Source organism: Rhinoderma darwinii, chromosome 7 (genome assembly GCF_050947455.1).
Source record: "Rhinoderma darwinii isolate aRhiDar2 chromosome 7, aRhiDar2.hap1, whole genome shotgun sequence".
Taxonomy (NCBI): Eukaryota; Metazoa; Chordata; class Amphibia; order Anura; family Rhinodermatidae; genus Rhinoderma; species Rhinoderma darwinii.
The window spans coordinates 123348263-123492441 of record NC_134693.1 but is presented as its reverse complement, the minus strand read 5'-3'; the positions used below and the strand labels follow the sequence as shown (position 1 = coordinate 123492441).

General features: G+C 43.3%; 2 protein-coding genes across 2 annotated transcripts in view; both read left to right on the top strand.

Moving 5' to 3' along the window:
- The window catches only part of CFAP20DC (CFAP20 domain containing), a 320373-nt gene extending 287529 nt beyond the window's left edge, over positions 1-32844 (top strand). Inside the window, exons 18-20 of the transcript XR_012850041.1 lie at positions 27728-27828; positions 29154-29244; positions 31383-32844. The gene's annotated coding sequence lies outside the window, so the exon portion shown is untranslated. The remainder of the gene's footprint in view (positions 1-27727; positions 27829-29153; positions 29245-31382) is intronic.
- Positions 32845-55649: 22805 nt separating this feature from the next.
- FAM3D (FAM3 metabolism regulating signaling molecule D) lies at positions 55650-107589 on the top strand. Its single transcript, XM_075832391.1, has 10 exons — positions 55650-55749; positions 74861-74926; positions 77531-77638; positions 78166-78189; positions 79141-79264; positions 101835-101893; positions 103874-103924; positions 104890-104974; positions 106027-106153; positions 106715-107589. The coding sequence occupies exons 2-10, from the start codon at positions 74914-74916 to the stop codon at positions 106802-106804; spliced, it is 681 nt and encodes a 226-aa protein (XP_075688506.1). The 5' UTR covers positions 55650-55749; positions 74861-74913; the 3' UTR covers positions 106805-107589.
- Positions 107590-144179: the final 36590 nt, after the last annotated feature.

Genomic DNA, 144179 nt, shown 5'->3' with positions numbered 1-144179 from the left:
ATTCTCTTGCCGCACTTATCATTAGTCTGGCAGGATGGAAAATGCAGTGACCTAACTCCCTAGTTTTCCAGCAAATAAAGATTTTTATTTCATCTCAACTTTATTTTAAGGTGGAACTGACAATTTCAGAATATGTTTTTCAAAAGTCATGTTTATGTCGCTACAAAAATTCATCCTTTGAAGTAATTTTTTTTTTTAAACAAAGGCACATCAGTAATAAGCCAATTTATTTTATAAAATGTTGTTATCGTCTTCACAAAAATATGTTTAAAGGAGTTGTCTCGCCATCCCGATGATCAGCTGATGGCCGTGTTTACAATTTCAGAAATCCCCAGTGATCATATGTTATCACTGGGGAAAGCTCTGGCCAAACACATATTTATCCTGCAGCGGCCACTGCAGGGGAAACATGATATTGCATGTCAACAATTTAAATAAATGGCTGTCCATGTTATACATGGATGGACTGAGTACTTTTTGATAGCAGCTCTCCACTCGGGCTCATGAAGGCGGGTCCCAAATGATGGACTACCCTCTATTATATCCAAATGCCCCTAAGACTTTCACATCAAACAGGTAATGATTTGTTGCTTTTTGTAGCTAGGACAGCAGGCCCCTTGAAATTAGGTCTAATGGCTGCTATTGTACTTACTAAACAGATTTTTGAGTTGTCATTCCTTTTAATGACCATATTCAAGGGCCTTCCTCACTTTATTGAGTCCACGTGACACGCTGCCAGGCTCGCCAAAAACGTCCTGTTTCCGGCTGAGAGCTCTCGCTACAAATAGACAGATGCTATATATGCTCCTTAGGTTACACGCAGTGGTCGCTTCTTTAGATTCGCACAGTTTTCTAGTACTGGTGTCTTGCTGACATGATAGCACCCTGTATTTGCTGCAAATCTCCTAATCCATCACATTTCAAAGGTGATCTACTAGATTGAGATCTGGTGACTGCTTAAGATTAGAAACAATACACCGCTACAGTAGGCTGTGGCATTTACAGGGTTATTCCTCTCTTATTAAGCGATGGAATATCGCTAGGATATAATATCACTTTATGATCGGTGGGGGTCTGTACCCCACCGATCCTGAGAATGAAGGGGCCGCATCGCTGATTTAGTGCTGCATCCCCTTCTTTTTTTCCTGCACAGCGGCGCAACTGGCCACCCGGTTGTGCAGGGAATTGCAGCCGCCTCCATTCACTACAATGGGGCTGTGCTGCAGTTCCCTGCACAATGGGTGGCCGTGCAACCCCTTTATTCTCAGGATTGGGGGGGGGGATTCCAGAGGTCGACCCCCACGATCATAAATTGATGACATAGCCTAGCAACATGCCATTACTTTATAAGATGGGAGTCCAAATGGTATAAAGGGGTCTGATGACCCCATTACCTACATCATTGCACTCCCGATACTATCCAGACCTGTTACACGAGAAAGAGTTGATTCATTGAGGATGCACGGTGGATATCTAAAGCACGCGCATTCACTGGAACATCCGCTCAATGACTTTCCCAACGGGATTATGTCCATCCTGCCTGGAGAGCAGAGGTGACATATCTTAGGCTACAAGCACACATTGTGGAATTTGGTGCTGAAAATCTACAGGTAATTCTACAGGTAAAATCTGCAACTAATAGGCTGAGTTCACACAGGGCGGATACGCTGTGGTGAAGTTTTTCAAAGCGGCACATGGGATGAAGCGTCCCCCCAGGAGGGCGGCCCTCTGACTTCATCCAGGCCGGCCCCTTTGGGATGACATTTTTTCCCATGTGATGCCCTACAGTCTGTGATTGGCTGCAGCGGTCACATGGGATGAATCGTCATCCCAGGAGGCCCCCTAGAGGAAGAAACACAGACTCCTGGTAAGTATAAGATTTAAATTTTTTTCTGAGTTGCATTTTTTGTAAAGGAATCGCTGCGGACCCGCCGCAAAAAACGCAACAACTGCTATTTAAATTAAATTAAATTCAGTGGGGGGTAAAACCCGCAACAAATAGCAGTTGTTGCGTTTTTTGCCGTAAAACCCGAAACAAATAATCAGTGTTTACACAAATGCAATTGAAAGGCTGCGGAGTAAAATTCTGCACCGCAGGTCAATTTCTGAGCGTTTTTCCGCGTGGATGAGGTTTTTATCCATCCACTTTGCTGCTACTGTATTTGCTGCGGATTTTCCGGAATGAAATCCGTTGCAGAAAATCTGCAGTATTTACGTAACGTGTGAACTGACTCATAGAGTGTTTTTTTATGCATTTTTATGTGCGGTTTAACATTTTGATACGGAAATTGGTGCATTTTTATGGTGAAGATTTTCGCAAGAGGAAACGCCAGATAAATGGACATGCTGCGGATTTTAAAATACGCACCGCGGGTCAATTTACGTGCAGAAAAAAATCTGTAACGTGTAGATGAGATTTCTTGTGATCTGATTGACTTTGCTGGTACTGTATTATGCTGCAGATTTGGCGCACGAAAATACACATCGTCTGCATTTGGCCTAAGCCCTCATGGACACGGCAGATCCTGTACACAGTGTCCGTACGCGAGCCGATGTATGATACCTCTGTACACCATAACACTGGAGTAATGGAGCATGGCACAATTTTCGTCTCGTGGATTCCGGGCACAATATTACAATTCGTATTGAGCTGTAATACGGGCGTGGGCATGACGCTTAAACCGGTGTGCACATTTCCATACTCCTGGTTCTTATACAGCCCCCCCAAAAGCTATTCATATGTGAAAGAATTAAATACATAGCATATCCCGAAGTCTACATTTACAGCGTTAAAAAACCCAGCAGAGATTTGAATATTATCCAAAGGTATTTGACCCCCAGTATATAAAGAATGGCGCCGCTGCTTGTTTAATGAGTCTGAAAACTCCCAACAAACACACAAACTGCGTACTGCAAACATGCCCTTAAAATACTGCATATTTATTAGACCAGCTGCTACGGCAGCATTAAAGACAGAATTTTAACGGCAGGCAATTTCTTTGTCGCTATAGTTTTACCACCTCTCGTGCCTACGATTGCTGCGTTGGCATTTATTCTTATGCTGCATATCTCTAAGCTCAATTCTTGCCCATTAAAAGGTTTTTCTATTTTTTTTTTTTTATAATATTCTTTTGTTTTTATTTATTTTATTTATTTTTATTACCGGGACCGAAAGCAAAAAAATCAAACCCAGTATCGGTAATGTGTGACGGCAGAGATGGCATCGCTTGTTTCGTTCTTTTTGCCCCCTTCTAATTAACCCCATCCACAAACGGCCCATAGGCGAATCACCACAGACACGTTTTTCCTGGGTGAAAGGATCAGCCCAGTTTTTCTATCTAAAGTCTTAAACGGGTGGTCGCAACTTACACAATCCACAGGATATGCCACAAATGTGTGATAGGTGTGAGTCTCGCCTCTTGACCCGCACCTATGTGGAGAACGCAACCTCTTCTCTATTTGTTTTCCGGCCAGTTGCCGTCTCACCAGATGGGACTCATGTTCTCCACATAGGTGCGGGTCCTGTGAATATGGCATAAATGTGTGAGCTAGGGTGTAACTACAGGGTGCTGGAACCCATGCCACACTTTTGAATGCCCCCCCCCCCAAAAAAAAAAGCATGGTCCCCCTAGATCAGACCCTCAATCAGACTCCACATAACACATAAAAATAAAAAATAAACGCCACTCCTCCTCACTTCTTTTGTCTTCAGGACCCGACACACAAAGCCCCCTGACACATCAGGCCCGGCACACAAAGCCCCCTGACACATCAGGCCCGGCACACAAAGCCCCCCGACACATCAGGGCCTGGCACACAAAGCCCCCTGACACATCAGGGCCCGGCACATAAAGCCCCCTGACACATCAGGGCCCGGCACATAGAGATCTGTGCCGCGGCGCATACAAGGACCTAACGCCTATATATATATATATATATATATATATATATATATACACACACACACACATACATACATACATATATATATATACTCACAAACACACACACACACACACATATATATACACACACACACACACACACACACATATATATATATACACACACACACACACACACACACATATACGTATATTATATATATAAAAAGTGTGTGTGTGTGTATATATAATATATGTATATGTGTGTGTGTGTATATATATATAAAAAGTGTGTGTGTATATATATATAATATATGTATATGTGTGTGTGTGTGTGTGTGTGTGTGTATATATAAAAAGTGTGTGTATATGTGTGTGTGTGTATATATATAAAAAGTGTGTGTGTGTGTGTGTGTGTGTGTGTGTGTGTGTGTGTGTGTGTGTGTGTGTGTGTGTGTGTGTGTGTGTGTGTGTGTGTCCAAAAGTGTATTCCCATAAAGTCCAGTTATTCTCTGATGTAATTACACCGGAAAAGCGCAATTTAGTCATAAAACGCCATATCTTTATTTTACAATAGTGGAGGACAGACAGGTCTGTGCTATGAGACGTGCGATATTACTAATGTGCTCCAGTGTGAACAGCGCTGTGTACATATACCGCTGTTCTGCACGCTGCTCAGTGACAGTGACTCACCAGCTGGCTGTCACCTGCGTCAGGTAAGTCAAGCAAACGTCCGCTGTCCTCCTAATCAGCCAATCACCGCTTTTGTTTGACGCGTCGCAGCCAATCAGGAGATTCCCTGGAAGTGTTGACAATATGTGTCAGGCGTGACAAGATGGCGCCGCGGGAGCTGTGGCGGGCCGGGCTTGGATATGAAGGCTTGGCCGGTGGACTGGCTGCTACACTGGGCTACGATACGGCGACTGTAGGACAGTATGCTGGGAACCTTCTCCTCCACGGTTCAAGAATCGCCAGGAAACAGCCGGGTGGGGACGGCGCCGTGGAACAGGTGTGTGTGGGTTTTTTTTTAAATTAACCCTTCCTGCTCCTGCATTATACTCTGCTTGTTCCTGGTCACTATTATGTGGTGGTTTTTTTGTTTTTTGTTTTTTAATTTGTTCTTAGTAACTGGCTCCTAAAGTATATGGTAACTTGTCAACATGCAGTGCCAGATGCGCCTTTAGCTGCTTATCTTCAAGCAAAAGGCCTAGTTCACATGGAGCATTTTGCAGGCAGAAAAAATAAAATAAAAATCTGCCTCAAAATTCGCAGACTTTGACCTGCTTGCACTTCTTTGTGCTTTTCGCCTGCGGCCATTGAGCACTGCGGGCAAAGAATGCAGGGAAAAGCGTTTTTTCTGCCTATTGACATCTAATAAAATGTAAATAGGTCAGAGGCGGAACTGCGGAAAGAGAGGATGTGCCGCTTTTTTTCCTGCGATTGGCTGGGGAAAAAATGCCTCCCAATGAAATCAATGGCAGGCGGTTTCGGCTGTTTTTTGGTGCTGATTCTCGTGGTTTCTGGGACAAAATCAGTGCCAAAAACTCTGAACTATTGGAGAAATTGTAATCCAACATGATTGATCCCCGTCTCCCAGACTGTAGACGTAGCCGGACAGTTGGGATGTCGCCGTAGACCTGAAATTGTTGGTGAATCCCATTGAACTTGGTGAAATCCACAATGATCAGTTTAAAGAGGTAATCACGAAGAATGCCAATCACTTTACATATGCCCTATTGGGGTATATGGTGGTCGTAGGGGGATCCCCTGCCCGAGAACCCCCTCCATGAGCTGAAGAGCGGCTCCCGCTCAGGAGGACCTGGCCATCTATTACTTTGTGGACCGATCATCTGATGACTGGGACGTAATATAACATTTTCCCCTGCAATGTCCGCTGTAAAATCATGGGGTAAGGCCGGATTCACACGAGCGTGTGCGTTTTGCGTGCGCAAAAGGTACTTAACAGCTCCGTGTGTCATCACCATATGATGCGTGGCTGCGTGATTTTCGAGCAGCCGCCATCATTATGACACTCCGTTTGGATGTTTCTAAACAGAAAAGCACGTGGTGCTTTTCTGTTTTCATTCATACTTTTCACTGCTCTTGCGCGAATCACGCGCGGCACCCGGAAGTGCTTCCGTGTGCCGCGCGTGATTTTCACGCACCCATTGACTTCAATGAGTGCGTGATGCGCGAGAAACACACAAATATCGGACATGTCGTGAGTTTTATGCAGTGGACACCCGCTGCATGAAACTCACGGACTGTCTGCACGGCCCCATAGACTAACATAGGTCCGTGCGAGGAGCGTGAAAATCACGCACGTTACACGGACGTATATCACGTTCGTCTAAATAAGCCCTAACAGTGACCTCAATGTTTACCCGCCCAACCGTCCTGTATCCTGCTGGACTGCCCTGTGAAACGGACCTGAAAAGGGGAGGTGTTTATGTAAATGAGACCAAAAGTGTGGTTTTTTTTTGGGCGTTCCTGGATGGGTTTTGTGTACATATCACCGCCAATAGGGTACTTCAACTTTTGTAAAAAAAAAATAACCCATTATTAAAAAAAACGCAATAATTTTTATATATATATATATATATATATTTTATTTTGTACATATATCATTAGAATTTTTTTTTTTTTTGTTTCATTACGCAAATAACACGACTCTTGCAGTGAGTTGGGTTTGAACTTCCAGGCTCCGTGCGTCCCCTGCGTCCTCTTACGGGCTCAGATCGCTGTTCTGAGTTTGTCGCTCAACAGATCTCTCGTTCTGTCTAAAATAGCACTAACAACTGTATTAATACAGAAGTTCGCACTCTTTTAGGCCCTTATTTACACGAGCGTATTTTAAAATCACGCGCGTCGCACGGACCTATGTTAGTCAATGGGGCCGTTCAGACATTCCGTGTTTTTCACGCAGCGTATGTCCGCTGCGTAAAACTTACAGCATGTCCTATACTTGAGCTTTTTTCACGCATCACGCACCCATTGAAGTCAATGGGTGCATGAAAATCGCACACGGCACACGGACGCACTTCCATGTGCCGTTCGTGATTCGCGCTACAGTTGTTGACGAAATGAAGGGAATAATAAAACTACCTTCTTCATTTATGTTTCTAAACATTAAAACCGCGTGTCATAACGAGGCCATACGCACAAAAAACACGCCGCCACGCACCAAACACTGATGCCACAGGGAACTGCAATGCACTCAAAACGCACACGTTCGTGTGAATTTCGCCTTAGACAGACTTTGAGATCTAGTGTTCTGAGCCTGGAGGACGCAGGGGATGCTGGGGATCGCCAAACCCTGAAGTTCGTACCCGACACTCACAGAGACGTGTATTTAGTAAAATGTAAATTTTATTAAAGGGCTAATGTTTTTTAAAAAATTTGACGTATCCTATTAGTGATGATCGGTACATTAAGCTGTTCTGGCGCACGGATGGCCAGAGGTGCGCCTAATTTATCAATCGGGTACGTTTTACTCAGCTTTCTTTATGTTAAGATTGGCCTATGAAACGCCAGTCTTAATAAATTCCCTTTAACTTCTCTCAATGGTGAGATGTTGCAGGCGGCAAGTCAATGGTGTCCATCAGGCGCCGGTGGTATTCATCGTACCAGGAATCTGGCGCTGCATCGCGGTTTCCGTTATAAACCCAAACCATGGTGTAGGTGTGAACAGCGCCTTACTGTTTATTAGACTCAAATCATTACTGAATATTTACAGAATAATTATTTTATTATAGATCTTGATCTTGGTGGGTACAAGAAATACGATGGAGACTGAATGTTTAATTTGCAGAGTAAATTTTTATTTTTGTTTTCCTTTTACAATGAATCCGTTATTATGTTTGCAGTTTACATAACACGGTTTTACCAGCATGGACTAGACAAATTGAATTTTGTGAATTAATTAGAAGCAATTTGCATAATTCGCTTGTTGAGTACCTAAAGTCGTGATCCTCTGTTGAGCACCTTCTCGTTTTATAAAGGACATTCAATTAATTGTACGTGGCTGTAAGAAATCCTGCGCCTGTCTAAGAGGGACTTCACAAGCGAACGAAACGAATGTGTAAAAACTTTCTACACTTCACAAACTTTTCTAATTACTCGTTGCTTGCAAAAAGTTTGTAAACTCGACCAGCGATGGTGTCCTAATAGTCTCCACACTTCATTGTATTAGGCCTGTTTACAGTAATGTACTATGTGGATTGGTAATGGGGCTGGGCAATTAATCGAAATTCAGCGCAACTAATAGACGTAGTCTTGCAAATTTCGGGTTTATCAATTATTTTTTCCTCAGTTTAAACTGTATCTGCATCTTCAGGACGCAGATACAGTTGAATTAAGTGGTAGAGCAGGAGACCATAAGGGCCCTGCTCTACCATTCACTATGTAACGCTGACGTGAGGCAGTGACATCATCGCGCCTGTCTGCGCTGAGCCGCACAGAACGGAGGAGCAGAGGGATCTCCTCCACTCGCCGTTGGAACGGGGTTAGGTATATGTTTATTATTTTTATCAGGCACTATGGGGGCGTTATACAGTAATGGGGGACTTTATACTGTGTAGGGTGCAGCTATGGGGGCATTTATACTGTGTGGAGGTCCGTTACGGGGGCATTATACTGTGTAGAGGCAGCTATGGGGGGCAGGACACTGTGTGGATGACAGTTGGGGCATTATAGGGTGTGAAGGACAGTTATGGGCGCATTATACTCCGGGGGCAGCTATGGAGGCATTATACTGTATGGGAGTGGCTTTGGAGGGGCAATATACTGTGTGGGGGGCAACTATAGGGGCACTATACTGTGTGAAGGCAGTTATTGGGACATTATAAAGTGTGGGGGCAGCTATGGGGGGCATAATACTGTGGGGAGCACTATGGGGCAATATACTGTGTGGGGCAGTGTCAGGAGATATATTATATACAGCAGGCTCAGGGGTTAAATATTCAATGGCGTAGCAGGCAAATAGGGGCGTGACATGCAAAAAGGGGTGGGGCCTAAATAGTTCATTAATCGAGTTTACACGTTCAATTAATCGTGATTTGGGTCATAATCGCCCAGCCCTAATAGGTAATAAGTTGTTAGGGTGGGACAACCCCTTTAAATGGTGCCTGTGGTTTCCTTCGTTGCTGATTGTCCGGGTAGGACCGTGCTGCTGGACTATGTGTGAGGCTTAGTTTACATCTGTGTCAGGGTTCCCTGTCATGGGTTCTGTCAGACCTTTCCATCAGGGGAACCCATGAGCGGAAACCATAGCTTTCCGTTTGCATTACCATTGATTTCAATGGTAATTCTTCTGTTGCTAATGGTTTCTGTTTTGTCTCCATTCCGTAAGGTTTCCCTTTTTTTGGGCAAAAGCAATAGCGTAGTCGACTCAATTCAATGGTAAAGCAAACGGAAAGCTACGGTTTCAGTTTGATTTCCATTCAAGGTCCCGATGGAACCCGACAAAGATGTGAACGAAGCCTTAGGGTATGTTCAAACGAAAAACGGCTGCAAAACTATTTTCAGACGTTTTTTTATGCGTTTATTTGGAGTCAGTTTTCTAGGGAGACAATGAAAAACAGCTCAAGAAGTGACATGCACTTTTTATGGGGCGTTTTTTTTACGCGCTGTTTTTACAAATGACCCCCTAAAAGAAACTCCCCGCGGGAACGAAACTCCATTTTTTCTCTTGAAATCAATGGGCAGATGGTTGGAAGCGTTTAGCCCCCATATTTTCACCCGTTTTTCAGGGCGTTTATGGCCCGAAAAACTGCTGAAAATAAGCCTTGTGAACACACCCTGTGAGGGTGGTTGGTTGCAAAATTGTCTTGATGAAGAATTTTGATAAGCAGATATTATTACACCGGGTGTTAACACACAACTTTTCCATCGTGATGGTTTATGTATAGCTGAAACATTTACTCCATATGAACCACCCCCTCCCATCCACCCATCTGAAAATAAATCCTAGGTTGTAAAATGAAAAGGAATACATGTTTACCTTTCTCCATGTATTAGAAGTCAACAGAGGTAATTCCAACATCCCTGTATTAGTTGTGAAACATCGGCCCTTTGGAGATTGGAAAATTGGTAGCGCCAATGCCCGTATATGCAGAGTACAAATCCTCTGTTCCCACACACTGTACATACATAATCTCTGCAGCCTATTGCCACCAGTAAGAGACTGATTGTATACAGGTCAGCCCCCTAGTGGTCATAGCCAGCAGTAGTATGTGTGTGAGTTGTTCGGTCATAGGAGCGATGCTCTGTACTAAAGTGAGGAGATGTATTTGGTGCTGGATAAAAGTAAATGACTACGGAAAATTACATTCGAAAAATTAATGTTACAATCTAATTGGCTGCTACGGGAAAATTCTCCACTGTTCCGATAGTATAAAAACTATTCCGAACAACTGGCATCTGTTGTACCAGGAGATCTGATGTGACTACTTGGGAGAAAAGGGGGAGGGTTCTGCTGTCTACTGGGAGAGAAGAGGGGGAAGGGTTCTTCTGTGTCTACTGGGAGAGGGGTTCTGCTGTGTCTACTAGGAAGAAGAGCGGAGGGTTTTGCTGTCTACTGGGGAGAAGAGGGGGAGGGTTCTGCTGTGACTACAGGGGAAAAAAGGGGAATACTGGGTAAGTGCAACTCTGCTGTGACTTCTCTAGAAACTTGGACCCTATTCGTCTGAGAAGGGCAGAGTGGGGGGGGGACACAGTATTTATTAGCAGAGGGGGACTTCTGTAACTACAAAGGGGAGCTCTAGTCTGACTACTGGGTAGCATAACCTCACGTGATGTATTTAAGGCTAGTCTTGTTGATGTTCATTTGCTGGATGCTACTAAGCAGGAAATATGGAGGAAGGACTGTCTTGAGAGACGGTCTCTGTAGTTGGATGATGCAGCTTCCTTCCATAATGAGAATTGTAAGTGCATTAATCGTCTTATACTTGAACGGAAAATTTAGATGTATTTTGTGTATTCAATTTCTTAAAATTGGTGTTTTTGTTCGAATGCATAATCTTCATGGCATAGGACCAGCTTCTGAAATTTGCCACCCCTGATGCCGGTATTAGGCCGGATTCACATGCGCGTGTTCGGTCCGTGATATACGGTCTGTTTGTCGGCCGCTTTTCCCGGACTGAACACAATGCAGGGAGCCGGGCTCCTAGCATCAGTTATCTATGCCGCTAAGTGTCTCTGCCTCTCCTAGGAACTACTGTCCCGTACTGAAAACACGATTACAGGACGGGACTGGTTTCCCGCAGCGAGGCAGGGACTCCTAGCGTAATAGGTATCTGTGATGCTAGGAGCCCGGCTCCCTGTAGTGTGTTCTGTCCGGGAAATACGGCCGACATACGGACCTTATATTACGGACCAAACACACCAGTGTGGGAGGCCTTAGGGTATGTTCACATGCTTAACAAAATACGGAGCTGTTTTCAAGGGAAAACCGCTCCTGATTTTCAGTAGTTTTTTTAATCACACTAGCCTTTTTGCTGCGTTTTTTGGAGCTGTTTTTTCTATTGAGTCAATGAAAAATGTCTCCAAAAACTACTCAAGAAGTGACATGCACTTCTTTTTATGGGTCGTCTTTTTACGCGCCGTTATTTGAAAATGAGACATAAAATAACGCCCCTTCGGAACAGAACGCCGTATTTCCCATTGAAATCAACGGGCAGATGTATGTAGGCGTTCTGCTTCCAATTTCAGACGTTTTTTGGGATGTTTACGACCCGAAAAACGGCTGAAAATAGCCCATGGGAACATACCTTTTGTACAGAGGATGTGAATGATTTCATCATAATACAAATGAAGCAGAGTTAAGTCTTTTCACCTTTAACTTTCATGCATGTGTTTTGCAAAATTGCTAAATGATATAGCAATTTAGAACAATTTCCTTCCACTTTTCTCTGCGACAAGGTCACATCTCAGATGGGAACAATATCTCATTCGTAGAATATCGAGGCAGATATATTTTCTAGGTTGCGGTTCTGCATTTTCAATGAGATATATGTGTGTGTGTGTGTGTGTGTGTGTGTGTGTATGTATATGTGTGTATATATATATATATATATATATATATATATATATACTTTACAGATGAGTTCTTCCACAGATTAGACAGCTCTGGCTAAACTTCGGTGCTGAATGAATTCAAGCAATTAAATATTAAATCTACTGTTCAAAATTGGATATTTGTCAACACTTTATCTGAAATGTTCTTACTTTTTTTCTGTTCAATGACTGATGAATCATTTATTCAATATGGACATGATACCTCCTGTACTTGCACGTTTAGATGACCAAAACACGAGTCACTGAGCCAGGAATACTTGGATGTATAGTGTAAATCCGCACAACCAAGTGACATTCTGAGAAACTTAAAGGAACATTCCAGGCAAAACCTACTGTTCTACCTAGTGAAGGGTCTGAGTGGGCGGTGCCTGACAAGGATTCTCTTTGGTGTTCTTTGAATCTCTGTATCATGCACTGCCCCCTCAGGCCTTATGCTGCGTTATGCCTAGTGCATTTGCTTTTTGCCTGGAGTTTTTGGTGTAGTTTTGATTACTGGCTTTGCAACAAACTGCATGAAAACTGATACTCAAAATGCTTGTGATTCCATCATTAAAGGACTACTCCATGTTTTGTGAAGTTGTTGTCCTATGGACAGTTTATTCCAGCATAAAGTCCTGTTGAGTTCTCTACATACATACATACATACATACATACATACATACATACATACATACATACATACATACATACATACATGCAATGCAGCCCATTTTATCTATAGATAATTGATGGTCTATTCTCAAGGAGTGTCTCTTACTTTGGAGGACCTGGCACATCTTCTACGGTAGGGATACAACTTTAGTTGTGCAACACCAGTTGCAGGTAAGGCCACTTGGATTGGAACTGTAATGCTCCGTTTCCCCTGTGGTGGCACTGTAGGGGAATTGAACACCTGCTATTTGGTCTCCCCACAAAGTATAGCTTGATTGGTGGATGTCCCAGCAACTATGATCACCCGATCATTAGGGAGGACCCTTCCAACAAAGATTATTTTAGTGGACAACCTCTTCAGTCAATTATCGTATGAGGAAACCTACAGCACATATGCCACATATGACTCTCTATATGTAAGGTGCGCTGTAAGGTTTCTTTTGTTCTTATGACAGATGCCACACACAAATGGTATAAGTATTTATTTCTATCTTGAGTCTACCCCTGAGGGACTGAAAAATCTCTCCGAACTGAAATATCAATTAGAAGAAAACCCGTTGCATGACAGGTATAAGGTTTAGGGAATAGAAAATACGCAGATTTCCATAAGCTACGTACGCCCAGTGCGTCCTTATGCATCATATCAATTTACATAAACGTAACTTTCTGAATATTAAGCAAATCCCTCGTCGTCCAAACAGCATTTTCTAACCGCTCTGCAAAAAATTGATATGATTGCCTATGTACGCCGCTGGAAATGATTGAGCATACTTATCTCACGTCAAGCCTTGAGGGCTACGTTCTAAGAATAATGGACAATCCGAGATATTACCTAGTGATATATACAGCAAAGTTAATTATGCGCTTCTAGAATCCCCCAGTGGCATCGGAAGTGATTTCATGTCAATAAAGGAGGAACGGAAGAAAACCAAACTCTGTCTACACGAGAACCTGTGATGGTCAGGCCTTCCATTAATCACGCAGAACAGAATGTTTCCGAGGCCGGGGGGGGGGGGCCGTGCCCAGTCCATTTGACTATCAATAGTTTTAATTTCCGTGTTACATTTTGTGGCCATTGTATTGCTGGGCTGGAGGGGGACAGACTGCTGGTGTCTGGTCTCCATTGTCTACCAAGATTGATAGAACGTACGCTAGAAACAAGCCAGATTACTTTTTGTCTGTATTACCAAAAACCTTTCTCGACTGTGATGAACTGCTATTTGAACTGATAGATGTGAATTGCTGCTCGTTCCAAATACATAGGAAATGAGTCTAGAGCGAGAGAAAATGGAACATGAAATGTATTAGAGAAGCGAGAGAGAGCTACTTCTACCTCCATTCCTGGCAAGAGATGGAGAAATTGTACAAAATTGTGAGTGGGTAGTCCTATTTATGCTGAACAAAGGGATTTAAATGCATAGGAAATATTCAAATCAAAGACAGGCCTGGCACTAGTTTAGCAATAATCTTTGTTACGTTTATTTCTTGTCGTATTGTGCAAAGTGCTGGCAGAGGATTAACCCTGTATTACGCAGATGTTGGCATGTGTGGGTTTTTTTTATTTTTTTTTAGTTTGAAATATTATATAAATTTGTGTATATATATATATATATATATATATATTTCACAAAAATATTGTGACACCTAAAGGAGCTTTTATGACCTCACATTTTAATCTCCAAGAATCAATAGGTGGTCTTCTTCTTCTTCTTTTTTTTTTTTTTTTTTTTTTAACCACGAGTGGCTATTGCGCCACGGGAAAAAAACCAAAACTCCTCCACACCCCCACCCCCATAGAAATAAATGGGAGGGGGTTTTCAGATGTTTTTGCTGCTGATTAAAACGCAGTTTCCACATCAGAATTAGCGTAAAAAAAACCTCTGTCTGAACTGGGCCTAATGTTGCACCATGGAATGATCAAAGTTTTTGGAAATTTCTTTATGACCAAACCCTGATCTATACTTCTCCATAACTTTGACATTGGCAGTCCCAAAATATCTGCTATAGGGGATCCACTTAAAAAAAACGCTAGGGCTACATCCATACGTTTCAGAATTCGAGGAATAAGCACAGATAAACGCCGGTAATTCTGCATGTTAAATCCGCAATTAATAATGCGTCTTTTGATGCTTTTTATTGTGCATTTTTACATTTGGATGCAGGTTTTTATGATGTGGATTTTGATGCGGTGTTTTTGTGTTTTTTTTTTTATTTTTTATTTTTTTTTATTTGGGGTAGGGGGTTAACCCAGCAACAAGCTCCTATCAATAGTAAATACCGAGATAGAGAGTAGCACATTTCTAGTAGCACTATAAGATTTTCTCAATTCTGGTTATAGGGGAAGAGCGATGGAGAAATGTAGACCTTTCTTCACTTCCCCATCTTGATAAGGCTTCGTTCACATCTGACTCTGGACTCCGTTCATGGTTCCGTCTGAGCTTTCTGTCAGGGGAAATACAAGTAGAATTGAATTAGCGGCTGCATATTACAAGGGGACAGGACGGTGTGAGTTCAAAGCAAAAGCCATTGAGCGTATAGGGAATGCAAAGTGGTAGTGAAAATATCATTAGTAACATGGAATATAGATGTAGCAATCTTTATCTTGACTCTTTCAATGCATTAAATACAATGGCAAGGAACTTTGACTTAACTTTTTTTTTCAATAGCTTAAATAAGAAATTATCACGCTGCAGCAAGTTTTTAGTCAAGATAAGGAATGAACATCTGTAGTGGGATAGTCAGATTTATCAATACATTTTGGCTTTATGCACATGACCGGGTGTCAAATCGGCCGTGAAAAATGGCAGTTTTTCACAGCCGACTTGCACTCGTGGGGACCTGTTTTCACAGACCCCTCATAGACTTGAGTCTATTGAGGTATCCGGAAAAACAGGCAAATAGGACATGTCCTGTACATTGTTATATATTTTTTTTTACTTGTGAATAGCCCCATAGACTTGCATTGATTTTAATGCAGCAGTGTGACGGTCATTAAAAAAACGGCTGGCGGTCGTCTGAATAGCGCCTAACACTATCAAGTTCTAGCGCTATGTACGGTTGTCCGTAACTTGTGTGATCTCTAGTAGGAAAGGTTGAATAAGAGACCTCCGTACATTTAGTTCAACCTATTTTCCTGCAATGATGTTCCAGAAGGTAAAAAAACAAACCGACACGAAGCTGGAGGCAATTTTCCTCATTTTAGGGAAAAAATTTGACTCCAAATATGTCCCTGGATCATTCACCCATCTTCAGTAATCTAGTAACCATAGCTTGAAATATTATTAGGTTAAGGCCACATGCAGCGGCACTGACCCGGCCAACAACAGCGCCAGCACCTTGTTCAGGGCGACTGTTAAGTAGCCTGTTATTGGCCGTGCGTTGTTGTGGGTAAAACAGCCCTTTACCTACAAAATCGTGCAGCCATAACGGGTGAATTAATTAATGGCCACACGATTTTGCATGTAAAGGGACATTTTACCCGCAACAACGCGTGGCCATTAACGGGCTACTTGAGAGCCGTGCCGAACGTGGTGCTGGCATGGTTGTTTGCCACATCTGCGACTTTTTTACACTGAAACACACATCTTAAATGTAGTAATGAACACCGTAGTAGAAAAAGGTGAGCGCCAGGTTTAATGTGCTCCAATTCACACCGATACATTTTGGACATTAGGCTTATGACTGTATTATGGCTGCAAGACCAGGACCACCCCTTCCTATTCAAGTGAGCCGAACTGAATAAAGCCCTGATTTTTGGCCTGGTTGGGAGAAAGTTTGTCTACTCTTGTCTTGCCACCACCAATCATCGTTGCAATGTTAAGTTTTAAAACCTTGATAGTCTAAAATGACAATGTTACTGAGCGACCTCTTAAGACAAATGGGGAACCTTCTTTTTTTTTTTCCTCTGCCAAGGGCCATTTGGATATATATAACGTTATTTGCAGGCCATACAAAATTATCAACTTAAAAATTTGCCTGCTATATTTGGTCAAACATTTAATTAACTCACCCCTAATGTGATGGCTGGAACTGCTTCTCTTTGGGTAGGCGTGTGATGTTAGCCGGTATTGACGATGTTTCTTCTGAAAGGGGTTTTCCCATCAGGGACATTTGACATATCCACAGGATATGTCATAAATGTCCAATAGTTGCAAGTCCCACCTCTGGGACCCGCACCTATCTCTAGAACGGTGCCCACTAAACCCCCTTCTCCCTCTCTGAGATCACGCTGATTTCCAACCATGAAGAAGAAAACAGCGTAGCTCGCTGTTTCTGTAACTACTATTCAGTTCTATAGGACTTACGGAAACAGCATAACTCAGCAAGCTACGCTGTTTTCTTCTATGTGGTGGTAAATCACAAGCTTCCGTCACAACACAGAGGAAGAACGGGGTTTAGGGGGCCACATCTATCTGGGACCCGCATCTATCTAACATTTGACATCCTGTGGATATATCATAAATGCCCTTGATGGGGAAAAAAAAAAACAACCTTTAAGTCACCTGACCTCACTTCGGGTGGATGGAGCCAAGGAGGGAATGACGGTGGCAGCTGCGGTCAGAGTAATGTCAGGGCGTGCTGTGACGGGAGTGGACCAGTCCAGTCACCTGACCTCACGGCACTGACGTGAGGCCAGGTGACTGGACTGTGTAGGCCCGGGAGTGGACCAGTCCGGTCACCTAACCTCACGTCAGGTGACCGGACTGGTCCACTCTTGGGCCGACACGCACCGATCTCACTCAGACCGCCGCTGCCATACTTTGCTCCATCCGCCCTTCTCCTGCTCCTTCATGTGAGTGAGTAGGGTGGACAGAGCCAAGTAGCAAATGATGCGGCGGTCAGAGTGAGGTCGAGCCGGACCAAATGATCTCACGGGCGTTCTACAGCCTTCTGGCCCGGACGTTCCCCGCCCCTGCCTTAAGCCCACACTTGTCTCTCGAACCTAAATACAGATTTTCCGCTGGAGCCTTTCACACAACCGTCTGTGGTGTCTTGTCTCTGTACTCAACATTTATCATGTGCAAAAAAATATTTTTTTGTGAATCCAGCAGATCGTTATTTGTAGCCCGGAGGAAACTAGTTCATGTTTCCTGTAATGTAAAGACAGAAACGTCTCTTTTGTCTTGCAGAACTGGAAATTCTAAATTGAATTTATTATTCTGAAAGTGGAAATGGTTGTGATCTATGATCATATGATTTATCTAGACAACCTTGAGGATGGGAAAGATGTAGCTCTTCAGAGTTCAAGAACACTAATAACATACCGTATATAATTATATAGCCAAGTTCAATAGGCAATACGCACGGGCCAATATGGTTGTTATATATTTATAGAGAACATATATATTTGTCAGGGATCATCTGTAGCCTCTGCATTAAGATGAAATTCATGAGATGGAGGAGGGGATCACTTCTCGAAAGACACATTTTTCTATTCCGCCTGCACTTCATAAGACTTTTATAACCTATGACGTGCTAAATATGTACGTATTTTATATAATACACTTTATATTTTGCATTTATGATTTTATGATAATCTAGGGGAACTTGCTCACCGCTGCGATAAATGGGCTTTTAAAGAGTTTTTCCCACGTATATGCTTGATCTATAAACCCACAGGCTTAAGAGGATCTGTCACCAGATTTTGCAACCCCTATCTGCTATTGCAGCAGATCGGCGCTGCAATGTAGATTACAGTAACGGTTTTATTTTTAAAAAACGAGCATTTTTGGCCAAGTTATGACTATTTTTGTATTTATGCAAATGAGGCGTGCAAAAGTCCAAGTGGGCGTGTATTATGTGCGTAGATCGGGGCGTTTTTACTAGCTGGGCATTCTGACGAGAAGCATCATCCACTTCTCTACACAACGCCCAGCTTCTGGCAGTGCAGACACAGCGTGTTCTCGAGAGAGATCACGCTGTGATGTCACTTACTTCCTGCCCCAGGTCCTGCATCGTGTCAGACGAGCGAGGACACATCGGCACCAGAGGCTACAGTTGATTTTGCAGCAGCATCGGCGTTTGCAGGTAAGTCGATGTAGCTACTTACCTGCAAACACTGATGCTGCTGCAGAATCAACTGTAGCCTCTGGTGCCGATGTGGCCGACACGATGCAGGACCTGGGGCAGGAAGTGAGTGACGTCACAGCGTGATCTCTCGAGAACACGCTGTGTCTGCACTGTCAGAAGCTGGGCGTTCTGAAGAGAAGTGGATGATACTTCTCGTCAGAACGCCCAGCTAGTAAAAGTAGTAAAAACGCCCCGATGTACGCACATAATACACGCCCACTTGGACTTTTACTTTAAACACGCCCACTTGGACTTTTACTTTAAACACGCCCACTTGGACTTTTGCAAGCATCATTTGCATAAATACAAAACTGGTCATAACTTGGCCAAAAATGCTCGTTTTTTTAAAAATAAAAACGTTACTGTAATCTACATTGCAGCGCCTATCTGCTGCAATAGCAGATAGGGGTTGCAAAATCTGGTGACAGAGCCTGTTTAAAATTCAACACATCAGATAGTTGCTACATACATATGCCCTTATTACATGTCTCCTAACTCAAATTCAGCAATCCCCCCCCCCCCATCCCATAAAAAGGAAAACTACATGGTTGTGGCAACATTAGGCCGGGTTCCCACAGGACGCTGCGTAAAAGTCACGCAGCGTGCGTGACCTGGAAAGAAAGCCGTTTATTCTTACCCCCCTCCCTCTTCTGACGTCTGCTCCGGCCTCCGTGGATAACGTTGGTGGCCATGTAACGTTGGTGCCTGTGATTGTCTGCAGCGGTCACATGGGATGCAACGTAATCCCAGAAGGCCGGACTGCAGGAAGGAGGGCATCTGGGTAAGTACGATATATTTTTTTTATTTTTTTTCTTAGTTGCGATTTTTGCATTGTAATCGCTCCACATATTCCGCAAAAGTCGCAACACATGGCTTTCTGTTGCGGGTTTTGCATGGAAAATCAACAAAAAAGGCAGCATAAATTGACATGCTTCAGAATCTTGCGCACAGAATTCTGTTGCATTTACGCTACATGGGAACCCGGCCTTAGAGATTTTCTAAACGGGCACGGCTTATCCTCAGTATAAATATAATGCACGGCAGGCTCGTTCATGTCTTGTGTTTCCAATTTGCGCTATTTTTGATTTTGGCAGCGTTCATGTTGCCATCTCAAACCGGGTTCAGGAAAAAAGAAAAACTGTGCTGGAATCCGGGTCTATTCACGTCAGTCTCTATTCACGTCAGTCAACCAGTTCAACTTCTCTGACCTAGAGAGCCCCCCAGGACATTATGTCCGTCCCTTTTTAAACTGTGCGGACAGACCAGAATAAGAAAATATAATAATATTAAGTATTTCTTTGATGCTGGGTTCTTCCATTCACATATAAAGAGAATTACACATCACCTCTTCGGTCTAACAACCACGTCTACAGTTTAGTAGCGAAAAGACATCCACTATCCCAGTGCCCTGGGTTTGGCTTAAACGGAACCTGTCACCAGCATTTTATCAAGACAGCAATACCTTGTGAAAGTGGGTGAAAAATCATTGTTAGCTAACCTATAAATGTGTTCAAAGTTGGCTCGGTACCTTTAGTATTCCGGTTTTCAGTGGTCCCGCGACTTATGCAAATTAGCACAAAAGAGTCAAACGTCATTCGAAAAGAGTCAGATTTTCATTCCTCCGGCGTTTCAGAGTTGACTCCGCCTCCTTGTTTTTGATTGACAGCTTCTCTCACTCCACTACACATGAATTCCCGCGCTGATGCAGTATAACATACGACGACGATGACAAAAGGGGATGTGTACCCGCGCGGCGCATGAGCAGTTAAATATTTCAGTATGAATGAAGCAAGGAAGGGTGGTGAGGCACGCATGCGCGATATTTGAAACGAGATTTTGGCATTTAGGGCTGCTCAGGCGGCGTATGTGGGCGGAGTTAAGATCCTGCGTCACAAAGTTAAAATTAATTACCATAAAATGCGGTAAAAGTTTAATTGACAATATTTCGGGCAAGAGGAGGACGTGAGGAGAGAAAAACACATAAATGAACTATGGACAGCTGCGGCCACTAAGGGGTCAGGACGTTTTATAAGGTAAGATGGTGATGACAGGATCCCTTTAAAGGGAACCTGTCACCAGCATTTTAGCTATAAAGCCAGCAATACCTGGTGAAAGTGGGTGAAAAATCATTGTCATCTAAGCTATAAATATGTTCTAAGTAAGCTCTGTAGCTTTAATATTCCGTTTTTCAGTGTTCCCACGCCGTATGCAAATGAGCAGAAAAGAGTCAAATCTTCATCTGAAAAGAGTCCGATTTAGCCAGTCAGGGCCGGACAGGTGGCGGTTGGCGGGGTTAAGAAGCTGAGTCCCAGAGGGAAAACGAATTACCATAAAAGGCGGGAAGAGTTTAAACGACTACATTTACTGACAGAGGAGGACTTCAGGAAAGAAGAGAACAGGCACGAACTCTGGACAGCTGCGGCCATTGAGGGGTCAGGCGAGTTTGACAGGTAAGATGTTGATGACCGGATCCCTTTAAGTGCCGTTTTTTTCTCCATTTATATCTAAAGCTAAATTCTGATTTTTTTTTTTATTTACTGTTAATAGAGCAGTGCATTGTAGGGAGCTTGGATAGCTGCTAGAGTTGTCAGGTCACATGTCTGACTACAGAGTGGGGTTAAATGTCGGTCTGTTTCCAATAGTAACCAGCAGGATTTTAAAGCCGCAATGTGATTTGCATGTAGAGAGCCCAAAAAATATAGATTTAGGCAACGGCTACACGGCGACTTTCACCACAACACAGATCGCTTCCATTTCCTTGAAATGTTCTGTTTAACCTCTGATAAACTGATTTTATGAAATGTTTGTTATAGGAATGAACAGTGGGGACCCACTCCCTGTCATGTAACATTTTTCTCTAGCCTTTACCACGTTGATGTATATTCTCTAAACTCATTCTGTTCAAAGAAATCCCGGAGAATTGAATTTCACCAGGGACCGTCGCTCCTTACATTTTTTTTGCTGACTGACCTCCACAAAGCCTTTCTTTATGCTGCACGTGTAAAGATCCTTTCCCCCTCGAAAACCACTTTCCTCTTCAATGAAAAGTTGCCCGCTGGTTATGCAAGTTTAATTGTGCGTAGTACAGGTGAAGAAGAAAAGAAGCCATTCAGTCCTGTATATTGGTAAAAGTAAAGAAAATCCCATATACACGTTCCAAAACCCTAAACTTATATACAAAAGATGTCTGTTCCCTTTGTCCGGTATTATTGCAGATGACACAGTTACTGATCTTCTAATCAATGGGAATTTATACGATTCCTTGTTCAGATGTTGAATTTGTTTCATGAACTTATCTTTATGGCTTCTGTGTCCTGTAGATCACACCTGAACAAACGTGCTCTTATTATGTTGGTAGAGTCGTGTGCTCGTGCCGCTTCATTGTTCAATGGTACGGAACAAAAACACGTTTTATGTTCTTTTTTAGGAAATCCTTTTTTTTTTGTTTGCCATTTTCCATCCAATGTTCATAAATTTTAGACCCACAAAACCATTGCCACACAATTTCTGTAATCCAGCATTAACGGGAACTGATCTGTACCCGGTCATCTAATATTCTGATTTGTTGGACAGACCTACAAAATCATCGTAGATATTATACCTATAATGGTAGAGACGTTTTAGGGCTTGTCCACACTTAGCAGAATTGCTGAGTATTTTGCATTCGGAATTGCGGATGGAAAATACACAGCAGAATACGGTAGCAGCAAAGTGGGTGAGATTTAACAAGTCTCACCAACACGCCGCGTAAAACTTCCAACCAGAAATTCCCCTGCAGACTGCAGCATGTCAATTCCTGCTGCGGATGGACCGAATTGCTGCTTTTTTTTAGAGGAGATGTCACCATCTCCCAGCATTGCGAAAAATGCAGCAAAATACGCGCCATTTTCTGCAGTAAAAACCGGAGGAAATGGTGCATATTTGTTCTGCAGCGGAAATCCTGCTAGTTTCAACAGAATTGCTGCACAAATTTTCTGCAGCAATTCAGTTACATGTGGACAAGCCCTTAGGAAGGCAGCCCAGATTAAAATGCTAACCTAAAAGATGCTACTAAGGCTGGGTTCACACGACCTATTTTCAGGCGTAAACGAGGCGTATTATGCCTCGATTTATGCCTGAAAATACGGCTCCAATACGTCGGCAAACATCTGCCCATTCATTTGAATGGGTTTGCCGACGTACTGTGCCGACGACCTGTACTTTACCCGTCGTCGTTTGACAGCTGTCAAACGACGACGCGTAAAATGACTGCCTCGTCAAAGTAGTGCAGGACACTTATATACATTATATGCAGGACACTTCTTTGGACGTTTTTGGAGCCGTTTTCTCATAGACTCCAATGAAAACAGCTCCAAAAACGGACGTAGAAAAACTGCTCAAAAAATGTCTGAAAATCAGGGGCTGTTTTCCCTTGAAAACAGCTCTGTATTTTCAGACATAATTGCAGTTATCGTGTGCACATACCCTTACTGTTTTAGTTTCTTAGGTCCTTTTTATACTTCGCCTGCAGTGTACATTTATCGTATATGGCGGGAAAGCTCCAAGGATATATGTTAAACATATCCATAGGCCCCAATGATGGCCAAAAGTGTATCCTTCTGTCCCCCTGCTGCATGACGCTGGTATACCCCCATTTTTATTTTATTTTTTTCCTGCTCTATAGAATGGCGTAGTAGACTACGCTATTCGATAAAGAGGCATTGAGTTTACCGCACCTGAGGACTGTATCTGAGGACGCAGATACAATTGAATATGGTCGTTTCTGGGACAGTAATTTGCCGGGACTGTCTCTGTAAATTTGGGACTGTTGGCAACTATGTGAATGACGTGACGGTCTGAGGGAGGTCAGTGCCGGCCTGGGAGTGGACCAGTCCAGTTACCTGACCTCACATCACTGACGTGAGGTCAGGTGACTGGACTGGTTCACTCCTGGCACCGACCTCACTCAGACTGTCATTCACTTGGCTCCGTCCGCCCTCCTCCTGCTCCTAAAGGCATACTTGCTTGCACTGCACATGTACATTTTGGCGCATGCGCAGTGTCATGTTTTGGGGGATGGAGGATAAATCCTGGTCTGTGGGAATACCTCTCAACTTTCAACAATCGTAAAGAGGGACAACTCATGCGGCGCAACAAGCGTGCCCTGAATTTTTTTTTTATTAGTTAACCACGCCTTTAACCCAGTCTTATCCCTGTCCATACACACCCAGTTCCCATTGTGCCCTCCTTTGGGTAACAAACTGTAATATTGCTGATTTGTACCCCACACACTCTATTACTGTGTGACATTCAAACAGCACACTATTAGTGTCCCCACAAAGTATAATGCCCCCCTTAGTACCTTCCAACACCGTATCATTCCCCATAGTGCCTCCTGAAAATAACATTAAATACTCCCCCTCGCTAGCCCCATTCCCACGACAAATGGAGGAGATCCCTCTTCAGGTCCTTTCCGGTCTGTGCTAGGTGAATGGTGGAGCAGGGAACTCACGGCACACTGCTCCACCATTATGTTTAACTGTTACAGCTGATACAGTTGAAGCTGGGACATGCTGGAGGCCTCCTGTGATAGCAAGACATTATCTGGAATTCAGGACTGTACCGCTGGATCTGCGACTTTTGGAAGCATGTCTGTGGGTTCTCGCTCTACATTGATAGTCTGTGTGTGATTCAACTTCCCTTGCACTTTCCTCCCTATCTACACCCTGATCTGCCTTGTACAGCCTCCTCCCTCTCCCTGCCTTTATCTCCTGGACTATGTTCACATCTGTGTTGGAAGCAGTACGCAGCATATTTGTAAATGGTTGGACACCATAACGGAACTGATTAAAGTCAATGGGTTCCGTCCGGCACTGTTGGTGTCACAGATCCAACACTTGCATTATTTTCGCTCTGTTTCTATGATGCAACAGATACTGAAATAACGATGAAGATGTGAACATATCCCAACACTGAGATCACGAACTGGGAGAGCAGATGACGTCAGCCCCCAACAGGAGCAGCGTGCTGTCGAATTTATGTCAGAATGAGCAGTAAACCAAGTATGTGAAGGAATTACAGACTCTACAGCAGCAGAATGGCAGACATTTTTGAATATACACTAATTAGAAAACTGCTACATTTTTCATTTAGGAAGCGAGTTGGCATTAAATGTTTTAAAAAAAAAAATTAAATCAGTGCAAAGGCGTCCATAGCCTTTAACATATGGTGGTGCCTATTGTATATTTACCCTTTAAACGTTGCTTTGAACACTAAAGATAAGGACTATAACATTTTCTAATACGCCACAGTACAACGTGTGTGTGTGTGTGTGTGTGTGTGTGTGTGTGTGTGTGTGTGTGTGTGTGTGTGTGTGTGTGTGTGTGTGTGTGTGTGTATATGTGTATATGTGTATATATATATATATATATATATATATATATATATATATAATGTCTTACATGGTCTCTTGGATTTTTTTTTATAAGCAACTCGAGTATCTGTGTGTTTATGAAGTGGAACAATTCCTATACTTGGGTATGAAAACCCGCTGTAACCTGCCAGCATTAATGATGTACTGAGCTAAGACGCACGCCACAGCACCACCGCTCAGATCTGGCAGGGAGAATATTAATACGGAGCACACCTTGGAACATTTGGTAATTAATTTTCGCTAAGATGGTTTTAATTCAGCTGGAGGAAGCAAGTCTGCTGTGAAATGTGATCCTAATTTGCATGTGCGGCTTCCACTGCGCGAGACGTCTGTAGGGCCGACATGGAGGGAAGGTTGTTTATTATGTGAGTGCACAAATGCTTTTGTGGGTAGTACCGTGCTCGGCGGCCATATGGCACAGTAGCTATTGCTAAGGATATTAAGTCTGAGAATGAAAAACACTTCACATGTTTAAACTGCAAATGTAGGAAACCTTATTATTTCTGCCATGAAATATCGGCGTGGAACAAATGACCAGTGATGGCAAGATTTTGTATGCGTAAACTATAGTAAGGCTCTGTTCATATTAGTGTTGTGGCTTCCGTTTTATAATTGAGCCGTGACCACTAAGCCAGATCCGTTTTCAAATAAATACTGACAAATCTTGGTGGACCCCGTTGACTTCTAATGGGTTTTGGAGGGGTACTGATATTTTTTACAGTTAGAATAGCACTGAAGACTACTTTCTGAGATGGGAACACCCCTTTAAAGCAACCCTCTGGAACAACATTTTAAATATGATGTAATATTAGCTGGTGCCCTAAAGTTGTGCCCACTGCTGTGGTTCTGCCGTTTTTAGCGTTCCCCTCCATGCTGTCCCAAAACCGCCACAGTGCTTCTTAGACTGATTCTCAGACACTCCCACTTTTGTCGGATTGGCCAAATATTAGTTCAGTCCAATCCGTGAACAGCGGGAGTGTCTTAGCATTGTGGCCATTTTGAGACCACACAGAAGGGACCCTAAAACAGCGGCAAAGGGGAGGGGGGGGCAACTGGAGGTTAATATTAATCCATATACCCCATCACATTCCAAATTTTGTCTTGAGACTGGAGCGTTGCTTTAAGGATCAAAAATACTATAAATACCTGGATAAATTGGTAGCGGCACCGTCCTCTATGGTTAGGCAGTGGAAGCATAACCGCTAATATGCAATCTGCTCTCATTTTTGACCCAGCTTAAGTCTATCCTATTTATTTTATTGCTATTTTGTTATGTACAGATTACAAATGTATTTCTTTAAAGCTGAACTCCACTCGAAAACCTACAAATTCATGTGAGCCTCCGCTCGAGAGCCAGTCTGGTGTGACTGTCCTTTGAGATGTGATGGTAAGAATGACTGGCTATATTGAGGTCTGACATTAATAGTGGCGTTTAATGCGATCTTGTAAGGGTATGTTCACACCGCAGCGTCCATTACGGCTGAAATTATGGAGCTGTTTTCAGGAGAAAACAGCTCCTGAATTTCAGCCGTAATGGCATGTGCAGGCGTTTTTCGCTGCGTCCACTACGGGCGTAATTGGTGCTGTTTTTCTATGGAGTCAATGGAAAACTGCTCCAATTACGTCCCAAAAGTGACAGGCACTTCTTTGACGTGGGAGTCTTTTTTACGTAAAAAAATATGACCGTCGGCACAGAACATCGCAAGACCCATTCAAATCAATGGGCAGATGTTTGCCGGCGCTTTGGAGCCATATTTTCAGACGTAATTCGAGATTAAAACGCCCGAATTACATCCGTAAATAGGGTGTGTGAACCCAGCCTAACGGGGACTGTAGTCGCAGTGACTTTCAGACTACTGCTTCCCTCCAGTGACCATACGGGGAATGTAGTGGTCTCTGACTCCTGTAATTAGACGTCGGCACAGTCTCGCTAAGCAGGTCCACACTTCTAGTGACATTACTCACTAGTGTCTGCCCTCTCTCTTCGAAGGACCAGAAAAGGAGCTACGGGGAAAGCTAGGTGAGATTTTTTTTTGTGTGTTTTAACCTACACTATGTGGGGGGGGGGGGTACAAAGTGACTATCCAGTCACGGGGTGTACAGTTGCGTTAAAGGCTAGGTACACCTTTTTTTTATTTTTATTTTATTTTTGTAATAAAAATGTGTCCGTGTTACCTTTTTAATATGCAGCTGCTTTGTATGCTGTATACAGAGCAGCTGTATCTAGCACTGAGCCCAGAATCGTTCAGCAGGTCCTGTGTTTCCTGTTATCGATCAAATCTAAGTTATGAACTTGGCTATGATCGATAACAGGTGGATCCTGCATGTCAAATGCAGGACCCACTGTCGCTGAACCCGCCAGTCCTGTTGACCTGCCGGATTCGGGTCTCCGCACACGATACAGCTGCTCTGTATACAGGATGCAAAGCAGCTGTATCTTAAAAAGTAAAAAATGTTCACACTGATACACATTTTTATTTTAAAAAAATATATAGAAATGTCAAAAGTGTACATAGCCTTTAACCCAATATCTCTTCCCCCACCCCATGTATTACCTCACTAAGGTTCAGGAAAGTTTTGAGTAGTCTTGTTTCACTTCATCACATTGTTTGACTGATGTGACTTGTCATTGCAGGTCAGAGTTCATCCTGGAGTCATCGCTGCTGTCGTTGTGGTTGCCTTGCTGGCATTATTGGCAGCCGTTTTCATCATTAAAAAATACTGCTTTACTGAAAGGTGAGAAGATCTTGTCTTTCAAGAAGTATCACGTTCTGTGGAAAATGGACACTTTAAGGCTTGTCCACATGTAACGGAAATGCTGCGTATTTTCTGTCCGGAATTGTGGATGGAAAATATGCAGCAGAATACAGTAGCAGCAAAGTGGGTGAGATTTAACAAATCATCCACACGCTGCGTAAAACTTCCGACCAGACATTGACCTGCGGTGCGTATTTTTCGGACCGCAGCATGTCAATTCCTGCTGTGGAAAGTGGACTGAATTGCTGTGTTTTTTAGAGGAGATGTCGCCATCTCCCAACATGGAGAACAACGCAGCAAATTCCGCCTTGTTTTCTGCGGTAAAAAATGCAGGAAATGGTACGGGATGTCTGTTCGTTTTAACGGAAATGCTGCAGAAGTTTTCTGCAGTAATTCCGTTATGTGTGGACAAGCCCTTATACTCCATGAGATCCCATGTCGGCTGGTACGCTGAGCTTCTCATTGTATTTACTATTATGGCTGCAATGGGGAAAACCACAAGTTATCAATTATGCAATTTTTAGACACCGTAACCGGAATTGCATAATTAAATACATGAAAATCACAATTAAAATTAATATGTTAATTCTTTGTTTGTAATAATAATAAATAAAAAACCCGGCATGTCCTTGGTATGTGGTCTTGCTAGAATTTTCCTAAATCTTCAAAATATCACGTGTAAACTTGCCCTTTTTTTTTTTTATTATGTCCCTCACATATCCATATTCTGTGATCCACCAGGATGTAGCTCACAGGTTCTGGGCCATCATTCCTGGTTCTTCAGGACCATGCACTTCTGTCCCAATAAGGCCTTATTCACACGAACATGTCCGTTTTGCGCCCGCAAAACTTCAGTGTGACATCTGTATATGGTGCGTGGCTGCGTAATTTTTGCGCAGCCGGCATCATTATGACACTCTGTTTTCATTCATTATTTTTACTACTGTTGCGCGAATCACGCGCGGCACCCGGAGGTGCTTCCATGCGCGATTTGCACGCACCCATTGACTTCAATGGGTGCGTGCTGCGCGAAACACGGGCAAGTATAGGACATGTCATGAGTTTTACGCAACGCACAAACGCTGCATGAAATTCAGTGACAGTCTGAACGGCCCCATTCACTTACGTAGGTCCGTGCGACGCGCGTGAAAATCATGCGCGTAGTACGGACGTATAACACGTTCGTGTGAATAAGGCCTAAGTATTACAAATCAGCTGTGATATCGGTATTATTTCCTGGTGACTCATTCGCACGGAGCTGCATGTTGTAGAGACAATCTGGATAATTCGTTCTTATTTTTCAGCAATATTACATACAGATACTCCACTCTCAGAAGTCGCCATGAAGAATTATACAACAGCACCACCAACAGGCTGCAAGAGGACTCAGACGAGGTAACGTGAATGCTGTAACACAATCAATCTTCACATTGTAGTATACAGTACAGAGCGGGTGGCTTCATAATAGATACAAATATGAATCTGTGTGCCAGCCAGAAATATATACAGACTTCAGGACATTTAAAGCAGTTCATCACATATTCTTAATCCATGGGCAGGTATGGCCGGATCCACACTGCAGTGTACGAGCCGTGATATACAGACCGTATGTCTACATATTTCTCGGACCGACCACAGTTCAGGGAGCCGGGCTCCTAGTATTATAGTTATCCATGATGCCAGGAGTCCCTGCCTCCTAGTGGGAATACTGTCCCGTACTGAAAACATGATCACAGTATGGGACAGTATTCCCGCAGGAAGGCAGGAACTCCTGGCATCACAGATAACTATAATACTAGGAGCCCGGCTCCCTGAACTGTGGTCGGTCCAGGAAATACAGCTGACGTGGTCCGTATATTACGGACCGAAGACGGCCGTGTGAATCAGGCCTCTGCAAGCAAAAAGAGTGAATGGCCCACAGATATGTTCTCACGTAATGTAACGTAAGCGTAGAAATTTTATTTATATTGTTGAGAGCCCTTTTAAAGTTAAATTGCATGGGTATGATTAACAGAAAAGAAGGAAAAAAAAAATAGGAACTCCCTAAAACAGCAAATTTACGCACACCCCTCCCGCTAAGATTTTCTCTGAGATTCCCCGCAGACATGCACATGGGCGACTGGGTTTCACTCACTTCTACTCCCCTCTGCGACCAGGTTCCAAGACACATTCGGAAACCTAGGACCGCACTTCATAAGAGGACTATGTTTTGCGGGATCATTTGAAATATTCTACAACTTGGGCATTATATATATATATATATATGTCCATAGACTGTCTGTTGGACATGATCCGGATTTAAAATGGAATGTTTCCATTCATCAACCGCAAACGGAGATCTCAAATAGTGGCCAATTAAAGCGGTTGTCTGAGACTTTAAAGGGGAAGTACATTTTTAAAAAACTTCATGTGTCCTAGTGGCACGTCAGAAGTTTTAATCGGTGGGGCACTGAGACCACCAACGATCGCTAAAACATAGCGGCAGAAGTCCTCGGGTGACCTGCTTGGTTTATGATCCGCCATTCTCGGAATAGCGCTCACCCGAGCACTTCTGCTGCTATGTTTTAGCAATCGGTTGTGGTCTCAGTGCTCGGACCCCCACCGATCAAAACTTCTGACGTGTCACTGTGACATGTCAAGTTTTTTTTTTTTGTTTTTTTTTATAGTTTAGTTACCCTTTTTTAAGAAATATAATGGGCTGCTTCATATATTATAAAATATAAGAAGAAACAATACTCCCCTTTTTAAATCCCCTGTCTCTTCAGCTCTGGTGGTGCCTGCCGGTCTTTGTTTACCTGTCCTGCAGCGATGACGTGCCGTACATCCACATGATCGCTGCGGAGCGGTGACATACTATACATGCTAGCGACTGGGTGCAGTGGTCATGTCTATGTATGACACCTCATCACTTCAGGAAAATATACAAAGGCTGTTGGGGACCACCGGAGCGTCGGCACTGGATCAGCAGGGGATTTTACACAAGCATTGCTGCTTCTCTTATTTTATAACCTATCCGGCAGCTCCTTTCCTTTCTTAAAGAGTTTTATCCATAATCCTTATTTATCACCCATCTCTCAGGAACGGCAACGTAACCCCGTTAAAGTGATCAGTGGGGGTCCCAGTAGTCGGTCCCCCACGATCAGGTATTTATCACCTGTCATGTGGATAGGTGATAAATATTGATTATGGGAAAACCACTTTAGAGTTTCGGACCACCCCTTTTATGCATAAACGTATATTGGAAAATTGAATAGCTTTTCATTCTACAAAGGATAACCTTTATTTGCTGAATTTGTTACACCCCCTTTTTTTAAAATTTGCATGTGAGCCAGTAAAGGGCCATACAAAACTATCCTCACCCATACAAGATTGTAATAGATAGGGGGCGCTATACAGACTCTGTACATTGTCACAAGCCATACAGGGAATAACATGTACTGTATTGCTTCTGTGGTCCTTGTTTAAATGACGCTGTTATGTAATAGAGCATGTCCATGTTAAACTTACATGACCACCTTTTTTTTTTCTTCCAGGATCTGCTGGACTAGCGGACATTTGTGTAAATACTGGAACTCGGCAATGTTCACTTTATTGTGCACTGGCCTAGCTGACTTTTCTACGTTTCCTGGATATTTCTATTTTCTTGGATGTGACTTTATATGCACTGAATAACATAGGATAGACCGTGAGATGCACTTATATTCTACATTATCAGTATTAAACTCTTTACAACCATAGAAGCCATTTTTAGGGACTCCGTGCAGTATACAGACGGGTACATCTCTCCGTGCCCTCTGCTGGTATTTGTAATGTCAGTGTTTATCTACCTCATCGATATAGAAACCTATGAGAACCCGAAACCCCATCATCAGTGCAGGGCGGCAGAATCGTGCTGGTTTGTGTATTAAAAAGCTGCATCCCACCGTGATCGCTGCTACTGGAGCGCCGATTTTTAACTGTAAGAGCCCTTTAAGGAAATATAGGCCTTCTCACTGGGATTAAGGAAGTTCTTCAGTATTGTGCCTTCTCTGTGTGCCTAAAGTAAGCCTGATTCTAGAGATTTCCCAGCTGTATGTAAATAAAATTTGTGTAATAAAAAAAAAAAGTTTAGAAACTTTCTCATGCAGATGTAGCAATCTTTAACTGGACTGTTATCTCATTAGACTGTGGCAAGAAGCTTTAAAGGGGTTTTCCAGTCCTAAAAAATTGATGGCCCATCCTCAGGATGGGCCATCAATATCTCATTGGTCGGGTCTGACTCCCGACACAGCTGCCGATCAGCTGTTATGAAGGGGCTGCAGCACTCGTACTCCTTTCCCGTCCTTACCGGCTTGTACTGTGTATCGCCGACGCACTTTCACAGTATTGCAGCCACCTCTTATTCAAGTGAGTGGGAGGAGGCTGTAATACTGTGAACCGCTGCTACAAAAGTGTCGGCGATTCACACTATGAACATATAAGGAATGAAGGGGAAGCATCGCTCGTACGAGCGTTGCCGCCCCTTAAAAACTGCTGATCCGCGGGGCTGTCCCCTACTGATAAGATATCTTAGGACTGTAAAACCCCTTTAATTTTTTTCAATGGCTTTCGTTGTGATATTACACTGCAGCAAGTTATTGGAGTCAAGTTAAACTTTGCTACATACTTTTGTTTCAAATTGTCATCATTTTAAAGATCTCTGCTTGCTTTCAGTAAATAGGAATGTTTTTGTGTTTTTTTTAAATTTAAGGTCAGGGCCTGAAAACCTGTCTTCATCATGTTTATGGCCTAATGCACGCAAGACGGAAATGTTCTGAAAATTTCGCAATGTTTACGCAACATAAATTGACATGCTGTAGATTGAGAATCCGCACCGCAGGTCATTTACCGCACTTGTTTTCTGCTGGATTATTATTTATTTTTTTCCACCCAAAAAGAATATTGATGCACTTAATGAGCTACGAACGTCATTAAAGGCCTTACTCCACAGCGATAATGCGCATGTGTGATAAAGAACATCATTGCCGTTATTCTTGCCCTATTAGAGGTGGGTGAAATCGCATGTGTGAGGCAAAGGCCTAAAGCTTTGGTCACATGTGGTGGGTTGGTCACAATTAAAAAAAAAGAGTGCCTCATAAAAAATACGAAGCACGCTGAGATTCTGGGGAGAGAAAAAGCCACAGGTAAAAATGCATTGTCAATAGGAAATAATGATTTCCTATTCACTTCGTTAACACCTGGTTCTCTTGCAATGGCCTGCGCAATTCCCCTGGATGAACTCGAGTGTCAAGTACAGATTTTGAAAATGGTGAGGAATTGAAAAGTACAGTATATTAGAAAGTCAGATAACTCTTCACCTTACATAAGCTGTATTTTACAAGAAATTCAAAATTCCTTTTAAATGGTCGGCACCAACCCCCCCCCCCCCCCCTTTATGACCCAGAGCAGAGTGTCTCTAACAAACAGGGGACCCAGCCGCTAAAGGGGAAATGGGAAAAATCTGCAGTTTCCTTGGATATCACAACTTGCACTATTATAAGTTTGGGATCAAATGGTGCAGAAATGCAATTTATATTGGAAGATCTTCATGTGTCATAAAGAAGCACTCCTCCCCTAGTTTCAGAATTATACGTCTTTGTATTTTTGCTGTATTTTGGATTAAGAAGGAAAATGTGTAGTTAAACCAGTAAAAAAAAAAAAAAGTCCTACTAACTTTTAACATTAAGTCCATGCATTGCAGCACCGATTGCTACTGGTCCTGCAATATGGACAGTGTTAGAGTCCACCCAGTCTCCTTGAATAAAATGATAGAACTACAGTGAAGACTGACACTTCAACAACCAAAAGGGGGTTGTAACTCTACAAAACAATTCAAGATTTACCAATACGGCATTCAGGGCCTGTAAAGAGACAGGCACTGTAAGGCTGGGTTCCCACGAGGTCTGATACGCTGCATAAAATCTGTGCAGCGGATCCGATCTGGAACCCGCAGCACCTACCGTTCGTAAATCCGGTTTTCCAGACGAGATTTCCACTGCACAAAGCAGTGCTGGAAAAAAATAAATTCATACTTACCCCCTCCCTCTTCTCTGCGCGTAGTACGGCCTCCTAAGATGACATTGCAGGCCATGTGACGCTGCAGCCTGTGATTGGCTGCAGCGGTCACATGGGTTGCAACATCCTCCCAAGAGGCCGGACGGCACGAAAGGAAAGCATTCTGCGTACGTTTTTTTTGTGTGGCGGAATTGCTGCGATTCTGGTGCAACACCTGACTTTCTTTTGCGGGCTTTTCATCCCCATAAAATTAAATGAGGAAAACCCGCAACAGAAAATAAACAAGCGCAGCATAAATTCACATACTATGGATTTAAATTCCGCACCGCAGGTCAATTTATTAGTTTTCGCTGGGGTTTTTTTCTGCAGCATGGAGTATGAGATTTTCTAAATCTCATCCGCTTCTACTGTAAATGCCGCAGAATTTCGCACAGAATTCTTTAGCTGAAATTCCGCAGCTTTTATGCTACGTGGCAACCCGACCGACGAGTGAGACGGTATGGAAATCACTATTGAGTCCTAATATAAACTTGTGTTGCAAAGTCTGAGCTGCAATTCATCAGATCGCCTGTGACTACTAAAGGCAGTACTGAGCTTTCCCCATGGTCTCGTAAGATGATGGCCATTTGCTTTAGGCCAGTTTCAGACAAGTGTAATAAGGGCCTCTCTTCTTTTTTTTTTTTTTGTGCCAATAATATGGCTGCAAATCCTGGCCCAACCACGAGTCTAATGACCCGAGCTTAGATTGCTGTTCGTTCAGGTCATTAGACTCCTGGTTGTCAAGCTGGAATTTATGGGCATAATTCTTGCACCCAAAAATTTGCCCGTGTTCCGCTTGTCTGAAACTGGTCTTTTGCACATATTAAGAACGAGAAAATTATAAAAAAATATATATATATTCCTGCTGCTTTCTTGTGTATTACAATGTTGCAGAGGGTCCTCGGGATTATAAATGCTTGTGAGCTTGAGTTTGGCCAGCGCCTCTCATGTTTGACACCAGCGCCACACTTTCCAGTTGAAGGATCTAGAAGAAATAGTTTTCTCTTTGTTCTGTTCTGGAAAAACGCCATATGACAAATAAGCAGGTCACACAATTCTACACGTGGCACAGACATAAAGCAAACGCATAAATCCACGCATCACTGCTCTTTAATGTGGAAATGCCTGCCGTCTGATTCCAGAGCTGTTTAGGGGAAGGCTGTGTTCACACAGGACGGTTTTCGTTCAGTTTTATTATGCTTATTTGATAGGCCAAAATCAAGATTGGATCCAAAAAGTATTCTTGGTTTCTATTATTAGATTGCTTCTGCAAATAAATGGAGCAACACCAAAATTATTAGTGAAATGCTAGTTAGAGTATATTCACACGGTGCAGTCAAATTGCAGTAGACGGCCTTGTTCACACAGTGCAGACTTGCTGCAGAATATATATGCATATATATATATATTTTTTTAAGCCAAAAGCAGAATGGGATCCTGGAGAAGAGACACTTTAAGGCCTTACTTTATATATTTATTTTGTTTAGGTTCCGTTCCTGGTTTTAACTTAAAAAATACATTCAAAATCTGCAGCAAATCTGCACTGTTGTGAACAAGACCTATTGCCTCAGCTACAGCAAAATGGCATGGTTTCTCTGCGATTTCACAGCATATAATAACTTTTGTCAAAACGGTCTTCCCAGCTGCGCCTCACTAACAATGGGGGGGGGGATCCTCACCAGTGAGTTAGGCCTCATGCACATGGCCGTACCCGTGTGCACGGCCCGTGATTGTGGGCAAGGATGGCCATGGGCTGTCACCCGCATTCACGGGCTGTGCTCCCATTATAAAGTATAGGAGCACGGTCTGCAAAATCAAAAAAATAGGACATGTCCTATTTTTCTTTACGGGTTATTTTTACGGCCAAGACACTTACCCATAAATATACGGGAAGGTGTCCGTGGGCCATAGAAATGAATGGATCAGTATTTTGCGGATCAAAGTTATGGTCGTGTGCATGGGGCCTGAGAAACACTGCCTTAAAGGCACACTCCATCAAAACGGTTATGCCTCGTTCTGGACCTGATGGCTCGGTGTATGACACAGGGATTCCTTCTTTTGTGGTTTTTATGAATTCCTGCGTTGGGCCATTTTGACAGAAAGAGGGTGCTCCCTTGGTCACTCCATCGCCCCTCACTACCACGACTTCATTGCGGGGTGCCAATGGATTGTCATTGCAGCTGAGGCCCTAATGAAGGCCCCCAGGTCTCCCATCTTTGTACAACTATTGGGTGTCCGCATTATGCAAAAGTATTGCAATGTATTATATAAGTGGTCAAGTCCCCAAGAAGAGCTAAAATAAACATTAAAATAAAATACAAACTAAGCCATTTTTTCCCAATTAAAATTCTTTTTTTATGAAAAAAAAATACACTTTTTTATTATGTTATTGGTATTAATGTGTCCATAACAATCCAAACTATAAAATGATGGTGTTAATTAACTGCATATTGTAGCTTGTGTAAAAAAAAAAAAAGCAGGATTGCTGGTTTTTGGCTTTTTTATTTTATCCCGCCTCCCAAAAAAGAAATAAAGACCAATGAAAAAGTCATCACAGGATGGTACAAATGAAAACCAACGATCTCACAAAAAACAAGCCCTCAGACAGCTCCATCAATCGAAAATAAAAAAATAATCTGACCATGTTGGGTTTTTTTTTAAAGTATTTCTACTTTGCAAAAGTACTAAAACTTTACAAAAACAGATATAGATTTAGTATGGTTATTGCAATAAATACATTTAACATGTCATTTATACCGTACATTGACCAGCGTAGAAACACAAAAATGCCGTAACTTCTGTCTTGTTTTTTTCCACACCGTCCCCACAAAAAATTTATAAAAGTTATTTTTTTTTTTTTTTAAAGCATTGTATTTATTCCCTAATGGTGCTATTAAAAAAAAAAAAAAAATACGACTTAGGCCCCATGCCCACTTCCGGTTTTTCCTGCAGGATGCTAGCCGGTTTTTTGACGGTCCCGTCAAAAGTAGAACATGTCCTACTTTGGTTCGAGATTCCGTGACGGTGGGGCCCATACAAGTCAATGGGTCCATCAAAAAAAACCTGGAGGCACACGGAAGGCATCCGTGTGCTGTCCGTGTGTGACGGAGCCATTGCCTAGCAACGGCTGGGCAGGCAGAAGTACAGAAGAGATATTGCACTGCACTAATCAGCAGCCCCTTTATCAGTGCTGGATAGAGAGAAGAGCATCTGCAGCGATAGAAATAGCAGTTCATACGTACCCCGGCCGTTGTCTTGGTGATGCGTCCCTCTTCCGACCTCCCTGGATGACGCGGCAGTCCATATGACCGCTGCAGCCTGTGATTGGCTGCAGCGCACACATGGGATGAAATGTCATCCCAGGTGACCAGACTGGAGGAAGTAGCAGGGAGTTCTGGGTAAGTATGAACTTTTTTTTTTGAGTAGGATTTTTTGTAGGAAACTTTGGAACTCTATATTGTGAGCGCCGCGCATGGTACTCACTGTTCAGCAGTAGTCACTGTCCAGGGTGCTGAAAGAGTTGTCTATCCAGCACTTAACTCTTTCAGCACCCTGGACAGTGACTACCGCTGGACAGTGATTACCATTTGCGGCGCTCGGAAACACGTAAGTGTACACAGGGGAACCACACTGATCCAATCACGGACACACGGATACGTGAAAACGGTGATGGAAGTGTGCGTGAGGCCTTATCCTGAAACCCTCATCCAGCTACGAAGACTGAAAGATTAAAGTTACGGCTCTTGCAAGGCAAGGCTGGAAAGACAAGAAAAGTTGCTGCGTCCTGAAGGGGTTAAGCTCCTCTCTATAAGTGGCAAGCACCTGCATATAAATAATATAAGATATTCTTTATCTTCTGGAACTATTTGACAAAGCTTCTTAAGACATAACCATCCTTGAGCGACATGCACATATAACTAGTAGTTGTATATTTTGGTATTCTGTATGTATGACCTATTTCTCTTACATTTTGAGGCATTTTTTATATTTCCGTACCCCAGCTGAGGAATTGTCTCCTATAAAAGACTGGTTGTCTTTTTTTTATTTTTTCTTTGCTCCTATGAACCTCACAGATCATTGACCCCACCCCCACCTTCAACCACCATCTTTACTGCGGCTACAGGGTGTGTATTGGTGATGGTCTTGTTAGAAGAAGCAAATACATTATATTTCTATACTTTGCAACTTTAATTTTCATTAACAGAAGCCGAAAACATTTTCGAGATGTAAATCAGGTTTGTGAAAGTTGAGATTAGCGGTATGTTAACAAATCTCTGGCATTTGAGTTGGGGCTAGCGCCTGACTTGTCGAGATGAGGCCATGCTTCATTTACTGCTTCAGACTCTTGGAGGGTCGGCGAGCTATCACAAAGCAATGCCGGTCCGTGTATCTGCCTCTTGATGTGAGTGTTTGCTCCGTGTTTCAGTGCTTTGCATCGGCAAACAAAGCTGCGCAAATTATAATAATCCACATATCTGGCAATATATTTTATCCACTGTCTATGGATTGTGGAAATGTCTTGAATCTTTTGTCAAGCACTTTTTCCATTAGTTAATGAGTAATCCATGTGCTTATCTTCATGTTTTACTTTAACTGCTCATTTGCTGTATGGAATAAAATTAATTTATATTATAGACCCTTTGTTTTATTTGTCCATATGAATATTTATAAAGCTTTAATGTACTGCATCTTAAAGTGACCCTCCGGTCCCGAGACAACATTTTAAATATGGTGGCGTATATGGAGTAATATTACCTGGTGCCCTCCAGTTGCGCCCCTCTGCCGTGGATCTGCAGTTTTCGGGTCTCCTCCGTGCTGTCCCAAAATGGCTGCAGTGCTTCTTAGACTAAGAGTCTGAGACACTCCCACTGTTCTCGGATTGGCCAGAGCTGCTCACGTGAGAAGTTCTGTCCAATCCATGAACAGAGGGAGGGTCAGACTCAGTCTGAGAGGCGTTGTGGCCATTTTCAGACTACATGGAGGGTACCCTAAATGGGGGAACCAAGGTAGAGGGGCAAAACTGGAGGGCACCAGGTAATATTACTCCATGTACCCCATCACATTTATAATTTTGTCCTGAGACCAGAGGGTTGCTTTAAGGGGAATAGAGGAGCAGACTGCATATGGTTTATACATTGAACTCCATAATAAAACTGTATGCAATAAGCTCCCCCTAGACGCAGCTGCAGACTGGGACCCTCACCCTTTTCTTTCTTCTCTAGGCTGGTTTCTGTATTTGGTTAATTATTCTCCAGTAAGGTGCATATAATCCTGAATTTGATGTCTTGCACGGTTTATCATGGTTGGCCATTCACCCAAGACCAGCAGTCCTCAACAGGTTGTCCGAATCTAGACCGGGGGCGCCAGCTATCCGGACTCTGCAGGCCTGCAGCAGTCATAAATGCTTGGAGGTGGGCAGTGTCTCCTGCAAAGCATCTATGACGGCAGGAATTATCGCCATGGCATGGCACACCAGGTCCTGCTGCTGGCCATGGTCAGGACGTTGTGTGTGGTTGCACATGGAAGAAAACGTGTGTGTGTGTGTGTGTTTCAAACAGTCCAATTACAGTTTTGTGAGGCAATTTTGAATGAAGGAACACAAGGAGACGGCATTATTAGAAAAATAACTTGGTCCAGTGAAGCCAACTTCAAACTTTCAGGTGCTGTTTATAGGCACCAATGTGCTTATTTACTCTACAGAAAAGCCCCTTGCAACAATTGAGGAACAGTTGAATCTCCCTGGGGTTACAGTTTGGGCGACCCTTTCGTATAAAGGGGTAATTGGACCTCTCTTCTACAATACAACGGTTACCTCAGACCTGTACCTTAACACGCTCCAAGAAAATGTATTACCACAATTGTAGATGGAGCCTGAAAATGAAGACTTCTATTTTCGGCAAGATGGAGGCTCCTCACTGTGATTTAGCGGTGCGTAATTTTCTTGACGGAAAATTACCCAATAGGAGACGAGGCCACCACGATCACCAGACTTTACCCCGATGAACTTTTTCTTTTGGGGAGTTATCAAAGATGAGGTATATTCAAGAAAACCAGGCACGGGTGATAACATGATTCAGTTCATAAAATAAGCATGCCAAAAAATTAATAGCAATAAAGAATTTTGTGCCAAAGTGAGTGTAAAAACTAGATTACAGCAATGTGTAAATAGTGAGGGCCGCCAAGTCTGGCATATAAAAGATTGTACTTAATTGTTGTTTTATTCTATAAAATAATATTTAACCATTTCCGGACCACCCATAGACTATAAACGTCCGGGCGGTCCGCAATTAACTTTGCAGGGCCGTTTCAGAACGTTCTGCAGAGTTAGCAGGTTTGCTGCTCCCTGTCGGCCTTTAGCTCTGTGATACAGCTGTCTCATAGAACTTTAACCAGAGACCACTCAGCGTGGTCTCTGGTCATGTGATCGTTGTGACAGCTTACGCACCGACTGTGAGGAGCTCTGTGATACAGCTGTCTAGAGGCCGCTGTATCACGGTGCTTTCACATGGAGACCACTCAGTGTGGTCTCCGGTCATGTGATTGCTGTGACAGCGTGTCACAGCAATCACATTGCTCCTCCCAGCAGCGCTTGTGCGCCGACGGTAAGGCGCTCAGCTATATGAACGCTGTGACAGCTTGTCACGGCGATCACATGCGTGCCGACGGTAAGGAGCTCCATGATACAGCGGTCTAGACCGCTGTATCACCGAGCTTCGGTGTGGTCTCTGGCCAGGTGATTGCTGTGACAGCCTCTCACTGCGATCCGAAGTTGAATCTTCTCCCTCTCTGGCAGAGTACCAGAGAGGGAGAAGAGTAATGTAATGTAAAAAAAAAACGCAGTACTTTTTTATTTTTTTTGTCTTCAATCCAATTTTTCTCTATAAATAAACTTGTCTATCTGCTGCATGGCGACTTTGGCCACGCACGACACAAGTCGACCAGCCAAAGATCTCTATGTCCCATAGCCTACATTGCATGTAATAAAGGTCAATGTGGTTGTGTTGCAGTTACTTGCAGGTCGCAACGTGACCACATTGACTTTCATTACTTGCGGTGTAGGCTATGGGACATAGCGATCTTTGGTCGGACAATCTGCACACAGAGTATTTTGCAGGCAGAAAAAAATCTGCCTCAAAATTCATGAAGGAATTTTGAGGCAGATTTTGACCTGCCTGCACTTTTTTGCCGTGTTTTTCGCCTGAGGCCACTGAGGAACGCGGGCGTAAAACGCTTTTTCTGCCTCCCAGACGCCCGGGAAAAAACAACAATTTCAGCTGTATATTGGCGCTGATTCCGACGCGGTTTCCAGGTCAAATTCGGCACCAAAAAACTCTGTGTGAATTGGGCCTTAGGCCTAATTCACACGAGCGCTGCGCAACTTGGACGTGAAAAAAAGTGTTTTTTACGGCCTAGGTGCATCCGTGCTCAGTGCTGCGGGACGCGATGTCACGCATCCCCCATAGTTGAGAGTCTATGTAGGGATGCGTGATGTGTGAAAAGAACAGACATGTCCTATTTTTCCACGGACCCTTCACACGGCCCCTGTTTCGACGGCAGTCCCACGGACATTTAACACGCTCGTGTGAATTAGGCCTTAAGGTGACGTTGGATGTGGCGGATTCACTGCAAATTTTACTTGCGGATTTGCGCAGGCAAAGTCTGCAGCGGATTACAGTACAAGGCAAGTAGATGAGATTTTACAAAACTCATCTGCATGCTGCAGACATTTTACACAGCAGATTTTCAAATCTTTGATCTGTCGTTAAAAAAATAGCTTGGGGTCTGCTTTCCATAAAATAATCATTTTTGGGTGTCAAAGGGGTTTTCCAGTCCACAAAAATTGATAGCCTATCCTCAGGATAAGGCCCTATTCACATGACAGGGTTTCCCAGCCGTGTGATGGCCGTTCAAAACATGTTCGTCACACGGCCAGAGTAGGAACAATAGGCCCCAAATGGGGCTATTCACACGACCGATTTTTTGATGGCCCGGAAAACCACGGCTTAAAAAAACGGTACAAAACCTATTTTCAGCCGTTCTCCCCACCCCAAAAGAAGTCTATGGGGTCGGGTAATATACGGCCATCATTTGAATGAGTTCCGAGTGACGGCCGTGTCTTCCGTCGCTTGCTCTCTCTTCTTACAGTGCGAAGTGCATATGAGGAGAAGGAGGGTATTTTGTTGCTCCCTGTAGGAGCGGAATCCCCAATCCCCGGCCATAGCTTCGGCAACACTGTGGCAGTGGATTGGGGATTCCGCTCCAGGAGAAGTCCCTGCCTTCACTGTCCATTTATGGACACAGTGACATCATGGACTTCTGAAGCGGAATCCTCACCGCTGTGGCCGGGGATTCCGATACAGGATAAGTCCCTCACGTCACTGTCCATATATGGACAGTGAAGTGAGGGACTTCTGGAGCCATCCCCTACTGGAAGGTAGTGGGGGGGTGCCATCTATAGGGGGTGACTATGTACAAGGGGGCAGTGTGGCATTGCTTACAGGGGGGCAGTGTGGCATTGCTTACAGGGGGGCCGTGTGGCACTACCTACAGGGGGGCCGTGTGGCACTACCTACAGGGGAGCCGTATGGCACTACCTACAGGGGGGCTGTGTGGCACTACCTACAGGGGAGCTGTGTGGCACTACCTACAAGGGGGGCTGTGTGGCACTACCTACAGCGGGGCTGTGGCAGTATCTACAGAGGGCAGTGTGTGGCAAAAAATGTACAAATGAAATTCATCCGATTTTTTAAAACGGACAGGCAAAAAAACTGATGCAAAACGGGTCAAAATCGGCCGTTGAAAAGGGAAACATGGCCCGGAACGGATGCAAAATGGCCGTTTTTTTGGCCGACACTCGGACCCTGTCGTGGGAATAGAGCCTTAGCCATCAATATCTTATTTGTGGTGGCCCGTCTCTACGCAGCCCCGCCGATCAGCTGTTTTGAAGGGGCCGCGATTCTCGTACCATTGTCGCTTCCGCTTCATTTCCTTTACTGCTCACACTGTGAATCGCGAACACACTTGTAGCGGCGGTCCACAGTATTACAGTATACACTTGAATGGGAGAAGGCTGTAATATTTTGAATCGCCGCTACAAGTGTATCTGCGATTCACAGTGGGAGCAGTAAAGGAAATTAAGTGGAAGCAGCGCTCGTATAAGCACTGTGGCCCCTTCAAAACAGCCGATCGACGGGGGTGCCGGGTGTCGGTCCCTGACCGATCAGATATTGATGGCCTATCCTGAGGATAGGCCATCAGTTATTGTGGACTGGAAATACCACATCTGTAATGGTCGTATGGTGTCAGCGAACCAGCTTTGGAAATTTTTTCTCTAATAGCTTATTTCCACGAGCGCTGCGAATCTTGGACCTGTAAAACTGCCGTTTTTCACGTCCGAGGTGTATCCATGCTCAGCGCTGCGGGTCACAATGTCACGCATCCCCCATAATTGAGAGTCTATGGAGGGATGCGTGATGCGCGAAAAGAATGGACATGTCCTATTTTCGCACGGAGCCTTCACGCGGTCTGTTGAAACAACGGCTGTGTGAACGGCCACATTGAATCACATAGGTCCGTGGGATGGCCGCTGTTTCAACGGCCGTCCCACGGACATCTAACACGCTCGTGTAAATAAGCCCTAAAAGCCAGTTTGCGCACCATTCTTTGTAAGCGGCACCTTGTGCCCAGCGTGTAAGAAATGCACACATATTTGGTATCATTGAAGTCGGTAAAAGTTGCCAAATATGTATTCAGGGGTGTGTACCCAGTTGCATGCACCAGATGTAAAAGAAATCACACATTCACATTTTTTTCAACTTTATTTTCAATTTTTTTTGCTGCATGTGGATGAGATAATAAAAATGCTGCTACTGTAATAAGCTGCTGATTTTCCATCCAGGTGTGAATGTAGCCTTAGGCCGGGTTCCCACGTAGCGTAAACGCTGCGGAATTTCCGCAACGGAATTCTGTGCGGAAATTCTGCAGCATTTACAGTAGCAGCAAAGTGGATGAAATTTAGAAAATCTCATGCGCACGCTGTGGAAACAACACATCGTAAACGTTAATAAATTGACCTGCGGTGCTGAATTTGCATCTTCAGCGTGTCAATTTATGCTGCATTTTTGTTGAATTCAATGGGGATGCAAACCCCGCATCAGAAGGACAAGTGTTGCGACTTTTGCGGTGGAATCTGGATTCCGCCACAAAAATTGCAACTCAGGAAAAAAAATCATACTTACCCAGAACTCTCTCCTTGCTGCAGGCCGTCCTCCTGGGTTGACGTTTCATCCCGTGTGACCGCTGCAGCCGATCACAGGCTGCAGCATCACATGGCCTGTAACGTCATCTTAGGAGGCCGGACTACGCACAGAAGAGAGGAGGGGCTAAGTATGGACATTTTTTGTTTTTTTTCCAGCGCAGCTTTCCGCAGCAGAAATTCCGTCTGAAAATCCGCACCACAACGTGGTGCGATTTTTAAATGGAAAATGCTGCGGGTTCCAGGTTGGATATGCTGCCGTTTTTACGCAGAATATCCGACCCGTGGGAACCCGACGCTAACACACGCTACCCACACATGTAGCAGATTTGTTACAAATTTTTCTGCACAAAATCCACAGTGAATCCACAGAAAAATCCATACGTAACATGGATTTACTGTGCATTTCAACCCCTTCAACATTGAAAAGGGTGAAATCTGTTGTAAACAGCCATAGCTGAATGAGCATGCTGTAGATTTTGAAATCCGCAGCATGCGCTGATTTTCCAGCCAAAAAGGTTTTGCAGCATGTGGATGAGATTTGTTCAAATCTCATCCACATGGCTTGTATTGTTATCCGCTGCAGATTTTCCGCCCGGAAAATGCACAGCTTTTCCATCCCATCTGGACCCAGCAGTCTTAGGCTGGATTCACACGAGCACATTACGTCCGTAATGGACGGAACGTATTTCGGCCGCTCCTAGCATCATAGTTATGTACGACGCTAGGAGTCCCTGCCTCGCTGCGGGACAACTGTCCCGTACTGTAATCATGTTTTCAGTACAGGACAGTAGTTCCATGGAGAGGCAGGGACTCCTAGCGTCGTACATAACTATGATGCTAGGAGCCCGGCTCCCTGCAGTGTGTTCGGTCCGGGACTTGCGGCCGAAATACCTTCCGTCCATTACGGACGTAATGTGCTCGTGTGAATCCAGCCTAACAGTCTCCCCCTAAGGCCTCATTCACACATTGCGGGTTTGGTCAATATTTTGCATTTGCTGCATTTGGAGAGCCGACTTCAGCTGAAGGATGGAACGGAAATGTTGCAAATTTTGCATGCGGAAAACGCGTAGCGGATTTAAACAAATCTTATCCACGTGCTGCTGAAAATTTTCCGGATGGAAATAAGAGCATGTTGCAGATTTTCAAATCCACAGCATACTCATTCTGTTCTGGATGTTCACTGCAGATTTCGCCCTTTTCAACGTAGAAGGGGTAAAAGCCGCAGCAAAATTTTGCTGCACATAATGTGCAACATTTTTTCCACCCCGTGTGGAACTAGCTTTAGTCCGGGTTTTCCGGTCGCATGAAAACCGCACCATTCACAGCGATTTCAGCAAAACGGCGTAGTTTTGCAGCAATTTGCGGGAAAAAAAACACTTTTTGATGGCGATGTGTGAGCTCAGTATAAATGTGCTGGATTTATCACTAAATTAGAGAGCACAGTTTTTTAATTTTCCTAACTATGTATTTGAGAGTTTTTATATTTTGTTCTTCTATTACTTCATTAGGTCCTCTTAAGATCTTTACGGATGGAGGAAAGGAATGCAACAAAATCACTAAAATCCAACAGAGACATCATCATCAAACCAGCTGATAAAGGAGGCGCTGTAGTGATTCTGAATACATCCGATTATATCCAGGAGGCACATAGACAACTCTCAGACAGAAAATACTACACCCTGCTTAATGAAGACCCCACCAAACAATACACAGTAGAACTTGTCCGTATCATCAATAATTTCAACGCTGTATCAAACAGTTTAATGGACCTTATACCGGACAATCCCAGAATGGGAACATTCTACATGTTACCTAAAATACATAAAGAAGGCAATCCAGGGAGACCAATCATTTCAGGTGTTGGGACTTTAACTGAGAATATTTCTGGCTGGGTGGAAAATCTTCTAAAGCCCTTGGTGAGGTGCACACCCAGTTATGTCCAGGACACCACAGATGTCCTCTGCAAACTCTCAGCTCTAGGTCCACTACCAGAGGGAACAATATTGGCAACTATGGATGTGGAATCTTTATATTCTAACATCCCCCATGAGGATGGCATAGCCGCATGCCAACACTTTCTTCAAAAGAACAATCTAGCGACAGAGCCAGCCCTACAACTCATCAGGTTCGTACTCCATCACAATTATTTTTTATTTGACAAAGACATATATCTGCAATGTATGGGAAGCGCTATGGGTAGCAAAATGTCACCACAATATGCTAACCTGTTCATGGCCAAACTAGAGGAAGAGTTTTTATCAACCTGCGCAACTAAACCTCTAGCATATTTCCGGTACATTGATGACCTGCTGATAATCTGGACAGGCTCTGAACATGAACTGCTTTCTTTCCATAAAAACTTCAACAAGTTCCATCCTACCATCAAACTCACTCTCAACTACTCTACATCTCAAATACATTTTCTGGACATGACCATATACATGAGAGACAATACCATACAAACAACAATCTACCATAAACCTACAGGCCGTCCAGCATATCTGAGATGGAACAGCTTCCATCCGAGACACATAAAGAAATCCATCATCTACAGCCAGGCTCTGCGATACATACGGATCTGTTCAGACTGTGAAGACACAAAACAACACCTGCTATCACTGAGGAATACATTCTTACAACAGGGATACCATCCAAGGATTATAGATGATCAGATCTACAGAGCAACAAGAATTCCAAGGAGCAATCTTCTGGAGTACAAAAAGAAGGAAGACAACAGCAGGGTTCCCCTAGTGGTCATATACAACCCCCAAATGAACATCTTGAGGAAAATTGCTGCTGATCTCCAACCTATATTTAACAAAGACAATAAACTGAAGGAAATATTCCCAGATTTACCACTCCTTGCCTACAAACAGCCACCAAACCTAAGGAATCTCCTGGTCAGAAGTGCCCTCTCACCACCAACAGAGACTGGCACTTTTCCTTGCAACAGTAGAAAATGCAAGACCTGTACCAACATCTGGTCATCAAACACCATCCAGATACCAAACACGCAGCAGGACTATAAAATCACTGGCACGTTCTCCTGTACATCCTCCAATGTAGTGTACATGATCCTGTGTACAAGGTGCATCAATAAAGGAATCTACATTGGAGAAACAATACAAAAACTACAAACCAGGATGAATCTTCACAGACATACAATAAAACAGGAGGTGGATACACCCGTGGGAAAACACTTCTCTGGACCAGATCACAGTTTGGCAGATTTAAAGGTACTCATTCTGAAGGGTCATTTTAAAAACAACAGAGAAAGAAAAATTTGGGAATTCAAGATGATGATAAAATTCCAGTCATTGACACAAGGCCTCAATCTAACACCAGGATTTATGAGCCACTACATGGACACACGTCACGTCCCCCATCAGACTGACTCCAGATGCCTTAACTCCTAAGTCATCACCCCTATAACCTCAGTTTTATTGCCCCGGCTTATCTTAATGATGTATCACCTCATGTACTAATTGTCTTTGTGTAACATCTAAATGTTGTGCTTTTTTCTAAGTCATTCATTTGTAAACTGCCTGAAGAAGGGGCCTCTGTGCTCTGAAAGCTTGCATATAGAACTTTTATGGTTAGCCAATAAAGGTATCATACCTATTATACTTTTGTCTTTTTTGACACAAAAGTATTTAACATTTCAAAAATAGAAGTAGTAATACTTTTTTTTTTTTAATCAATTAAAATACAAAGTGAATGAACAGAAGAGAAATCTAAGTCAAATAAATATTTGGTGTGACCACCCTTTGCCTTCCAAACAGAATTAATTCACTTGCACACAGTTTTTGACTGAACTCCGATTGGAGGTTGTTCCAAACATCTTGGAGAACTAACCAGAGATCTTCTGTTTCTTCATGTAATCCCAGACAGTCTCAATGATGTTGAGATCATTGGGGGCCATATCATCACTTCCAGGGCCCCTTGTTCTATACGCTGAAGATAGTTCTCAATTACATTGGCTGTATGTTTGGGCTCATTGTTCTGCTGCAGGATTTGGAGCCAATCAGACGCCTCCATGATGTTATTGCATGATGGATAAGTATCTGCCTGTATTTTTCATCATTGAGGACACCTTTTGAAATCGTTTTTGTTTTTTAAAAATGTCTATCAGTGTGATTGGTGCAACTTTCAAATTACTTTTCATTAAAAAATATTTATACTTTTTGAGATTCAGCTGCTTTGTATACTGCATAAAAAGCAGCTGTATCTATTGCTGAAATGTATATCTGTCAGGTCCGCGGGACTGATGGGTTCAGTGTCAGCGGGTCCTGCATATCTCTGACACGCAGTATCGAGCTGCTATAGATCACATCTAAGTTCATAACTTAGATATGATCTATTACAGGTGGATCCTGTGTGTCAGAGACACGCAGGACCCGCTTTCACTGAACCCGTCAGTCCCACGGACCTGATAGATTCAGGTCTTAGCGCACGTTACAGCTGCTCTGTATGCAGTATACAAAGCAGCTGTATCTCAAAAAGTAAAAATAATTTTTTAGAAAAGTATTTTGAAAGTTGTACCAATCACACGGATAGCGGTTTGTTTTGGGTTTTTTAATAAGAATGTCTATTCCAAAGGTGTAAATAGATTTTAATCCTGACCAAATCCACAACCCCATTTCTGAAATGCAGGCCCAAACTTGCAAGGAACCTCCACCATGCTTCACTGTTACCGGCAGACACTCATTATTGTACCGCTCTCCAGCCCTTCGGCGAGCAAACTGCCTGTTTTTACAGCCAAATTATTTCAAATTTTGACTCATCAGTTCAGAGCACCTGCTGCCATTTTTCTGCACCCCAGTTCCTATGTTTTCGTGCATAGTTGAGTCGCTTGGTCTTGTTTCCATGTTAAAGGTATGGCTTTTTGGCCGCAATTCTGTCATGAAGACCACTTCTGGCCAGACTTCTAAGTAGATGAGTGTACCTGGGTCTCTGCTAGTTCTGAGCTTATGGTACTGCTGTACATCTTCTGATTTCGAAGAAAAGTAAGCATGATGCGTCTATGATCTGCTACTCTAAGTTTCCTTGGCCGACCACTGCGTCTACGGTCCTCAACGTTGCCCGTTTCTTTGAGCTTCTTCAAAAGAGCTTGAACAGCACATCTTGAAACCACAGTCTCCTTTGAAATTTTTGCCTTGAAGAGACTTTGCTGATGCAGTATAACTACCTTGTGTCTTGTTGCTGTGCTCAGTCTTGCCATGGTGGACCTGTGACATGAAACTGTCTCCCACAACCTCACTTTTGTAGCAGAGTTTGGCTGTTCCTCATCCAGTTTTAAGCCTCCTACACAGCTGTTTCTGTTATAGTTAATGATTGTGATTCAACCTACATATGAAAATGATGATCATTATCGCCTGTTTGGTATAATTAGATAATCATACACCTGACTATAATCCTACAAAATCCATAACATTGTGCAAGTGTACCTAGAAGCATTGATGCTGTTTTGAAGGCAAAGGGTGGTCACGCCAAATATTATTTTTTCCCTGAGGAAGCTGCTTTGCAAAGCAGTGATACGCGTTGGGTAGTTCTCTTACTACAGCACTTCTGGGTTATGCATACCTAACATTTTGGTGTGCTCTAACTTTTTCATCTACTCTGTTTTCTGTTTAATTTTCTGGTGCCTGCTTGCAACTTATTCTTCAGCCTCATTCTTTGTGTAGCTACAATTCTTGGCATGCTGAGCACTGGATAGTCCCAGGTTTCTGGTTCTTTTGATTATTATATGTTGTAGAGTAGAGGCTGTATATTTACCCAGTATTATTCTTCTATTGGAAAATCATTGTCCTATTGTGACAAGAATAGTGATTGTAGTTTTGCTCTGTTTATCTACACATGGGTTTTTGTTCATACATGTTTTTATTTGTGTGTTATCGTTTGGATCAATAAAAGTTTTTCATTTTTCATAATACTTGTATTGGGTGTGCGCTATTTTGATCGCGCTTTCTTTTCTTGTTATTTTACACCAAATATTGATTTGATTTAGATTTCTCTTCTGCTCATTCACTTTGCATTTTGTTAAGCATTCTTACTTAGCATTTTCCCTACGATTGCCTAAAACTTGTGCACAGTACTGCGTGTTTTGCTACAGTATGTTCTTATATATCTCACCGGTTTTGTACATGCTGGTGCCTTTTAGAAATGTGTAAGGCTGGGTTCACACGACCTATTTTCAGACGTAAACGAGGCGTATTATGCCTCGTTTTACGTCTGAAAATAAGGCTACAATACGTCGGCAAACATCTGCCCATTTATTTGAATGGGTTTGCCGACGTACTGTGCAGACGACCTGTAATTTACGCGTCGTCGTTTGACAGCTGTCAAACGATGACGCGTAAAAATACAGCCTCGTCAAAAGAAGTGCAGGACACTTCTTTCAGACGTAATTTGAGCCGTACTTCATTGAACTCAATGAAGAGCAGCTCAAAATTTACGGCTGTCAGAGAAGCCTCGCAAAACGCGAGGAGGAGCATTTACGTCTGAAACGAGGCAGCTGTTTTCTCCTGAAAACAGTCTGTCGTTTCAGACGTAAAAGCCTCTCATCATGTGCACATACCCTAAGGCTGGGTTCACACGAGCACATTAACGTTCATAATGGACGGAACGTATTTCGGCCGGAAGTCCCGGACCGAACTCAGTGCAGGGTGCCGGGCTCCTAGCATCATAGTTATGTACAATGCTAGGAGTCTCCCTCTCCGTGGAACTACTGTCCCGTACTGAAAACATGATTACAGTACGGGACAGTTGTCCTGCAGAGAGGCAGGGACTCCTAGCATCGTACATAACTATGATGCTAGGAGCCCGGCTCCCTGCACTGAGTTCGGTCCGGGACTTCCGGCCGAAATACGTCCGTCCATTACGGACGTTAATGTGCTCGTGTGAACCCAGCCTAATACTTAACAAGCCAGAAAGGGGTAAAATGACAAATGAGGTGATAATGAAAAAAGTCGTACGAGAGTCAAAAAGGAATATACAAAACAACTAATGAAAATGATAAAGAAAATTCTGTGTTATCACAATTGTGTGTATATACCTACAATGAGGACACTTACATTTGGAAGCGATATCTAAAGAACATGTTTGGTCATCTGGTATTTCAAGTTTAGTAACCCTTTAAATCATGCCATATTATTCATAATCTCAATAAGATAAACTTCATTTTGCATTCATCCTGCTCAGTACTGCAAACATTTATGGAATGATCTCAGATAGTGGCTAAGACGTGGCCACACTGCATCCAAAAACCGCGCCAAACATTGTCAGGTTTTTCAATGGATAATGGCTGCGTGATTTTGAAAGTAAACTGTTGTTTACCTGCAAATTCGTGCAGCGATTAAAAGTCTATAACTTATTGGCTACACTATTTGCAAATAAACAGCAGTTGTACTCGCAAAACCGTGCGGCCATTAACAATTTATTTGAACACAACGCCAAACAGCATTTTGGTTGCACTGCAGCCGTGTCACGGGTGGTCGCGATGTAAGACCGTACCCTTAAAATGTAAGTGGAGGTATTGAGATATTTGACAGAACTCTGTTGTATTACAGCGGGGATTGCGCTACTGTTTTCTTATTAAAGAGGTATTCCCACATCAGATAGTCATGGAATATCCACAGGATATCCCATGGGGTCCCCTGAGGTGGCAGCTGCATATAGGAGGGAGCAAAGTAGAGAGGCAGGTGCAATTGCTAAGATTATTCCGTAACGCCCATAGACTTTAGACCAGATTCACACGAACGTTGCGAACCTCGGACGTGAAAAACTGCAGTTTTTCACGTTCGAGGTGCATCCGCGCTGTACGCTGCGGGTCACGTTATCATGCAATCCACATAGACTAGAGTCTATGGAGGAATGCGTGAAGCGCAAAAAAATAGGACATGTCCTATTTTCTCACAGACCATTCACACGGTCTGTTGAAAACGTCCATCACACCGACGTATTACACGTTCGTGTGAATAAGGCCATAATGTAAGGAGCCACACACTCAATCACGGGGGTCACAGGGCTCAGACCTCAACCAATAATATCTTCTGACATGTCTCAGTGAAATTAACAACTATTGCCAGTGTCAAGCTTGCTAGGAATAGACTAGGCAGCTAGAGTGGATCTTGCTGGATCTCCATGTCCTTGAGACAAGTGTGGTTCTCTTCTATTCCTGATGCTCTAGCTGCCCTTCTCCACCTGCATTCTCCTGGATGGCTGCCTGTTCTGGAGCGGGTACTATTAGGTAACAAAAAATGGTGTAAGTAAGGGTATATTCACAAGCAAACTCAAACACGTCTGAAAATACAGAGCTGTTTTCAAGGGAAACAGCTCCTGATTTTCAGACGTTTTTTTAAGCAACACGCTTTTCACAGCGTTTTTTACGGGCGTTTTTGGAGTTGTTTTCTATAGAGTCACGGAAAACAGGCTCCAAAAACATCCCAAGAAGTGACCTGTACTTCTTTTTCACGGCCGTTTTTTTACAAAACGGCCGCGTAGAAAAACGGCCCGTCGGAACAGACCTCAGTTTTTCCCATTGAAATCAATGGGTAGATGTTTGGAGGCGTTCTGCTTCCAATTTTTCGGCCGTGTGATCATAGGCCATGTAAACATACCCTACAGGTAGAGACAGGCAGGGAAAAACATGTCTCCCTGCCATAGGTTTTGTCAAATCCAAAACCAAAGATAGTTAAAGCTTTCTTCACTAGGTCACCTTTTGTAGTTCTGGTGTGTACAGATCTTTAATACTAAAATTATTTTTTCACAAGGATTAAAAGGCAATGTTTCAGCCTCACAGGACCTTTTTAAAAGCGCCCTGCAAGTTTGAAATGTCATATTTAAATCCGTGTACGTCCCAGATTAATCAAGCCCCGCCCATTTATATAGGACACCCCCCCAAATATTGCAAATTACACACTTTATCACACCCCTAAACAAATACAGCCCACAGACCAGATCGTCTAAACTATTGCAGAACCCAGGCCCCCTAAAATACAGACCCAGGACCAGACCGCCTTAACGTAATTCATACCCCAGAGCAGACCCCCAAAATAAATGCAGACCTCAGACCAAACGCGCACATACTTCCCTCTCCGTTCTTGCATTCCTCTTCCCTTCTAGTTGCTGCTGTAGACAACGTCCTGACGCTGGCCCTGCTGCATAGGAAACAAAAGGTACAGTATACCAATGCCAAAAGGACATAGTCGGGCCCATAGGAGTTTATTGGCACATTCGGCTTATATACTGGCAGCATTTCCCGATGCATACGCCGATCATACTATGCCTTATTGGCTGTCTAACATCAGCTTTATCATTCCTGCTTTAAAATTTATCTTGGGTATTAGCGGTAAGTGCTACCATAGAAGAGTTTACTTTTTGGCTAACTAAACATTCAGAAAACTTCTGACATGTCATAGTGACATGTCAGAAGTTTAGATCGCTGGGGGTCCGAGCACTGAGACCCCCATCGATCACTAAAATGAAGCGGCAGAAGCGCTCGGGTGATCTGCTTGGTTTCTGATCGGCTTTTCTCAGAAAGCTGAGGTAAAGGTGTACAGACTCAATAGAAAGTCTACGAGTCTGTACACCAATGGCTCGGCTTTCCGAAAAAAGCAAAAACTCTCACCCGAGCACTTCTGCCGCTTCGTTTTAGCGATGGGTGGGGGACTCAGTGCTCAGACCCCCACTGATCAAAACTTCTGACATGTCACTATGAGTTTAGTTATCATCTGAGAAAAGTTTATGTGGGCAAAGCAAATATATGCAATGATACGACTTCCCATAGGAAAATGTCATTTGTATCAGGGTAAAAATACTTTCGTGTATCTTTCTGAATATTTGTCATGCTGGACTGTGACCAAATCTTTGTCTATGGCCAAGTTTACTGCACCTTTAGACAAGGATAAAACATGGCGGATAAAAATGTTTTGTGTTCTCAATTTCCCCTTTTGCCTTATTGCTGCTATTGTATTTCTTTACTTTTCTTAGGGTGGATCCTGCTTGTATTGAAGTTGTTAATGGAAAAGTCTACTACATCTCTTACAGTAATCGCAGGCACATTGCATCTCAATTGACTATTACTGACCCCATACATCCTGTGTGTTCCTACAACCATAACTGACCTCCAGTAGCAACCTACCTGGCAACCCAGCTAACAATGCACTTGTCTAAAGATATTCCCTGTTCTAGAATTACCAAGAGGCTCTAAAATCCTCTGTGCTACTGAACTCCAACCTGCAACTCTTCATCTGTTGCATAACTACAACTCTAAGGCCCTGTTCACACAGAGTTCTTTTCAGGCAGAAAAATCAGCCTCAAAATTCCATCATAAATTTAAATGTAGATTTTAACCTGCCTGTTTTCGATTTGCCGATTTTTCGCGACGTTTTTTGACTACGGCTATTGAGTGCCGCAGGGAAAAAACACTGCGAAAACCGCTTTCTCTGCCTCCCATTGGTGTCAATGGGTGGTCAGAGATGGAAACGCCCGAAGAAAGGGCATGACGCTTCTTTTTCTCGCGAGCATTTTCTTCCGCTCGTAGGAAAAAATGCATCCGCCTCCCATTGAATTGAAAGGGAGGCGTTTTCGGCCATTTTTGGCGCAGTTTCTGATGCGGTTTCCACGTCAAAAAACGTGCCAAAATACTTTGTGCGAACATGGCCTATATATGGCAGCAAGCTTCTGGCTATCAGTGAATGCTGGGAGTTATATCTTTGCAACAGATAAAGAAAGACCTCTGCTCCAGAGTCTATTAAAGAGGTTGTATAGGATTAGAAATACGCTTCTGGTTTCTTCCAAAACAGCTCCACACCTGTCCAAAGGTTGTCTGTGGTATTACAGCTCCGTCCCATCTAATTCAGTGGAGCTGAGTTGCAATACTAGACACAAGCCATGGACCGGTGTGGCGCTGTTTGTGGAGAAAAGTAGCCATGTTTTTCTAATCCCATACAACCCCTTTAAAATTCCTATAAGCTTCTCTTTTTCCATTTCTTAGTTATATCCGTTTCTAAGAAAGCTGGATAACTGAGATTGTCACCATAACCAGAGGAATCATCACCCAGCTTTCTTAGGGACCTAAAAAAAAAAAACTGCAACGAAGGGAACGTATTTTTACGTAATTAGGTAGAACGTCTATGCCATTTAGGAGCCTGGAAAAGTTTGATCTGACTCCTATGAGAGCTGCAAAGAAAGCCGTACTGGTTGTCATCCTGAAACTGATAATTTTTTTGCTTGAAACCAGTTGTGTAGATAAGGACTTCCAATCCAATGAGTCGACATCGTCAGCATTATGTGTATAAGGTCAAATGTCTGCACAGGGAGGACACCAACGTAGCACTTTTTACAAATCCGGGCGTGTTACCAGGTTGGTGAACCAACTTTAAGAATAGCAGCACGCTGCATGAATTTCCAGTTTATCAGAATCTCCTCCCTTCACAAGGTATAATGTGCTTCCTTCACACAGCTTGTCAAACAGGAATCGTCCTCCGGAGAGTAACAGCTCTGCCAACATTCATACCTGGTCAAAAACTGAGCCACCTACTGAGCCAGAGAATACCCTTCCCTCACAAGTAAGTTACCACATGCACATTCAATATCCTTCATGGGAAACACCATCATCCGCCTGTTTCAATCATCATTGGATCTTCAGACTCTTCTGGGAGGTCTTAAGGGGTAAATACACTAAAAATGGTGGCGGTGAAGGCGTTAAATTTGAACATGGTAATTATTTTATTACTCGACTGTAGACAACTACGTTTACATTCCAAGTTTTATTTGTTCTTTGTCATTTACTGTTTTATGATTGCGGGTAATCAGAGGTGATCTTTGGTCCTACTATGTGATATCTGTAATAGCTCAAAGTTTACCACGGTTTTAAAATCTAGCAAGAATTTAACAGATACATACAATACAAGTAATATTCAGGCTCCAGAGTGAAAAATGCGTCCCTTTTTTTAAACATTTTGAATACATTTCAAAAACAGTCGGTGTTCAGATAAGCTCAATAATTGAATTCATTGTGAGATGGGTGTGTGTAGATGTATAGGTGTAACAGAGCGGAATTTGTAAAACTCATAGTGATATCTAGACGAGTAATCTGTGGATTTGTCTATTGCTTTGTCTTCATTCAAGTGTACAGATAATGCAGCCCTAAAGATTTTGTCGATAAACTGATCTGTACGTTACTGGTTGTAGCCATAGTCCGGGTCTAAGGCCTCATGCACACGACCGTAGTGTTTTTCTGGTCCGCAAATTCCAGGACCGTGTTCCGTGAAATGTCATCCGCAGTTCATCCGTATGTCCTCCGCAGTTCATCCGTATGTAATCCGCAAAATGCGGATGAAAAATAAAAAGCCTAGGTAAAACATGATGACGACAGAACTCATTCCCGGTCGTCGCCTAGCAACACTTCCGCAAATCCGCAAAACTGCGGATGACACACGGCGGTGTATCCGCAATTTCCACGGGCCCATTGACTTCTATTGGCATGTCCGCACCGCATTTGCGGCCCATAATAGGACATGTCCGTAGTTTCTGCGGCACGGATGTGCGGACATGCGGAGAGCCGTGAAAACACGGATAGTGTGTATGGGCCCATAGAAATGAATGGGTCCGCAATTTACCCGTGGATTTGCGGTTGAATTGCGGACGCAAAAACACGGTCGTGTGCATGAGGCCTAAGTCAGCTGGATCTTCTCGTGGCCCTTTCATCCTGTGCAATGAGTAGGCAAAGGGTCTTAAAGTCAAAAGCACTATGTCATCTCGTCTCTATGCTGACCTCTATGACTTCCTATAATTTTGCTGCAGAGGTTAAAATATAAAGTAAGTGTACAGCACTTCACCAAGTACTTCTTAATTGGTGTTCCAGAGGACGTGCTTCTTCTCCATTTTTGCTTTGGCTTTGAAACTGAAGCCTAAATTTTTGAGACACCTCACTGCATTGATGAGGGTCCATGATCTGTAGCTCAATCGAAAGAATAATGGGGTCCATAGTGGTCTACTGAGGTCCAAGCACCTTCGATATAGAGATATAGAACTCTCAGAACAAGTCTGAAGGGTTCATGGAGTGCCCAATCTCCAGTAGGTGCTCGAAACAGAAGAGAACTAGCAATGAAGGACGGTGGGTACTCGAGTACCATCTTGAGTCAATTTTGGTCTCTTGCCCCTTGTACGCTGCAGAGGTATTATGTGATGAATGAAAGCATTGGCTTCACTGGGCCTCAGAGAAACGCTTACCCAAATCTTTCTCCAAGGTTGCACAAAATATGAATTGTTCATGTGATCACATTGATGGTTGAATGATGAAGGAACACATAAAAAATTGTCACTCTTTGCCCGTTTTTTTATTAAAAAGAACCAGAGATGACAACGGAGGTATAAGATGTGCGTATAGTTTGGAATATACTGAAGATAAATCAGATGATATTAGATGACAATGATTTGGCTGCAACGTTTTTGTCTTATGCCCTATTTAGGGTTAAAGCCATACCCCCCCCCATACATATTATATTTTTGTACATGGACCCTACTGATGTGTAGATCTCAGTCTCCTCACGTTCACAATAATTTCAGCACCTGCAGAGTGGTGTCATGTTCTGCCCTGCGCTGCATTTAACCTTTACTCTAATCTTTCAAATTCCTCTCCCGAAAGATGGCCTTGACGTAGCGAGCAGTTGTTTTAGTTAACAATGGTTATTACCATGTACAACACAATGTTCTAGAATACAGAGACTATCGGAATGAAGTATGTCATGTACAAGCTCAATGAAATGCCGGATCTGGTCGTGAAAGTTTTTGCTGGTCTATAGATTGGTGATAGAGTAGGACTATAACACCACTGGTCTATAGTTTCAAAGTCAACAACACTGAACGTACATGTTCATCATTTAGTGTCTATGGTAATGAAGAAATAATTTCCAATTAAATGAACATCTTTCGAGGTTGTTTTTGGACACACCTGGACTAGGGCTTCCCTAGCATGTAGATGAGGAGGGGGTTATTAGACACATAAGGATGATGTCTACATGTTTACCAACTCCATTCACTATAATCTGGTGATGTTGAGGATAAAACCCAACACAATTTATGTGAGCATTTTGGATTACTACATCTCCCTATGGCCAGTGGAAGGAAGCAGAAGTAGTCTACAGTGATTGTGAAAACCAGGGCAATCGTGCTAGGCTCTATAAAGTACTAATGCGATAATATTGATGTAAAAAGTCTCAGCTAAATTGATCAGCATTTTATTGAATATGATTCACTTTACCAAAGTCCTCGTTATTGTTATTGTTAAACCCATAAATTATAACATACAATGGTTTTTCTGTTAAGCAAATGGAAGTGAACTTGAACACTTAATATATTACCTGTATGACAATGCTGGTAGAACGCTAAGCTAATAGATATAATATACCTTTGGCCTAGATTTGGCCACTTCCCTTACTAATCCAAGTTCCACCCAACATTATAGGGGGAACGGTAGATGACGGATGTAGCCATTTAGCATGGACCTAAAGACAGGATGTTGCCTGGACTTCTTAAAGAAATAAGTTCTATAAAATTGAATATTATGGTTATTTCAGGATCTGCCTACACATTTTGCTCCACTTTAGTTTCAGTGGTCGAGCAGAGTACAGCTTATATGGTGTAATTTATTTGGATACTGTGTGGCGGTCTTATTTAGGCAGTGTATGGCAGTATTGTTTGTGCACTGAATGGCTGTATTGTGTGGAATTGTAAGGCAATATTCAGATTTAGTGTGCGAAATTCTTACTTTGCTTGTTGATCTGGATCCCATTTCCTATAAAACCCTGTTGTGGAAAGTGGGTAGGACTATAATAAATGTTCTCTTAATATACTGATGGTGAATGACTACCCCGTTTTCCCATTTAGGTAAAACCAATCTATTAATGCACTAGTAATACCTATCTTTCTAGATCAGTGGGGCAGATTTACTATTGTGAATTCACAGAGACCTTGCTGTAAAATGTGTCAAACTGTGGCACATTTCTGGTGCATAATGTTGCATTGAGTTTTAGACCTATTTATGAAGCAACTGCACCAAAAAGACAAGATTTTTGCGCCAGTACCCCTGGAAACATAGCATGTGCCCCCAGATACACATACCACAGGTTAAGAACCTAGGTTCTAAGAGATCTAGAGCAGCGTTTCTCAACCAGGTTTCCCAGGGACCTGGTCAGTGGTCCTCCAGAGCACATCAGCAGCAAGCGACATTACCTGTAATTTTTATAGCAGAGATTTCAAACTAGTTTCAGCCTACTTAAGGCTAATGGCAACGAATTCAACATATCTCAGGTAAATAATATCACTAGGAAAGAACCGTAGAATGTGTTACCTGTCACTACAACAAGCTTCTCTAAGACAACCCAAAAGTCCATTATAGGCCTGAGGTATGGGATACATCCATCATCCATGTGTTCAACAGAGATCTTGGAGTTAGCTGGACACAACTGTCTTAATAGAAATCAGTAGAAGATCTTAAAAAAATCGAAACGTTATCTGATATTTCTAAGGGCCCTTAGACAAAACGCTTGTTTCCGATAATTGCCCTGTGTAAACAGGGCAACGATCAGCCGATGAACGAGAAAACTCTCGTTCATCGGCTGATTGTATTGTTTAGGCAGCATAAAATATTATCATTGTTGGCAGCTCATGTCCCTGTGTAAACGACATGATAGAAATGTATGGGGACAGGCGATCGGAGCCATAGCAATACCCGCCCCTCCAGGGCTTTTAAAAAACCTTCACTGTTCATCTATCATACCCTGCACATTATATAATTTACACCCTATACACTCTAACTAGTTTCATGGGGGAGATTGAAAGGAAGGTGAATTTGTTCTTTAACCATGAATTCAGAACTCTAAAGAGCTAAAACATTTATTTCCCAAAATGAAGTAATAGACCTTATACTTAACCCCTTAAAGTCACAACCATCTTTCAAGGGACAGTTCTGGGGGACTTCCTTAGCTTTGGGTTGTCATTATAAAATCACTAACCCCCAGCGTTCACATAGACCGTCCTCAGACTCCTGCTTTTCATTTCAGTGGCGCACAAACTCCATCACTTATGTACTTGGGGGCATCTATCACAAAATCTCCTTTAAACTTATGTAATGCCAATGTGAAGCCGTATATTACAGCTCCGGAAAATACTCTAACAAACTGGAGACATCTACCCTTATCTTATGTGGGAATAGCCCATTTAATTAAAATGGTGAAGTTTCCGTACCTATTGCACCTTTTTCATTCTCTATCAATTTACTTACGTCCTAAGGACGACAAGCAAATTAATTATTTGTATCGCACATACATCTGGAAAGAGGGATGACAACGAATTCCATACCATATTTTACAACAACCAAAACTAAACGGGGGCCTCAACTTTCCTAATGTGTGAGCCTACAATATAGCGGCATTGATGAGGGTCGTGATGGACTGGCTACACAACACCTCCCAATTCACAGACCAGGTCAGGGACAGGACACATATAGCCCAACCATAACACTGCCTAATTTCTTACATTTACAATACCATAAGATTCCAGACATATGTAAACATAACCCACTTTTAACCCATTAGTGACCGCCCAATAACCACTAACGGGCTATATTCCGATGCAATAGCCTTTTTACAGCGCTGCATTGGAATAAATCAACAGAGCAGGGAGCTGTCAAATCTCCCTGCTCTCAGCTGCCAGAGGTAGCTGAGGGCTGGGGGCGTCCCTTCTCGAATGTGTGAGATCGATATTAGTATCGATCTCACTCGTTTAACCCCTCAGATGCGGCGCTCAATAGCGTGCACCGCATCTGAGTGGTTTTGGAGAGTCATCCCACCGGCACCCGGCGATCAGATCGCTGAGTGTCTGTGTCTCCGATGGCAGCCGGGGGTCTAATAAAGGCCCCCAGGTCTGCCTGTAGTAAATGCCTGCGAGGTCATGCCTCTGGCATGACCTAGGAGATGCCTATCAGTTTTACACGGACAGGCATAATACACTGCAATATAGAAGTATTGCAGTGTATTATAAATGCGATCGGATAATTTCATAGTGAAGTCCCCTAGTGGGACTAGTAAAAAAGCAAAAAAAAGTTTAATCAAAAGTGGAAAAAAAAAAGGAAAAACTCACTTTTCCCTCTTACAAACTGCTTTATTATTCAAAAATAAAATAAAGTAAAAAAGTTACACATATTTGGTATCGCCGCGTCCATAACGACCCCAACTATAAACTTATTACATCATTTAACCCGCACGGTGAACGTCGAAAAAAATAAAATAAAAAAAACATACAAAAATTGCTGTTTTCTTTGAATCCAGCCTTAAAAAAAAATGTGCTAACAAGTGATCAAAAAGTCGCATCTACTCCAAAATGGTACAGATAAAAACTACAAGTCGTCCCGCAAAAAAAAGCCCCCATACAATTGCATCGGCAAAAAAATAAAAAAGTTATGGCTCTACAAATATGGAGACAAAAACAAATAATTTTGAAAAAAAATATACAAATTTGGTATCGTTGCAATTGCAACAAGCCACTGAATAAAGTTATTGTGTTATTTATACCACACGGTAAACAGCGTGAATTTAGGACGCAAAAAAGTGTGGTGAAATTGCTGTTTTTTTTCTATTCCCCCCAAAAAAAGTTGATAAAACGTAATCAATAAATTCTATGTACTCCAAAAATTACAACTTGTCCTGCAAAAAACAAGACCTAAGGGCCTGTTCACATCACCATTCATTTCCGTTCCGGGGTTCTGTCGCAGGGTTCCGTCGGGTGAACCCCGCAACGGAAAGTGAAACTGACAGCACTGTTTCCGTTTCAGTCACCATTGATCTCAATGATGATGGAAACATCGCTAATACTTTCCGTTCGTCACCATTCCGGCTGGTCTCCGGTTTTCCGACGGAATCAATAGCGGAGTCGACTACGCTATTGATTCCGTCGGAAAACCGGAAACCAGCCGGAATGGTGACGAACGGAAAGCATTAGCGATGTTTCCATCACCATTAAGATCAATGATGACTGAAACGGAAGCTGTGCTTTCACTTTCACTTTCCGTTGCGGGGTTCACTCGACGGAAACCTCCGACGGAACCCCAGAACGGAAATGAACGGTGATGTGAACAGGCCCTTATACAGCTATGTCGGTGCAAAAATAAAAAAGTTATAGCTCTTTGAGACCATGGAAAAACGTAAAAAATGGCTTGGTCATTAAGGTATTAATCGCTACATGGCGAGAATGGCAGAAAATGAGATCTATCAGATCACTCCATCCTAATTTCTCACTGCCGCTCTCCTTGACACATAACCATGACTTCCAGTCGGATGAGTCACATGCCCATTATTCACATTGGCAAAAAGGAGGAATTGTAAACATTGGACACCTGATAGACATACACACCCCTTGGATGACCTCGAAAATAAATACCCACAAATCAAATTCACTTTCTTTGCACATCTACAAGCGCAAAGTTACATCGCCAAAATAATTCCACATCTGACTACCCTGGAATAGAACCCAACTTTTCGTTCATTATTAGCTCTCTCCGGCACGTGTAGGGGACACACCTCTAGATATTAAAAATTCATAAATTGTCCCCTAGATTATTAGGAATCCCAAGTCGCCATGACTAAATGGCTAACCGACATCCCACAACTAATCGATCAGACGCTGCTAAAAGCTCTCAAAAACAGCATCAAATACCTCCCTTCTAGTCGATATACTGAAATGACTTTATAGATCTACCATAGGGCATACACTTCACATTCATTGTCCTACTTTTAAAAATAGGCCAATGAACTGAGGTAACCTTGGATCATGTGATGTAAACTAACCGATGGACAGTTTACAGCTGTCACTGCTTAGTTTACTGTCATGGACCCAGGAAGGTAAGTATAATATAGGTTTTGCTTTTTTAGCTATTAGTGTTACTAATGTGTTTTTATACAGGTTCGGTCATTGGACTACTTCGGATTTGAGGACTACTTCGATGACAGCATTTTTATCTTCAATAAAATGGTTAACGAACATTCTGTTTATTTCAATAAAATATTTTTTCTGTATTGGTGTCTTTTTTAACTTTATTCCTACTTCCTTAGTAAAGGTGGCTGTCTGATAGACAGCGTCCATTACCTAAGGTGGGGTTTAGTGTTAGCCGGTGATGAAGCTAACACTAACCCCTCCATTATTACCCCTGCACCCACCGCCACCTGGGGTGCCAGGAAGAGGCGGGTACAATCCAGTACCCGACCACCTGAAGTGATAGTCGAGTACTGGGGCGGCCGCAGGCTGGTATTATTAGGCTTGGAAAGCCCAAAAACAATGGATCTTCACATCCTGGTAATGCTGGGCTTTGGCTGCTTTATTGTATCTCTAGCTGGTTATGAAAAATGGGGGTACCCCGTGTTGTTTTTTTTCAATATTTAAAAATAAACAAAAAACGACGTAAGGTCCCCCCACTTTTCATAACTTTCCAGATACAATAAAGCAGCCTAGCATTACCAGGGTGGGAAGGCCTATTGTTTTTGGGCGTACCCAGCCTGATAATACAAGCTGGCAGCCGCCTCAATGCCCGAACATCACTTCAGATGGTCAGAAACTGGATTGTACCCGGCTCTTCCCCGGTCCCCAGGTGGTGGTGGGTACCGGGGTAATAATAGGGGGTTAGTGTTAGCCTCTTCACCGGCTAACACTAAGCCTCACCCTAGTAATGGACGCTGTCAATTAAACAGCTGCCGTAACTAAGGAAGTAGTAATAAAGTTTAAAAAAAGCCGCACAGAAAAAATAGATTATTGAAATAAACCCCCCACAAAACCCTCATTACCAATATATTGAAAATAAAAAAGCCGTCATCGAAGTAGTCCTCGAATCCAACGTAGTCCAACGACCAAACCTGTAAAAAACACACGCACAAAAAATTTAATTTGTAACACTAATAACGAAAAAATCAAAACCATTATAAGGGTATGTTCACACAGGCTTTTATGCAGAAAGAAAATTCTGCCTCAAAATTCCTTCAGGACTTCCTTCAGAACTTCAGCACTGTCTTTGCTGCGTTTTTTTTTACCGCAGCCATTGTGCGCCACAGGCAAAAACACCACTTTCTTTACCAAAAGTTGTCAGAGATGGAAACGCCTGAAAAAAGAGCATGCCACTTTTTTTCCTGCTAGCGTTTTTTCTGCTTGCGGGAAAAAAAGCTTCCGCCTCCCATTTATTTCTGAAATTTTGAGGCAGATTTTGAATCGACAGCGTTATTTAACGTTTTTATTTGCGTTTTTTTTGCCTGCGTTTTTTTAAGCCATTGAAGCTAATGCAAGAGACGCAGGAAAAAAAGCACTTCAAACGAGCGCCACAGGTATTTTCTGCCTCCTATTAATTTAAATTGGAGGTCAGAGGTGGAAATCACTTGAATAACATCAGCCTCGCACTCACAGTAAAATGACCATCAGCCCCCCACTCACAGTAAAATGACCATCAGCCCACAACTCACGGAGGCCCCCTGTAGGTAGTGCCGCACAGTCCCCCTGTAGGTAGTGCCGCACAGTCCCCTTGTAGGTAGTGGCACACAGCCCCCTTGTAGGTAGTGCCACACACAGCCCCTTGTAGGTAGTGCCCCACAGCCCACTTGTAGGTAGTGCCACACAGCCCGCTTGTAGGTAGTGCCACACAGCCCCCTTGTAGATAGCACCCCCCTTCCTGTACATAGTGCCACTGTAGCTCCGGGAAAGAGCGGAATTCCCCTCCGGATTACGCTACTGGACTGAGTGCTTGATGTCTTTGTCCATATATGGACAGTGACATCAGGGGCAACTCCTGAAGCGGAATCCCCCTCCACAGCGCTGCTGCATGGTGGTCGCTGATTTGGCAAAAGGAGAATTATGTAAGTCTTTTAACAATTAAGTGGTTCACATACCCACAGAGTCATGACAGCTGTGACACACCAGAGGAGCTACTTTATTGTGAGGAGGTAATAATTTGTGCTGAATAGCCCTGAAACCCATTGAACAGTCCATACGGTTATGCAGTGTCGGCAACCTGTTCAGATATGCAGCTTGCAATGTTGGCCATCTATACAGGCAGCTTTGGTGCCCGTTTTGATATTTATTGTCCAGTGTCCTGTAGCTGATGGAACACCCTGTGCATGCTGTTGTACTATACGTTCTTCAATTCATATTTGTACTGTATACATTTCTAGTTGATGAAAATTCTTATCCAGGTATCATCTAAGAAGTTAGCGCACCATCACCTTAATCCTGCCAATTGACAGTCCTTAGACTGAAAAACTCAGATATCTCCTTCTATGATTGATTTTACAGAAATTTGCAAAACTCTGACGGTGAAGAAATCACGCTAGAGGCCTCTGTGAAAGTGCAGACATGGTGGCAATGTTGCCTTGGCTATAAAGCTCATTCCTAATGCCAGCTCTTTGGAATAAACAAATATATTACCTGTTTCTATAGACAATATTTAGTTTAATCTTTTTATGGTGAAATAAACGGCACAAAACCTTCCGTCCTTACTAAGTCAACACTTTGTACATGAAGAAAAATGTTAATAGAAATTTTAACAGTGACACATTTAGCTTTTCCCCAGCAGCTTTCTCTAAGCAAAAACTTTCGAGTCACACTCATCTGGGACAACTAACCCTAATTTCCACTTACAGAGGCTATAAAAATGTAATTGGTTCATAAAGCTGTTAATTCTATTAACATGTAATTAAATAATATCACTTCTAAAGGTGCCCATACACATCAGATAAAACTCAGCCAAACTTACGGATTTTGGCGGGATCGACCGACGAACTAATGTGTGTGGGTGCCGCACAACTCCCCACCAACGGCATTTGTCGGGGTAAAGAAGGATGTCTGGCAGCGGTTTATTCCCCTCTCTCCATTGATATAAACATGCAGACATATGTATGGCCACCTTTAGGCAGCTGTAGATGTATATTAGATGTCCTGCAGCCACAAATGTTCTAACCTGCAAACTTTGGTATTTTCCTTTCCCTCCGCTGATGTAACTGCTGCGTGATTAAGCCAATCAGATATATCGTCCCTGCAGCTCCCACTTCCCTCTCACAGCATACAGTCTCCCACACAGCTGAGACGGAGAGGCTGCAGTGCGCCTCCTTCTCCCTGTCTAATATTTAATGTTTTATACTAGAAGGATTCTTTTGGCTCATGTAGAAGTTAATCAAGATTTACAAAAATGAATGACCGGCTGCTGGAAGTTAAGGAGGCTGCAGTTTCCCCTAATAAGAGATGTTACAAAGTTTCATATAAGCACATGCACCACATAATTATGCAAAAAAATTAAAAATTATAACGATAGATATGTTTTATTGATATTGTAACATAAATCTGATTTCAATAATATGTTTTTTTCCCCAAAATATTTTATTTCGCTCATATCTGTAACCTCATACACACGACTGTGCATTTCGGTCCACATACTATCCACAATTGCAGAGCCACAATTGCGGATAGTATAGGACACATTCTATCCCAGGTACCAATGCACACGACCGGGCTCCTTTAAGTCATTCTACATCTTGTGTGTGCAGGGACCGAGATTGCAGACCGTGCACGCGGAGGACACTTCTTTGGCTGTCCGTGACGCAATCATGGACCATGCACACGGCTAAGGTCGTGTGCATGAGGCCTTATACTGTAATACAATTCAAAGTTGGGAAAATCAAGCTAAAAAAGATAAGTGTACTCCTAGCCTGCATAATAAAGGATAGTTCTTCAATAGTAAAATACACAACTAACCGACTTATCGGGTCAAATATGTAAATCTCAGTTTGGTTTTCTAAATAATGGGAAATCTTGATGTTTAAGTTTAGATGTATAATCTGTTGGTCGTCCAAATTTAGGCTCTCCTTCTTTGAAGGGATCACAATGCATGTTCTGCGAAGCAAGAGATTGGGGTATTAACAGAGTAGTGGTGCAGCGTTGGAGGCAATTATATTGTGTATGGTGAGCTTTAGTCCTCATGCATGTGGCCGTATAAGGGGCTCTGCAAGCTTTGCGATGCACAGAACCATAATACGGCGCCGATAGAAGTCGATGTGGCAATACTGTACAAATTGGGGCATTCAGGTTTTTTTTTTAAAACATCCTTAGAAAACAATTGTTCCATGTTGCCATATTAAGGAGGTATTCTCATCTAGAACCATTGCTTGTAGAAGAGATTACTTTCATATTACAGTAACATTAGGAGGGAGCATATAGCGGCACATGGACTGCCAATAGCTCTGTATGAAGCCATAGGGGCTCCATGTGTCACCATAAGTCTCTGTGCTCAAGGCTCCGCCTTAGTGGCACACTTTATATAACAGAAGCTCACATCTGATGGCATAATCCTAGCGCAGACATCACTGGGGACAAAGTAATTCTTCTAGACTTATAGATACAATGGTAAAGTTTTCTAATTACTGTATGTCTGCAAAAAACGCTTTCAAAGCAGATCTGAATCCTGATTACGTTAGTTTAATGTTCATCCAGGGGTGTTTTTAAAGAGGCTCTGTCACCAGATTTTGCAGCCCCTATCTGCTATTGCAGCAGATCGGCGCTGCAATGTAGATTACAGTAACGTTTTTATTTTTAAAAAACGAGCATTTTTGGCCAAGTTATGACCATTTTTGTAGTTATGCAAATGAGGCTTGCAAAAGTCCAAGTGGGTGTGTTTAAAAGTAAAAGTCCAAGTGGGCGTGTATTATGTGCGTACATCGGGGCGTTTTTAATACTTTTACTAGCTGGGCGTTCTGATGAGAAGTATCATCCTCTTCTCTTCAGAACGCCCAGCTTCTGCCAGATCACGCTGTGACGTCACTCACAGGTCCTGCATCGTGTCAGACGAGCGAGGACACATCGGCACCAGAGGCTACAGTTGATTCTGCAGCAGCATCAGCGTTTGCAGGTAAGTAGCTACATCGACTTACCTGCTAACGCCGATGCTGCTGCAGAATCAACTGAAGCCTCTGGTGCCGATGTGTCCTCGCTCGTCTGACACGATGCAGGACCTGTGAGTGACGTCACAGCGTGATCTGGCAGAAGCTGGGCGTTCTGAAGAGAAGTGGATGATACTTCTCGTCAGAGCGCCCAGCTAATAAAAGTATTAAAAACGCCCCGATGTACGCACATAATACACGCCCACTTGGACTTTTACTTTTAAACACGCCCACTTGGACTTTTACTTTAAACACACCCACTTGGACTTTTGCAAGCCTCATTTGCATAACTACAAAAATGGTCATAACTTGGCCAAAAATGCTCGTTTTTTAAAAATAAAAACGTTACTGTAATCTACATTGCAGCGCCTATCTGCTGCAATAGCAGATAGGGGCTGCAAAATCTGGTGACAGAGCCTCTTTAAGGTGACAACCAGCGGATCCCAAAGGATGTGGCTTAACTTATCTGATCTACTTATAGCACATTACAACTACTAATTAACATCTATTAGCCATTAAGACAGTCATCAAATGAATCTTTTAATTAAAGTTTTAATTAATTGGAGTTCCAGGAAAACTTATTTGTGAAATACGGTTACATTTATTTTTTTCATTCCGTAAATTAATCCTCCAATATATTCAAAGTTTTAAGAGTTGCTTTTTTCCCCCTCTTAATTATGCTTGAATTGTTTTCACCTTCATTAGCCTCTCGAAGGTGGGGTCTATGTGATATTACTCAGACACTTTAATTAATTCCATAATTAGAGCTGGATTTAGAATGGGCCATCCACTCCTGATACTAAAAGCTTTTAATTACAGAACTGGTCATGTATGTATAGAGCTGATAAACATGGCACATAATTATCTGTTCCTAGACTGATTGAAGAGGTTACCCAGCTCTCTTGGCATAATGCCTCTTTATTTACAAGTTAATATGCAACCTCCTGCTGCCAGTGCTATGTAACTGGTTCATTACTGCCTTCTGCCTCAGACAACACCTTCTCTTATGCTGAAAATTGGACTTCGTTCACATCTGCATCAGGGCTCCGTTCCATCTGAGCTTTCAGTCGGAATGAAGCCCTGACTGACACAAACAGAAACCATAGGTTTCAATGGTGACGGATCCGGTGCCAATGGTTTCCGTTTGTCTCCGTTGTGCAAGGGTTCTGTCGTTTTGATGGAATCAATAGCGTAGTCGATACCATTGAAATCAATGGCGATGGAAACGGAATCCTATGGTTTCCATTTGTGTGAGTCAGAGTCCCGTTCAGACGAAAAACTCAGACGGAACAGGACCCTGGCGCAGATGTTGATGATGCCTTCGCTATACATGTCCTAATAGGTGCTATTAGACATGGCTCTCTGGACTGGACAAGAGTATGCCGATACAATTGAGAGGGCTGGTAATTAATGCCTGGACACCCAGGGCACAAGTTATATACCATATGTACCATGGTTGCCTGGACAGATCACCTTAAGATAAAGATTTGGACAGTCAAGAGATCATAGGACAACCATATATGATGCTTTTAATGTGCCACCAACCAAGGTCACCCAATCCTTTCTTTTCTATTAAAAATAGTTCATTGACCAGAACAACCATGGCCTCCGGATATATATGCCAAATGCCCATGCGTAATTCACTACATGTGTACAGAGCCGAATGCCACGACCAAGGCCGTCAGATGATTATATATACAGGGTGGGCCATTTATATGGATACACCTAAATAAAATGGGAATGGTTGGTGATATTAACTTCCTGTTTGTGTCACATTAGTATATGGGAGGGGGGAAACTTTTCAAGCTGGGTGTTGACCATGGCGGCCATTTTGAAGGCGGCCATTTTGTATCCAACTTTCGTTTTTTCAATGGGAAGAGGGTCATGTGACACATCAAACTTATTGAGAATTTCACAAGAAAAACAATGGTGTGCTTGGTTTTAACGTTACTTTATTCTTTCATGAGTTATTTATGTCATTATGGGTGTCAGGTCCGAGCATTCCTAGATGAACAGTTTCCTGGAAAGTGGATTGGTCATCGTGGGCCAGTTGAATGGCCCCCTAGGTCTCCCGATCTGAGCCCCTTAGACTTTTATCTTTGGGGTCATCTGAAGGCAATTGTCTATGCTGTGAAGATACGAGATGTGCAGCAACTGAAACTACGGATACTGGAAGCCTGTGCTAGCATTTCTTCTGCGGTGTTGCTATCAGTGTGTGAAGAGTGGGAGAAGAGGGTTGCATTGACAATCCAACACAATGGGCAGCACTTTGAACACATTTTATAAGTGGTCAGAAACTTGTAAATAACTCATGAAAGAATAAAGTAACGTTAAAACCAAGCACACCATTGTTTTTCTTGTGAAATTTTCGATGAGTTTGATGTGTCACATGACCCTCTTCCCATTGAAAAAACTAAAGTTGGATACAAAATGTCCGACTTCAAAATGGCCGCCATGGTCAACACCCAGCTTGAAAAGTTTCCCCCCTCCCATATACTAAGGTGCCACAAACAGGAAGTTAATATCACCAACCATTCCCATTTTATTTAGGTGTATCCATATAAATGGCCCACCCTGTATATATATATATATATATATATATATATATATATATATATATGTAATTTATTTATGCACTCGTCAGATGGACAAACTTTACTTGCAGCCATATCTGACATTTGCTTGTTCATCGGCTGATCGTTGTCCTATTTACACAGGGCAATTATTGGGAACGCTCCCTCCGTGACTGCTCGTTTGCCCGATAATTGGCCGGTGTAAATGGGCCTTTACTGTATTATAACTGTGAGGTTTGTAGTGTGCTCTTAGTGCAGTTTATGGTAATTTACAGCTGCTTCTTGTCCTGCTCTCTATGGTATAGTACTGATATGGGAAGATTACTATATGTATTTAGGGACTCAGAGTACATACAATGTCCCTCTCAGAGTCCGTTGTAAGAATATATGTAAATAGCCATGTGTGTCATTTTTTTAGTCTTACTTCCTCAAGGTTTTTTCCAGTGGTCAGGTCAGTTATACGTATACAGCACTGCCTAACTATAATGCAATATGAGCCATTCTTCTTATAAGGTGCTGCCTTCTGAATCACCTATTGTGACACATATAAGAATCAGTTTAAGGTGAGGAGGAAGTAATATTAGGAAACTTGTTCACTTTAAACCCTTCCACCCCAGAGCTTGGAGTTGTTCTCATTCTATGGATTTACATAATCTGGCATGCTTTCTACTAGGGTAGATCTATTAGCTAGATATAGTTGGGAGAAAAAGTGGTTATGCTATCACGGCAGGTTCCCCAGCGATAAAATCTGCTCGTCTGGGGTACTGGGTCCCCCAATATCAGCTCATTTTAATGACTGAGATCAACTTGGTAAAAAAAAAATCTAATTTCAGCTGTACCCAATATTTTTTCCAATCCTACAAACTAATCCTTGTCTTTCACTTTAGTTTGGCGAATCTTATAATGAAGTCACATCAGTGTACAAGATATCGTGCAAAAGTCTATAGACTCTAGGGTCAGACTGGCTCCCCAGGATATTAGGTAATCCTCCGGAGGGCACAAGCTCGGACACAATAATGGGCCTCAAACTCCAGCAGTTTACATGATGTGTACGTTGTTGGTTATTATCTATGTACACATCATCAATAAGGTCTAATAGATTTTTTGTGAATCAACCCATGAGAAATAGACCCTATTGGTAAGTGATTGGCCAATCAATTACCACTAGGGTTTATTTTTTATGGCTTGATTCACAAAAAATCTATTGGATCTTATTTCAATTATGCAGCTCTCTTGAGTTAGGGCAGTATGCGGGTCATTTACAATGAGTTTACTTTGTACTGTTCTAGACAGCTGGGAATCATGAGAATGATTCTTATGTACACAACACGGTTGGTGCCAGTGGTTTGACTCGCCAACTAGAATCCTGTTTCACTCTAGTTACATGCCGCCCCAGTTATCAGCTAATGCAAGAATTGTAATTATTTTATGGAAGATATTACAGCTGTTCTCCGGTATGACTGACGTAATTTATGTATTGCTCATTTGTATTGTTGCATGATCTAGGTCAATGTGACCAATCCCTTGTTAACATATCAGCCTACAATATTATAATATAGATCCTAAAGTGAGGCCCCACCTTTTGAAACACAGGTAAACAAATGCGTAAAACGGGATTTCAACAAATTTGCCGCATAAAAATACAATTATACGATTTATCAGCACAAAAAAGACAAATACTATGCAGCCATTGCTTGATTGCAGTACAAGAAGATCAACGAGAGGAGTTGTAAAACAGATATATCTCCATATCAGAATCATAATACAAAAATTGTAAGGAAATGGCAAAAAAAAAAAAAAAGACGTTACTTTGGGGACACTTTAAAAGATTGCAATTTTTTTTTTTTTTTTGCTCTATTCGAATCCAACCATGGGTAAATGAACAGTGTTGACTTTTTTTTTTTGCATCATGAAGTTTAATCTGAGCTTGGTGTCCTCCTCTGTGACAGAGGGGCCCTCCTAGTCACCCTTTGTGAAATGCCTATGACATTACACACACTGTCCAACATTATTGAAAACCGGGATTGAGCATAGGGATGTACTTTTTTGAATAGTCTCCATATAATATTAGAGTGAGCAATACATTCTATCACGTATATATTAAGTTATAATGTATTGTATCCAATGCTTAAAATTTCCAGATTAAATACACATACTATAATTAACTTATAACTTAAAACAAGTTATTTTCTTTGTTTTTTTTTCTTTAATCAAAATTTTCCCTATAAAAAATTGGAAGGGAAATAAAAGTCCCAAAGCTGTCCCTGCATGGCTAATAGTTGTACTTACCCAACTTTCCACAGTCCCTGAGTGGAATATAACAATTGTGCAAAGTTACAATGTATTCATGAACTAGGAAGATAAAGATGTAGAGTGCTAAACACAGTCGAGTCACATTATTATGGCCACCAGTTAATATCCAGAGTAACCGCTGTGTGCAGCATGGACAGCAGCTAGACGGGCTGGGAGTGAGTCGGTGGTCTCAGGTATCTGGCGCCTCGCTGACTGCAGTTCATCCCACATTTGCTGGAAGGGTGCGTGGGGGAGGATCCATAGAGCGAACAAGACTATCGAGGAGGTCCCACTGATTTTAAATTGGGTTCAAGTCTGGCGAATTAGGGGCCAGGAAACTACTTGGAAGTCTTGGTTGTGATCTTCCAACCACGGTAGGACATTTCTAGCCATGTGACATGTCGCATTGTCTTGCTGGAAGATTCCATCTGCCCCAGGGAAGACAAACAGCATGTATGGGTGGACGTGATCTGTAACGATGGATTCATACCCAAATCAGTTCCGAGTGCCTTCCACATAAGTGAGTAGGGCCAGAGAATGTCATGAAACATTCTCCAGACCAAAACGCTGCTGCCACCAGCTTGTGTTCTTCCAGCAACGGTTACAGGGTGTTTGTTCTCTGATGTTTCTCGTCTGACACATCCATTCGATGCAGCAAAAAAAGTGACTCATCAGAGAAGGCAACCCTTTGCCAATCATCGGTGGTCCAATTCCGATACTGCCCTGCAAATAGAAGCCTTTTATTTACGATGCACCTTTGTTAGTATAGGAGCAGTGATCATCCGTCTGTTTCGGTGCCCGATATTCATTATGGTTTGCCAAACTGTTGTTTTAGACACACGTATGGTAGCCCCCTGCTTGATTTTAACGGTGAGCTGCTCCACTGTAGCGTGTCGTTTGCCCCACCCACACCTTCGTAGCGGACATTCACCTCTCACATTAATGTGGTCCCAATGGTGCAATATGTCCACTCAGAAAAAAGCACAAAAAAAGCCATACTTGGTAAATGAAGAGAGAGAGCAAAAAACACACGGCGCCACCTTGTGCAGGTCAATATGTTAGGTAGGGGATGAGAGGGGGCATTACCATGCTCACCTAGGTTGAATGTATATAACGCAAAGGTAAATCCACATATGCTGCTGCCAGATCCGAATCGGTTCCCAGAGGGGACCGCTTGGTTAGCAAAGAAGGGAGGAAAAAATGGATCATCTGGAGGCGCTGCTGCGTGGTGAAATTGTAAAAATGACGGTAGAGTCCAGATATAATAATATCATTTATTTCGAGATGTGGCTACGCGTTTCGACGCTGAACAAGCGTCTTCCTCAGGCCATACTTGGTAAATGGGTAGATAAACACCGTTCCCAGCAGGATGCAGACAAGCCACAAATGCTACATAGAAGGAGAGGGCTCAGGTACATTAGATAGTAATATCCATTCCCACTACTCTTGTGGGGAGTGGCCGCTCACGATACGCTTTCACCACAGCAGCACGCGAACAGTTCACAAACTGCTCTGTTTGAGAAATACTGCCACCCATGATCCGAAGGCCAATAATCATCCCTTTTTGCAACTCTGATAAATCGCCCCTTTTACCCATGGCAACAACGAGTGATTTATGTTCAGACATCCTATCGCACACCTTATATACCCACCAAGCCAGCCCATGACACATCACTTCCTTCATGGACTACGCGCTGCTGATGTTGAAAGTAACAGGTGGTCATAATAATGTGACTCGCCTGTGTATGTCCTACAATGTATATATTTTTTATAAAATAAGTGATTATCAGGAGGAATGATATGTGTTATAGAGGAATTACCATTAAACTTCTACTGGATTATTTTTACAGGTCACTGTAACTTAGAGACTCCATTACTGGTCTATTCCGTCTACTGGAAAACTATGAGGTGGACAGGTAAGATTTATTACTGACTGAATGTAAAGCATAGGGGGTTCACTGAAGTGACAACTGAGTAAAATAATTTATTTTATTTTACTCAGTTGTCACTTCAGTGAACCCTTTAATTTTTTCATGTTGTGGGAGCACAATTATATTTATATCAATTTATACAGTGAATTTGAATGTAAAGCATAACAGTTTTTCTTAATGCTGCTCAAGTCTAGGCTTAACCTCCCGTTATAAGGCTTGATAAGGAAGAAATGTTCACCACAGCTACAGATACTTGTAACTTTTATGTCTGAGGTAAAAGGCAACTTAGGCTTCGTTCACATCTGTCGGAACGGAGCCCTGACAGACACGAACGGAAACCATAGGTTTTCGTTTTCATCACCATTGATTTCAAAGGTGATGGATCCGGTGCAAATGGTTTCCTTTTGTCTCAGTTGTGCAATCGACTACGGTATTGATTCCGTCAAAATAATGGAACCCTTGCACAACAAAGGATGTGGTGGCTTTGGGTCATGAGCCGTTCCAAGCCTTCTCCATACTTTCTTTCTCCCATCATTCTGGTACAGATTGATCTTAGTTTCATGCTGTTCCAGAACTGGGCGGCTTCTTTACATGTTGTTTGGCAAAGTCTAATCTGCCCTTTATATTTTTGAGGCTGATTAATGGTTTGCACCTGGTGGGGAACCCTCTGTATTTGCGCTCATGAAGTCTTCTCTTTATGGTAGACTGATACTGATAGACCTACTTCCAGGAGAGTGTTCTTCACTTGAGTAGATGTTGTGAAGGGGGTTTTCTTCCCCATGGAAAGGATTCTGCGATCATCCACTACTGTTGTCATCCATGGACGTCCAGGCCTTTTCCAGTTTACGAGATCACCAGTGCGCTCTTTTTTTTTTCCAGGAATGTACCAAACTGTTTAGTTGACCACTCCTAACATTTGTGCTCTATCTCTGATGGATTTCTTCATTTTTTGACCTCATGTTGTGGGTTCACAGCAACAGCTTCCAAATGCAAATGCCACACCTAGAATCAACTCTAGGCCTTTTACCTGCTTAATTGATGAAGGATTAACTTGAGAATAGCCCATGCAGCCCATTAAATAGCTTTTGAGATAATTGTCCAATTACCTTTGGTCTCTTGAAAAAGAGGCAGCTACATATTAAAGAGCTGTAATTCCTAAACCCTTCCTCAAATTAGGATGTGAATACCCTCAAATTAAAGCCGGGAGTCTGCACTTTAAGACCATATTGATTATATAACTGTATATTCAATATGATTTTGTAAACCGCAAAAATGCCAAATCTTGTGTCTGGACCTAATGGTAGATTGTACCTGAAAAGTTGGGTCTTTTTATCCTTTAACCCCTTCCCGACATTTGACGTATGATTACGTCATAGCCGGGTAGGGGAAATATGGAACGGGCTCACAGAGTGATTAGTATTGCAGTATATATTAGTATTGCAGTATATAGTGCAAGTTGGATCGCTGGTTGAAGTCTCCTTGGGGGACTAATAAAAAAAGTACAAATTTGTCAAATAGAGTTGTTGTTTTTTTTATGGAAAAAAAATAAATAAATATTAAAAGTAAAAAAATAAAACATTTTCCCATTATCCCCCTAGAGCATAGTAAAAAATAAATAAATAAACATAATTGGTATGGCCGCATCCGTAAAAGTCTGAACTATTACAATATATCATTATTTAACCCGCACGGTGTACGGCGTAAAAATGAAAAATTGTAAACGCCAGAATCGCTATTTTTTGGTCACCTCATCTCCTACAAAAAATGGAATAAAAAGTGATCAAAATGTCACATGTACCCCAAAATAATATCATTAAAAACTACAGCTTATCCCGCAAAAAATAAGCCTCATACCGATTAATCGACGGAAATATAAAAACAGTTATGGCTCTCAGAATTTGGCAACACAAAATAAATGTCATTTTTTACACTTAGTTTTTTACTTGTAAAAGTAGTAAATTATAGAAAAAACTATATATTTGGTAGCGCCGTAATCATATTGACCCCCAAAATAAAGTTAACATGTTGTTTTAATTGCATAGTGAATTCCGTAAAAACGAAGCGCAAAAAACAATGGAGGAATCGCTGTTTTTTACATTTTCTACCCCACAAATAATTTTTTTCCCATTTCCTGCTACATTATATGGCACAATAAATGGCGCTATGAAAAACTACAACTTGTCCTGCAAAAATCAAGTGTTCATAGGACTATATCGACCAAAAAATAAAAAAGTTAGGGCTTTTGGAATGTGGGGAGGAAAAAACGAAAATTTAAATCTGAAAGTTGTTTACGACGGGAAGGGGTTAAGATGTGTAAAACAGATTTAGCTACTAAAGAAAAATTGCTGCAAAATGAAAATTTATACTGTTAGTCATCAGTGCAGTAAAATAGTAAAAATTGTCAGCCTGGCTCCTCTTGCTCTGTAACAGACTTATTATTTGTGCTCAATTAGCCGTGTTGAGTAGATAGATAAAGAATGATGGGAGACGGAATAAAACACGGTTCTCACTTACATGACGTTCAGTGTCTACTGCTGCATTTACACTCCTGAAATATCATCAAACTGATCCTGTCTTTTCTGCACTCAGGGATTATACGGATCCTGGTGATTGTGTGCACGTTGCTGTCAACATGGTATTTTTCAGAAAAAATTTTCACCAGAAAATGGGAAACACGTTCCTTAATGAATTATTTTGGTAAGTAATCCCTCAATCATTTAGGTATAGAACTAAAGAATAATAGATTTAAAAGATGGGTGAGCATTAACCCTAACACACTGCATATGCCCATACATACATACATTTATCCTGAAAAAACATGCATACATGCATACATACACATACAATTATTTGGTGACTTTAAGGGACAATCCTGGGCCTAACAATGGCCCCCATGGCTCTCCTGAGATAAACCCTGTTAGCGCATATCTGATACCGATGCATTTTATAAAAAAAAAAACAATAACTAAAAGATGTTTTTTTTTGTTTTTTTTTAAAATGTTATTCTGAGTGTAGAGGGGGGGGGGTGCATGACCTCTGGCTCTGTAATGGGTATTCCTGTAGTCTGGTCTGATTGTGAAACATAACTATGAAAAAAATACACATCAAGTCTTTGTGGGTTGAATCATATATCTAAAAGTGACTGGAGCATTGGTTCTGTATTTGTAAAGTGGGAGCTAGAAATGTAATCTTTAAAGATTTAATATGATCTATTTCCCTTGCAGAAAAGGAGACGAAAGATCATAAAAGTAAGTACGATGTTATTTCCCTTCAGAATATTATTAACCTCCCTTGAGTATTGTTAAAAGGCCACCAAACCTAAAATATACACTCCACGGGATAAGGACCATTGTGGCCTTATGTATAAAAACAACTACAAAGGAAAAGTTATTGACCATAGAGACCAATCAGATTCCAGCTGTTATTTTTTCCCCAATGCCCCCACAACAGTGCCAGCCATAATTCCACTATTGCCAGCCACAATGCCCCCCATAAAAACAACATCTGCAGTGACAGCAACAGTGCCCCCAGGGTCGGCTGTAGCTATATGTTGTATGATGTGTGTAAGTGTAACCTCTAGGGGTGTCACTACTTGTATTAGTGCAAATGTGACACTGGAACTGGAATTTATGATTTATTTATTTTTGTTATTGCTTATATGGCGTCAACAGATTCCTCCGCGCTGTACAGGAGTCGTCATTGCTTCCATCAGTCCCTGTCACAATCTAATTTCATTATGTCAAATGCACACTAGGGCCAATTTCATAGGAGGAAAATTAACGTACCAGTATATTTTTGGAGTGTGGCAGTAGACCGGAGTACCCAGGGGAAACCCACGCAGACCCGGCCAGAACATACAAACTACTTGCAGATGATGTTCGTCATCGGTTTCAAACTTCGGTTGTAGTTCATTGGGAGCCACATGTGTAATGACGACTATCTTCACCATCTTATAAAATGTCTGGTACCAGCCACTATGTGTGGAAACCATCTGGAAGAAGAACAACTATTAAAATATTGGCAACAGCCTCCCCAGTACCATCCATATTGCCTCCAGTTAGGGACAGTGCCCTCAGTGCCAGCCACAGCTCCCCCAATGCAATGACCAAGGACTGAATAGGAAATATGAACTGTGACAAATAATATTGCTAGAATTTCCTAATTTAAGTGTCTTATTCCCACCATATTGTATCTTTTAGGCCATAAAAAAATACACAGAAAATGTGGAAATGATAGAGATTGCCCAGAAACTTACTTTGCCTTTAAAATAATAAGTGGAGCAGCCAAAGTGGTCGGCCCTTCCATCTGCTTAGAGGACAAAATGTAAGTGTACAACATAAAACATTATCAATAATTGTCCTCACAATACCGTTCTACCAGTAGCAAATTCCCTGCGTGCGACTGGGTTTTTAGGACTTGTAGAAGAAACCACGTGACATAAGTCATTTTGACACCGATATAAGTTATCTATACACACAGAGGAAAATTTTGCACAAACTGGACCCTATGATGGGTAATAATCTTCAGGTTCCTCCTTAGATGTTTCAGTATAGATGGCTTTTATCTTTGGATTGGGTTTTGCTTCATGTTTATATTGACCAATAATTGTTATCATTGCACACACAAGACATTTTATCAATAAGGTCTAAGGGCTTAGTCACACGACTGTGTGTCAAATCAGCCGTGAAAAATTTCAGTTTTTCACAACCGATTTGCATCCGTGCGTACCCGTTTACACAGATCCCTCATAGACTTGAGCCTATTGAGGGATCCCTGGAAACGGACAAAAATAGGACATGTCCTATTTTTTCACAGGCCGTTCAGACGGTCCGTTAAAACAATGGCCATGTGAATAGTCCAATAGAAACAAATTGATCTTGATGCAGCCGTGTGACAGACGTTTAAAAAACGTCCGTCACGCTGCCGTTACAGTCGTGTGAATAACCATATGTTATTTGGGATTCAACCCTGAAGAAAAAGACCCTTGTGGCAAGTGATTGGGTCCAAATGGGGTTGTCCTCTGCTGGACATTTAGGGCTATTATTATGTCAGAGACTGGGTCTAAAGGAGGATCCTCTGGGATTTTGGTGAGCCAGGCCAACCCAGTCGTCATATTGTGTGTACAATCGTTCCGGACCCATGGACCAGATTTCTATCCTTTAGCATGTTAGTATCTCGGAAAGCTCACATCGGTGGTTTTAGGAGTTCAGATCTCCACCAAAGTCCAGAAGACCTGGGTCCCAGTGCTGGTATTATAGGGGAGAGTTTGCCAATTTACGGCCACCTCGTAATACTCGTAGGTTTCCTAAACCACCATTAACCCCTTAGTGACCAACAGTACGCCTTTTTACGTTCCTCACTAATGGGCTTTAGGCTAATGCGACGCCTTTTAACGTGATCGCATTAGCCTAAAGTAGCGCCGAAATTAAAGATCGGGGCTCCGTTCTCTCAGCTACCTCCGGTAGCTGAGAGTTCGGGGCAACGACCAGAGACCATAACGAGTGGTCTCTGGTCACGTGATCGCCGTGAATCGCTATTTCACGGCGTTCACGCTAAACCGGCGGATAATCGCCATTCCTCTCTCCTCTCATGGAATAACTCCTTAGAGAGGAGAGAGAACGGGTAAATAGTGCGTCCCCCCCTCCCACGTCCGATCCCCCCCCCGTCCGATTCCCCTTCATGTCCGATTCCCCCCCCCCGGTCCGATCCCCCCCCCCCACGGTCCGATTCCCCCCCCTCAAAATGGCGCCCGAGTGCGCTTTGCATGTCTTACCTGTGTCGTCATCTGGCACAGCAACAATCAGGGACCGTTGTGACTGGTCCCTGATCAGGTGATCTCTGTGATAAAACCTATCACAGAGATCACTGACAGTTATTTTCAAAACACAGCCAGGACATGGGCTGTGTTTCTCTCTCCTCCCATTGTAGTTGTTCTGAGAGGAGAGAGAAATCAGTCTAAGTCCTGTGCTGTGAAGAAAGAAAAAGTGAAAAAAAAATCATCGTTCTTATACATACATATATATATATATAATATATAAAATCTATATTAGCGTCAGCGCTAGTTTAGCGTTAGTGCTAGTTTACCGTTAGTTCTAGTTTAGCGTTAGTGCTAGTTTAGCGTTAGTTTAGCGTTACTTTAGGGTTAGGGCTAGTTTAGCGTTCGTGTTTAGGGCCGTTTAGAATTAATTTTACGTCTGTTATATAAAAAAATATATATATAAAAAAAATATATATATAAAAAAAAAAAAAAAAATTTGTGTAGTTTTTAGGATTTTAGGTTTACTTTAGGGTTTGGACTCATAGGGCATATATATATATATATATATATATATATATATATATACATACACATCTATAAATATGTCTCAGCGTATGTACAGCGCGGAGTAAGCCTACGCCTTGCTATGTTCCGACACTTCTGAAAGCGAAACAGACACCGCTTCAGAATTTGTTCCAGACAGTGACAGTGACGATTCTAATTCCACTGCTGAACCCCATAGTCCTATGGTGGTGGATACGTCAGTCGCTGTAGGGTGTCAGGTGTCAAGTGCAGGGCCGAGTGTTGCAGTCCCTCCCGTGATGTGGGATCCTGCACTATCATTTTCCCCCCAAGTACCCCAATTTGAAGCGACCCCAGGAATTAGTGTCGACGTCCAAAATTTTACCCCCTATAATTTTTTTAATTTATTTATATGTGATACGGTCCTAGACTTGATAGTCCAGCAGACTAATCTGTATGCTAGGCAGTTTGTGCTACAAAAGCCTGCGTCTATGTACTCCAGAATGTGGAGCCCCACAAGTGTCCCAGAAATAAAAAAAAATTTAGGCATTACCCTCAATATGGGTTTGGTTAAAAAACCCTCTGTCCGGTCCTACTGGACTTGTAATGCTGTCCACGCTACCCCTGTATTTGCAGCAGTGATGTCCAGAAACCGCTATGAGGCCCTAATGCGATTCATGCATTTTACTGATAATTCCCAAGTCCCCCCAAGAAGTGACCCAGCTTATGATCGGCTTAATAAATTAAGGCCATTAATCACCCTTCTAAATGATTTATTTTTAAAGTTGTACACCCCTGACAAAAATTTATCAGTAGATGAATCGCTCATGAGCTTCAAAGGGCGTCTTTCCTTTCGTCAATTCATCCCTTCCAAACGAGCCAGATATGGGGTGAAATTGTACAAAGTTTGCGAGAGCACAACGGGTTACACCTGCGGTTTCAAAATCTATGAAGGCAGGGACTGCCAAATTTATACCCCAGGCTGCCCAGAAACTATTGGCACCTCTGGCAAAATTGTGTGGAACCTAATGGAGCCATTTCTGCACAAGGGGTACCACGTCTATACAGACAATTTTTATACCAGCGTTGCCCTTTATAAAGCCCTCCATGCTGCAAATACAGGGGCCTGTGGGACAGTACGGAAGAACAGAGTGGGACTCCCACAACAGTTGGTGTCCAGGCGTTTGGGAAAGGGAACATCCATGGCCCTTGCAAGTCAGGAATTGCTTGCAGTGAAGTGGGCCGACAAGAAGGATGTCTACATGCTGTCCACCGTACACACGGACACCACTGTGGCAATTACGGAGAGGGGGGCTACCACTGCAAAGCAGAAACCTGTCTGTGTAACAGACTACAACAAATTTATGGGGGGTGTAGACCTTTCCGACCAGGTGCTTCAGCCTTACCTGGTGAAGCGCAAAAATAAGGCCTGGTACAAAAAGGTAGCAATCTACCTCATCCAGGTTGCTACCTATAACAGTTTTGTTATTTTCAAAAAAGCCCAAGGAACGCTCACTTTCCTTCAATTTCAGGAGAAGGTCATTGAGCATCTCCTTTTTGAGTCCACTATACCGGCACAATCCTGCGAATCTGAGGATGTGCGCAGGCTTTCAGAGCGCCACTTTTTACACCCTATTCCCTCCACTGAGACCCAAAAATATCCCCAAAAAAGGTGTCGGGTATGTAGCAGGCATGGCAGGAGGAGGGATACCCGCTTTTATTGCCCCATGTGTCCATCAAAACCAGCCCTTTGTAATTACCCCTGTTTCGAAACCTTTCACACGGTTGCAAATTACTAGAATTTAACACAAAAAAAAATAATGGGTTGGGGGCCTTTTTAGGGAGTCAATTTCTTTATATTTTCTTTTTAGTTCGTGGGCTTTCCAAGTAGGGATTATTTCTTGTGGGAGAGGTTGTAGAGCACATTTTTTTCAGACCGTGAAACTAATTTTACCCCTTATGATTTTTTTTATTTATTTGTGGGTGATCAAGTGCTGGAATTAATTGTCCAGTACAAAATCCCACATCCACAATTTTTTTATTTTGACTGTTCTTATGACTATGTCCTGCCACATACAGCTGTTACATTCCTAATTCTGTACCGTGATACGGGCATGATCTTTTTTTTTATTTGGAGGATCTCTAATAATTGAGCTGTTCCTTATCAATACACCATGGGCTTTGTTACGGTTCTTCTGGAAATACTGACATCATTTTGGGGATTAGTGATCCTTTACTGTTCCTATAGATGGTTTTGGACACTGTCCTTTTATATATTCTGTAGGTGATTGGTTGTTTTGTGCACATAGCGGTTCCTACCTTGTCGGGCAGGGGTCTGTTATGGTGTACCGCGTCACTTGGCACATTTGTCCCTCATAAGGATTGATGGAGCTAAAGAGACGTTGTACAACCAGTCACTGAAAAAAAAAATCCTTGTCATGACAGCCCTGCAGGTGTTCTTCTATCTAGTGAACAGACTCGAGTTTGCAACATAGTTGGATACATTTTCCTCCATTTGTTTGAAGATATTGCCCGTCACTCCAGTACAGTTTATTTTTTCCTCTCTGACTGATTTTATATTAGGACAGAATTCTGTCCACAATGACATCATAATGGCACCAACTGCTTCTTCAGCTAGACATAGTCATAAGTACAGGCAAATACGTCTATAGCAACATGTATCCGTTATGAATACACGGCTTCACTTCTATTCTGTGCCGCACAAATTTATTAATGTGGCATATTTCTAACAAAATAACCTTCTACCACGTCTCCTCTATTTCATGTGGAAACGTAATAAAAGCTTGAAGAAAACATATACCCATAGTGTCTGAAATGATACCCATTATTTCCTCCTTTAAAAAATTTTTGGTCCGCATGCCCACTACACCACTAGATGAATACCTTTAGGGGTTTAGTTTTTAAAATGGGGTCATTTCTGCGTGTTTTTTTTTTGTTCAGGCAGCTCAATGCCTCTAAATGCATGATATGGGGCCTAGAATTTACTCAATTGTGCCCTGAAAGCCAAAGGGTGCTCCCTCTCTTTTTGGCCCAGCCACACATCTAATAAGCAGATTGGGGCAACAATGAGAGTATTTTTGAAAACAGGAGAAACGGGGTGATAGATTTTGGGGTGTGTTTCTTCATTTTCATGTTCGCTTTACAAAGAAATCGGTCTTCAAAGTGATACTTTTATATAAAAAGTGATTTTTTTTTTAATTTCACCAGCTATGCATTAAATTTAGCAAAAAACTGTGGGGTCAAAATACTCACTACACCCCTAGATAAATACCTTAAGGGGTCTAGTTTTCTAAATGGGGTCGTTTATGGGGAGTTTCTATCGTTCTGGTAGTTCAAAACCTCTCCAAATGTACAGTGGGGCCCAAAACATTTTCAAGCAAAATAGGAGTCCTGAAAGCCTCCGGGTGCTCCCTTTCTTTCGGGCCCTGCTGTGTGTCCAGGCAACACATTAGGGTCACAATGGGGGCATTTTTGAAAACAGGAGAAACAGGGTGATAGATTTTGGCATGTGTTTCTTCATTCTTATAGTCGCTTTACACAGAAATCGGTCTTCAAAGTGATACTTTTATGAAAAAAGTGATTTTTTATTTTTTTTCACCTGCTATGCATTAAATTTAGCAAAAAACTGTGGGGTCAAAATACTCACTACACCCCTAGATAAATACCTTAAGGGGTCTAGTTTTCTAAATGGGGTCGTTTATGGGGAGTTTCTATCGTTCTGGTAGTTCAAAACCTCTCCAAATATACAGTGGGGCCTAAAACATTTTCAAGCAAAATATGAGTCCTGAAAGCCTCTGGGTGCTCCCTTCCTTTCAAGCCCTGCTGTGTGTCCAGGCAATGCATTAGAGTCACAATGGGGGCATTTTTGAAAACAGGAGAAACAGGGTGATAGATTTTGGGGTGTGTTTCTTCATTCTTATGGTCGCTTTACACAGAAATCGGTCTTCAAAGTGATACTTTTATGAAAAAAGTGATTTTTTATTTTTTTTCACCTGCTATGCATTAAATTTAGCAAAAAACTGTGGGGTCAAAATACTCACTACACCCCTAGATAAATACCTTAAGGGGTCTAGTTTTCTAAATGGGGTCGTTTATGGGGAGTTTCTATCGTTCTGGTAGTTCAAAACCTCTCCAAATGTACAGTGGGGCCTAAAACATTTTCAAGCAAAATATGAGTCCTGAAAGCCTCCGGGTGCTCCCTCCCTTTCGGGCCCTGTCGTGTGTCCAGGCAACGCATTAGGGTCACAATGGGGGCATTTTTGAAAACAGGAGAAACAGGGTGATAGATTTTTGGGTGTGTTTCTTCATTATCATGGTCGCTTTACAAAGAAATCAGTCTTCAAAGTGATACTTTTATGAAAAAAGTTAAATTATATTTTTTTATGCCTGCTTTGCATGAATTCTTACAAAAAAACTGTGGGGTCAAAATACTTACAACACCCCTTAATAAATACCTTAAGGGGGTCTAGTTTTCAAAATGGGGTCACTTGTGGGGGTTTCCACCATTCTGACACCTATGAGCCTATGAAAACCTGGCTTGGTGCAGGAAAACAAAATGTACTACAAAATTTATAAAATTATTACTTAACTTGTAAGTCTTCTAAATTGCTCAAAAATTAATTTTTTTTTTCAAAAGTGCTGCCAAAATAGAGTAAAGAGATGGAAATATATATTTAATAAAAAAAATTGTACAGTATGTGTGTACATATGTGACATATTGCAGTTAAAAATAGGGAAAAATGATAATTTTTACAAAATTTCTTCAATTTTTCTATTTTTTAAGTTATTTCCGCAAATCGTATCAGTCTACTTTTACCACTAAAATAAAGTACAACATGTGACGAAAAAACAATGTCAGAATTACTTGGATATTCAAAACTTTCACAGAGTTATTCTCTGATAAAGTCACACATACCAGATTTGACAAATTTGGCTTGGTCATTAAGGTCCAAACAAGCTTGGTCACTAAGGGGTTAAAATCAATGCTGAGACCTGTTTGCGTTGCACATTATATAGGTTTAAGTTTTACCGGCGCACAGTAATGTGACTTGTCTGACGTTATTGATTGACAGCTTCAAGAATTTTCAACTTGTAGTGAAGAAGTCTTCACTTCATGTAGAAATGTTTGCATTGTGCTTTATAGAGGAAGTTAATTATAGCCGCACATATTGCCATTGTACACGTGTAATCTCTCCTCCTTGTACTTTTGTGGTTATTGCATAATCCTGAACTATCAGGTTTTCGGAGGCTTCTATTTTGCAATGCGGCTAATAACACGTAATATGGTTTTTAATGAGGGAAAGTTACACAACTCGATTCAATTATGGAGTTTTTACCGGTTTTCTCTATATTTAGCTCAATCACTGCACTAAACATTGCTATTCAGCTTTCTAATTTACTTTGTGTTTCAATTCTTCATTATTTTCAATATATGTTTGCTGTCAGTGAATGGGAACATTGTTGTTTACATGCACCTGTACAGACCTATTCTTTTTCACAGGTGAGGGTTTGCTACAATTGAATCAAGTCTTGGCAAGTGATTTGTGAGCTTTCTCTCCTGTTCTGATAGTTTGTTACAATGTATCAGGATGGGTTAGATGTATCGCCCTGTTTTTTTTTTACTGTTCAACTAGCAAAGGATTATCGAAACTGGCTACAATTGGACCAAACCCTCTGCTGCGATTAGGTCTTATGCCAATTTCACACGAGTATAATATTACGGCCATACATCCTGGCCCGACAGTGGGACTAATGACCCAAACAAATAACATGATAGGTATCTATCATCTGTAGCCATCTAATTGTGCAGCTCATTCCCATTCAAGTGAATGGGGCTGAGCTGTAATACCACACACAGACCATGGGGAAGAGTGGCGCTGTTTCTGAAAGAAATAAGTTTTTTGAATCTCATACAATCCTATTGCAAAACCTCCGTGCTCTAATAATCTTTGGGATCTGTAAATAACTTCAGATCAGATCTACAGAGTAAAAGAGGTTCTATATTCATATGTCTATGTCCTGCCAAGCGTTTATGGCAGCAGTAAAGGAACAATGCGAGGTGTGGTTTCAGCACAATATGTTATTTGTACATGTCTCAGCAAACAATCATTCTCTGACATTGTTTTATTAAGGAAAATGTCGCCTTTAGTTATCATCTCGTATAGAAATAGGACTTTGCTGTGACCCCGACTGAGTCCATAGAAGAAGGGGCTTCAGTGCTTTACAGAAGTTAAAATAGTGAAAATTTTCTTTATATATGTACTGTTTTATCCCGGTGTCATTTCCGTTCTGCAAGTCATCAGGGTCCCGCGCCACTTTCTGTTGTTATTGTAGTGATATGTTGTGTCATCTGCTGCCACGTGACCACAGCAGCCAATCACTGGACACAGCGGTGACGTGACCCCAGATGACAACTGTAGGAGGTGATAACAATAGAAGGCGGCAGGGGAGGTGGTGGGCGGCTTTTCATCATAGAAATAAAACTGTCAGTGTCAGCCACTGGGGGATCACATCATAATTTACAGAACAGCCACAATCTGTGAAGGCTGTGAAGAAAAGTCACAACGTTATAACTGAGGTAAAAGCGGTTGTCCTAAGATAGACTTGTATTATCTATCCATGGGTTGTTGATAAATGCCTGATCGCTGGGGAGCCCATCAATCATTAGAACAGCACCCCCCCCCCCCAGCAGTGAGGCGGAGCTTTAATGGAGCGGTGGTCGAGCAGGCGCCCAGCTGCTTTATTCGATGTCTATGGGGCAGACGGAAACAGCCAAGCACAGCGGTTGTGCAGTGAGGAGGAACAGGGCGCTCAGGATCCCCGTTCTAGTGATCGGTGGGGAACCCAGTGATGGGGCCCCCAGTGATCAGACATTTATCACCTTTGGATGGGTCGGAAATATCAATCTTGGCACAGCACTTTAAGGGTATGTTTACATGCACAATTAAAATCGGCTGAAAATTACGGAGCTGTTTTCAAGGGAAAACAGCTTCTGATTTTTAGCTGTTTTTGTAGCCGAAAATGTTTTTTTGGAGCTGTTTTTCCATTGACACAATGAAAAACAGCTCCAAAAACGACTCATTAAGTGACATTCTCCTTTTTTAAACGGCTCATTAAGTAACATTCTCCTTCTTTTTATGCGCTGTTTTTTAATACAGCGGCTTAAGAAAACGCACCGTCTGAACTAAACGCTGTTGCTCCCATTGAATTCAATGGGCAGATGTTTGTAGGCATTTAGCTAGCGTTTTTCAAGGCGTATTTCGAAGCGTTTAGGTCTGAAATAGGGGGTATTCCCATCTCAAGCATTTATGGCAGACTGCAGGGAACAACACCCTTTACTTTTTAAAGAGACTCAGTCACCACTGAAAACCCCTATAAACTACACTAAGAAGTATACAGCTTAAAAGACGCTTATTCCGAATCTGTAATTTTTCTCTTTCTACTCACTTACATTCCCTCACGATAAGCCTGGAAACAGGTCGTGCGCTGCATGCTGATACATAGAATGGAGTCCGAAGCTCGGTGATATAATGGAGAGGACTCCTTGGACTCATCATCAGTATGCAGCGCCCGTTTGCAGGCTTAGGGGTATGTTCACACGGGCTATTTTCAGACGTTTTTTAGTAAGCGTGGGAACATACCCTTATAGGGAGGGAATGCAAGTGAGTACAAAGATAAAACGAACATATTCTGAATCAGCGTAGATTAAGCTATTAACTGATTATTGTCGTTTATGGGTTGTTGTTTTTTTGAGGTGACCGAGTCCCTTTGAGCATATCAATCATGGCCATATTTCTTAATAATAAAGACACAGACACATTAGCTGTTAGTCGTCGGGCAGCATTTATTTATCACCTTCTTGTGGTAAACCCCTTATAACTAACCAGTGGAGTCGTAACTGCCATAGCCGGTCTTCCAGCAGTATGGGACACCCGTTGGCACAAGTTCCAGAGAGAAAAAGGCAAGCCCCTTATGGGAGTAGGCAAGATCCGGTGGACCAAACCACTCTTCTCTTGCTTCTTAACCCTTTCCCACCATCCTTTTCCCCCTCCTAGACCCATCGGAGTAGTCAGCTATTGCCCCCTTTTAGGCGGTTCGGTCCATCTACAGGATGGCAGTAGTCTAGTAAACAAGAGACATTACTTCATACTTCTGCAAAACCTCTCTCCAGTTCTATGGTTACAGATGGCCGGGCATGCCATGTCATAGATTGAATGGTATTTATTGCATGCCCTGCCTGACCTGGGCGGCACAATGCCTGTTGTTCTCTGTTAATAATTTGCAGATGAACTCTCCCAGATGACTGTATAGCGTTGTATTCCTGTTAGGCTTTATGGTAATAGATTTATACTATGTTACTCGATTCGTACTGTAAGTTTTTAAGGAATAAAAATTCTCTGTAACATTATACTTTCTGGTAAATTGTTATAATGAGGGTCTCAGGGGCGCTATTAGGGATATCCCCTTCCCATAGCATTCTGTCAATAGTATTTATACTCCTTATTCCATATATTGTACTGATCCTGAGTCATATCGTCCATCTGTCCCTAAATTCGTGCTTACCTACTGAATGTACGATAGCAAGAAGAAGGGGACAAATGGATAGTAGCATGACTACAGGATCAGACTACACAGGGTTTGTTTGTAGTCTGTTACTGTGAAAACGTATAAGACTGCATATGAGCTGTATACATAAAATGGTAGGAAATTTTTAATAAAGAAAATTTGCTTCATGTTTCATTCAAGATGTATTGGAGTAATAATAAAAAATTGGTCGCAAATGTGGACCCGCAAATGTGCCGTTGGCACCAGGGGCACCTTTCCCAGCTCTGCATTATCCCCCTTCACAGGTGCCCCAGGTACCTTCAGAGTCTACTAAGTGCCCTGTATAAAACCATAGGGAGAAGGGGGCTGAGCCGCTGCCATGAACCTTTGGCACCACTTCTCTTTAAGGGGGACAAAGACCAGTACATGTTAAAATCCAACATGCCTAGTCTTTTTTCACTTCAACAATAGATGTCAGGTTAGAGATTCTTGATTAAGGGGGGGGGGGTGGATGTACAGTCATTAAGTAACTGGGCAGATTTGGTATCCAGTCTGGGAAAGCTGTACTAGCATCCATATTGTCTGTCACTCAGCTTTCCAAGAAAGAGATATACATTAGCTTACAACCGACTGAATATAATTTGTATGTGCTGTGTACTTGGCAGAGACACTGATAGGTGCGCATGGCTGAAGGTCACACATTGTCATTTTAGGACTATGTTCTACACCCTGTATATATGCCATGACTGGCTATTTATGGACGATACCCAAACATATATGACCCATATTTATTTTCTCTTGATACACAGACGTATAATATCCTCTTTAAATAGGTTATAGCTACTGAGAAATGATATATCCGATACACAATGCCATTTTGCACCCCCTATACTGTATGGTGGAATAAGAAGCCAGATGGATGGGGTGTACTTGTAAAAATTCTACGGAATTACTATTGGATCATATATATGCAAATGTTCCCTGGGTGATAATCCACGGCCATACTGATCCTGCGTTATGAGAACTAAGTGTATTTTAGACTTTACATATTTGTAAATGATCGATCTCTATTCTTTCCCTTCCTGCTCTCTCTCACCCACCTCTCTCATTGTCTAGATAGGTGCATATTTAGCAACCTGTTATATAGTCAGTCAAGAAATCAGGGGCGGACATACCGCATGTGCAGCCGGTGCAGCTGCACAAGGGCCCCGCGTGGGAAGGGGGCCCGTTCCTCTGCTGGCCGACTCAGTTCTCAGCTGCGCGATGCTGAGGACTGAGACAGAGGCCCGTGGACCACTGGCGTAGCTATAGGGGTCGCAGCGGTCGCAATTGCGACCGGGCCCCGAAGCCAGGGGGGCCCACGGCCCCCCGCACCACATCAATAAAAAGTTACTATAGTAACTCGGGCCGCGGGCCCCTGTTACTATAGTAACATACTTTACTTACCTTCCTGGTTCCGGATCGCAGCGGAGGTCCTGACGTCAGGCGCTGTGCGCAGCGCATGACGTCACAGCGCTATGCCGCCGCGCACAGCATCGAGACTACAGAACTCCCGCCGCGGCCGAAGAGGAAGGTAAGATAGCCCTGACTGGCGGGGTCCGACTCCTGGGACCCGCCAATCAGCTGTTTTGAAGGGGCCGCAGCACTCGTACGAGAGCTGCTCCCCTTCATTCCTGTCACTTCATTCCGGTCACACTGTGAATCGGTTTCGGCGATTCACAGTGTGGGCGAGTAGTGAAATGAAGGGGAAGCAGCTCTCGTACGAGTGCTGCGGCCCCTTCAAAACAGCTGATTTGCGGGTCCCGGGCGACACATCAGCTATTGATGGCCTATCCTGAGGATAGGCCATCAATGTTTAGGGACTGCACAACCCCTAAGCCTACGATGTAGCAGGCTTAGGGGGCCCATGAGACAGGATCACAGATTGTGTGATGCTGTCTGCTGGGCCCTGTATCTAAGCCAATCACATGGTAGGCTTAGATACATGGCCCATGCGTGATCCTGTCTGCTGGGCCCTGTATCTAAGCCTACCACACTGTAGGTTTAGATACAGGGCCCCAGCACACAGTAATCTTATACTGTATAAGATTACTGTCTGCTGGACCCTGTATCTAAGCCTACCTTGTGGTAGGCTTAGATACAGGGTCCCACAGACAGTATCACACATGGGCCCTGTATCTAAGCCTTAGGGTATGTGCACAGACACTAATTACGTCCGTAAGTGACGGATGTATTTCGGCCGCAAGTACCGGACCGAACACACTGCAGGGAGCCGGGCTCCTAGCGTCGTACTTATGTACGACGCTAGGAGTCCCTGCCTCGCTGTGGGACAACTGTCCTGTACTGTAATCATGTTTTCAGTACCGGACAGTTGTCCGGCAGCGAGGCAGGGACTCCTAGCGTCGTACATAACTATGATGCTAGGAGCCCGGCTCCCTGCAGTGTGTTCGGTCCGGTACTTGCGGCCGAAATACGTCCGTCAATTCCGGACGTAATTAGTGTGTGTGCACATACCCTACCACATGTGTTACTAATCATTTTTTGTGTGTTTTCTTACAGGTTCGGTCGTTGGACTACGGCGGATTCCAGGACTACTTCGATGACAGCTTTTTTTTTTATTAATAAAATGGTTAATGAGGGTTGTGTTTTTTTTTTTTATTTCAATAAAATATTTTTTCTATGTCTTTGTGGTTTTTTTTAAACTATATTACTACCGCCTTAGTAATGGCCGCCGGCTGATTGACAGCATCCATTGCTAAGGCAGGGCTTAGTGTTAGCCGGTGCATAGGCTAACACTAACCCCCTTTATTACCCCGGTACCCACCGCCACCAGGGGTGCTGGGAAGAGCCGGGTACGATCCAGTACCTGACCATCTGTAGTGATGGTCGGCCACTGGGGTGGCCGCAGGCTGGTATTATCAGGAGGGGAAAGGCCAGATACAGTGGCCCTTCCTACCCTGGTGATGCTAGGCTGCTGCTGCTTTATTGTATCTGGCTGGTTATGAAAATGGGGGGGACGCCACGTCATTTAAAAAATAATTGGAAAGAACGATGTCGGGTCCCCCCCAATTTTCATAACCAGCCAGATACAACACAGCAGCAGCAGGCAGCATTACAAGGGTGGGAAGGGCCACTGTTTTTGGCCTTCCCCAGCCTAATACTACCAGCCTGCGGCCACCCCGGTGCCTGCCCGTCACTACAGCTGGTCGGGTACTGGTTTGTACCCGGCTCTTCCCAGTACCCCTGGTGGCGGTGGGTACCGGGGTAATAATGGGGGTTAGTGTAGACTCTGCACCGGCTAACATTAAGCCTCGCCTTAGTAATGGAGGTTGTCAATCAGCCAGCGGCCATTACTAAGGCGGTGATAATAAAGTTTAAAAAGATACAAGCACATAGAAATTTTTTTTATTGAAATAAAAACACAACCCTCATTAACCATTTTATTGAGAATAAAAAAAACGCCGTCATTGAAGTCCTCGTATCCGAAGTCCAACAACCGAACCTGTAAAAAAAACACAAACACACAAAAATAATCAGTAACACATAAAGAAGCAAAATTATTATTCTTACCTTTCCTGGGTCCAGCGCTGGAGCCGCAATGTCAGCGAGCTGGGCCCTGTATCTAATCCTATCATGTGTGATACAGTCTGCTGAGCTGTGTATCTAATCCAATCATGTATGATACTGTGCTGGGCCCTATATCTAATCCGATCATGTGTGATACTGTCTGCTGAGCCACTGTATCTAATCCTATCATGTGTGATACTGTCTGCTGAGCCACTGTATCTAATCCTATAATGTGTGGTACTGTCTGCTGAGCCACTGTATCTAATCCTATCATGTGTGATACTGTCTGCTGAGCCACTGTATCTAATCCTATCATGTGTGGTACTGTCTGCTGAGCCACTGTATCTAATCCTATCATGTGTGGTACTGTCTGCTGAGCCACTGTATCTAATCCTATCATGTGTGATACTGTCTGCTGGGCCACTGTATCTAATCCTATCATGTGTGATACTGTCTGCTGAGCTGTGTATCTAATCCTATCATGTGTGATACTGCCTTCTGAGCCACTGTATCTAATCCTATCATGTGTGATACTGTCTGCTCAGCCACTGTATCTAATCCTATCCATAGTTTATAGGGTCGTAGTGCTATAGATATGCTATGCTGTCTCCTATACACACACTTTTTTTTGGGGCGGACACATATGTATTGGGGCTATTTCCCGGACATTTTAAGCCCTGAGGGTATGTTCACACGGCAGCGTCTGTTACGGCTGAAATTACTGTGCTGTTTTCAGGAGAAAACAGCACCGTAATTTCAGCCGTAATGGCATGTGCAGGCGTCTTTTGCTGCGTCCACTACGGAAGTAATTGAAGCTGGTTTTCCATGGAGTCCATGGAAAACGGCTCCATTTACATCTGAAGAAGTGACAGGCAGTTTTTTACGCGCCGCCTTTCGACAGCGGCGCGTAAAAAAAAATGACCATCGGCACAGAACATCGTAAGACCCATTCAAATGAATGGGCAGATGTTTTCCGACGCTTTTGAGCCGCATTTTCGGATGTAATTCAATGCTAAAACGCCCAAATTACGTCCGTAAATAGTGTGTGTGTGAACCCAGCCTTAGTGACGCCCCGGCTGCTAGTGCTGCATTGTTGGGTCACTTAGGAGACCCAGCGATGCAGCTGAAAGCGGACCGTCGGCCATGAGAAGTTTGCGGGGTGGGGGGGGGGGGCCCTGGCACATTATCTGCACAGGGGCCTTTTGCAGTCTGTGTCCGCCACTGCAAGAAATGATCAATACAGGGAATAGTGTCAAAGTGCGACATTCTAATATGAAATGACATTTTATATTTTAATCTTGTATATCGATTAAAAAAAATAAAAAAAAACAACTAAAAAATATATATATAATTTGCAACAAACTGGCAAGAGTGCAAGACTCAAGGATTTATAGTTACATTAAGGGCATGGCCACACGTGGCGGATTTCCTCCGCAACTGTCCGCATCAATGCCGCACAGAATCTGCGTTGCAGATTCTGCGGCGGATCTGCCCAAAATGTGCAGTAAATTGATGCGGACTAGCTGCTGCGGACTGCGGGAAAAGTGCTTCCCTTCTCTCTATCAGTGCAGGATAGAGAGAAGGGACAGCACTTTCCCTAGTGAAAGTAAACGATTTTCATACTTACCGGCCGTTGTCTTGGTGACGCGTCCCTCTTTCGGCATCCAGCCCGACCTCCCTGGATGACGCGGCAGTCCATGTGACCGCTGCAGCCTGTGATTGGCTGCAGCCGTCACTTAGACTGAAACGTCATCCTGGGAAGCCGGACTGGAGACAGAAGCAGGGAGTTCTCGGTAAGTATGAACTTCTATTTTTTTGACAGGTTGCTGTATATTGGGATCGGTAGTCACTGTCCAGGGTGCAGAAACAGTTACTGCCGATCGCTTAACTCTTTCAGCACCCTGGACAGTGACTATTTACTGACGTCTCCTAGCAACGCTCCCGTAATTACGGGAGCCCCATTGACTTCCTCAGTCTGGCTGTAGACCTAGAAATACATAGGTCCAGCCAGAATGAAGAAATGTCATGTCAAAAAAGCAAGACGCATCCGCAGCACACATAACATGTGCATGACAGCTGCGGACTTCATTGCGGAATTTAGAATCTCCATTGAAGTCAATGGAGAAATTCCGCCATGAGTCCGCAACCAGTCCGCCACAACTCCGCAACAGCCCTAGCATGCTGCAGACACCAAATTCCGCTCCGCAGCCTATGCTCCGCAGCGGAATTTTACGCATCGTCTAAACGAACACTGCTAAATAAAAGTGGAAGTCAATGGACAAACGGCTCCGCTGCGGATTAACGCTGCGGAATGTCCGCTGCGGAATTCAAGAGGAATTCCGCCACGTGTGGCTTTGCCCTAATAGTTACAGGTCGTGTGTGTGTGTATAGTATTTATGTATACATTTGTGCGTACGTGCCTGCGTGCGTACGTGCCTGCGTGCGTGCGTGCGTGCGTGTATGCATGTATGTATATCACATTTGGACACTTTAAAGTATGTGAACATTATGTTGGTAGTGGATGAGGGTTGCAGTTACAATATATAATATTGAACCATATGGTAACTGTATTTCAGGAGACGTATGGAATAATGTAAATTGCCAAAAAATTAGCACAAAAGATGATTAGCTGTATGTAATGCAACAAATTAATCAAAACTGATCATTAGTACATTGCATCTTGTGTGTCCTGCTTGGCTGCACAATGCAAGGTGCATATAAACACAATTGCTGTCTATAGGGTAACCATCTGTGCCATGCTGGGGATTACCCAACCATCCGTGTATATGTCTATGTTTACATATCCTTAACCCCTTGAGTACCCAGCTCATTTTGGCCTTGAGGACCAGACCCATTTTTTCAAATCTGACATGTATCACTTTATGTGGTAATAACTCCGGAATGCTTTTACCTATCCAATTGATTCTGAGATTGTTTTCTCATGACATATTGTACTTTAGTTTAGTGCAAAAATTTGGTCGATAAATTCATTGCTTATTTGTGAAAAACACCAACATTTAGCGAAAATATGAAGAAATTATGATTTTTCCAATTTTAAATGCATCTGCTTGTTAAACAGATGGTAATACCACACAAAATAGTTACCAATTAACATCTCCCATACGTCTACTTTATGTTTGCATCGTTTTTTGAACATCCTTTTATTTTTCTATGACCTCACAAGGCTTAGAACTTTAGCAGCAATTTCTCATATTTTTAAGAAAATTTCAAAAAGCGATTTTTTTCAGGGACGAGTTCAGTTCTGAAGTGGTTTTGAGTGCCCTATATATTAGAAACACCCATAAAATACCCCATTTTGAAAACTGCACCCCTCAAAGTATCCAAAACAGCATTCAGAAAGTGTTTCAACCCTTTAGGCGTTTTACAGGAATTGAAGGAAAGTAGAGCTGAAATTTTCAAATTTCATTTTTTTTTACAAAATTCATGTAATACATTTTCTTCTGTACCACAGAAGGTTTTACCTGAGAAACGCAACTCAATATTTATTGCCCAGATTCTGCAGTTTTTAGAAATATCCCACACGTGGCCCTAGTGCGCTAATGGACTGAAACACAGGCCTCAGTAGCAAAGGAGCACCTCTTGGATTTTGGGGCCTCCTTTTTTCAGAATATATTTTAGGCACCATGTCAGGTTTGAAGAGGTCTTGTGGTGCCAAAACAGTGGAAACCCCCAAAAGTGACCCCCATTTTTTAAACTACACCCCCCAGGGAATTTATCTAGGGGTATAGTTAGCATTTTGACCCCACAGGTATTTTGCTATATTTTCTGGAGTTAGTCTGTGAAAATGAAAATCTACTTTTTTTCTGGAAAAACGTAAACATTTCTAATTTTTGCAAGAAATAAAGGAGAGAAAGCACCCCAACATTTGTAAAGCAATTTCTCGCGATTACGGAAATACCCCATATGTGGTAATAAACTGTTGTTTGGACCCACAGCAGGGCTCAGAAGGGAAGGACCCCCATTTGGATTTTGCAGCTCTGATTTTACTGGAATGGTTTTCAGTGCCGTGTCACGTTTGCAACGCCCTGGAGGGACCTAAACAGTGGAATCCCCCCAAAAGTGACCCCATTTTGGAAACTATACCCCTCAAGGAATTTTTCTAGTAGTATAGTTATCATTTTGACCCCACAGGTTTTTTGCTGAATTTATTGGAATTAGTCTGTGAAGATGAAAAGAGACTTTTTTTTGGAAAAAACACAGAATTTTCTAATTTTTATAAGGAATAAAGGAGAAAAAGCACCTCAACATTTGTAAAGCAATTTCTCCTGATTACGAAAATACCCCATTATGTGGTAAAAACTGCTGTTTGGACCCATGGCAGGGCTCAGAAGGGACGGAGCACCATTTGGATTTTGCAGCTCAGATTTTGCTGAATTGGTTTCTGGGGGCCATGTCGCATTTGCAGAGTCCCTGAAGTACCAGTACAGTAGAAATTCCCCAGATGTGATCCCAATTTGGAGACTATACCCCTGAAAGAATTAAATTAGAGGTGTAGTGAGCATTTTGAGCCCTCAGGTGTTTTATAGATTTTATTAGAATTGGTCCGTGAAAATGAAAACATTTTTTTTTTCCAATAACCTGTAGCTTTAGCTCAGAATTTTTCATTTCCACAAGGAATACAGGAGAAAAGACACCCCAAAATGTGTTACACAATTTCTCCTGATTACGGAAATACCCCATATGTGGTTGTAAACGGCTATTTGGACATACGGCAAGGGTCTAAACGGAAAAAGTGCAATTTCGTTTTTGGAGTGGAGATTTTACAAAATTTGTTTTTGACGCCATGTTGCATTGCGCTGAGGTACGAGTACAGTGAAAACTCCCGAGAAGTGACCCCATTTAGGAAACTACACCCCTCAAGGAATTCATCTAGAAGTGTAGTGAGCATTTTTACCCCCAAAGGTTTTGCAGAAATTAGTGCACAGTGGATGTTGCAGATTGAAAATTGACATTTTCCACATATATGCTATTTCAGTGCCCAATGCGTTGGGCCCAGCTTGTACCACTGGAGACATACGCCCCATAAATTGTTAAGCGGTTCTCCAGAGTACGATAATACCCCATATGTGGTCATAAACCGCTGTTTGGGCACACTGCCAGGCCCAGAAGGAGCGCCATTTGGCTTTTGGAGCGCAGATTTTGCTTGGTAGTAGTTTTGTTTAGTGTTTTACTGGTGTTTCAGTTTATAATGTGGGGGCATATGTAATCTGTGCGGAGTACATACATTTTTTGCGTGACACACTGTCGTTTTTATTGGTACCATGTTTGGCTACGCGCGACTTTTTGATCACTTTTTATTCCATTTTTTTGGAAACAACGTGACCAAAAAAGGAAATTCTGCCATTGTTTTTTATGGTATTTTTTTTACGGTGTTCACCGTGCGGGATAAATAATATGATATTTTTTTAGGTCAGGCCGATACGAACACGGCGATACCTATTATGTCTAGTTTTTGTCTTTTTTTTCATTTTTTTTCTAATTATAAAGGGCTTGGTCAGGGAAACAAGGCGATTATTGTTTTTATTACGTAAAACTTGTATTTATTTATTTATCTAAAACTTTTTTTTCACTTTTTATTTTACACATACTAGGGGACTGGAAGATCTGATCTTCTGATCCCCTGCACAATACACTGCACTACTTCTGTATGGACTGATGTAGTGCAGTGTATTGTAACTGTCACTTTACAACTGACAGTTGAGCCTATTACGTCCTGCCTTGGGCAGGACCTAATAGGCTCCCGTACCTGGCAACCAGGAAGCCGTTGCTAGGCTCCCTGGTTGCCATTGCAACCATCAGAACCCCGCGATTTTTCGCGGGGGGGGGGCAATGGGGTGCAGAGGGAGCCCCCTCCCTCTGTATCAATCACTTAAATGCTGCTGTCGCTATTGATAGCGGCATTTAAGGGGTTAAACTACAGCGATCGGAGAGGACAGTGATCGCTGTAGTTGCAGTGGGATGTCGGCTGTATATTACAGCCGACATCCGATGAAGATGGAGCGAGCACAGCTCCTGTGCCCGCTTCATCCTCAGGGCGTTACTATACGCCCATTTTCGGGAAGGGGTTAATAAAAATAGTGTTTTGTTTTTTTTACACCGCTTTCTCTGATCTCCTCACGTATCTCACAGAAGTGAGGAGATCAGAGAAAGTGACAGGAGCTTTCTCCTGCAGACGACGTCACAGACGGCTGTGATTGGTCAGTCTTCAGAGACTGACCAATCACAGCAATCGCCGGCATTGGGGACTGCTAATTGGTCCCCAGGCGGTAGCAGAGACGGTTAGCTGTCAATGACAGCTGCCGCCGCTGTTCTGTCACTATGTGATTTCACATAGTGACAGTTTATTCCTGCGCCGTAATAGTACGTCGAAGGTACGCTGGAATAAGCGGCCAGCGACGTACTATTACGTCGAAGGTACGCAAGGGGTTAAACTGGGCTTGTATGATCAGTGTTCATTATTGTGTTCAGTTTATTACAGACTTTCTCCACCTTTATTATTACAAAAAAATAAAAAATCGGATTAAGGCTAAATTAACACTGTGGGGCAGATTTACTACTGTGTCTTGGACTAGAAAGTGTCGAAAAATGGACACAAATTGATGTAGTTTAGCGCAATTTGGAGGTTTGTACCTTTGGCCAAAATAATCATACAGCATGCACCACCGTAATAAATTTGGCGCATTTTGTGCCTGCCTGATCTAAGCTTATGCTGCCTATTATACAGCATTAGTAAGTCCCCATGAACACGACTATCGTTTTTTTTACTGACCGCAAATACGGATCCGTAGCTATCTACAAGTCATCCGCATATCCGCCATGCTGTCCACAAATACTGTCCATAGTGCATCTGTATTTACGGATTCGCAAAAAATGGGAGGCTACAAATGTTGTCATTAACATGACCCAACCCCTTGATAAGGTCACATGATCGATCAGGCGCTATTTTCTTGGGGAATCCCCTGCCGTCGCGTAGCAACGTTTCTGCAATTATGGACATCCATAGCCGTCCGCAATTTTGTACCAATAAACGTCTATACTGTGGACAAGAGTAGGACATGTTCTAAATTTTGCCGATCATTTCTACGGCCCAGACACATATACGGAAAGGTGTCTGTGGCCTATATAAATGAATGGGTCCATGATTATCCGCAATTACGGATCCGTAATTACAGATAAAAACTATGGTCGTGTGCAAGGGGCCTAAATGTGAACAAATATTTTTATTGCAGTTTATATGTCAGTTTTTAGTGAAGTTTTTCAGCTAAACATAAAAGTGGATACAGAAGAAAGGAGAAATATCAGTCTTTCGTTATACGTCCCATTTCTTTTGGATCCACTTCTAATTTTGGTTAAAAAAAAAACTGCATAAATAGCTACACTAAAAAATCACATGTGTAAATCAAGCCTAATATGACAATAAGTTATAGAGAAAAGCATGGATCAAGAAACTTCTTTGCCCTTTCTTTGCCCTCTGGCCTTAAAGGGTTTCTCGAGGACGTTTACATTGATGGCCTCTCTTTAGATCCTTGATTGGTGGAGGCCCAAGACCCCCATAGATTGGCACAATGAAGGGGCTCCTGTGATCGCTATGTCCTCTTTTTACACAGTGGTGCCTGGTACTACAGATCCGCACCTTCATTTAGCTGATCTGCGGGGGTTCTGGAGGTCGGACCCCCACTGTTTAAACATTGATGGCCTATTCTAAGATATAAAGAGATATTAAAATATTTAGAACACCTGGGCTCCCTTATCTGGCAATGATTCTTGAAGTTTCTATAAGATCATTATCTGTAGTCTTTGTTTTTGGCTGTTCACACGCACTTCAAGATACTGGGATGATTGCCTGATTACTGCTATGGTATAAAAGTATAAGTGGCATATATAGTAACCTTGTTTCCAGTCTCCCATTGGCATATCATTAAGTAGGTACACTTAAGGTCCTTTTACACAGGATGATTATCGGGCAGACAAGTGTTCATATAATGCTCGTGGACGATTATTGCCCTGTGTAAACAGGGCAGCGATCAGCAGATGAACGAGCAAACGCTTGATCATCTGCTGGTCATATCGTTTTAAAAAAACTCAAATATTATCGTTGTCCGCAGCGCATCTACCTGTGTAAACAGGGAGACACGCTGCCGACATGATAATAATGTATGGGGACGAGCGATCGGAGTAACGACCGCTCATCACCATCCATAGCTCCGTGTGACAGGAGAAAACGAGCGCCGATCAACGATGTCTCGTCGATCGGCGCTCGGCTGCACCGGCCGCTTATCAGCCAGTGTAAAATGGCCTTTAGAGCTTTAACGATCTGTAAATTCACAGGTATAAAGGCCAAAACCAATGTATGTCCTGTTCAAGAATGTGATATATTGGTTAAATATACAGTAACTAGTATTTGACATCCAGCAGATTCACTATGTTCTAACTTCTTTTTCCTTTCGATTTCATTTTTAGACTAATGAGTAGTGTGAAAAACAACATTGGAAGAGGACTGAACATGGCACTAGTAAATGGTAAAGGATGGAAATTGTATTTTCTTCTTGCATCTATTTTTTTCAGTCTATCCATATTGTTTGTATATGTCTGTATTGATAGGTATAAATAACGCCATAACAAAGACACCCATGTAATTTGGCTATAGATAAACTTTTTCACATCAAATAGGGCCACTGTGCCGCTACGTAGACAACAAGTTTATCTGACAATTAAAGTGAAGAGGTTGATCCCAATGTTTGCAATACAGAAAAGTGTGCAAAGTCCTGGAATCGCCCAAGGTGAAAGAATCACATGAAGATAGGTGTCACGTTGGGTTCGTGGACCCACTGGGCCGTATCGCCTTGGCAGTATGGCAGCTGGCCAACAGGGCGCAGGTAAAAGTCTACAGTTCGTATAGGGTACCTGTGGCAGCTCAGACAGTAGCAAGGCAGGCTCGGCTGGAACTAGGCAGCAGGCAGACGTCAGGCGTGGTGTAGCAGGACAGGCGTGGTATGCAGCACAGCATGACTACTGCTCAGTACGGCACTTCACCAGGATAGCACGGGATACAGGATACAGGTACGGGAAACACTGGGAACTGGAAGATACTAGTAGACCATTTGCATAGACAAATACAACAACAACGCTCAGGCATGGGAAGAAGGGGCTGGGCCCTTCTTATAGTGCAGGGTGCTCTGGGAGCAATCAGCTCAATCTCCCACCTGCGTGCACTTTGGCTTCTTAAGTCTGGATTGACTTGGTGGTCACTGTGGAACAGGACGGCCGTATGTGCAGACATCTCTGGAGAGAAGGGTGTCGACTGGATCGAAGGAGTTTGTGGTCAGCGACCACGTATGTTACAATAGGCTTGAAGCAGTTTTACTTATACTGTAATAGACAATGCATTTCGAGATCACAATGATCTCTTCATCAGGTCAAGGGTTCGAGAGATGATTGTGATCTCGAAACGTGTTGTCTTTTATAAAGAAAGTCTACCTTCATGTGATCCTTTCACCTCAGAGGCAGCAGTTCCCGGATTTCGCACACTTTTCTGGATCTCAAACATTGGGATCAACCTCTTTACATTGGAGTGAATGTTACTTCACCACAAGAAGAGTATAGCAGCCAATATTGAGAGCCAATCTGCTCGGCACACGCTGATTAGAGTTGTGGCTAATATAGCGCAACCTATACAGGTGAGCAGGAAATTGTCGATTTTGTAAATTTTATTTTATCGATAACGTTATTATCCAATGGTGCGCTATTCTTTTTGTCTTAAGTCTTCTGACTCGAAGGCTACATTCACACGAGCGTGACAGATTTACGCGCGTAAGAAACGCAGGTAAATCTGTCCGTGTGCGTTGCATTATGCATCCGTGTGCTTTTTGAGTGGCATGCGTTTTTCACGCACTGGCAAAACACATCCTTTTTTTTCCAAAGCAATTGATGCGCAAATCGTGCATCGCACGCGGATGCGCATCCGTGTGCGGTGTGTGGTTTTCACGCACCCATTGACTTTAATGGGCGGATAGGTGCATGAAAATGCACCAATATAGGACATGTTTTGAGTTTCAGGCAGTGGACTATCGCTGCGTGAAAACTACTGCATATGTGAACGGCCCCATTGAAATCACTGGGTCCGTGTGCTGTGCATGATTTCCATGCACAGCATACGGACGAGATTCACGTTCGTGTGAATGGGCCCTTAAAGGGGTATTCCAACTTCAGACCTTCATGCCATTTCCACTAACTTCTGTTTGGGAAGTCAAAACAGCCTATTGTATTCTCCTATAGGAGAAGAAAAAGTGAATTGTGGCCCCGTTTGTTCCTGGCTCTTTTTATTGCAGTCTATGGGAGTTACGGATAATTCCCGGAAAGTGTCCCTGATAAATGTTCAATGACTACTTTACTGATGGAAAACTCTACAATTGGGCAGTACTTTTTATCCGGTGTGTTCTTTTAAACTTTTTCTTTTTCTATAAGATATAATTTGCTTTATTTTTCTCATTTACTTGTAGCCAGCACAGCAGAGCTTCTGAAGACAGGTCATTTTGATATGTACTCTGGGGGTAAGTTTCAGTCTATTCATTTTCTTCTTGGTTACCTAAAAACCTTTTTAAAAAGTTAAACTATCTGTAGACCGTGTAATATTCTGATACCTGACCATGCATCAAGTGATGTCAAGTGCTCGGAGCACAACATGTTGCACCATCTCTTTGGTATTATATTTGTTTGTTCCTTTTTTTGACATAAAAACAGAAGGTTTGGACCCCTTTTTGCTGGTGGCACCATCAGCACATCAAGGGTCTTATATCGTGAAATGTCTCTTTGACAACTATGGTCAATGAGGCATCTCGTGCTCTATGGCCAGCTTCAGTAATATTTCTCCATCTGCTATATGGTCCGACCCCCAGGACACATCCGTTCCACATTGGGTGGCTGTGTGTTGTACTGCAGCTCAGTCCCATTCACTGCAAGCGCTGCTGCCCCTTCATTGTGCTGATCAGTGGGGGGATCTCAGAGGTTAGACATTGATGGCCTAACCTAAGGCCGTGAATTTTTAAAGGGTAATCCATTTATTAAAAATTACTTAGAATGGTGTAAAATACTAATGCTTACATAGCCCCCCACCGGTCACAACTACAGCCAGTGATTGGCTAAGTGGGTCTTATGTCGCATTGACACATCAAAGCCAAGCTTAGACAATCATTGACTGTAGTGGTCGACACCACTGAGATAACCATTACAGCCATTGATTGGTCGCAGCGGTCACATGTCGTGTCGACACGCCATCACTGGAGCAGGAAGAACGGAGACCGGCTGGGGGGGGGGGAGCATGGAAGCAGCGGCCAGGGATTGATAAGGTGAGTATGACTTCTTTTTTTGTTTTACACCATTTTTGGAAGTTTTTTAACATAATTCATGGGCTTGAACTAATCCTCTAAATCCTGGAGAGACCACTTTGAACTTTACTACTGATATTTTCTAAGCAAGTGATGTTCATAATTGGTTGTGTCTTCTTCTCTTTCCCAAGATGTAAAGGATGTTCAGAATTTCTTGGAGCCAATGAAAGATGGCACTTTAATATTTGCAGCATCATTTGATGATCCAGCCACAAAGTAAGTAATATGAGATATACGAATGTTTTTTCAGATAAATGGTGGATGTGACACTATAGAATTTCAAAATCAGTTGGACCAGAGCCCTTTCCTCACTTGTCTCTTCAATTTTTGTGATTCTGTTATTGCCTTTCATAAGAATAGCACACTTCGGCCTTATTCACACGAATGTGTCCGTTTGCGCACGTAAAAAAAGCAGCGTTTTTCTTGCATTGCTGTTCCGTGTGACATCTGTGTACGGTGTGTGTCTGCGTTTTTTACGCGCGTATGTCATGCGTTTTTTACGTCACCCAAAAAAAAATTAAGGAGGTGGGTTTTTTTTTCCTCATCACTTCTTTAGCAACTGTTGCATGAATCACGGACAGCACACAGATGACGTCCGTCTGCTGTCGGTTTTTTTCACGCACCCATTCACTTCAATGGGCTGCATGGTGCGCAAAAATGCACCAAAATAGGACATTCAGTGAGTTTCACGCAACGGACACATGCTGCGTGAAAAACAACGCATATCCGAATAGCCTCATTGATTTTCGTAGGTCCATGTGGTGTCTGTGAAATAAACCAGACAACACACAGACGTGAATATACGCTCGTGTGAATAAGGCCTAATAGGGCATATAGGAAAGAGTCGTCTAGATGAGACAACCCTTTTATACCGCCATGGATCAAGCTGAGATACTTTCTGAATTTAAAGGTTTTTTCCTACAATTACAAGTGATGGCATATCACAAGGATATGACACTACGTCCTAATTGTTGGGGGTCCGAATGCTGGGACACCCACTGATTCTTAGAATGGAGAAGCTGCAGCACTTTCCCTGCACTGCAGTGCTCCCGACTATTATTCTTATAATTTTTTTTTTTAGTTTACCCCAAAAAATATATATATTCTAGTTAAGAAAAAAAATATTATCTGGAATAAACATAGCACAGTCAATCAATGTTACTAGATATTAAAAAAAAAAATTGTAATATGTTTGTAATGGTTCTGGTCTGGCTAGTGTAATCATACAAAGAAATAACCCCAAATTTGTATCTATCTTCTCACTTTAGACTAGATGACAAAACCAGAGATCTGTTTGGAAGTTATGGAAGCAGTCATATCAAGACACTGGGATTCCGAGACTCTTGGGTCTTTGTTGGAGGAAAAGGATTAAAGAACAAAAGCCCCTTTGAAGAGGTAGTGTAAATGTCTTCTTCAGTTCAGATGTGGTTGGCGTCAAGAGTTTTCCTATCAGAACAATCTCTGTCCCTATGGCCTATTAGGGCATGTGGATGTCATAGAGGGGCTCCCACTTGAGACCACCATATGAGCCAGAGTTGATAAGAAGCAGCCTCTCTTGCGATCGCGAGCAATCCGTGTTTATTAGATTGACAGCCATTCATCTGAATGACCTCCACATAATATTACAAAGTCCCCTCCCCGCAATAAAACGCCTATGCCCCCCTTAGTCACCCTCCAGCTAACCGATGTTCACTTAGAAATGGGAATTAATGGCTGACCAAGGGAGGTATAGATGGCCCATCTAGTACCCACAGTAAGAGGGCTCTCCATTACATTAATGGCCTAAATTACACACACGCTGCCCAACGCAAAGGACACGCCAGTGCTGGATTACCACCGTCACATACTTTAGCAGATGGGAAAATTATAAAGGTCATTTGTATGAATGTATCCTGTATGTTGTATATGTTGTGTCTATGGCTTTAGTTACTAAAGACCTTTTTATTTCCTGTTTAGCACATCAAGAATGAAAAGGACAAAAATAAGTATGATGGCTGGCCCGAAGTACTGGAAATTAATGGATGTATTCCTAAAAAAATGGACTAATGGTGTCTTTATAGCTCAGACCGAGTTCTGGAGTCGTCACATATGAGTGAATTGTTAGAACTGTTTGGACTCCTTTTGGACGTCTCAGCGATTTGTTTACATGTGGATGTATATATTTTATTATTTAATTTAAAAAAAAAGGAGATCAATCGGGAACACAGAATTTGTACAATTTTTTTGAATTTTTTTTAAATTAATTTTATTTACAAAATTGTATCCGAACTACAGAAGACATTGGGATTCTTCTCTATCGTGGGGTAATGTACATACTACTGGCCCTTGTACAATCCTTCTGATGCTGCAAAGACGAAGAAAATAAATGGTATATATTGCAACCAAAATCTTGGTTCCTCCAGCAAATTTCAGAAATATGAAGCTCCATGAAATTCCTTTATACCACAGTACTTATTGGCTGAATGATAACCAATATGGCTGCCAATAAAAATGAATGTCAACCCCTGAAAAAGCTTTAAAGGGGTTGTTAGGTCTTTTTGGCCATAAGTCATGTTGCTGCTAATAGTAATAGTAGCTGTAGCTAATGTAGGAAATACAGTCCCACATCTATTTGATAAAGCGGCCGTGGGAGGAGGTCACGTGGCTGCTGTACTAAGCTGTACTTTGGGCAATGTATCAGGAGAAGAGGGTGCAGCTTTCTACGTGCTGAGCTGCAGTCACAATGTCTACGTGTGGCTGCGGCCAGCCAGGGGGGGAATTGAACACAATAAAGGTGACAGAATTAAAAAAAAAATTGGGAGGAAATGTTTTTCAAAATGTTTTTCTTTCAATAAAAGTGGGAAAGTACGCAAGTTTTCTTACAGCTTTAAGAATTCGCATCTTTCTTCGTTTCTCCATTTTGGAAAAAAAACTAAAACTTTTCGTCTTGAGGGTATGTGCACACAGGGTGGAACAGCTGCGCATTTTCCACAACGGATTTCATTGCAGAAAATCCGCAGTGTGCTACAGTAGCAGCAAAGTGAGTGAGGGTATGTGCACACGTAGTGACCAAAAACGTCTGAAAATACAGAGCTGTTTTCAAGGGAAAACAGCCCCTGATTTTCAGACGTTTTTTGAGCAACTCGCGTTTTTCGCGCCGTTTTCGCTGCGTTTTTTACGTCCGTTTTTGGAGCTGTTTTCATTGGAGTCTATGAGAAAACAGCTCCAAAAACGTCCAAAGAAGTGTCGACGCCGCGTAAATGACAGGTCGTCTGCACAGTACGTCGGCAAACCCATTCAAATGAATGGGCAGATGTTTGCCGACATAATGTAGCCCTATTTTCAGACGTAAAACGAGGCATAATACGCCTCGTTTACGTCTGAAAATAGGTCGTGTGAACCCAGCCTGAGATTTCAACAAATCTAATCCATGCTGCGGAAAAAAAGTGTGGAAATTCATTGTCTATCGGCAGAATGGAAACTTTGCGTTTTTCGCAAGTTGACAGACAGAAAATCCGGTCGGGAATTCAGCAGTGTTTGAACTGTGTGTGGACACACCCTAAGGCCCCATGCACACAACCGTAAAAAACATATTGGAGCACAGGCCGAAAATGCGGGCAGCTGTCCGCTCCCGGCCGTGCCCGCAATCGCGGCCCGTGGGCATGGGGCCTAAGAAAAGTCTCATTGAGGACATCAACGTTTAGCAGAACAGCAGTGGAACCCTCCAGGTGAAACTGTTAGGGTATGTGCACACGTGAACTGTGTTTTACGTCTGAAATGACAGGAGAAAACAGCTGTCTCGTTTCAGACGTAAATGCTCCTCCTCGCATTTTGCGAGGCTTTCTCTGACAGCCGTAAATTTTGAGCTGCTCTTCATTGAGTTCAATGAAGAACGGCTCAAATTACGTCTGAAAGAAGTGTGCTGCATATAATGTATATAAGTGTCCCGCATATAATGTATATAAGTGTCCTGCATATAATGTATAGAAGTGTCCTGCATATAATGTATATAAGTGTCCTGCATATAATGAATATAAGTGTCCTGCATATAATGTATAGAAGTGTCCTGCATATAATGTATATAAGTGTCCTGCACTTCTTTTGACGAGGCTGTATTTTTACGCGTCGTCGTTTGACAGCTGTCAAACGACGACGCGTAAATGACAGGTCTTCTGCACAGTACGTCGACAAACCCATTCTAATGAATGGGCAGATGTTTGCCGACGTATTGTAGCCTTATTTTCAGACGTAAAATAATACGCCTCGTTTACGTCTGAAAATAGGTCGTGTGAACCCAGCCTAAAACGGTGTTATGTGAGTCTTGGTGTTCTTTGACTCCGTGTCATGCACCGCCTTCTGGGCGCAAGTCAGCGTTTAGATATACCGTCACTTCCGGATGGGTGGTCACACAACTGCTGGGAACATGTTGCAGAACTAGCGCTGCGGCCCCTTTTAGTTTTTCCCTGCACGGCGATGCCCCATGCCACAGCGTAATTTTCTTGAATTTCCTGCACATGGGGTGGCCGGGAGCACTGTTGTGCAGGTGAAATGCCAAAGGGACCTCTATCCCTTCGTTCTCAGGATCGGAAGTCCCAGAAGTCAGACACCATTCGATCATCATGTTAAAGCATATCCTAGCGACATGTCATAACATCACAAGATGGGAACATCCCTTTAATGATAATGGAGTGTCAGGAAACCTACATTAATCTTCACTTTATATAGTTCTTCTACTTGGTTTTGATAATGGCCTTTAAAGGGATTAACATCATTGGGAGGGTTCACTGAATTTCCCATGTGTTGAGTGGAAGAAATGAGTGGAAAGTTGTTACAGGTCCATGTTTTATATTCTTAGAATAGATAAATATTGGGTGACATCCCGCAAGTCTGTTCTTCACCATCTGATCTATCCAGAATATGGATCCCTCTCAGGCCTTGTTTACACGAGCTTAGTTCACGTCCGTAATACGCGCGTGAAAATCACGCACGTCGCACAGACCTATGTTAGTCAATGGGGCCGTTCAGACATTCCGTGCTTTTCACGCAGCGTGTGTCCGCTGCGTGAAACTTACAGCATGTCCTATACTTTAGCGTTTTTCGCACATCATGCACCCATTGAAGTCAATGGGTGCGTGAAAACCGCGCACGGCACAAGGACGCACTTCCGTGTGCCGCGCGGGATTCGCGCTACTGTTGTTGAAGAAATGAAGGGAATAATAAAACGACCTTCTTAATTTCTGTTTATAAACATCAAAACCGCGTGTCATAACGATGCCATACGCGCAAAAAACACGCAGCCACGCACCAAACACTGACTTACTTATTGTTTACTTCACTTGCTGTGGTCACAGATTACCAGATTTAAACTTTTTTCTTTGCTATCTTTGCTGCTTTGCCACATGACTATGTAGATTTGTCATCCAGGGCCATAGGAAAACAGGGTGACAAACTTTGGAAGCTGTAATGACAGAAATTGTGGTCGTGTTCAAGGTGGTGGCAGATTATATAAATCTCTAAATGTATATATGTTCTCCAGAGTTAGCCGGGGGCAGAGGTGTATAATCTGTAACAGGCCTCCCATCTTCCATGCACCATTTATAATACTGTGTGACAGAGGGACCTAGTGCAAGGTGGAGGGGGCTAGCGTTTTTGTAAAGCGCTTTTTTATAATACAGGCGTTTTCGTAGAGTTTTTTTGTCACATAATTGCGGCTCCCATTGACTATGGGAATTAGGTTCCGTTTTTGGCCAAAGAGTTGACCTGACGCTTAATTTTTTACACAACGCCTTTTTTAAACATGCGCGTGTAAAAAACCGCATCGTATGCACTAAGAATGCGCTTCCCCATTTTTGCCACGTTTTTCCGCGCCGAAAAAACTGGGCCTAAGAGTTTTGGACTTACTTATTAAATTCAATTATAAGTCCCGCCCTAGACCACAACTAACCCCTGCATCATCCTAAACAATATGATAATATAATACAATTACAATAAATAGTTAAAGGCGTATACAGAGCAGCCGTATCTAGCGCTAAGACCTGAATCCGTCAGGTCCGCGGGACTCTGACACGCAGGATCAAGCAGCTATCCGTCACATCTACATTCCTAACTTAGATGTGACTGTTTACAGGTGGATCCTGCGTGTCAGACACGCAGGACTCGCTTTTACTGAACCCGTCAGTGCCGCTGACCTGACGGATTCAAGTCTTAGCGCTAGATACAGCTGCTCTGTATACAGAATACAAAGCAGCTGCATCTCAAAAAGTAATTATTTTTAATAAAAAGTATTTTGAAAGTTTCACAAAACACACTGATAGTTTTTGTTTTGTTTTTAAATAAAATTGTCTATTTCAAAGGTGTACGAAGCCTTTTAGTGTTAACCACTAAAGCACCGTAGACCTTCAGGGATATTAGATATTAATCTAAATATTATATCACCATGTATAATGTATATGCTAATAATAAGATTTATATGATTTTCCTAGTAATTGAGCATATTCTGTACCTGCAGAACATCTGACTATACACTATGCGTGTAACAATAGTTGGAGCACCCAGGCACAGGAGCTGCGGGGGTACAAATATAGTTTTCTTTTTTTTGTAGTGAAAAACAGAGTTTAGTGGTTTCTTGTTATCTAGCACCACTATGTGCATGCTCTTTTGTAGGGGTGATCTGATACATGGCATTACAATCCCATACTTGCCAACGGTCTCGAATTTGCCAGGACTGCCCCAAATTTAGAGAGACAGTCCCGGCAAATTATTGTCCCGGGTCTTGTCCCGGAAACTGCTACATTCAATTGTATCTGTGTCTGCCATTCACTCCTCCTGGAGCGCCGGAATCCCCGGCCAAAGCATTGCCAACGGCCTTGCCTGGGATTCTGCTCATAGATGGAGCTCCTGACTTCACTGTCCATATAAGGGCAGTGACGTCAGGGGCACCTCCTGCAGCGGAATTCCCGGCCAGAGCATTGCCGATGCTCTGGCCTAGGATTCCACTCATAGAGGGAGGCACTGATGATGTCACTGTCAATATATGGTCAGTATTGTCAGGGGTTCCTCCTGGAGCACCGGAATCCCCGGTTAAAGCATTGCCGACGGCCTGGCTGCGGATTCCGCTCATAAATGGGGCCCCTGACTTCACAGTCTATATAAGGGCAGTGACATCAGGGGCACCTCCTGCAACGGAATCTCCGGCCAGAGCGACAATGGTCTGGCTGGGGATTCCCCTCCTAGAGGGAGCCCCACTGCCTAAATCTACAGGGTGAGTATGTGGCATCATCTACAGTGTGAGTATGTGGCATCATCTACAGGGATGTGTGGCTAGATTTACAGGGTGGGCTGTGTGGCATCATCTACAGGGGGCCGTGTGGTATCATCTACAGGGGGGCCTTGTGTCTCTATTTACAGGGAGGGCTGTATGCCTCTACAGGGGGCCGTGTGTCTCTATCTACAGAGTAGCACTATAAACAGGGGGCAATGTGGTATCATCTACAGGGGGCTGTGGGCTCTATCTACAGGGGACTGTGTGGCACCATCTACAGGAGACAGTGTGGCACTATCTACAGGGGGCACTGTGGCATTATCTACAGGAAGCTGTGTGTGGGAATATCTGCAGGGAGCAGTGCATGGCACTATCTACTTGGGGCAGTGTGGAGCACCATCTACACCCTAGTGATAAAGTGAGACCTCACCTGCCTGTAAACAACCGGATAACCAGAGAAAGATACTGGCCACCATAGTAGTTGTCAGCCAAACTAGTACAGAAATTTATGTTCATTTATTTGTATGTAGAAATTCTGGAAAGAAAGCCACGGCCGGTAGCCACACCCATCATATTAGCCATGCCCCATAAGACACACCCACCAAAAACACCACACCCTAAGTGTCCCTGGAAAAAAAAAATGTTGACAACTATGCAATCCATTCCTTGGTTGCTGCTCAGGCAAAAATTACTATACTGCTGTTTGCTGGGGGAAGGGGACCATCTCATTATGCTATATTGATCTATGAATTATATATACACACATGATTGCCATAGCTTTTCTGCACACTTAAAGGGATTTTCTGGTTTAGAAAACCCATTTTCAAATACGCTATTATTAAAATTCAGAGTTATTTGAGGGGAATGCCGTGTTCAGGACCATCATTTATTAGTCAGGGTAAGGGCAGATACAGACGGACGTTGTGTTTTTGCGCGCGCAAACAACGCAGCGTTTTGCGCGCGCAAAAACCATTTGACAGCTGCGTGTGTCATCCGTGTATGATGCGCGGCTGCGTGATTTTCGCGCAGCCGCCATCATAGAGATGAGGCTAGTCGACGCCTGTCACTGTCCAAGGTGCTGAAAGAGCTAACTCTTTCAGCACCCTCAACAGTGAATGCCGAACACAATATCGAAAAACCTGTTGAAAAAAAAGAAAAAGTTCGTACTTACCGAGAACTTCACGGCCGTTGCCTTGGTGACGCGTCCTTGGTGACGCATCCTTGGTGACGCGCCTCTCGACATCGGGCCCCACCTCCCTGGATGACGCGCCAGTCCATGTGACCGCTGCAGCCTGTGCTTGGCCTGTGATTGGCTGGAGCTGTCACTTGGACTGAATTGTCATCCCGGGAGGTCAGACTGGAGGAAGAAGCCGGGAGTTATCGGTAAGTCAGAACTTCGTTTTTTTTTCTACAGGTTCATGTATATTGGGATCGGAAGTCACTGTCCATGGTGCTGAAACAGTTTAACTCTTTCAGCACCATGGACAGTGACTATCTCCTGACGTCGCGTACCGATAATTTTTTAGCCGGGTTCGGCCAAAACGAGTTCGGCCGAACCCGGTGAAGTTCGGTTCGCTTGTCCGGCTTCGCTCATCGCAAAGACACTCCGTTTGGATGTTCGGAAACAGAAAAGCACGTGGTGCTTTTCTGTTTACATTCATCCTTTTGACAGCTGGTGCGCTGTTTCAGTCGGTTCGCACGGAAGTGCTTCCGTGCGACCTGCGTGGTTTTCACGCACCCATTGACTTCAATGGGTGCGTGATGCGCGAAATACGCAGAGTTATTGAACCTGTCGCGCTTTTTGCGCAGCAGACAAACGCTGCGCAAAAAGCACGGACTGTCTGTACTGCCCCATAGACTTGTATTGGTCCATGCGTGCCGCGTGAAAACCACGCGGCCCGCACGGACCGAATACACGCTCGTGTGAATCCCCCCTTAAGAGTGACAAAGAGCTGAGGTCACGTTTTGGAGGACCTGCTATGGGCCATGCATTACATAGAAATTATTTCAATAAGAACTGTGAAATGCTTAATTTTCCTTTTAGTGAAGCTACTACAAGTAAAGTGGATACTTGTTGCCAAGTTCCCCCACAGATTACAGTGATTTGTTGGAGGGCTCAGCATCGGGACATGTGTGATCAGCTTATTATTTGGGAATCCTTCTAACAAAAATGTATTATCCGAAGTGCACCTGCTTTCTGCTGATAGTGCAGTAGTTTAAAAGAATTCTCCAGTATGTAAAGAAGCATTCCGGCAAAAAAAAATTATATTCTAGCAGTGTGATTTGTTCTTGCCAGCTCAGTTGCATCTATACATTTTTAATCCTTTCATTATGGGCAGCTGTGACATTTGACCAACAAAACAGACCATGCTCTCATGTGTAGATAGGTCAGTCTCAACTGTGTTGCTGACTTCTTGTGAACTACAGGATTACATCATCCCCAATTAAATTCCTCCTGGCAGCTCTGAAACCCCTCCCCACGCAGCGACCCCTCTTTGTTTCTCTGTATGTCCCCTATGCTAAAGAGATTATTTCTACCCTATATAAGGGAGCAGGAGTGCAGTGATATAATAGGTGAGTCCATCAAATGATTAGCTGCAGGATTATAAACCTCCCCTGACTCACACACACACTGACAGTTTATACTATATGTGAGTGCTGTGTGCAGAATCGCCAGTGTATTTCAATGTATCTGTCTCCTGCTTCCTACGACAATCCTGTTACAAGCAGGAGACAGAGAAACTTGCTGGAGCTGCTTCACATAGGAATACGCTGAAACTCTGCAGTGTGAGGAGAGAAGTTCTATGTACCTGATCTTTCATAAGCAGGAGGCAGAGGAGACAGGCATCCTATGCATCACATAGGAATACACTGAGACTCTGAAGTGTGAGTTATGGGACAGTTCTATGTCAGTGATCTAACACTTGCTGCACTTAAATAGGACTCAGTGCAAAGCAAGAGTAGTGTGATTAGACTCCGCACCCTCTGCTTCCGCAAATCCAAAGGCATGATGGGAAATGTAGGCTGCATTAGGGGAACCATATCAGAGGGAAAAATTAACCAAGATGGCAGACATCCCATAAATGACACATCAACTGAAACAGCTATACACCAGGCATACACAAGAGGGTCTACCATATACTTTAATAATAGCCTATGCTGCACTATATAGGCAAAAAAAATAAAAATTGCTGGAGCGCTACTTTAAACATTGATGGCCTATCTAGACAGGCACAGTAGCCAGGCACATTAACTCATCTGTATGGGCAAAATGTAAGTGGGATTCACCTATAATCAGTGAACCTGCAGTTACTCTTTTTGACAGTAGATGGCGATGTAGTCTTGAAAATTGGCAAATGCTTTTGCACTCCAGGAAAGTTGCAATGGAGAGTCTCATACGACAACAGCAAAACTGCAGCTCAGCACATTTTCACAAATACATATTTTTCTTTATTAGGCAAATAATTTCACTAAATGTAAAGTACATAAGTTCATCTCTTAGAAAGTCTACACAACATTTTTTCCTCAACTGTACCCATACCGCCCAACTTTCAAGTATCACAAAGAGGGACAACTTTTTTCTTTTAAGCCACGCCTCTAATCCCACCCAATCCCCGCCCATACACACCTGATTCAGCCCACACAGTACCATGCTCCCATATTGCCTCCCACACAGTATAATACCCACACAGTATAATACCAAATAGCTGCCCCTACACAGTATAATGTCCTCTATCTGCCACCATACAGTATAATGCCCCCATAGCCGCCACCATACAGTATAATGCCCCATAGATGCATCCATACAGTATAAAGCCAACACAGATGCCCCCATACAGTATAATGCCCACACATTCTCCCATGCAGTATAATGCCCATACAGATGCCCCCATGCAGTATAATGCCCAAATTCCCCCATTACAGCATAATGCCCCATAGCTTCCCCCCATACAGCATAATGCCCCATACAGTAGATAGTGACACAGTGCCCGTGTAGGTAGTGCCACAGTATATTGCCCTCTTGCTGCCATCATACAGTATAATGCCCCCATACAGTATAAGGCCAACACAAATGCCCCATACAGTATAATGCCCACATAAATTCTCCCATGCTGTATAATGCCCACACAGATGCCCCTATGCAGTATAATGCCCAAACAAATTCCCCCATACAGCAAAATGCCACATAGTTGCCCCATAGAGTTAAATGCCCATACAGATGTCCCCAAACAGTATAATGCCCACATAGCTGCCCCATACAGTATAATGCCCCATAACTGCCCCATACAGTATAATGCCCCATAACTGCCCCATACAGTATAATGCCCCATAACTGCCCCATACAGTATAAAGCCCCAAAGCTGTCTCACACAGCTTAAAGCCCCCTACAGCATAATGCCACATAGCTGCCCCATACAGTAAAATGCCCCCCAGCTGCCCTTATATATTCTAATACCCCCAAAGCTTCCCCTAGTGCCAGTGCCCATATATAAAGTGCCAATACCCTCTCGATAGTGCCACAGTGCCCATGTAGATAGTGCCCCCATATAGTGCCACAGTTTCCATGTTGATAGGGCCACCCCCCCCCCCTGTAGATAACGCTACCCCCACCCTGTAGATAGCGCCATTGGGACTCCCTCTAGGAGCGGAATCCCCAGCCAGAGCATAGGCCAAAGCATAGGCCGGGGATTCCCTTCCAAGAGGGAAGCCCTGATGTCACTGTCCATATATAGACAGTGACGTCAGTGGCTACTCCTTGAGCGAATCCCCGTTGCCGACTCTGGCCAGGGATTCCGCTCCAGGAGGAGACACTGACGTCAATGTTCATATATGGACAATGACCTCAGGGCTTTCCTCTAGGAGCGGAATCCCCGGCCAGATCATCGGCAACGGGGATTCCGCTCAAGGAGTAGCCACTTATTCTGAAGCAGGGAACTATCAGCTCCCTGCTTCAGAATTAGTTCAGAGCTCCTCCGCTCGCGAAGACTCCCCGGACACAGTACTACTTTAAGCGCTGTGCTCAGGGAAGCCCTTGACGGTACTGTCCACATATGGACAGTGACGTCAGTGGCTAATACTTGAGCATAATCCCCGTTGCCGGCTCTGGGCGGGTATTCCGCTCATAAATGGACAGTATCGTCAAGGACTTCTCCGAACACAGCACTTAAAGTAGCATTGTGTCTGTGGAGTCTTCGGCGAGCGGAGGAGCTCCCTCTGCTACTCCGCTATGAACTAATTCTGAAGCAGGGAGCTGATGGTTCCCTGCTTCAGAATTAGTTTGATAGCAGGACATACTCCTGGCCGCCCAGGACAGCAGGACACCGCCCGGAATCCGGGACTGTCCCGCTGAATCTGGGATGGTTGGGAGGTATGACTGTACCAATGCCAAAAAGTGAGTGATTAACCCCTTGAGGACCACCTTAACAAAACTTTAATCTACAGATTGTTACTATAATGGGTGTCCAAAATATGCATCTATTATTCACTGTTATGAGATGTTTATTCAATAAAGTTTATAAAATGTGTCTGGCCGTGCTGCGTGATGGCCACTTCTTGCTGAGGTCCGATGTACACTAGTCATTAGCGGCACACAATGTTATTCCTGAGGGGCATTTCGCCCAGATAGCAAAACTCACACAGGTGAAACCTACCGACATTTTCCCTGCATCTCTCAGCCCAGCACTACCCTAGATGATAATGACACGAGTGCCTCATTCCCAGCCACTTAACCTCAAGACATCAGCGCAGGGGCGTAACTAGGAAACACTGGGCCTGTCAGGTCCGTATATCAGGGAAGCTCCTTTCTCCCTGTCATTTCACACCGAATAACCACCTCTGTAAATTGAAAGCTGAAGGCATGCCTGGAAAGAAGTGAACGAGTCAGAAATGTTCGCTACACACTTTCCCTTCATCAGAAAAGAGGAGAACTGAACTTTATTCAGAACAAAGAAACAGACAGAGGAGACACATGCCCCTCCCTCGAGATGTGGGACTTGCTTAAGTCCCATTGGCTCCTCTGTTGTAAGTTTTCCTGTACATTCTTCTGCACACTCCTCTTTGCATTCCAGGGGGCGGTGTCTTCCATAGGCGTGTTATGCAGGCTCTTTGTGCTCCATGAATCCAATCTCTTTGTGTAATATACTGAATATATATATATATGTAAGGATAATATTTTTCAAACAAAATATACATGGTAATGATCCCTGACAGTCCCCACTAAAAATATTATTCTATCCCTGAGTCTTGCCTAGCAACCTACCACTGACCACTCGAACCAGGCGGGTAGGGGTTTTGGATTTCTTCACCAGCTTGAGACGAGCCACTCCTGATGAGTAACCCCCTTTGTACCTGGGCTTCCAAGGTGTCGGAGTGGTCCTAACTTTCCCTATTCTCCTCTGGATACAGGATGGTTGTCTTGATATAATCTACAAACCGCTGCTGGTTGTAATATATATATATAATTAATCCGGTCTACATTTTATTAATGGTAACAACTGTCGCACTGTCACTTACTGTCCTAATGGGACTTTTACCCCTGCAGATATAACAGGTCATGGGCAGCACAGTGACCTTCACCTCACACCTCCACATAAAACTCCTCAGATTGTAATTTGCAGCACCGTGGCATATTTACACACATTATAATTATAAACCTCAGACATTATAAACAATAGGGCCTCAACTAATAATCATAATGCTATCACCCTCAGGTTTCGGGTCCCATCAGTTCATTGCCAGTCCTGTACACCATCGTCTTCTTCTTCTCCTGTCTTCTGCTCTTCACTGACTGTCACCCTCAGGGTAACCCACACAATTGTGGAGTCAAACTACATTGGTGTCCAGTGGGGGAGTTATTATTTCCCCCTCCTAGTCACTTACTTATCAAAACACTTGATCCTGCTGACGGATTCACTCAGGTCTTTGGTCTTTACTTTGATCTTTGCTGATGTGATCAGGACTTGGTTTGGTCCTTCTCATCTGTCCGACACCGTCTCCTTTAGTTTACGTCATCAGGCTGTACATAGCACCTCATGTTGTGAGCCTGGGGTGAGATCCCACGTAGACGGATTAGTGGAGTTTTATTGTAACTACCACAAACCCTCTGTATCTGTCCTCTTCCTCCGGTAAGTTACTTGTCTGGGCGGCTGCTTAGAATTGTGACACTGCCGTCAGTTCATGATAAACGCGTTGTACTGGCTCAGGCTGCGCCTGCCGCATCTCAGTGATGGAGTTCATCGTGTTAAAAGTCTTTTAGTTCATATTTACTGGCACTTGCTGGGGACCCCCAACTCTTGTCAATTGTTAAAATAAATACTAATCTGGTGATAACATCATCCGCATACACTATAAACGTTGTTCTAAGTACATACAATAATGTCAGGCCCTTAAATGACATCAAAAACCTTTATATAAGGAAAAACTTCTCTGTTACAATGGACAGGGCACCTAGAAGATGTGTAATTATTGGGTACATTTCATTTGCACTTGGTGATACCCTTTCAGCAGGATTTGTACCTTGATCTCAGCTGATTGCCTAGAACATCTCCACCTCACAGAAACATACACAGATTCCACATGTTTATCTGACAAGTGTCTTAAACCTATTTTCTTACTCTAATCTGGTTCGTTCTACCTGGGAAGGCCTCTCAAGGTCGGTTCTCTTCGGGGGAGGCGGGTATGATAAGGTTGGCACCGGTCTGCCAGGACTGTTCTGTAGGCAAATCAAACAGCTCTAACAGAATTTAGCAGCATCAGCTGTAAAGCCTGGGACATACCAATTAGATTTTACCACGTCGATACTTGCAGTCTTGGGGCATATGTGAGGTCATACACCATCAATGCAAGTGCCATCAAGAGTGCCTTGGGTGTTACCGGTTCATCTTCCCTTATCCGTCCACATTCTGTTAGAATCTGGTTCTCACGCCTTCCACTCCCAGTTGGACTCTTCCTGTGAAGAACAAGCTTTTCATAGCCTAATCAGTAATTGATCTTAATCAGATAATTAACTTGAAGGAGAACATTAACAATGACAGATTTATTTTAAACGTTCACACTGGTCAGTAACTAAAACTTACAAACTGATTCTTCTTCTTTATATACATACACATATACACTGCACAGAATTCTCTGCTCTAAAATTTCCCTTTCACAACAAAAATAAACAAATAAAAATGTTTTCGAATGGGAATATTCCGCTTCTGTACCTTTTATCTGACGCATGACTCTAATAGTCCAATGCTAAGGCTGGTCTAGAACTTTACATAAAACTTAACTTCAGAATTTAATATTCCCACAACACTTCTTAAATACAGTTATTAAACAAACTAACTTTGGGACAACGTCTAGAGAACTGCTAACATCTTATTGTACAAACATCAGGTCAATACTTGGGATAACATTGTTCGCCTGTCACTTACACACAACGTCTGCAGTGGGGAAAATACAGGCCTGGCTTCAGACAAGAACAGGTCTACACACACGAGCACATTGTCATACACTTCTACCTCGGGTAGTTGTATGTTCTGCTGTCGCTGGGACTGTTAAAGGAACAGTGTCACCCAAAAAAATGTTTTTATATCAGTTTGATGTTAGTGTTTTATTAAAAACGTTTGTATTAATTTGTGTGTTTGTGTGTTACTTTTTTTTATTTTTACACTTTTTCTTCCCTATGGGGGCTGCCATTTTTTTTTCCATTTCTGTATGTGTCGATTAACGACACATACAGACATGGAATACGGCAGCTTCAGTCCATAGGAGTCAATGAACGGGACCCGTCCCATTGACTTTGCACTATGGCTCTGTCCTGCGCAGACGCAGGTCAGAGTCAGACAGAGCAGAGCAGCTGTTTGCAGGGAGAGAGCAGGCGCCATCTTGAAGACCAGCTGCACTGCAGGTAAGATGTGTGTCTCTGCATGTCCCACTCTCTACCTCACAGACCCCCGCTCTCGTGACCCCCCTCCCCCGACGGCCCCCCCCCAAACGGCCCCCCCCTCCCTCCCTTGTGTGAAGGACACACGATGAAACTGTACTGGGAAAGCCCTGAACGGTAAATCTCTCTAGTTGTGCTGAGACTGTTTGGGGATGTGACTAATGAACCTCTCAGTCTCAGCACAATTAGAGATATTTACCGTTCAGGGGTCTGGGAAAGCTGGGTGACCACCATTACCCCTCCTACTGGAGTGTGATATTCATTAGTCACATCCCCAAACATACTCCACTAGGAGGGGTAATGGTGGTCACCCAGCTTTCCCAGACGCAGATATAACCAGGAAAGGGCTGGATGGACGGGCTGAGGGTGCACAGGGTTTTTGGTGACCCCCTCTGTCATGTGATCGGACCTAGGTTACCGGTTCATCAGACGGGGTTCATTTGACTATAACTCTGTCCATAACAAGAGACAGTGCACTCAGGACAAGCCCTGCCCTCATGCCATAGTTGTGTGGTTCTGTCTGCGGTGATGGCGGTGGGTGGCTCTGACACCCGCCTCCCCCGTCGGGTCATCTCAGGACAGAAGGGGTGTCCGGATTGGAGACACAGCGCCGCACCTGTCCTCAGGTTGTGTCTGGTATTGCAGTTCACCTCCATTTAAGTGAATAGGACAGAGCTGTAATACCACACACGACCTGAGGACAGGTGCGGCGCCATATTTTCCTGGACGACCCCTTTAAGACTTTTCCCGTGTGTGTGTGGCAGAGTGGAGTGTGCACGGGCGCCGCTGATACTTCATAGCCGCTTATCAGCTGTTTTGAAGAATCAGCGGCGAGAACACACACACACACACACACACACACACACAAAATCAAGTGTAATCAAGCGTTTTTTATGTGTTTTTTTTGCACGTAAAATGTGCAAAAAAAAAAAACATGTCAAATACACGGCGTGTGAACCGGTCAACTGAAAAGTCATTCACTTCACTTTCATCATTCTAAGGCTGGGTTCACACGACCTATTTTCAGGCGTAAACGAGCCGTTTTACGCCTCGATTTACGCCTGAAAAGACGGCTCCAATACGTCGGCAAACATCTGCCCATTCATTTGAATGGGTTTGCCGACGTACTGTGCCGACGACCTGTAATTTTACGCGTCGCTGTCAAAAGACGGCACGTAAAATAACAGCCTCGGCAAAGAAGTGCAGGACACTTATATACATTATATGCAGGACACTACTTGGGACGTAATTTGAGCCGTTTTTCATTGAATTCAATGAAGAACAGCTCCAAATTACGGCCGTAATTGACGCCTCGCAAAACGCGAGTACGAGCAATTACGTCTGAAATGACGGAGCTGTTTTCTCCTGAAAACAGCTCCGTCATTTCAGACGTAAATGCAGTTAGCGTGTGCACATACCCTAGGGGTATGTTCACACACAATGTTTTCAGCTGAAAAATCGGAAGCAGAACGCCGACAAGCATCTGCCCATTGGTTTCAATGGGAAATACGGTGTTCTGTTCCGACAGGGCGTTTTTTTACGTGGTAGTTTTCCAAAAACGGCACGTAAAAAGACGCCCGACCAAAATGAAGTGCACATCACTTCTTGGGACGTTTTTGGAGCCGTTTTTCATTGACTTTATAGAAAAACAGCTCCAAAAACGGCCGTTAAAAAACGCGAGTTTGATTAAAAAATGGCTGAAAATCAGGATCGGTTTTCCCTTTGTTTAGTAAGCGTGTGAACATACACTTAGCCTTTTGGTGTGTCCTATAACTTCTTCCAGCTGCAGAATCACACCCAATATGGCTGCCAGACACTGCTTAGCAATTTGAAGACACCTTTACCTGGCTTGTGAGAGGGGGGGTGAGGTTCCCTCCCACATTTACAGCAGCTGTGAGTCAGGTTGCTTTGCCTTATTCACCTTGCTGTAATTCTGGGAAGTGCTCCCCCTGGTGGCCAACATTGGAAAACAAGTCAAATTATTATTTAATTTTTAATACTTTCCACCATACGGAAAAAAAAAAAAATACAGAAAAAAACGTAAAAAATATAATAGAAATAAGTAACGACACTTAAAAAAAAAAGGTTTAATTTGCGACACATTCCCTTTAATCTGGCCGGGCTGCACTATTCACAGGTACCTTTGTTGTTTTACCTATGTCATGCCGTGCGCACATCATGCCGGCTGCTATAAACCTAGTGGTGGCATTATTGTATCCAGGGACAAGCCAATTTACTGACACACTGGCCGCACATACTCTTGTTGTCAGTTCTGTCTTCTCTCGCTCTCTCAATTGGCTTACCCGATGATCCAATAAAGTTCCTACTACCAATGGGCCCATAATTGTGGGCGATGCCAAAAGCATACCTAGAGTCAGTGTAAATGTTGGCCGTCTTACCTTCTGCCAGGTTACAAGCCTCAGCGAACACCTTCAGCTCCGCTCCTTGAGATGAACAAGAAGGTGAGAGTGGTTTCTGGGTAATTTACCTGGTGCCTCGTATCCTGTCTTGTACATACTGTATAATAAAATATCTCTTTATTACAAATTTACATTAGAAACCCATGTCACATATATATATATAACATCTCAAAGGGGTGGCGTCTTCATCCTCTAAAATAAAACCAAATGTTATACACTTCTCCACACTCATCTGATAATCCAGAATACTTTGAGAATCTCACTTTTATCAGGTTCTGCAAATACTTGATTAATACAAAAACAAATAAAAATTAAACATTCCTAAAAACTTTACATCAAATTAACAATGTCCAGACAAGTTTTTTATTTTTTTCCTTCTCCCCCATCTAAATCTGTAAAGACTCATCTGTGAGTGACGTCACCTCTGCCTCCTGTGTAACTTTGCTGGAGGGGGATGGTCTCTTACACATTTTAGATCTCCTGAAACCAAATTAATTAACTCAAAACAAACCAAAATTGTACCTGATCAGTTCCTTCATCATTCCCCCCTTTGTGGACTCTGCGAAAGTAATGTAGCAGAGTTCAAAACTACATCTCAACATAACACTAATTTAACCCCCTGTAATGCACAACAGCCTGAAACAAAAATGACTTTTTCCTGACAAATACATTTGATCTTTACAATGATATAACTCATGTGTGAAATCAAAAAACAAAACAATTGTAGTTAGTTATTCAATAAAAACAGAAAATATTATATCTGATAACATTAATTACTGCAAACCAATAAACTGTATATAAAAATAGGGAACAGTGGGGGCACATACATTTTCAAAACCCCGTGTCTCACAGTATCTGTAGTTTAATACATCTGAATTAACATCAAAACACATGAAATCTGATCACATCATAACACATAAATATCGTAACTTTTATAAACAACAGCGCATGCGCAAAGAGAAGAAATGTATTTATGTTTGTAGACATTACTGATATATATATATATCTAGCAGTGCATATTGTAATCCCTTTGTCCCATCAGCCCTGCAGACTGCACCCAGTCAGCCCCCCTCCTCCACCCAAACACAGCACACTACAGGGGGGAGGGAGGGGGGTCACACACTCACAGCTTCTCACAGCGTCTAGTCTCACAATCTTAACACTTTCAATGCCGGCAAAACAACATACGTATCTGCAATCATTCATCACACTATTGTATAGGAATTATCTACGTTCAAAACATCAACCACATAATTTGTAACAGTATCCAATCTGTCGGCCACCATCTCTATATTATGATGACGTGTTGTTTCATCAGTGAACTAGACTGGAACTTCTGTAAATAGAAAAAACACTACAAATGACAAAATTAACAAGGCGATTATTTCATACTGATTTGGTTGGGCCGGGCGTGGCCACATCAGGGGTGGATGGTGGGGGCAGCCTCTCCCATTGGAAACACAGTGCGCAGCTGTGAGGGGGGGTTTCCCACCAACAATGAGGACACACTCAACATGAGGTACGGAAGCCTTTACCGGGCGTCGGCTGGTCCTGTTTTCTAATACATACAATACTTTTCTTATTCCTAACTTCCTCTTCTGCAAATCCCTCTAAAGCACTTTCCATCAATTTCTTCATTTTACTCACATACTGCTTCCCTTCTCTTCGCTTCATTAAATCATATGCCTAACAGTCTATATTATACACGTAATTTATATAACAATTTTCGGTCAACGACTCCAAGGCCTCGCCGGAAATATTAAAATTCCTCAGTCTACAGCCTCCGGTCCGCCGAAATATTATTTTTATTTAGACTCTCCGGCTTCGCTGGAAATATTAAAATTTCACAGTCTAGCTCTCCGGTCTCTTATATAATCTTATTTAGACTCTCTGGCTTCGCTGGAAATATTAAAATCCCAGTCGATAACTCTCCGGTCTCTTATATAATATTTTATCTAGTCCCTAATTACCCAGAGGATGGTTAGCCGGGTGCGACTAAGGTCTCACAGGTTTTTTTACCCTCACAGCGGAAAATATCACCTCTGTCGCCTGAGATAGTCCAGGAAATCAACAAAAGGGTTCTACAGATCGCCACAAGACTGTCCACTAACACAGATAAGACGAAGATTTATAAAATCAATTCGCTTACCGTGTTATTGTGGAGGTGATCAAATTCCTTCAGTGGGCAACTTTGAGTCCTCTGTTTCACCCTGTTATTGTCGGTTGTCCGGATTTTGATATTTCCTCGAGTGAGGTCCTGTTCGGGCGCCAAATGTCAGGTCTGTATATCAGGGAAGCTCCTTTCTCCCTGTCATTTCACACCGAAAAACCACCTCTGTAAATTAAAAGCTGAAGGCATGCCTGGAAAGAAGTGAACGAGTCAGAAATGTTCGCTACACACTTTCCCTTCATCAGAAAAGAGGAGAACTGAACTTTATTCAGAACAAAGAAACAGACAGAGGAGACACATGCCCCTCCCTCGAGATGTGGGACTTGCTTAAGTCCCATTGGCTCCTCTGTTGTAAGTTTTCCTGTACATTCTTCTGCACACTCCTCTTTGCATTCCAGGGGGCGGTGTCTTCCATAGGCGTGTTATGCAGGCTCTTTGTGCTCCATGAATCCAATCTCTTTGTGTAATATACTGAATATATATATATATATATGTAAGGATAATATTTTTCAAACAATATACATGGTAATGATCCCTGACAGGCCCAATAGCAAACTTTTGAATGGGCACCCCTCCCCATGGGGCGACACACAGCCCGCCCTTGTATATAGTACCCACCCTGTAGATAGTGCCATACAGCCCCCCCCCCCCCTATAGATTGTGCCATACAGCCCAGGGCCAATTCTAGCTATTCTGCACCAGATTTTGATTGACATCCCCCTGGCTGTTCAACATCACTAGCAACCTCCTCCAACTCTTGCGGATGCGCCGTTGACTTGTACTGGCATGCACGGTGCAGCCTAGCAGAGTACACCTCGTTGCACGGTGCATGCCCAAGTAGTATAAGGCAATGGCGCATCCGGGAAAGTTGGAGGAGACTGGTAGTGATGTATAACAGCCAGGGAGATGTCAATGAAGCATGGAAAGGTGGGTTTGGAGGCAGCACTGTGTGACTCTTCAGGATAGCGACCCATGACCCTTTAATGAGTAATTTGCCTATAGCGTGCTTCATTTTAAAAGTTGATTTTATAGATTTTGCAGCATCTGAAAAAAACATACAGGGGAATGTTTGGAAATATTGTCAGGTCATGTATTACCACATGGTGGCGCTTCAAGGGGTTAAAATTACCTGACAGGTTCCCATTAAATATACAATGGATTGAAAACAATTCCATCTGCCCTGCAATTATGTTATTATAAATATATTCTATATAATTACAGCTCCAGAACCAAGCTCTGACATATACGGCTCCAGAATCAAGCTCAATACATATATACAGCACCGGGACCGAGCTCAGTACATATATACAGCACCAGAACAAAGCTCAGTACATATGTATATGTAACACAAGAACCAAGCTCAGTACATATATACAACACCAGAACCAAGCTCAGTACATATATACAGCCCCAGAACCAACCTCAGTACATAAATAAACCAGAACCAAGCTCAGTACATAAATACAAAACTAGAACCAAGCTCAGTACATAAATACAACACCAGAACCAAGCTCAGTACATATATACAACACCAGAACCAAGCTCAGTACATATATACAGCCCCAGAACCAACCTCAGTACATAAATAAACCAGAACCAAGCTCAGTACATAAATACAAAACTAGAACCAAGCTCAGTACATAAATACAACACCAGAACCAAGCTCAGTACATAAATACAGCACCAGAACAAAGCTCAGTACATATATGCAACACCAGCACAAAAACAGCTCAATTTAGTGCAACCCCTACCTATAGGTTTGTACGGCATAAAACTACATGTCCCAGCATGGTCCGAACAATAGTAAGGATATGCTGGGAGTTGCTGTTTCACAAAAAAAATAAAAATCATACCACTTATCATCTCGCTGAAAATCATACAGTCGCTACAGTACTGATTAGAGGCAGAATAAACATTTATATTAAGTGACTCACCGGTGACGTCTCAGATTCTAGTTGTTCTTTTTCTCTTTTCTTCTCCATCCGGTTAAGACCTCTATGACAACGTCTCCCGGCCACAGACCATTTCTGCAGTTTGCCGCGCAGATGTCTTCAGCTTCTCACTTTTCAAACATTTCTGCACATATAAACAAAGACAACATTTTCTTGATGCTGCACACTACACCCTAAATATAAATATAATAGTGCCATACACTGCACATCTAATTATAATAGCACCATAAACTGTCCCTGATTATAATAGCACCATACCATACCCTGTGTCCCACACACATAGTGCTCCCTGTAGATAGTGCCCCATAGAGCCCCCTGTAGATAGTGCCCCAATAGAGCTCCCAGTAGATCGTGCCCCCATAGATCTCCCTGTAGACAGTGCCGCCCAGAGATAGTGCCCTACATAGATCCCCCTATAGATAATGCTCTATATAGATCCCCTGTAGATAGTGCCCCACATAAAGCACTCCCTGTAGATAGTGCCCCACATATAGCCCCCCCTGAAGATAGTGCCCTACATATAGCCCCTGTAGATAGTGCCCTACATATAGCCCCCCTGTATATAGTGCCCCACATATAGCCCCCTGAAAATAGTTCCCCGCATATAGCACCCCTGCATATAGTGCCTCACATATATCCCCCTGTATATAGTGCCTCACATATAGCCCCCCTGTATATAATGCCCCATATATTCCCCCTGTATATAGTGCCTCACATAGCCCCCCTATATATAGTTCCCTACATATAGCCCCCCACTGTAGATAGTTACCTACATATAGCCCCCTCTATAGATTGTGCCCAACATATAGCCCTCCCCTCCTGTAGTTAATGCGACACACACTTTTTAAAGAAAAAAACAACTTAACATACTCACCTTGATCCAATTCCAGTGCCGTCCTGTGTCAATGCAGGCCTGCTCTCTTCTGAGCAGGTCTGCTGGGGCTGAGCAACGCAAGTGACACAAACACATCATCACGCGGCTTGCATCATTGAAAGGTGGTTATTGGCAGGGCAGAATGACTTGCCCCGCCAATCAGTGCCTTTCAATGACAGTAGCAGCGTGATGAAGTCACGGAATTGGCGTGCGTCTTAGAAAGACACTGATTGGCGGGGCAAGTCATTCTGCTCTGCCAATCAGCGTCATTGTAAGGCGCTGAATGGTTCGTGCCCGGCCATTCAGCGCTTATGGATGTAATTTTACCTGCGTTCTATAGACAAAGATACAATTAGTGCAGGAGGGGGTGGTGGCGGCTGGTTTCAGTGGCGCCGCCGCCCCCTCAGTGAGGTAGCAGGCGGCCGCCTGAGGCGAAATGCTGAATTCGCCTCAAGGACGGTGCGGCCCTGATACAGCTCCCCCTGTAGACAGTGCTATACAGCCCCCCTGTAGACAGTGCTATACAGCCCCCCTGTAGACCGTGCTATACAGCCCCTCATCTAGACAGTGCTATACAAACCACTCTGTAGACAGTGCTATACAGACCCCCTTTAGACAGTGCTATACAGCCCCCCTGTAGACAGTGCTATACAGCTCCCCTCAGAGAGGCAGCAGGCCGCCGCCTGAGGCGAGATGCTCATCTCGCCTAATGGATGCTGCGGCCCTGATAGAGCCCCCCTGTAGACATTGCTATACAGCCCCCCTGTAGACCATGCTATACAGCCCCCCCTGTAGACAGTGCTATACAGCCCCCCTGTAGACAAGCTATACAGACCCCCTGTAGACAGTGCCATACAGCCCCCCCTGTAGACAGTGCTACATAGCCCCCAGTAGACAGTGCTATACAGCTCCCCTGTAGACAGTGCTATATAGTCACCCTGTAGAGAGTGCTATACAGCCCCCCTGTAGACAGAGCTATACAGCCCCCATGTAGACAGTGCCATACAGTCCCCCTGTACGATAGTGCTATACAGCCCCCTGTAGATTCTGCTATACAGCCCCCCCTGTAGACAGTGCTATACAGCCCCCTGTAGATTTTGCTATACAGCCTCCTCTGTAGACAGTTCTATACAGCCCCCCTTGTAGACAGTGCTATACAGCCCCCCCCCTTGTAGATAGTGCTATACAGCCCCCCTGTAGACCAGGGGTCTCAAGTACGCGGCCCGTGGGACACAGAGCCGCTAGTATCGGCTCTGCTCCGAGACTCTGGAATTCCCTGACATCGCTGTCCACATATGAACAGCGATGTCTGGGGCTTCCCCAGAGCCTGAGTCCTGGGCAGAGCGCTAGTATCGGCTCTGCTCCGGGACGTTGCGAAATTCCCTGACATCGCTGCCCATATATGGACAGTGTGTCAGGGTCTTCCCCAGAGCGGAGTCCCGGGCAGAGCACTACTGACATTTTTTCTATATGCGGCCCACTTACCCGGCCTGTACAGTGCTATGCAGCCCACCCTTGTAGATAGCACCCCCCCTCCCTTGTATATAGTGTGATATATTGCGCCCCCCCCCCCCCCAAAAAAAACAAAAAAACATTATACTCATCTGGGCACCGTTCCCCCGACGAACGGAGTAGGTCCTCAACACCGACGGGATCCTTGTGTAGGCCGGTGTAATCCAATGACATCATCACGCCGGCCTGTGCAGGGATCCTGTCCCTGCGCCTGATAGGCTGCAGACTGAATGTGTCCTGTAGCCTATGGCAGAGCAGGGAGATACCTCCCTGCTCTGTCATAATGTTCAATAAATAGTATCTGCCTCCGAATGACACAGATACTATTGAATGTGGTGTCGCTACAACTGTAGCAGCCATAGCGGTTACTAGTGGACCCTGCAGGCATGGGGGGCCCAAGCCAGAGGGCGGCACGGGTCCCCTCATGCCGCGGGCCCCGTAGCAGCCCGGGTTAAGACACCAGAGACAGTTTAGCTGGGAAGTCTGCTATCCCAGTAGACTTGCCTAAACCGCCTGTCCCAGCTTGCCTAGAGGCCTCTCCGGTCTCAAAAGGTCTTTCTATAAACATGGAATAGGTCCAGCCACATGACCTGACTTACTAGAGCAGGGGTCAGATAACTTTGGCACACCAGCTGTTGGAAAAACTACAACTCCCAGCATGCCCTGACAACATTTGGCTGGAATAGTAAAGCTTTTGGCTGTTAGGGCATGCTGGGAGTTGTAATTTCACAAAACCTTGAGTGCCGAATGTTGCTGACCCCTGCACTAGAGGATACCCACAAAGAAGAGGCTTGTGATTTGCTGGCAATCTCCTCTTTTAATCTGGCAACCAGGGCCGGAGTCAGCACCCGGCGAACCCTGCAGTGGGCCCACTCGGCCACCAGGTGCTGACGCTGCCATCATGGCTCCTCCAGGAGTTGAATCCCTGGCCAGAGTGTTGCCGATGTGATTCTGCGTCTAGAGGGAGCCCCTGTCCAGGAGGTGGCGTAACTACCATTGCTACGGGGCCCGCAGCATGAGGGGGCCCGTGCTGCCTGCCGTCACGGGCCCCCCATGCCCAGTGGCCTTGCTAGCAGCCGTTATGGCTGCTACAGCGGTAGCGACACCACATCAATAGTATCTGCATCCTTAAGACGCAGATACTATTGAACGCTATGGCTGAGCAGGGAGGTATCTCCCTGCTCTGCCATTTACTATACTGCAGGCTCCCAGGCAGAGTGCTAGTAGCCCGGGACTTTTGCTCTGGCGTTGCCCCTGACATGATATCGACAGTGAGGTCAGGGGCTTCCCCAGAGCTGGAGTGCCAGAGCCTTTACTAGAGGTCTGCCCGGGACTTCAGCTCTACTCCGGACATCACTATCCATATATGGACAGTGATGTCAGGAGCAGAGCAGGAGTCCCGGGCGGAGTGCTAGTAGCGCTCTGCCCGGGACTATGGCTCTGGGGTTTCCCCTGACATCATTGTCCATATATGGACAGTGACATCAGGGACTCCTCCTGCAGCGGAATCTCTGGCCAGAGCGTCAGAAATGCTCTGGTTGGGGATTCCACTCCTCAAGGGAGTCCCAAAGGCGCTACCTACAGGTGGGGGGCTGTGTGGCACTACCAGGGAGGGGGCCTGTGTGGCACTATCTGGGAGGGGGCTGTCTGGCACTACCTGGGAAGGAGGGCTGTGTGGCACTACCTGGGAGGGGGCTGTGTGGCACTACCTGGTAGGGGGGCTGTGCGGCACTACATTTATGGAGGTACAAACTGGGGGCCTAACTTCTTTGTGGGGGAATAAACAGGGCCTAACTTCTATATGGGGGCACAAAGTGATGTTTTCTGCCATTTCACAGCCGCCATGAGTTCCCCCACAAAGGAGCCCACTTGGTCTGTGTTGCCCAAGGGCCCACATAATCCTGGAGCCGGTAACGAAAATCTCCACAAAGCTTATGCTGATGTCTCTCCATGAATCTATCAGCAAAGACATGCAAGATGTCGCACGTCAAATCTAAAATGGCGAAATATGCAATGGCTCACAATGATATTGTGGATTCACATTCAGCTCTGAAGGATGAGGTTAAAAGACTGCGGGAGAATGTCACATGTCCCGTAAGAACAATATACAATTTAGACATAGCTCTGAGGATAATTCATACCTTCTAAACGTCCTGGATTCAGCGGGACAGTCCCAGATTTCGGGCGATGTCCCACTGTCCCGGGCGGCGGTGGTATGTTCTGGTTTTAACTGTATCTACTCAGGACACAGATACAGTTGAATCTAATGGTGAAGCAGGAAGCTGAGGGACCTCCTCCATTTGTTGTGGGAATGGGGCTAGGTGAGAGTTTTATTTTATTAGGCACTAATGAGGCATTATACTGTATGATGGCAGCTAAGGGGGCATTATACTGTATGGGGGCACCTGTGGGGGCATTATACTGTGTGGGGGCAGCTATTGGGCATTATACTGTGTGGGGGCAGCTATGGGGGCATTATACTGTATGTGGGCAGCAGTGGTGGCATTATATTGTATGCAGCAGCTGTGGGGGCATTATATTGTATAGGAGCAGCTGTGGGGACATTTGATTGTATGGGGCAAGTATAGGGAATTATACTGTGGGGGCATTTTACAGTATGGCGCAGTTTAGAAGGCATTATACTGTATTATGGCAGTTATGGGGCAATATACTGTAAAAGGGCAGCTATGGAACATTATACAGTATGGGGCAGCTATTTTGCAGTATATAGTGGGGGAGGCACTATGGGGCATTATACTGTGTGGGGGGAACTATGGGTAATTTCACCTTTGTGGGGCAGCTAAGAAACGATTATACTATGTGGGGGCAGCTATGTGGGCATTATACTGTATGGGGGCATCTGTGTTGGCATTATACTGTATGGGGCAGCTATGGGGGCATTGTGGTGGATGGGGGCATCTGTCGGGGCATTATACTATATGGGGGCATTTGTGTGGGCATTATACTGTATGGGCCAGCTATTGGAGCATTATACTGGATGGGGGCATCTGTGGGGCATTGTACTGTGGGGGCATCTGTGTGGGGATTATACTGTAAGGGGCAGTTATGGGGCATTATACTGGATGGAGGCATCTGTGAGGACATTATACTGTGTGAGGGTAGCTATTTGGCATTATACTGTGTGGAGGCAGCTAAGGAATCACTATACTATGTAGGGGCAGCTGTGGGGGGCATTATATGGTATGGGTCAGCTGTGGAGGCATTATACTGTATGGGGCAGCTATGGGTCAGTATACTGTATGGGGGCAGCTGTGTGGGGAATTATATTGTACGGTGGCAGCTAAGGGGGCATTATACTGTATGGGGGAACCTGTTGGGGCATTATACCTGACAGGGGCAGCTATGGGGCATTATACTATGTGGGGGAATCTATGGTGGCATTATACTGTATGGAGGCAGCAGTGGTGGCATTATATTGTATGCAGCCACTGTGGGGGCATTATATTGTATTGTGGCAGCTGTGGGGGCATTCTATTGTATGGGGCAAGTATAGGGAATTATACTGTACGGGGCAGCTTAGGAGGTATTATACTGTATTAGGGCAGCTATGGGGCAATATACTCTAAAAGGGCCGCTATGGAGCATTAAACAGTATGGGGCATCCGTGGGGGCATTATACTGTGTGGGGCAGCTATTTTACAGTATACAGTGTGGGAGGCACTATGGGGCAATATACTGTGTGGGGAGCACTATAGGGCATTATACTGTGTCGGGCAGCTAAAAAACAATTATACTATGTGGGGGCAGCTGTGTGGGCATTATACTGTATGGGGGCATCTGTGTTGGCATTATACTGTATGGGGCAGCTATGGGGGCATTGTAATGGATGGGGGCATCTGTGGGGGCATTCTACTGTGTGAGGGTAGCTATTTGACATTATACTGTGTGGAGGCAGCTAAGGAAGTATTATACTGTGTAGGGGCAGCTGTGGGGGCATTATATGGAATGGGGCAGCTGTGGAGGCATTATACTGTATGGGGCAGCTATGGGGCATTCTACTGTATGGGAGCAGCTGTGTGGGGAATTATATTGTACGGTGGCAGCTAAGACAGCTTAATACTGTATGGAGGCAGCTACCGGGCATTATATTGTATGGGGCAGCTGTGGGGGCATTATACTGTATGGGGCAGCTGTGTGGGGCATTATACTGTATGGGGGCAGCTATTTGGTAATATACTGTGTAGGGGACACTTAGGGGCCATTATACTGTGTGTAGGCCACTATTGGTGGCATTATACTGTGTGGGGGCAAACTGTGGAGTCATTATACTGTGTGCGTGTTTCTATGGGGGATTTATACTGTGGAGAGGCACTATTGGAGCATGATACTGTGTTGACTGAACTGGGTGTGTATGGGATTGGGCAGGGTTAGAAGCATGGCCTAACAGGGGGACTGTTGTCCCTCTTTGCAATTCTTCAAAGTTGGTAGGTACAATAGTGTGCAAAAAAATAGCAGTGAGTTTAAAAAAAGCACATAAAGTGCAAAATCATTATAATAACTTTTATTTGCCTAAATGCAAATGCACTGGAAATCCTACACATTCAATTCCAAATCAAAAAAATAACAAAATGTATCCAGTTTGTGTTAATCCTTTACAGAAAGTAAAAAGAATAAAGGAATATTAGGCTGTTCAGAAAAATAGCAGTGCCAGCATTTTTCTTTAAAAACTCAATAATTGAATGTAAAATCAGATTTTTTTTTTTTTTTTTTTAAATTTCACTTTACTGCACTAATATTTAATGGCATAACCATTGTTTCTGAGAACTGCTTTACATCTGTGTTGCACGGAGTCGACCAACTTCTGGGACCTCTGAACAGGTATTCCATTTTGCATTTTTGGATTTTGCCTCGTAAACCGCATTTTTTATGTCACCCCACAAGTCCTCTATGGGATTGAGGTCAATGGATTGGGCTGGCCCCTCCATCACCTCAATTCTGTTTGTCGGTCATTATCATGTTGAAACACCAATTTCAAGGGCATTTCTTCTTCGGCATAGGGCAACATGGTCTTCTCAAGTATTTTGATATATTCAAACTGACCCATGATCCCTTGTATACGATAAATAGGCCCAACACCATGGTATGAGAAACATCTCCATATCATGATTTTTGCAGCACCATGCTTTACTGTTTTCACAGTGTACTGTGGCTTGAATTCAGTGCTCGGGGGTCGTCTGATATACTGTCTGCGGCCACTAGACCCAAAAAGAACAATTTTGCTTTCATCAGTCCACAAAACATTGCGCCATTTCTCTTTGGGCCAGTCAATGTGTTCCTTGGCAAATTTTAACCTATTCAGGACATTAGTTTTTTTCCAACAACGGGACTTTGCGGGGAGTTCTTGCTGATAACTTGGCTTCACTTAATCGTCTTTTGATTGTAGCAGTACTCACTGGTAACTTCAGATCTTCTGTGATCATTGGCTGAGCCTTTGCCACTTTAGCTATTCTTCGATCCATTTGAACAGTAGTTTTCCGCTTTCTTCTGCGTCTTTTAGGTTTTGGTTGCCACTTCAAAGCATTTGAAATCATTTTAGCTGAGTAGCCTTTAATTTGCTGCACTTCTCTATTTGTTTTTCCCTCTCCAATCAACTTTTTAATCAAAGTACGTTTTTCTTCAGAACAATGTCGGGAACGACCCATTCTCCCCAGTATTTCAGAAGAGAATGCACTATAACCAACATGTGCAACATTTGCCACCCTCGTACCTTAAATAAGGGCCAAAATTGACACGTTATTCTACAGAATGAATGACTTCACCAATTTAACTCCTCACCGCTCTTGTTTTGAACAAGCCCGTTTCAATTAATGAAGACTACTGTATCTATCTTTTCTTCATCGGTGCCAATACTTTCTCTTATAGAACTTATCATAGAGCGGGCTCACAGAATTCTAAAACCAAAATCCTGATAAACCTGATAAACTACTTAGGGATGTTTTGGTGTGCATCCATTACTTCCATGTCAAGGAACAACTTACAGAAGCAGCACGTAAACACAGCCCTCTGCCAGACCCCCTGCGCACATAATAATAATAATAATAATAATCTTTATTTATATAGCGCCAACATATTACGCAGCACTTTACAATTTAGAGGGAACATGAAACAAACAATATCAGACATTACATAGTGACAAAGTTCATTTACAATTCAAACCTGGGGAGTAAGGACCCTGCTCGCAAGAGCTTACAATCTATGAGGACATAAGGGAGACACAAAGTGTAATAGTGTTTGTTCTGTACAATGGTCCGGCCATTTTTATACACATGCGGTGGTAACATAAAGCTGCATGAGCCGGTCACCAGCCAGTATCCGTGTATGACGGACATGAAGAGAAGGAGTGTGAGGGAATCTTATTCTGATGACTAATCTAAATGTATCGATGTACATCAAAATATCTGCAGTTACGATCTACTAATAAAGGCGATTCGCTAATGCCTACAAGACCATCATATAAGTTATAAATGGGGATATCCAACAAAATGATACATCTATACAACAATACCACTCATGTTCTCTCCTCAAATGATGGCATCCACTGGATAAAGAGGCATGGTTTTAAGCCCAACCAAGGCAGACCAAATTTCCTAATAGAACACCCTGAAAACCTTCCCATGAGCATTGACCTAACAAAATTGCGCTTCATATTCTGACAGACTACGAGTAGTCGCTGTGCTATGATTTATCTTACAGTAAATTTGTTCTTTGCTCAGGTATGAAAAACGTACACAGACTGTTAAACCTGGTGTGCAAACAAAAATAATTTCTCCATAAAACACTGACAGTGTCACGATCCGTGAGTATATGGACCCACTAGGCCGCACCTAGTCCTAGTACAATAGTACCTTTAATAGTCCAGACAGTAATGGAGGCTCAGCACAGGTGAACTTGTAGACAGCAGACATGGTGTATTTCAGCAGGCGTGACCGGTGGCACAACACGACTTCAACAGGGTAAGGCACAGGAACAGATATAGTACGGGATACAGGATACAGGTAGCCGGGCACGGGAACAACGGGAACAGGATAACACTAAGGGACCATTTGCTAAGACTAACATGGGTAAACACAACAATGCTCAGGCAATGAGTGAAATGGTAGAGCCCTTTTTATAGTCCAGGGTAATCATGGGTTAATTATTATTTTCATGTGCGCGTGCTGGCCCTATGAGACCAGGCACTAGCGTGCGCACGCACCCTACGGGACACAGCAGAACGGAGCTGAAGTGAGCGCTGGCATCTCCTGGGGAGGAGATGTGGGCCAGCGCTCACAGATCCATGGCTGCGGCCGTCGGGGGGTGAGTATTCCCAACGGTCCGCTGCCGTGGACACTACAGACAGCACTAAAGCCCTTTTTAACCCAGTTATAAACCCTTACACCGACTCTACCTCCAAATGTCGGGCACAGTCTTCTGTCAAAAGACACAATTGCGGAAGAGGTTGTAGTAAGAGGAGAAAGGGGGCTGGCACTGCTCCAATGCAGGGAAAGACACAGTCTCTACATATAAACGCTTCGTGGCTCAGAACACATGGGAATACAGCTGTCAAAATGTTGCCGGCGGGGTGCTCATCGGTGGAAAACAGCAACTGTGACATCAGCAAATGCATTACCATCCCTGTAGGTTACACATAAACCCAGAGGCAATCTCTATCTGCACAGTTCTCCACTAATGAGGTGACAAAGAAAATTTCACCCTTGAAACAAAATGTAAAAATAAATACATCTCCAGGCCCTGATGGGATATTCAAATCCTATTATAAAAAATGTAAACTTATACTCACCCTATATCTTGTCAAAACCTTTATTAAAGCCATGGAGGTGGGTTCTTTTTCCAGAGGTGATGCTTACGGCCACGATCATTAGACTTAGGCTTTATTTACACTAACGTGTTTAACGTCCATGATACACGCGTGAAAATCACGCGCGTCGCACAGACCTATGTTAGTCAATGTTCAGACATTCCGTGATTTTCACGCAGCATGTGTACGCTGCATAAAACTCACGACATGTCCTATACCTGGGGGTTTTCGCGCATCAGGGACACATTGAGGACAATGGGTGCGTGAAAATCACGCACAGCACAAAGAAGCACTTCCGTGTGTCGCGCGTGATACGCGCAACAGTAGATAAAGAAATGAAGGAAAAAATAAAAGCACTTCCTTCATTTCTTTTTCTAAACATCAAAACCGCGTGTCATAAGGATGGCATATGCGTGAAAATCACACAGTCACGCAAAATTCACTGATGACACACGGAACTGCAACGCGCGCAAAACGCTGCATTTTTGGCGCGCGCAAAATGCACATATTCGTGTGAATAAGGCCTTAGGGTAGGAATACACGCATCAGTAGCAGCGGTGTGGGTGAGATTTAAAAAAAATCTTATCTCCACACAGCGGGAAAAAGCCTCCAAAACAAACCGCTCATAAATTGACCGGTGCATTTTTTTCAGCCGCAGCATGTGAATTTATGCTGCGGAATCGTTGCTCTTTTGTTGCAGGTTTTCCCCATTGAATTCAATGGTGTTCTTAAACATGCGACAAAGTGTGTGTTGTGAGATTTGCAGCGTAGTCGCAGCGATTCTGCCCCAAAAATCGTAAGTAAGAGGAAAACAAAGTTATACTTACCCAGAATTTCCTGGTTCTTCTCCAGTCCGGCCTCCTGGGATGTTTCATCCCATGTGACCGCTACAGCCAATCACAGGCTGTAGCAGTCACAGGGCTTGCAATGTCATCTTAGGAGGCCGGACTAGGCACAGAAAAGAGGGAGGATGGTAAGTATAATTTATTTTTTTAGCACTGCTTTCCACAGCGGAAACTCCGCCCGAAAAACCGCACCACAACGTGGTGCGGTTTATCGGACCGCATTCCCTGCGGGGTTCAGGACGGATATGCTGTGCAGCTTGACGCAGTGTATCCGCCCTGAACATGCTGTATGTGTTCCTACCTGTAGACCTATCCAAATAAGCTAAAATAATTGTGATCCGCCCCTGATTCCTACATTTGAAAACCTAAACCTGTTGGGGTTTGCATATAGCCATCAGGCATTTGATGGCACTTGGAGTCTAACTTCCAAAAACAGTGCCACACCTGTCCACAGGTTGTGTGTAGCACTGTTGCTCAGCCCCGTTCACTTCAATAAAGCAAAGCTGTAATACCAAACACTACCCATGGACAAGTTTGGCGCGGTTTCTGGAAAAAAGCAGCCATGTTTTTCTAATTCTGGACAGCCCCTTTATACAGGATCCATGCTCCAACAGGAACATTGCCGTTATTTCATATATTGCAGTCAACGTAGGAATGGATACATGTCCTAAAAATATAATATCTCTCAATTATTCATAGTGTTTATAGAATAGAAATGGAAACCATTAATTTGGGGGAAAGGGTATAAGGCCAATATATAATTTTGTGGGGATATATTAAGTACAATTTTTTTTTATGTATTATAGTAAAAATTTAAATTAGGTCAAAGTGTAGTGAGCGACATGAAAAAAAAATAAACCCTTTCTCACATGTGACGAATATCTTGACAATTTTTAGGTGCAATTTTTTAGCATGGCAGAACTATATAGGTACACTATATGGCGCCATTATTAAGGTGCACAGTATGGCGGCATTGTTCAGGTGTACTGATATTTCGTTAGTTATACACTTTTATGAGAACACTGACTGTCTAGTTTATGCGACCACGTGTATTTGTGCGCTCACTTGCATGTCCTCACTTGCACCCCTTCACACAATTCTGCTTACACCCTTTGACACAGTATAAGTGTAATCAAAGTTGGCACAGTAAATAGTTGAGCCACCCTTTTGAATCATGCAGCTGCGACAAAATGTGTCTGTGGAGAAGGGCAATTGGAGGCAACCTTGTGTTAAGGACAAGACTGAGAATGATTAAAAAAACTCCTCTTCAGGATAGCTTTATACAGAGATGTTTCTGCAATATATATATAACTCTTGTATAATGATTCCCTCCTCCCTTTAAGCAGTTGCGTGTGAGCAGATGTTTCCTTCCTGCAAAGAACATTTCCAGTAAATGGCCTGATTTCTACTATTACTAAAAATGCAGAATGAAACTGAAACTATGTGCATTATTTCAACGTCTAAATGGATTATAAAGAAAATATTGAACTGCACACAAGGAAATCTGAACCTCACCAATAATGCCACAGTTAGGGTATGTGCACACGATAACGACCATTACGTCTGAAATTACGGAGCTGTTTTCAGGAGAAAACAGCTCCGTAATTTCAGACGTAATTGCATGTACTCACGTTTTGCGAGGCGTCAATTACGGCCGTAATTTAGAGCTGTTCTTCATTGAATTCAATGAAAAACGGCTCAAATTACGTCCCAAGAAGTGTCCTGCACTTCTTTGACGAGGCTGTTATTTTACGCGCCGTCTTTTGACAGCGACGCGTAAAATGACAAGTCGTCTGCACAGTACGTCGGCAATCCCATTCAAATGAATGGGCAGATGTTTGCCAACGTATTTTCAGGCGTAAATCGTGGCATAATACGCCTGAAAATAGGTTGTGTGAACCCAGCCTTAGGCCTCATTTACACGAGCGTAATATACGCGCGTGCTTTTCACGCGTGTCGTACGCACCTATATTACTCTATGGGGCAGTGCAGACGATGCGTGAATTTTGCGCAGCGCGAGTGCGTTGCGTAAAACTCACGACATGTTCTATAATCGTGCGTTTTTCGCGCATCACGCACCCATTGAAGTCAATGGGTGCGTGAAAACCACGCATGCCGCACGGAAGCACTTCCGTGCGAACTGCGTGATTCGCGCAAGAGCTGTCAAAAGGATGAATGTAAACAGAAAAGCACCACGTGCTTTTCTGTTTACAAACATCCAAACGGAGTGTCAAATTAGAGATGAGGGCACCGAACTTCACCGGGTTCTGCCGAACTCGTTTTGACCGAACCCGGCAAAAAAAATTCAGGTACGCGATGTCGGGAGACAGTCACTGTCCACGGTGCTGAAAGAGTTAAACTGGTTCAGCACCATGGACAGTTACTTTCGATCACAATATACATGTACATGTAAAAAAAATCAGAAGTTCTGACTTACCGATAACTCCCGGGTTCTTCCTCCAGTCTGACCTCCCGGGATGACAATTCAGTCCAAGTGACAGCTGCAGCCAATCACAGGCCAAGCACAGGCTGAAGCCAATCACAGGCTGCAGCGGTCACTTGGACTGCCGCGTCATCCTGGGAGGTGGGGCCGGATGACAAGAGAGGGACGTGTCACCAAGGCAACGGCCCGGAGACCGGACTGGAGGAAGCAGGAAGTTCATGGTAAGTATGAACGTCTTTTTTTTATTCACAGATTGGTGTATATTTTGATCGGCATTCACTGTCGAGGGTGCTGAAAGAGTTACTGCCGATCAGTTAGCTCTTTCAGCACCCTGGACAGTGACGGACGTCGACTGGCCTCATCTCTATGATGGCGGCTGCGCGAAAATCACGCAGCCGCGCATCATACACGGATGACACACGGAGCTGTCAAGTGCCTTTTGCGCGCACAAAACGCTGCATTTTTTTTCGCGCGCAAAACGTACACGCTCGTGTAAATCAGGCCTTAGGGTCAGGTCACTCGTTTGCTTAAATACTGCAAATTTTCCACAGTGGAAAATGCAGTAAATACAGCAGCAGCAGAGTGGATGAGATAGACCAAATCTCATCCACAGCTGCGTAAATAGTGAGCAGAAAAAACGCTCAGAAATTGACATGCTGTGCCGTATTTTACTCCGCAGCATGTCAATTGTATTAGCGTAAATGCTTATATGTTGCGGGTTTTCCTCATTGAATTCAATGAGAGGTAAAACCCGTAACAAATAGCAGTTGTCGCGTTTTTTTGATCCCTGCTGTCAGCTTCTGGAGGTATCTGAGGGATGGGAGCAGACCTGCTCGAGTGGGCGGGATTGAAATCAGAAGTGATCCTGCCTGTTTAACCCCTAAGATGTAGTCAATAGCGAGTAGTTTTAGTAGGAGGGGGCTCCCTCTCTCACCCTATCGGCACCCCCGCAATGCGATCGCGTGGTGCTGATGGTTTTTATGGCAACCGGGGGCCTAACAAAGTTCCCTCCCCCTGTCATGGAAGCCCCCTTCAGGTAGACTGTGTTTGTCAGAAGCAAAATGGATTTCCCTTCTTTTTTGAGTGGTGTTCAAATTAATGTCGGCCTTGAGAAATATATACGGGCCCTCTGTACATCAAATCAGGCACAGCAGTCATGATTTTCTGTCAGAATATCTCTCTGATTTTACTGGCAAGTATAATACATATATATATATAGGACAAAACCACAATTACTCAGCAAAATGTGGTCAAGCTATTTGCTGAAATGTACAGAATAAAGGCGGGATCTGTCTAAGATGTCTGACCACCCAAGATAAGCTAAGTAGCGAAGTTTCGGCTTAGGTTTGTGATGAACAATCTTTTTGGTCTTCTTACATATCATTGGTACTAAATAAATGACTAGTTTAACAAATATAAATAAAACTAATATAATGAGTAGTATGTGCAAAATCCCCTGTATTATTCCCGCAATCCATCTTCCTATACCCTTGTCGTGGAAGTCAATGGCTCAAAATACATTAGACTGAAATTCAGAAGAGTCCAACAGACTCTCAGGCCAGGCACTTTATTCAGCATCCTAATCAGGATATTTCATACCGCTATATATCGAGAGAGGAGAAGAAAACACACAGACGCTGCTGATATGCTCAAAATACTCCTCTGGAGGTTTATTTCCAAACTCAAACTATAATACTATCATTCAGAAGGGGTGTAGGCTTGAGGTTAACCAATCAGAGACAATGTGACAATATTTGTTATTCAGCCAATTACAGACATACGATACATTCCAGATACATCATTATAATTCTTCACACATCAGGTTTGCAGGTGCCTTATCTCTCTTGGGCAGAATGTTCCCGTAAGATGAGGGAGGCTCTCCCACACGCATATTTGCCACCCTCCCATCTCACTCCCAGTGCCTTCACTGCAAGCTTCGTATTGGAGCCAAGGTCAAAGATAAAACATATGAAATCAACATTACTTGTGTTAAAGGAACAATGTCTTTCTTATTCACTACAAAAGAACCAAGATGGGAACTCCAGACAAGATGGCTGCTGCACGAAACTAAATCATTTAAACATTATTATAATCACTTTCACATAATACATATCTTAGAAATTCGGCATCCTGATTGATAATTCATAATATAATTTCATACAGAGAATATAAGCAAATAAACCATCCTTCACACCCTTAAACCAATTTGCAGGGTTCAAGAATGAGAAGGTGTTTCCCTACCAGCTGTCCTCATTCTCTTTATGTTCCTTTAGCCATTTCTCTCTGAAGTCAGCTACTTTTGTTATGCTAGCTTTAATATGGAGGCTTCCTGCGGGAAATGTATTCCACCAGATTTAATGTGCATACAGCTGCAGGATGTGAAGATAGGATAACAGGCAAGGTCCACTCACGCAGAAGCCCAAGGCATCTGTGCCACCTTCAGGGGTGGACCACTCCTGTTAAACTACATCCAAGGCTCTTCCATCCATGCAGCTACAGCCAAGGGCACATTTTTACCCCTGTTTTTCCCTGTCAGGGTAATAATTACAGTGTTGTTACACAGTTCTCTTATTTCATTCAAGGTGACAGGGATGGCAAGGTAGGGCATACTTTTGGAGTTAACAGGACTATGAGTACAAATCCAACAATCAGTCAGGTTATCCTGGCCTTTCAAGGCCTGATATAAAACTTGGTGGTGCTTGATGAATGTATTGTCCCAATCGTCCTTATTTAGGTAAGGTGGCAGTGCGTTGACTAGCATCAGGTTCAGGAGTGTCACTACCAGGTACCACATCTTGGGTCAGTATCTTCTTGCAGTGGCTAGCGTGTATCCAAGTGGCTCTTCCTTGGAGTATTACTGAAGTAGCGGTCACCAGCTGCACTTGATGAGGTGCTGTATAGCGAGGCTGTAGGCTGGTGCGATCGTGGATCTTTACCACAACCCAATCTCCTGGTTGCAAGTAGTGGGTTCCTGCAAGACAGTTAGGATCTGGAATAGAAGACAGTGTCAACTTGTGCACTCTTTCGAGTCGTTTATGTAAGGCCATCAGATATTGTGTCATTTTATCATAATTACTCTGCAATTGTTGGGGAAAATATAAACCAGTCTTTGGAGGACACCCAAAAAGAATCTCAAAAGGGGAGAGTTGATCCTTTCCCCTTGGGGTGTTTCTTACAGAAAACAGGGCCATAGGAAAGCATTTCGTCCATGGCAATG

Coding starts and splice junctions, on each gene's coding strand:
- FAM3D (XM_075832391.1), top strand. Junction 101,894..103,873: donor GAACATGGCACTAGTAAATG/GTAAAGGATGGA, acceptor ATTTACTTGTAG/CCAGCACAGCAGAGCTTCTG. Junction 106,154..106,714: donor ACAAAAGCCCCTTTGAAGAG/GTAGTGTAAATG, acceptor TTTCCTGTTTAG/CACATCAAGAATGAAAAGGA.